Below are 142457 nucleotides of genomic sequence, written 5' to 3' on the forward strand. Positions count from 1 at the left end.
ACACAATATTCAATGATCATTAGTAAAGAATTAGACTGGAAAATTAAAAAAGAAACAAAAATATTTTGAGAATGCTAACAAAGTTGTTGGCATGGCAATTAAATAAAAATGAGATGAAAAATATTATAAGTAAAATTAAAGTTAAGGAAAAACTTATAGATAACTCAAAGGAGATTAGGAAATAATTTTTCAAAAATTTCACAGATCTATATAGGACAGGACTAGAAAAGAAGATTGAAATAGAGGAATATATGAGAGCAAGCAAATTACCAAAAATCACAGACGAGAAATTAGTAATTCTAAATGCCCCAATAACAACTTCAGAGATATTGGAAGTAATTAATCGGGCAAAAACAGGGAAATTACCAGGACTGGATGGAATATCAGCCAAATATTATTAATAAATAAATAAACAATTATTAGCACCATTATAAGCTACAATGAATGAAATTTTCATTCATTTTGAATGAAAGAGAGAGGAGTATATAACCCTAATCCCAAAACAAGAGACAGACTTGACCTCAATAAAAAATTATAGACCAATTTCGCTATTAAATAACGATTATAAACTGTTTGCCAATATATTGGCTAATAGGATGAAAACAATATTGAAGGAATTTATACATCACGATCAGGCAGGTTTTCTTCCGGAGAGACAAATGAAGGATAATATAAGAAATATCATAGATGTGATAGAATACCTGGAAGTAAGAAATGAAAAACAGGCAGCGTTGATGTTTATAGATGCTGAAAAAGTGTTTGATAATGTTTCATGGGAATTTATGAAAAAAAGTCCCTGAAGAAATGAATTTTGGAGAAAACTTTAGGAAAGGGATTCAAGCAATTTACTCTGATCAAAAAGCCAAACTAATTGTAAATCAGGTGGTAACAGATAATTGTAAGATACAGAAAGGAACAAGACAGGAATGTCCATTATCACCTTTATAATTTATTTTGATTCTAGAAGTCCTGACAAGAAACATCAGGGCAGATGAAACCATTAGAGGAATTACGGTGGGGAAAAAGACATAGAGGCATATGCAGATGACCTTGGAATTACAGTTGAGGACCCTAATAATTCTCTTCCAAAAGTTTTAGAAAAAATACAGAAATTTGGGCAAGTAGCAGGTTTTAAGTTGAATAAAAATAAGACAAAGCTGTTGGTGAAAAATCTATCAGAAAAGGATAAAAAAGAACTACAGCAGAATATAGAAATAGAGATCCATAAAAAAGCAAAATATTTAGGAATTTGGTTGACAACCAAAAACATTAACATTATTAAAGACAATTATGAAAAAAAATGGGATGAAATAAAAAGGAGTTTAGAAATATGGGGGAGAATGAATTTATCATTGTTAGGAAGAATTGCAGTGATCAAGATGAACGTATTGCCAAAAATGTTATTTTTATTTCAGTCAGTACCGGTTATAAGTAATGCAGCATGCTTCAAGAAATGGCAAAGAGATATTACAAAAATTATCTGGAAAGGGAAGAAACCAAGTATAAAATATAAATTACTTACGGATATCAAAAATAGAAGAGGTTTCTCTCTTTCAGATTTTAACTTATATTATGAAGCTGCTTGAATTGCTTGGATCTGGGACTGGATTAAATTAGAAAATACAGATCTGTTAGACTTCGAAAGACATAACAGATTTGGGTGGCATGCGTATTTGTGGTATGATAAAGGGAAAGTGTATAAAGAATTTTACAATCATATAATTAGGAGATCACTTCTAAAAGTCTGGGAAAGATATAAAGATTTATTAGACCCCATGGTGGTTGTCACCAAGAGAAGCAACATCAATTAAAAAAATAAATAGGAAAGAAAAATGGCTTACCAGAAATAGAAGGGAAATTAAAATTGAAAGATTGTGAAGAGATTTGAGAACATGTCAATGACTGCTTGGAGTACAGTGGTACCTCGGGTTAAGTACTTAATTCGTTCCAGAGGTCCGTTCTTAACCTGAAACTGTTCTTAACCTGAAGCACCACTTTAGCTAATGGGGCCTCCTGCTGCCGCCGCCCAACTTCTGTTCTTATCCTGAAGCAAAGTTCTTAACCTGAAGCACTATTTCTAGGTTAGCGGAGTGTGTAACCTGAAGCATATGTAACCTGAAGCGTATGTAACCAAAGGTACCACTGTATTTCCAAGTAAATGAGGTATTTAAAGAAGATAAAAAGAAAGGATTCAGTTATACTTTATCTAGATTTCAAAGAGAAATTATAGATGACAATACCAAATTACTGAAGATGTATAATTTATTGCTAGAATGGGAAACCAAAGATGAAGAGGTTAAATGTGTAATGATTAAATGGGCACAACATTTAGGACATAACATACAAATGGAAGATTGGGAAAAATTATGGCAATTGGATTTAAAATTTACTGACTGTATAACTTTGAAGGAGAACTATATGAAAACGATGTATTGATGGTATATGACTCCTGTTAAACTTGTAAGAAGATATAGAACAAGCTCCAATAAGTGCTGGAAGTGTAAAGAGAAAGAAGGTATGTTTTATCACATGTGGTGGAGGGACGGGGGAGCGGAGGAAGTGAACCGCCCCCGGCACCACTATTCCGGTAGGGTGCCATCACGGCGCCCCCTGGACACACGCTGTGTACCCTGTGTGCACTGGGCGCCACGCCCCCACAGACAGCACGCCACACCCCCAGAACACGTGCCACGCCCTTGCAGGAGGCGCACCACGCCCTCAGGATACGCGTCCCGCCCTCTGGGGGTGCCAGTCACGCTCCCGCCTGCTCTCCACCCCCGGTAGCGGAGCATGCAGCTTCGCCACGGATGTGGTGGAATTGGACAGGAATTGCCAAAAGAGCGGAAGAAGTTGTTTATGTATTCTGCAGTGGCAGCTAGGATTCTACTAGCTCAAAAATGGAAAGAGGACAAGATACCGACGAAAGAAGAATGGCAAGTCAAACTTATGGAATACGCTGGAAAAACAAAACTCACGGGAAGACAATGATAATGAAGACTTAAAAAAAAGATTGGGAACCATTCATGTTGTATCTACAGAAATATTGTAAAGAAATGGACTCACTAGCAGGATTTGAGGAAACACAACTAAGAAAACAAGTGTAAAGGTTAAGAAACAACAACATGGAAATTAATTAAGTGTAAGATGTAATTTGAAAGAAATTTGGTATAAAAATGATAAGAACATAAGAGCATTTAGCTGAAAGATCATAAAAATAAGATAAAAATTAAGCAGAAGTAGTAAATCAGAAGGGGAAGTTGAGGGAAGTCACAGGGTGGACGGGTTTCGTTTTCTTTTTTTCTCTTTTATATGATAAATGTGTTGAATACTAAATTGTAAAATTTCATATACAAAAATTTGAAAAGAAAGAAAAGAAAGAAAAACCTGCTCCTCTTTTGCTGAACCTTTGATTTGCACAAGATGTGTCTGCATCTGCCTCTCCATGGGCTGCCTCACGTAGGTCTTTTTGCTGCATTGGCCAATGAGAGACTGGCTGCCTCAAATCTTGGGGCTTTTGGTTGTGGCACCCTCACCATGCAACTGTCTCCTCGCAGGTCTTATACCGGCTTGCTTAGCATTTGGTATAGTTAGAGAGCTGGCAATCATGTGGTAAACTTTAAAAACAAACAAACACATTCTCTGATATTATATTGAGATTATCTTGGGAATTGTTACTGTTACAGTGAAATTTTGTGCATTTTTTGATATTAAAAAGTGATATTTTCCCCCTTCATTGCACACACTTTATTTAGTCATTTTAGGTTATTTAATTTGCATAGTGCTTAAATGTAAATAAAACTTCTTAGTGGTTATGAACTCTACAATTCTATGATATGAAATCATTGGACAGCAGAACAGTAGAGGGAAATGGGGGGGGGGGGACGACGACAACACCAAGCATGGTTTCCAATACGAAAAAACTTTTCTGACTCACACACAACACACACACACACACACACGGCTTGCAACAAAACATTGCAATGTGAAGTTCCCCTGTTCAGTATTCCTGCCAACCAGCCTGCCATGCCCTTTCCCACAATACTCCATTCCGCCTCCCCCCCCCCCGGTCTTTTGTTTCCCTCACTTGTCTGCTGCACACTTAGCCAGATCAGCCCTTCTGTTTTGCACCCCTCCTTAAGTTTTTCTCCTCCTCCAAATCTTGGAGTTCTCCCAAGCCTGCTGATCCGTCCAAAGGCTCCAGACTTGGAGAATGAGTTTGTGGCGAGTATATTGTGAGCAGTAAGCTGCCTCATGGGCTCTTAGAAGCTATGTTAGTCACCCCTAATCTGAACAAACATATATGTTCCTGTTGTTTAAGAGCTGGAGGACTTCATTTCACGAATTTTGCACAATAGCTGCAGACTCTCCCAGGCTGAGATTAAGCAGTATGAATCTGGGTTCTGAATGATGTGTGCCCCACATTCCATCTTTCTGTCGGTCTGTTGCAGAAATGCCTTAAGAATTTCAACACCCTTTCCCCCAAGTCAGTGACTGAGTTCCAGTTCTGTCCTATAGAAAGAGAACCACTATCCTACAAAATATAATATTCAAATAAGAGAACTGGAATAATTTGAACCAAAGATTAGAAGGGGGGAGCGAGAGAGAGAGAGAATTTGCATCTTAAAAAGCAGCAGTCTCATTGACATTCTTCTCATGGATATTAAAGAAAGGCAAAGGAAAGTTGTAACTGTTGAACACCATCCAAGCATTGATACATTTTTTAGCATGGTCAGTGAGAAATGGCTCCTAGGAACTCTGAGTCTCCTCCTATTGCATTACGTCTTTGACTAAGAAAGTGACCATTTGCTCTTGGTTCCCTAAGTCGTATCAGCTTATTTCTGCCTGGCCATACAAAACTCTTAGCATATTTGAAGCCAGCATTCGTCTGCCAAAGAAGTGGCACCTCTCCCCCAACTACCATCAAGGATAAAACAATAAGCGGAGAGAGAATGACCGAAAGCAATGGAATCAGGTAAAGTAATTTTTGTAAATTCGATATTTCTTTCCTAAGAAATGGTGGCTGCAGTCCAATGCAAACTTACCAGCTAGAGTCCTACTGAACACAGCGGGGCTTGCATTGGAGTGAACATGAGGAAGGTTGATTTTTTGTGCATTCTGAGAGCTTGGACCTGATTCTGCTCTTGTAAGAAATTAAATGAGTGTTCTCTCTCATTCCATGACAACAAGTAGTAAATGTTGTAGATTTCAGCGAACGCTCCCTGTAAATCAGCAGGCTATGGGTTGCACATTTAAAACTGGTAACAAGGATAACCAAACAAGGAATTCTTTGTCAATGACAATGTCTCATTTGCTGAATTTGACTTGGGAAAGAGAACTTTTGCCCTTCAAAAAATAGCTACTTTGCACCTTGTTTTTGGGTTTTTTTTAACAACAACAACAACCAAGCAATAATTTTAAGTTGCTGAACCTTCTAATATTAGCATACTATGTATGTTAGTACATAGATGTGATACTATTCCCCCCCTAACCCCCCCCCACCTGAAACCAGTAAATGGAGAAAATAGAACAGGAGAGAATGAAGTGGGGAAAGTAGCAATTTGCATTCTGACATGGAAACAAGTGCTGCTCAGTTGGCAGTGAAGCCAAGTCATAAGAATGCATGCAGAAAGGGGCAGGCAGGGAACGGGAAAGGTTTGTAAAATTGCAAGGTATTCTGCAAACCACATACATGTACACAAAGCAGCAAAAATTGCTGTTATGGGAGTAAAAAACCAAACAACAAATAAATAATAATAATAATAATAGTAACAACAACAACAACAACAACAACAACAACATAATTTGCACTGATTTTCTATACTAGACACCATTATGTTGTTGTTGTTGTTGTTGTTACTATTATTATTATTTATTTGTTGTTTGGTTTTTTTTTAACCAAGGTAATTCAAAGCAACTTACAACATATAAACAAACACATATGTTGAAACTGTCATAAAAGAAATAAATCTAAAAGACAGTTCTGTTTTTAAAAGGCAGGATTAGAACATCCCACCCACTCAAGGATAATTAAGAGCCAAAGACCTGGAGAAAAATAATGGAGTCTGATGTGTGACATTGGGAGTGCGGCAAGGCAAGGCACAGTTGGATTGGCTGTGGGGTTGGCTGTGGGGCCCAGTTCCCCATGGGGAACTCAATCATGCAGCTAATCCCCACTCAGAAAGCAGCTCTGCCCACCAAATGCAGGGTGCTTTGCTGGGCATAGAGCTTGCAACACCCCTTGCGGTTCCCAACTTCTCCCAAACCAGGTCACTGTCAGATAAATTGTCCTGCCCACCTCTCAAAGTTGGCTCAGGGGGTGGGGGTTAATGAGCAGGGCCAGCCACCCTGGGCTTACCTGAACAATGAATAAGACTGAAATTATTATGCAGCTCAGGACCACCATACCTCAAGGACTGCCTCTCTCCCTATGAACCTCTGAGGCCCTTCTTTGTGTGCTGCCTCCTTGAGAAATCTGGAGGGTGGCAACATGAGAAAGGGCCTTTTTTGTGGTGTCTCCTCAGTTCTGGAATGCTCTCCCCAGGGAGGCTCACCTGGCGCCTTCACTACATGTTGTTAGGCACCAGGTGAAAACATTCATTTTTAACCACATTTTATGCAAATCTGTCTCCTTTTTTCTTTTGGCGATGTGCTTCTTCTGAGTCCATGCAAAACTCTGCCTACAGACTTTCTTCCCCCTTCTTCAGGAATTTGTCAGAAGCACAGAACAACTGGAAAAATTCTGGAACAGGGCAAGAAGATTCCTCAGGTAAGCATATGTCAGGAAAGGGGATACCCACAATGTAGCCCATAATTGCCTAATTGGGCCTTCTGTGAAAGGGGGGGGTGGAGGAGGACGCACAAGAGGCCAATTAACCTGCTCCAGGTGTAGCACCCATCTTTGCTGCAGGTAAGCGTGGGGGGAGAGCAACTGCTAAAGCGCAGCAAACGCAACCTATTCCTGCGCCTGCAGCGCAACCCAAACCGCCTCCTGAGTGCACCGGCACTTTCTCCCACATAAGTTGGATGGGAGCATTCTGGATTTGTCCGTGGTAACTTTATACTGTTAACCTGAGTTTCATACCTCTCCCTGCTGTGCGCACAGAGTTTCAAATGCAACCCCTTTCCCCTCTTGTGGTCTGCGACCTCTCTTGCTCAAAGCATAATCAGGAAAAAGCCAAAAATGAACTAGTTGTCGGTGTCTGCAGAATAAAGGAGCTTTTGTGGGGACCTAGAATGGCTTTTCTGTTCCTCAACAACTTTGTGCAGGGTTTCGATGGCACTCTGCCATTTCTTGCTATGGGAGCATTTTGCCATTGTTGAACAGAGCCAGCTTTAAAAAGGGGCTTCCTTGCTTCTGGGACTCAGAAGGGCTTCCTCATTGTGTCTGTTCCTCCTTTGTGTGCCGCAACTTCCTCAGTGGTGAGAAGAGCCCTCTTGGATCAGACCAAAATCCAGTCTGATCCAGCATTGGGTTCCCTAAGGGGGGGGGGCAGTTTGAATCAGTCTGCATTGAAAGGCAAAACTATTTCTACTTCCCCAAACAGTATTCTCACTGAAACCTAGCCATCCTTTGAAATTTGCACTTTGTTTAATTTTGCAATGCAGTTTTCCCACCAAATAATGCACACAAAAATGTATATACTGAGGATAAAGTGTGCCACTGGGCTGCATGTTCCTCACCGCTGTCCCACATGAATGACTTTGTGCACGTAGAAACGTGGCACAGCAATGAGAGGACAAGGCCAGATCCTTTGTCCTGGCTTCAGGAAGTTCTTATATGGAAGAGCATTCAAATATTGTATCTCCCACCTGGTGGGAAAACAAACAAAGGGGTTTTGCACCTTCAACAATTCCAAACAAGAGGGACCCTCAGGAATGTCTAGCTCAGGGATACAGAGGCCCCGTTCTGAATGAGCCTCGTTGTGTGGCGGTGGCAATCCAGAGTAGCTCCACCAAAGAGTTTCCAATCCCTTTCAAATCCTCTGCTGCCTTCCTCCCTGACTTTCCTTCCCTGGAAAAATGCAAACTTTCCCTCTGCCTTTCTTTGGGGGATTTGTTCTCCCTTTCCATGCCTTGGTGGCAAAATGATCTTCGCCTTAGTTTTTCTCTCAGCTGAGGATGCAGCACATTCCAAAAGGGACTTTCAAACTTTCTTTCCTTCCCGCCTCCTGGCTGAAGTAAGAGTCGAGTAGCACTTCCCCCACCCCTCCATGGGTTAGAAACAAGTGCTGCTCTGGGGGCTACTTGAGAACTAAGTGTGTTGTTGTTGAGCTAAGCCTTGTCCTATTCTGACTGCCAAACCCTCTACCTCCATGCTTACCAAATGTCTGTCTCCCCTCCATGGATTCAAGTCCTCCCTCCCTGCCACTTTCTGGATCCCTTCACTTTGTCGCACTCTAGCACAGCCATGAAATAAAACACATGGCTCTGTAGCAGTGATGCATCTGAGTTGCAGCTGCAGGAGAGAGGCTCCTTCTTATGCGTTGCACTGGTCCTGGGTTGGGGGTGGGGGCTGAAGACCTTTTGCTCTTTCTGCAGTGGGGTCTCTGCAATATCCCAGTCTCCAGGGCCCTGGAGTCACCCCACCAACATAAGAGGGGAGCTGTTTAGCCACTGCATGCTCCAAAGTTGAGCATTCAGGAACTCCGAAAACATTCAGTGCCTCCATTTCCAGACAATGGGATGCAGCAAGTTCTGTGACATGCAGCGGAACTTCCAGGAAAATACGACTTAGGTCACTCTGAAAGTGATGTTGGAGCAGCCTGCGTCCTTTGCCCAGTATGTGCACAGCAAATAGCAGATCTTGGTGAAAGGCAACATTCTAATGAATTCCTCCTCCTCCTCCTCCTCCTCCTCCTTATTTTATAAGATTATTGTATCATCTTAGAAGGTTGCACAATCTTAGAAGGGTCATGGCTGTGACTATTGTGAAGGACCCCACACTTCTGAATTTGCTACCTCACTCCTGGTGTTGGGTTGGCCTCTGTGCGAAACAAGGCCCTGAACTAGATGGACCTTTGGTCTGAATCTTGGGCTCTTATTATAGAATCATAGAGTTGGAAGAGACCACAAGGGCCATCGAGTCCAACCCCCTGCCAAGCAGGAAACACCATCAGAGCACTCCTGACATATGGTTGTCAAGCCTCTGCTTAAAGACCTCCAAAGTAGGAGACTCCACCACACTCCTTGGCAGCAAATTCCACTGTCAAACAGCTCTTACTGTCAGGAAGTTCTTCCTAATGTTTAGGTGGAATCTTCTTTCTTGTAGTTTGGATCCATTGCTCTGTGTCCGCTTCTCTGGAGCAGCAGAAAACAACCTTTCTCCCTCCTCTATGTGACATCCTTTTATATATTTGAACATGGCTATCATATCACCCCTTAACCTCCTCTTCTCCAGGCTAAACATGCCCAGCTCCCTTAGCCGTTCCTCATAAGGCATCGTTTCCAGGCCTTTGACCATTTTGGTTGCCCTCCTCTGGACACGTTCCAGTTTGTCAGTGTCCTTCTTGAACTGTGGTGCCCAGAACTGGACACAGTACTCCAGGTGAGGTCTGACCAGAGCAGAATACAGTGGCACTATTACTTCCCTTGATCTAGATGCTATACTCCTATTGATGCAGCCCAGAATTGCATTGGCTTTTTTTTAAAAAAAAGATATTTATTAAAAGTTTTTAAGATATAACAAGAAAAAGGAAAAATAAACATACAAAATAAAAAACAGTTAAAAACACACATTGATTTTCAATAACATATCTTCCATACACTTATTTCCTCAGACCTCCTCATACCTCCCTTCTTTGTATTCCAGTTCGATTTGTTAGTTCAGCAAATCCTTACCACTAAACTTTTACCCATTTGTAAAAAAATTTCATATCTCTTAAAGCATTACAGCTGCATTGGCTTTTTTAGCTGCCGCGTCACACTGTTGGCTCATGTCAAGTTTGTGGTCAACCAAGACTCCTAGATCCTTTTCACATGTACTGCTCTCAAGCCAGATGTCACCCATCTTGTATTTGTGCCTCTCATTTTTTTTGCCCAAGTGCAATACTTTACATTTCTCCCTGTTAAAATTCATCTTGTTTATTAGCTATGATAAGAATGAAACCTCCATGTCCAAATACAGTATACCTCTGAATATCAGGCAGCAGGGGTAAACATTAACAAGAAGTGAGGACTATTGCCTTCAAGCCTGGCTTCCTGCTGGCAACTGGTTGGCTACGGGGGGGGGGGGCAGGACATTGGACCCTAATGGATATTTAGACTTACTCAGCAGAGCTCTTACCTTCTTAGCGCTCCAAGCTTTTGTAGTTTTTATTCCTTTAAAAATCTTTCCAGAGGCGGCGCGAAACGGCAATGGCGGTCTCCTTCGAGTTGTGAAGGGGAAGCTTTGCAGAAACGGGTCGTCCGCTACGGCGAAGCGGAGACCCACACCGGAAAACCACAGGCAGAGTGAGCCTGTGGCCGTGGGACTCGGCGGGCACCAGAAGCGCCCCCCGAAACGAAGAAGGAACCCCGTAAGGGGCCCCAGAACGTGGAAGGGCTGGCGCGGTGCTGTGAGTCGATCGCTCTTTCTGCGGAAGTGAAGCCGCTTAGCTGCTGCCGATGAGTGCTGACCTTTTTTCCTGGAACATCCGATTTGAAAACTACTAACCCATGAGTAAGAGAGACTGAAGGATTTGGGGACTAAATTGATTTAAAATTCGGCTAAAGCGGGAGACGCAACCAGGAAGTCCGTCTCCCAGCCCTGCTTAAGGATTCAAAGCAAAAGACTTTGATCTGCTGGAAGCCTTTGAAGTGGCATTAAGAGTTTTTAACTCGTGCATCATTCGAGCTGTTTTTAAGAGACTAAGGGGTGTAAATTTTTTTTTGGTTTTGGACTTGGCTTACCTCTTCCTTGTGGATTTACAAATGCATTAAGAAACCCAAAGACTCGGGCTGTCAGATTAAACAGAGCTGTCAAATTGCGGACTTTGCTTGGCTATTGGAACTGTTACATTTGAGCGTTATTGGACTAGATACATTGAAATATTGTTTCTCGCACTCTTCAGAGACATTGTTTCACAGTAAGGACTTACTCTGTTTACTATAAGAGAGCTGAAGGTCCTTTTTAAGGCTGTTCGGACATTATTGGAGTAACAAATTTATTCTTTCCCTCGAGATACTTTTACACTCCCCCTAGAGGATTTTGGATTTACAGCTGTCTGGGACTTGTTTTTTTGTTTTGTTTCAACTCTCTCCTGTCTTGTTGTTTACTCTCTGGACTTGTGGATTCCCATGGGACTATACACGGTTTGACCTTGACACGTAGACAGGAGTGGAATAAGTGGCTTTGGGAAAACAAGATCGGCTAAAGCTAAAGCTAAACAATTAACGCAAACAACTTTGACTACACAGCCACGTAGATCATCTGTCCCTGCTATTTTAGGGGCACAAGAGGAAGAAACTGAGCAGACTTTGCTAGAAGGTATGGCTGCAGGAGGATCTGCTTCAGTATTAGACCAAATCTTGGGAAAATTGGAAAGTTTGGATAAAAAGGCAGATGAGCATTCTGCGAAAATTGATCAAGCCACAGCCAGTGTTAATAAATTGACTGAACAAGTTGCCCAGCATGCACAAGCAATTGGGAACCTTTTTGAAGCCACCACAGAAAATCATAAATTAGCTGCGGAAGCTAATCAAAAAGCTGAAGCATTAAAGGAAGAAGTAAAGCCACTGCACAAACAGATTGGTGAACAGCAGGCCTACCTGTCTATGATTGAATTATGAAATAGGGAAAACAATCTCAGACTGAGGGCAATTCCAGAACTTGAACAAGGGGACTTAATTGATTACTTGACAAAAGAATTCTCCAAGTTCTGGGCTTTAGAGGAAGATAAGGACTTTAAAATTGTAAGCGCCTTCAGACTGGGAAGAGTGGCAAGGAAAGATAGACCCAGAGACTGCTTGATTATATTGAGATCCAAGCAAGAAAGAGATAAAATATTAAGTCTACATTACGAAAAGTCACTTGTAATTCAAGACAGGAGAGCAGAAATTTACAAAGACATCCCGAAACAACTTTTGGACCTTAGATCTACTTATACAGAGCTAGAAAGATTGTTGAGGAGCAACTCAATTCCTTTTAGGTGGGAATTTCCTCAAGGATTATCTTTTAATTTCAGAGGGAAGAAAGTGAAAATTAAAACAGCCGAGGATCAAGAAAAGTTTTTGAACGACTACGGAGAAGACCTTCAGAAAAGGATTTTTGGAATTCCAGGGTCTGGGCCTTTGCCTGTACCTACATCTTTGCCTATACCCACACCTTTGGGGCCTGAGGACCAGAAGAAAGAAACGCCACCACCAAGTGAATAGCAGATTGGTCCAGGATGTCTCTGCAACTTCTCAGTTGGAACATTAATGGCGGTAACTCCCCGGAAAAAAGGAGAAGAATATTCCATATATTAAAGAAAGAACAATTGGACATTATTTGCTTGCAGGAAATGCATGTGACTAGGCTCCACAGAAAAGTGTTAATTAACAAGAGATTAGGCCAAGAATTTATTTCATCGGACAGTGTTAAGAAAAGAGGAGTGGTGATTTATGCAAAGGAGAGCCTATCACCAAAATTCCTATTTAAAGATGAGCAAGGAAGAATTCTGGCAATAGAGATACAAACCCAAGGTGAGAAGTTTTTGATATTGGGAATTTATGCACCGAACGAGGGGAAATCAGAATTTTACAAGAAGCTGCACGAGACAATGCTAGACTATCTGGACTATAGCAACATTATTATGATGGGAGATATGAACGGGGTGGTTTCTACAAACATGGATAAGTCACAAAACCAAAACTTGACAAAAGACGGCAGACTACCCAAAACCTTTTTTGAGCTAACTGACAATATGGACTTGATTGATATCTGGGGGACAAAGAACCCCCTAGGAAGAGAAGGAACATTCTTTTCTGAAGCCCATCTGACATGGACAAAAATCGACCACAAGGGCCATCGAGTCCAGCAGGGGGTTGGACTCGATGGCCCTTGTGGTCTCTTCCAACTCTATGATTCTATGATTCTATGACCATATGGATAACTAGAGGACTGGCACCTAAGACTAGAAAAGTGGAAATCTGCCCAAAGACCTGCTCTGACCATAACACAATGAAAATGGAAATGAGACTAATTCCAACTGGCTCCTTCAGATGGAAGATGAATGACACCCTGCTAAGAGATCAGGAGATCACCAAGAAGGCCCAAAAGACTTTAAGAGACTATTTTGAAATAAACTTGAACACCACGGTGGAAAAAAGAGTAATCTGGGCTGCAAGTAAAGCTGTTATGAGGGGGTTTCTGATACAACAGAATACGATAAAGAAAAAAGCACAGAATGAAAAAAAGGATAAGATCTTGGAGAAAATAAGAGAAGGTGAGAAAAAGTTAAGATTGAAACCAAAGTCACAGGAGATCCTGAGAGAAATCAAATTTCACCAAGCACAATACGCCAAACTGATAAATCAAGAAGTTGAGTGGAAAATTAAGTTAATGAAACAAAGGACATTTGAATCAGCAAATAAATGTGGGAAACTGCTAGCATGGCAGTTGAAAAAGAGACAAAAATTGAACACGGTCACAAACCTAGAGATTGAAGGGAGAAACATTCAGAACCCTGAGGAAATTAGAAAGTGCTTCCAGAGATATTTTAAACAACTTTATACGCAAGGGCCGCAAAAAGAGATTGAGATAGACCAATTTCTAAAAAAAAAAAATGGATTACCAAAACTATCTCAGGAAAAGAAGACAATCCTGAATTACAAAATAACACAACAAGAAATTGAAGGTGCCATTCAGAACATGCAACTAGGCAAATCTCCAGGGCCAGATGGACTTTCCTCCAAGTACTATAAGATACTGAAAGACTATTTGACACAACCATTGATGGAGGTTTGCAATGAGATCATGGAGGGGAAGAAGGCACCGGAATCGTGGAAAGAAGCTTTCATCACATTGATACCCAAATCGGAAACTGAAAAGACACAACTTAAGAACTACCGTCCCATCTCTCTCCTGAATGTGGATTACAAAATTTTTGCAGATATTTTGGCAACTAGACTTTAAAAAGTGTTAAATGAAGTAATTCATAAAGATCAGGCAGGTTTTCTCCCTGGTAGACATTTGTTTGACAACACTAGGAACATTATTGACATTTTGGAACTTTTGCAAACAAACATTAATACAAAAGCAGTGTTAATTTTTATAGATGCGGAGAAGGCCTTTGACAATATCTCATGGAAGTTCATGAAGAAAAACCTTGAAGGGATGGGAGTGGGACAGGGGTTTGAAAATGGGATAGAGGCAATTTATTCAGAGCAAAAAGCTAAATTGATAGTTAACAATGTGGTGACAGAAGAGTTTAAAATTGAAAAAGGAACACGACAAGGTTGCCCTATTTCCCCTCTGTTATTTATCTCGGTCCTGGAGGTGCTTTTGAATATGATTAGAGGGGACCGGTTGGTTGAAGGGATTAAGGTTGGAGCCAAACAGTACAAACTTAAAGCTTTTGCAGATGACCTGGTTTTAACACTACAGGAGCCAGAATTTAGTACGAAAAGAGTTTTAGAATTGATTCATGAGTTTGGTCGGGTGGCGGGATTTAAACTAAACAAGCAAAAAACCAAGGTTTTGGGGGAAAATTTGACACCTTTGGAATCAGAGAGGTTTCAGAAAGAGACAGATTTAAATGTGGTTAAAAAGGTGAAATACCTAGGGGTTAACTTGACTGCAAAAAAATTGAATTTATTTAAAGATAATTATGAAAAGTGTTGGTCAGAAATTAAAAAGGATTTAGAAACTTGGTCAAGATTGAAGCTTTCCTTGTTGGGCCGAATTGCTGCTATAAAGATGAATGTGTTGCCAAAAATGTTGTTTCTGTTTCACACCCTACAGATTGTGGACAGAGTGGAATGTTTTGGAAAGTGGCAGAGAGATATCTCTAAGTTTGTCTGGCAAGGCAAAAAGCCCAGAATAAAATTTAAAATACTAACTGACGCAAAGGAAAGAGGGGGGTTTGCCCTGCCGGACTTAAGGTTATATTATGAAGCTGCAGCTTTCTGCTGGATGAAAGATTGGTTACTTATTGAGAACACTGATGTCCTGGATCTGGAAGGGTTCAATAATGTTTTTGGATGGCATGCTTATTTGTGGTACGACAAGGTAAAGGTTCATAAAGCTTTCAAGAACCATATTGTCAGGAAAGCAATATTTAATGTCTGGATAAAATACAAAGACTTACTAGAAAACAAGACCCCAAGGTGGTTGTCACCAATGGAAGCTAAGGCTTGGAAAAGACTCAATATGGAGGCTGAATGGCCGAAATATTGGGAAATAATAGAGAAAGTTGGAGATACTTGGAGGCTGCAGAGTTTGGAGAAATTAAAGGATAAAGTGCGAGATTGCTTACATTATGCTCAGATTAAAGAGGTTTTCAATTTGGACAAAAAGATAGGATTCCAGGTGGAAAAATCAAAATTAGAAACAGAATTGTTAGAACCCAAGACTAAGGTACTCTCAAAAATGTACAACTTGCTGTTAAAATGGAATACTCAAGATGAAACAGTTAAATCAGCCATGATAAAATGGGCGCAGGACATTGGGTACAACATTATGTTTGCAGACTGGGAAAGGTTATGGACCACCGGTGTGAAGTTTACGGCATCTAATGCCTTGAAAGAAAATATCATGAAAATGATATATAGGTGGTACATGACCCCAGTCAAGCTTGCAAAAATATACCATTTGCATGATAATAAATGTTGGAAATGTAAAGAGACTGAAGGGACTTTCTTTCACCTCTGGTGGACTTGTCCGAGAGTGAAGGCCTTCTGGGAAATGATCTATAATGAGTTAAAAAAGGTATTTAAGTATACCTTCCTTAAAAAACCAGAGGCCTTCCTTTTAGGCATTGTTGGCCAGAAGGTGTTAAAGAAGGACAGAACTTTTTTTATGTACGCAACAACAACAGCAAGAATACTCATCGCAAAATATTGGAAGACACAAGATTTGCCCACACTGGAAGAATGGCAGATGCAACTGACAGACTACATGGAGCTGGCTGAAATGACGGGCAGAATCCGAGACCTGGGAGAAGAGACAGTGGAAGAGGACTGGAAAAAGTTTAAAGACTATTTACAAAAATATTATAAGTTGTATGAATGTTAAGAAAGTGCACGAAAGGAAATAACATGGCATCAGCAATTCAGTTGAAAGATATATGAGAATAAGTGGAAATTAATGATAAAGATGAAATTTGAAGTAATGTTATGTCTAAACCAAGCAGTTAAGCATTCGACAAAAATATTTAAAGTCTGAGGCATAATATATGAGAACTAGAAAATAAGAATTGAAATAAGGTAATAAATTGCTGTTTATAACTTTATTACGGAGAATGCAGGAAAGGGAGGTGTGAGGAAGTCCAGATAGTTATGAAAAAATGAGATAAGAACAGTTATGATCTTTTTTATTTTATGTTTGTGTTTTTGTCTACTTGTGCTTCTTCTGTTACTTTGTTACTTTTTGGTGAAGGTATTGTATATGTTTGGTGACTTTCTTTTGTCTAAAACTTACAATAAAATATTTTTTTAAAAAAAATAAAAATAAAAATCTTGACAGTGAGGAATTGCATCTAAATGCCAAATCCCACCTTCTCTATAGCAGAATAAGCTGCCTGTAGAATGGGTGGCAAGCACTGAGACATCATTAATGAGAAAATTGTTATAGGCCACCTCAATCGCTAAGCATGGAGAAACTTCGGGGATTCCAGGGCTCCGTTTCCTTGGAGATGGCGGTGTCTGGAGGATGTGTGGTTTTAGTTGCACACATATAGAACCTGAGCCTAAGATGGAGGGGCTCACAGCATTAACGCCCCAACAGATGTTGCTTCTCCATTAGTCTCAGCTTGAGAAGTAGCACAGAACAAGCAGGGTTCTGGGTCTCCGGATTCAGTGGCAGACCTTGGCAACTCGGATTTCAGTGGCCCCCTGTGTGATGCCAACCTCTGGTGCCCCCCACCTCTCGCCTTCCATTGGACACCATAGTTGTGGCACCTGCTGCAGTGCCTGCAAGGCTCCCTGCCCTGTGCAACTGAACTGGCCTAGATCTGCCTCTGCCTGCTTCCAGCTCAGCTCTCTCCCCCCACTCTACCCACAGTTCTCCTCCCAAGCAGCTAGTGGGGGTGGGAGTAAAGGCCACCCAATAGCCTGGAGGGCAGTTAGCTCTTACAACTGAGCTCGGGGTTTTTAATATGCTGATGAAGACCCTTAGGTGGCCCCCTAAGGTCACTTAGCCTTACAAAGAAACCTGTCTGACCAGTCCAGCAACCTCCTCCATGAGATTCCAGTCCTCCCTGGGCCCAAGAGCCCAAGATCTGGATGGGACCCAGGGCATCATACAGACTGGCCCTGCTCCTGCAAAACACAAGAGAATATTTCATTGTCTGCATGGAGATGCATGGGTGCTGCAGCAGTCTTCTATTTCTCTGCCTGTTCCCCAGTGCCTCTCTGGACCACGTCTGCTGATGGGCTGGTTAAGCTGAGGATGGACCCCACATGTCTGCAAGCTCCCATAACTGTTCATCAGATGTTTCAAGAATCCTTAGAGAAATATGGGTCTCTCAATGCAATGGTCAGCAAGAAGGATGGGGAATGGGAAAAGATCACCTTTGCTGAGTATTACAACTATTCTCGCAAAGCGGCTAAAAGCTTCCTGAAGGTAAACTTGGGGGGCCTGAAGCGGGAGATCCAAAATGCTGTCCTTTGGGGTGTGGCTCTTGTGTGGTTGCTTTTCAGAGTAATTTTTAAAGCTTAAGGAGAGGTGTGAACAATAAGGCCACCCAATAAGAACAGACGAGCATCCCAGGAGGGTGGGCAGGTCCCTGGCAGGAGGACCAACAGCCCCAACGTCGAGAGCAAGCCTGAGAGATGTCTGGTCCAGAAGCTGTCTGTGTCTCGGGGGGGGGGGTACTGATGTGCCAGTGGGCCAAGCTCATAGTGTTTCTATTAGTGTTTCAAGCCCTAGCAACTTGGGACCAGCTGACCTACAAGATGGCCTTACAAGGCTGCTTCAATTTGCAGAACTGGCACTATTGTAGGTGCCACATAATCCCAGTTCCACATGTGCTGGAAACTGATCTTTTAGTGCAGCAGCACCTGCACACTGGAACTTCCCACCTATTGACCTCAGGCAGCATTCAGACTCCTATTTCTTTTGCAAAAAAATGTGCTTTATCTTCTCTCTCTCTTTCTCTCTCCAGCTTGGCCTTGAGCGATTCCACAGTGTAGCGATACTTGGGTTCAATTCCACAGAATGGTTCATTTCAGCCGTGGGAGCTGTTTTTGCTGGGTAAGCTTTGGAGGAGGCATACAGGACTTATTTCAGGCACTGTTCAGCCAACCTTGCTTTGCAAGATCAGAAACAAAAGGAACCACCATTTATTCCATTATGTCACCACCTCACCAGTATTTCCTTTCTTCCAGCTTGGAACCCTGAGCACATGTGCTTAGTTTTTGCAAGACTATATCCTGGGGAACTCATTTTATTGGCCGAGGGAGCCGGGTTACAGCTTCTGGGTCATGTGGCCAGCATGACTAAGCCGCTTCTGGTGAACCAGAGCAGCACACGGAAATGCCGTTTCTTTGAGGTGCTTTCGAACTGCTAGGTTGGCAGGAGCAGGGACTGAGCAACGGGAGCAAACCCCGTTGCGGGGATTCGAACCGCCAACCTTCCGATCAGCAAGCCCTAGGCTCTGTGGTTTAACCCACAGCGCCACCCGCATCCCAAGAGGTCAGGGTAGAAGACTCCAATTTCCAGTGTTACTTGCACTGTTTCCATTACACTGCTGTTTAGTTTCCAACAAAAATTACATCATTGGGCTTGCTGTCCACTGTGGTGGAATTTTGTGCAATTAGCTGCATTGTTATTATTATGTAATAATACATAACGGTATTATATTATTATACCGTTAGTTTCAGTGTGAAAGAAACACAATGACAATGGGTGTATATCATCCATTATGTGTTGATTTGTGGACTGAAAGCAACAATAACAGTAAATACAGTCCATATGCATCAGACTGATTTCCATTCTGGACACAGGACGAATGAGTAAACATTGTCAATTTCCACACCAGTTTCCGTCGGCATCCTCCAACCTCCTGAGCCACAGATCCCCCAGCCTTATGAGTAATTCTGGCAGGGTGAGGAAGGAGCCTTGGAGTACCTGGTGTGACCGAAGCCCTTGCAAGGATGGTCACATTTCCTATCTGGACTTGGAATAACCAGCCAGATTACCAGTGTGGCTAGAAGCTGATGCTGGAAGCTAGAGAGACAGAGGCATCTCTGCTCAGCACTGGACCCCCGGCGGGGGGGGGGGGAGCTTCCCTGGCAACCTAATGGGGGAGTAACATCTGCTGGAGGGTTAATGCTGTGACTGCCTCCATCCCATGCTCAGTTTGTGTATGGGTGTAAATAAAACCATAGGTCCTAAAGACACCACCGTCTCTGCTGACCTTTGTTGCAAGGAAAGTGCAGGAGCCCCTAGAGCCTCTCGGAGACGGAGGTGCGCACAACATTGCCAGGAAGCAAAGCTTTCATTTTTTAAAAGTGTCTTTCCCTCCCCTTCCAGCGGCATTGTGACAGGGATCTACACAACCAGTTCTCCTGAGGTCTGCCACTACATTGCTCAGGACTGCCGAGCTAATATCATTGTGGTCGAAAACCAGAAACAACTGGACAAAATCACGCAAGTAAGAGACTCCAGCTTCTTCTTCTTTTTACTGACCTGCCCAAGAAAGTTTGTGCCAGAAAGCTAACCCATTCCCAGAGGAATTGACTGGAGGCTGAAAGGCAAGGCGGGTTGCAGCTGGAGAAGGACCATGCTCTGGAGAAGGCCCCTGCTCTGCATGCAGAAGGTCTCAGGTTCAATCCCTGCCACCCCCAGTTAACAGGATCAGATAGCAGATGCTAAGAAATAACCTTCTGCCAAAGAGCTGCTGCCAGCCAGGGAAGACAATACTGGGCCAGGTGGAGCAGCGCTCTCATCTGTCTGCAGGAGGGCCTTGTTTTCTGGGAAGGCCTGAAGAGCAGAGTCAGGCCTCACTGAGTTGGGTTGTATTCCATCAGCCTGAGCAGCTGCAGATGAGGAGGACACTCCCCAGATCAGCAGACCTTGCGCTGGTGCTGGCGAAGGGGAGGCTGTGTGGGTGGTAGTGCCCCCTGGGGGGGGATCACTTGGCAGGGTGCTGGGAGGCAAGGGGCGGCATTGAAAAGCTGGGCTCACTAGATCAAGTTCATCCATTTTGTTGAATTAATTAAACCAAATACAAGCACCCCCTACTTACTCACATTTTACTTGCATGCAACTGTGTATACGCACAGCACCAAGAAATACCGGTAAATAAATAGAGTCCAGCCAGGTAATGGTGGGAGAGAGCTGGAAAGTCCTCATGACTCCCAAGGAGACCCTCCCTGGAGCCTGAAGGGGACAGCAGTGAGGGCAAAGGATGCCCCAGAGAGACCAGTGGCACAGCGGGGATCATCGGCTGAGGGGAGGACTGCAGGGCCTGCGCCCTTCCAGGGCCTTTTCCAGCTGGCCCAGGCCCTCATTTGGAACAAACTTTTGGGGAAGTGTGGGAAGTTGTTCTGCTATTGCTTCCCTGTTCCAAGTGGTTAATGTGTTTTAAAATGTCCTTAAGCAGCCGGTGGCATTTTAAATTTTTCTTTCTTTTTCTCCTTTTTTGCTTTGTTGGGGGTGGGTGGGTGGGATGGATATCTGGTTGGGGATTAATTTTAGTATAATTGTTCTGTTTTTGTTCTTTTATTGGTTGTTGTATAGTTTGCGTTTTGTTTTTAAGGGGCAGCATCAGGGCTGCCGGGGAGTGGGGCCCCAGCCAACACAATGGCTGGGACAAGGTCCACAGGGGGGGAAGCATTGGGACATCCGATCTCGGTGATCATGGGCAGGAGGAGGAGTTACGCTAAGACCAGACCATGTCATTACCAAGGAGGCAGGTTTAGTCATTGTTTGAAGACTATCCCTGCCTCTGGGTCTGGTCTTGACCGGATGGATACTGGAATCAACAAGGGAAACCCACATGACCTGAAGGTGTTGCTGTGTAATGCCAGGTCAATGATGAACAAAACCACTGCCATCCATGACTTGATCGTGGATGGAGGACTTGACCTGGCATGTGTGACAGAGACTTGGTTGGATGAAGCAGATGGGCCTGTCTTAGCTTCTGCTTGTCCACCAGGTTTCTCTTACGCACAACAACCCAGGTCATGTGGGTGGGGAGGGGGGGGTTGCAGTGATTTTTAGGAAGTCACTAGCTTGCGTCAGGTGTCCTACTGGGAAGACCCAGTTCTCTGAGTGCATGTTCTGGAAGTTAGGCAATAGGGGCAGTACAGGATTCCTTTTGATGTACCGACCTCCCCACTGCGCCAAGGATACACTAATGCGTAAAGCATGGGAAATAAACAAGATGAGCTTGAGCTCTTGGTACAGCAAACTAAATATGATATAATAGGCATCACTGAAACCTGGTGGGATAAGTTCCACGATTGGAATGTAATAATGGGGGGATACAATCTACTTCAGAGAAACAGACCAGACAAGAAAGGAGGAGGAGTGGTGTTATATGTCAGGGATGTGTATACCTGTGAAGAGATCCAAGATTTAGAACCTCAAAGCCAAAGTGAGAGCATTTGGGTCAAAATTAAGGGAGAGAAGAATAACAGAGACCTCATTGTGGGAGTTTACTATAGATCCCCAAGCCAAACGGAGGACATAGATGATGCCTTCCTGGAACAGATGGCCAAGCATGCAAAAGGAAGGGAGATAGTAGTAATGGGGGACTTCAATTACCCGGATATTTGTTGGATGTCAAACTCAGCCAAGAGCATAAGGTCAAATAGATTCCTCACTGGCCTTGCAGACAACTTCATTGTCCAGAAAGTGGGAGAAGCAACAAGAGGAACAGCCATTTTAGATCTGGTCCTAACCAATGTTGATGACCTGGTTAGTGGGGTAGAAGTGGAAGGATCATTAGGCGCGAGTGACCATGCTCTTCTGAAGTTTACTATACAGCGGAAAGGAGCAGCCAAGCATACTAGGACTCAATTTCTTGACTTTAAGAAAGCCGACTTCATAAAACTTAGGGAAGTGCTGGGTGAGATCCCATGGACAGGAATACTAAAAGGAAAGGGAGTTCATGATGGCTGGGAGTTTGTTAAGAGGGAGATAGTAAAAGCACAACATCAGGCAATACCAATGAGACGGAAACATGGAAGGTGCCTAAAGAAGCCAGGGTGGCTATCTAAAGAACTTTTAACTGAGTTAAGATTTAAAAAGGATGTGTACAAAAAATGGAAAAGGGGGGAAACCACCAAAGAGGAATTCAAACAAATAGCCAGCACGTGTAGACACAAAATCAGAAAAGCTAAAGCACAGAATGAACTCAGGCTTGCTAGAGAGGTTAAAAGCAACAAAAAAGGCTTTTATGGGTATGTTCGTAGCAAAAGGAAGAACAAAGAAACAGTGGGATCACTCAGAGGAGAAGATGGTGAAATGCAAACAGGGGACACAGAAAGGGCTGAACTCCTCAATGCCTTCTTTGCCTCAGTCTTCTCCGATAAAGAAAACAATGCCCGACCTGAAGAATTTGGAGCAAATGATTCAGCAAAGGAAACACAGCCCAGAATAACTAAGGAGGTAGTACAAGAATACTTGGCTAGTTTAGATGTATTCAAGTCTCCAGGGCAAGATGAACTGCATCCAAGAGTATTAAAAGAACTGGCAGATGTGATCTCAGAACCACTGGCAGTCATCTTTACCAACGACTTGGATGATGGACTCAAGGGCATCCTGATCAAATTTGCAGATGACACCAAACTGGGAGGGGTGGCTAACACCCCAGAGGACAGGATCACACTTCAAAACGACCTTGACAAATTGGAGAACTGGGCAAAAACAAACAAGATGAATTTTAACAGGGAGAAATGTAAAGTATTGCACTTGGGCAAAAAAAATGAGAGGCACAAATACAAGATGGGGGACACCTGGCTTGAGAGCAGTACATGTGAAAAGGATCTAGGAGTCTTGGATGACCACAAACTTGACATGAGCCAACAGTGTGACGCGGCAGCTAAAAAAGCCAATGCAATTCTGGGCTGCATCAATAGGAGTATAGCATCTAGATCAAGGGAAGTAATAGTGCCACTGTATTCTGCTCTGGTCAGACCTCACCTGGAGTACTGTGTCCAGTTTTGGGCACCACAATTCAAGAAGGACACTGACAAACTGGAACGTGTCCAGAGGAGGGCAACCAAAATGGTCAAAAGCCTGGAAACGATGCTTATGATGAACGGCTAAGGGAGCTGGGCATGTTTAGCCTGGAGAAGAGGAGGTTAAGGGGTGATATGATAGCCATGTTCAAATATATAAAAGGATGTCACATAGAGGAGGGAGAAAGGTTGTTTTCTGCTGCTCCAGAGAAGCGGACACGGAGCAATGGATCTAAACTACAAGAAAGAAGATTCCACCTAAACATTAGGAAGAACTTCCTGACAGTAAGAGCTGTTCGACAGTGGAATTTGCTGCCAAGGAGTGTGGTGGAGTGTGGTGGAGTCTCCTTCTTTGGAGGTCTTTAAGCAGAGGCTTGACAACCATATGTCAGGAGTGCTCTGATGGTGTTTCCTGCTTGGCAGGGGGTTGGACTCGATGGCCCTTGTGGTCTCTTCCAACTCTATGATTCTATGATTCTATGATTCCCTGCCTGAGCTGCTTCAGGTAGTGGCCCATGTTCTCATGGATACACCTAGTTTGGTTGTCCTAGGGGGTTTGAACATCCATGCCGACACGACCTTACAAGGGGCCGCTCGGGACTTCGTGGAAAGCATGGCCTCCATGGGGCTGTCCCTGAATAAGTTTGGTCCAACTCATAGTCACGGACATGCCTTAGACCTGGTGTTCACCTCTAGTGAAGTGGGTGATCTGACACTAAGTAAAAGTGAAACAAAAGAAGTGCCATGGTCAGATCACTTCCTGGTGCAACTGGACTTCTCCGCGACCCTTCCCCTCTGCAGGGAGGTGGGACCAATTCGGATGGTCCGCCCCCACCACTTAATGGATCCAAATGGTTTCCAGAGAGTGGCAGGGGATGCTTTATCCCATGTTGATGGCCTTTCAGCTAATTCCCTGGTGGCCCGCTGGAATGCGGAGTTAACCAGGGCTATTGACTGTCTGGCTCTGAAGCGCCCTCTCCGATTGCATGGAGCCTGGACAGCCCCATGGTTTTATTCGGAGCTGAGGGTGATGAAACAATCGCTGAGACGGCTAGAGCATCAGTGGCAGAAAACTCATTACGAATCTGACCAGACACAGGTTAGAGCTCAAAGTCGAGCCTACCAAGTGGCGATAGCAACGGCAAAGAAGACTTTCTTCACCGCCTCTATTGCATCTGCAGAAGATAGTAGCAGGAGACTCTTTCAGGTGGTCCACAATTTAACGGAACCACCTTTACCACCGGGGCCTTGTAAAGACCCCAAGATCTCCTGCAACGATTTTGCAAAATTTTTTTGCAGATAAAATCACTCATATTCGGAAGGAGCTAGACACCACTGTGGGAGCAGGGCTGGGGCGGGAGAGTGCTAGAGTCTGGTCAAGTTGTATGGAATCAATTTCAATCTGTTACCCCTGAGGATGTGGACAGGCTGCTCGGACGCGTGAAACCAATCACCTGTCTCCTTGGCTAATAAAAGCAAGCCAGGAAGGGCTGGGCGATGGGCTCTGCGGGATGGTGAATGTTTCCCTCTGTGAGGGAACATTCCCAGATCCGCTGAAAGAGGCGGTCATTAAACCGCTTCTTAAAAAACCATCTTTAGACCCGGCCAGTATGGCCAACTATCGCCCAGTCTCAAATCTTCCATTCTTGGGCAAGGTGATTGAGCGGGTGGTTGCTGAACAACTCCAGGCACGCCTGGAGGATGCGGACCATTTGGATCCCTTCCAGTCGGGATTCAGGCCTCATCATGGGACTGAAACTGCCTTGGTCGCGCAGGTTGATGATCTCCAGCGAGCTAGGGACAAAGGTGAGAGTTGTTTCCTAGTTCTGCTGGATCTCTCAGTGGCCTTTGATACAATCGACCATAACATCCTTCTGGACTGTCTAGAGGGGCTGGGAGCTGGGGGCACTGTTATATAGTGGTGGGGGGGGATGAGTGTTCAGACCCCTGGGCCCTCACTTGTGGGGTGCCTCAGGGTTCCGTCCTCTCCCCCATGCTTTTTAACATCTATATGAAGCCACTGGGAGAGATCATCAGGGGGTTTGGACTGGGTGTCCATCAGTATGCGGATGATACCCAGCTCTACCTCTCTTTTAAATCAAAACCAGTGAAGGCAGTGAAGGTCCTGTGTGAGTGCCTGGAGGTGATTGGAGGATGGATGGTGGCTAATGGATTGAGGTTGAATCCTGACAAGAAAGAAGTACTGTTTTGGGGGGACAGGGGGCGGGCGGGTGTGGAGGACTCCCTGGTCCTGAATAGGGTAACTGGGCCCCTGAAGGACCAGGTGCGCAGCCTGGGAGTCATTTTGGACTCACAGCTGTCCATGGAGGCACAGGTCAATTCTGTATCCAGGGCAGCTGTCTACCAGCTCCATCTGGTACGCAGGCTGAGACCCTACCTGCCCATGGACTTCCTCGCCAGAGTGGTGCATGCTCTGGTTATCCCCCGCTTGGACTACTGCAATGCGCTCTACGTGGGGCTACCTTTGAAGGTGACCCGGAAACTACAACTAATCCAGAATGCAGCAACTAGACTGGTGACTGGGAGTGGCCGCTGGGACCACATAACACCGGTCTTGAAAGACCTACATTGGCTCCCAGTACGTTTCCGAGCACAATTCAAAGTGTTGGTGTTGACCTTTAAAGCCCCAAATGGCCTCGGCCCGGTATACCTGAAGGAGCGGTCCACCCCCATTGTTCTGCCCGGATGCTGACGTCCAGCGCCGAGAGCCTTCTGGCAGTTCCCTCATTGCGAGAAGCAAAGCTACAGGGAACCAGGCAGAGGGCCTTCTCGGTAGTGGCGCCCACCCTGTGGAACGCCCTCCCATCAGATGTCAAAGAGATAAACAACTACCTGACATTCAGAAGACATCTTAAGGCAGCCCTATTCAGGGAAGTTTTTAATGTGTGACATCTTAGTGTATTTTTGGTCTTTGGAAGCCGCCCAGAGTGGCTGGGGAAACCCAGCCAGATGGGCGGGGTACAAATAAATAGTAGTAGTAGTAATAAGAATAATAATAATTTACATGGCTCAGCTTCCCCGCCTAACAGCTGGTGTGCTTGTAGCGCAGCAGCAGCCACAGCGGCCCTTTTCCTGCACATCCTCCAGCCGACTCCAGAGCTTCAACTCCAGTTGTGTGGAGAGAGAGAGCAGGGGAGAGAGCTGGAGAGCAGGGTTAAAATGGGTGTTTGGAGGCTTTTTAGAGGGTGCTCCCCACTTTATGTGGTTTCCTTTATGTGCATGGGGGCCCAGAATGCACCCCCCCACATAAGTGGTGGGGGGGACACTTGTACTTTAAAATGGATTTTGAATAAATGTGCAATTGCTGGTTGGTCATGAATTCAGAACAATGCTTATTATAGGTAAGGGGGAGGGACACTGGGGATAAGTTGTGGAACCAAAGGCGGGGGTGGCCCCTAAAAGTTTGGGAACCCCTGATAAAAGCCAAGCCTGCTGGGCGGGAGTTGGGTACATAAGCAGTGGCTCTTGTCAATAGATTGCTGGGGACAGGAGGAATGCAGGGGGCCCAACCCGCAGAGAGTGTCCTTGGCCCAGGAAATCCTATGTACATGGCTGCTTGGAAGGAGCAGGGTCTCTTCCCTCCTTCTGCCTGCGTCATCCCTAGAAAGCACCGGTCGAGCAGATTTTCCCTTGCCCTGCTCCTTTCCAAGGGAAAACCTGCTCTTTGGTGACAGATTGGAACAAAGGGCAATCCAGGGAAGTTGCTGTTTGCTCTGACTGAGCGCCAAAGAGTGGTTTTCCCTGAGGGAGGCCATGGGTGGTAGCTGGGGAGCAGTGGAACAAGAGGGGGTTTGGAGAAGCCCCAGGGCTGCGCTCCTGAGTCAGCCTGGTCACTAGCAGCTCAGGTGGCCCCATGGCTGAGAGTCTTTTCCCAGCTCTTCCGGGTTCACTAGCTATGGGGCTTTTTTTTGGAACAAGGATTTAAAATGCAATAAATTCACATATGTTTCATCTCCCCCCCCCCTTCAAATGTTGCACAGATCCAGAATTGTTTACCACACTTGAAGGCCATTGTGATGTACAGGGGGCCCTTGGCTGAGAAGCATCCCAATTTGTACACGGTATGATGAGCAAGGAACCACAAACCATACAAGAAATTCTGCTTATTTCTGCTTATCTGATTCATTTTGTCTCTTCTTCCTTGTTGCTGGAATGCCTCAAAAACAATGAAAAATGCCTCCAGGAGTGCAAGTTGTTAAAAATAGTAAAGAACAGCTTTTCTTTGGAATACATTGTGCATGCAGAATAGTTGGTGAGCTTGTTATCCTGCAAGCAGAATATTCCAGTGACTGTTTTCAGTGAGTCTCTTTCTTCCTTTAGAGCAAGGATGGGAGAACCTCTCTCAAGCCAAGGGCCGCATTCTCTTCTGGGCAGCCCGGCAGGGGCCACACATGAACTTGACACACATTTGCAGTTCAAGGGCACTTTCCAGGCAGGCCAGGGCACCAAGAAGGCAGGCGAGAGGGAAGCCCAAGAGCCAGGGAGCAGCCTAAAGGGCTGCATCCAGCCTCTGGGCTGCAGGTTCCCATGCCGGCTATACCAGCATTCTGCATGAATTCCCTGAAGCCTCTGAGCCCTGGGGCTCACTTCCCCTTGGCTCTTCAGATGCAGCCCAGGCTTTTCAAATGGCGGCATCAAATGTCTGTGGAAACGAAACTTTACCCTGATGCAGAAGCTTGCCAAGAAATCCGCAGCCAGGCGGCTTGGGAGCAGAAGGATTAGCGCTTCATGGGATGACAGGGATCACTTGGCCAGGATGAGGGCATTATGAAGCGTCACCAGGGAAGGAGAACTAATCCTTGACCCATAACCAGAGGGATGGCACCTGCCCAGCAAGCGCAGAGGGCAGAAAAGGACGTTGGCTCATGGAGACTCGCCACAACAAGGAACGTGGATGCAGGAATCTTTAGCTCAAACATCCATTCTTTATCATCATGTAGCTATGCCTTAGACTTGGCAAACAATTTGGTGTAGATAAGGGCAGCTTCAGATCAGCCCCTATCACTGACTTCAGTTAGATTAACTCTCCAGTAAGCGTCTGCTTACACATTATACATTTAAAGCACCTCACCCCCAGAATCCCGGGAACTGTAGTTTGTTAAGAGTGCTGGGAACTGTAGCTCTGTGAGGGGTAAGCTGCCATTACCATTTGAGTGTGTTTGCAGCAAGTGTCTTTAGTACAGGGGTCACCAACCTAAGGCCCATGGCCCGGAAGCGACCCGTGGAGGTTGTTTGACTGGCCCATGAGCTGCTCCCAAACTGAGCTGCCTGCTCACGCTGCGCTAAACCGGCATGGCGCGGGGACTCACTTCCATGGCACTGGGAATTGTGTCTGCGTACGTGCAGATGCCAAAAATTGCATCTGCGCAGACGCAGAGCCCGAAAATTGCGGGTGCGCGTGTGCAATCCAGCCCGCAGAGAAATCTCCATGGGACTGATCTGGCCCAGGCAAGATAAACCTTGCTGACCCCTGTATTAGCTGATTCACATGTACTTGTACGTTGGGGGAATTTAGTAAGTGTAACAAAGATCAGAGTTTTTTATTTCCCTCTGGTAAACAGGCTATCAGGAAACAGAAGTTCAGCAATATTCACTGATTTATTTAGTGCACATGCGCCCTGCAAAAAGGCTCCCAAAGCAGAACACGACAGTCCCGACCCTCAGGCTTATGAGAGCCCATCTGCTCCTGAATTCCAGGTGGTGCTTATAAGAATTGCCACACAACTCCAAAATTTAGCTATTTAATTTGCTTGTTTTACTCTTCCCTCCTCTTCCCCTTTTTCTTTTGTGTCGTGTTTGGTTTTGCTTTCTTTTATAGATTGTAAGACAGCAGGGAGGGACTGTCTTGCTTTTATTATTATATGAACTGTTCTGGAAGTCACGTGGCTGAAGGGCAGGGTAAAAATGCTTTATATAAATGATGTTAAATAAGCAATGTCTCTCCTTCCTGTTCTATTGCAGATGGATGAATTTATGGAGTTGGGCAATGAGGTCCAGGATGGAGAGCTGGATGCTCTAATTGAGTCCCAAAAGCCAAATCAATGTTGCGTTCTGATCTACACATCCGGAACGACGGGGAAACCCAAAGGGGTGATGCTTAACCATGACAATGTGTGTATTCCAGGCACCCGCCTCTCCATGGGCTGGCCCATGGCAGGAAAGTGCAGTTTAGTCTTTAGCTTCAAATAGGCAGTACCTGGTCGTGGGAATGCTTGGAAGTGACTTGCCTTAAGAACACAACAGGACAGGAAAAAATGTTTCTTAAACTCTAAGCAAGAGAGCAGAACAATCCATGGGGTTTGCTGGGACATCTCTCAAAAGCCTGCCTCCAGAATGTCAAAAAATTCACCCAAACCAGAACGGTTCAGGCCATGGCAGCTGCAGGTAGGGCTGGGAATGAACCCATTTGAAATCATGGAGAGCTGCTCCCAGTCAGTGCAGAAGATCCAGTGGTGTGAGTCTGCATAAGGCTATATTCCACATGATTTGCACACTGAACCTCCCAGGGTTCAGTTGCTGGCTCCTCCAGCTGGAAGAATAAGCAGACAGCAGGTGATGGAGAAGACTCACTCCCCCAGGCCCTAGAGAGCTGCTGCCTGCCAGAGTCTACCGTGCTGGGCTAGATAGACAATAGGCTACCTCTTCCTGTTTCCCTGACAGTGGATGCAAAGTTGGTGACTCCAGTTTCTCTACATGATTTCTATTCTGGCTGATCGACCTGCTCCTGACAGCTGTCAGCGGAGAGGTTATTTATAATGTCACCCTCAGCCTGGAAAAATCCCTTGCCCACATGTGTGGGCTGATGCCCTCTTTATTAAAGTATGTTTCCCTCTGCCTGTGATTAAATTCGGAGCCACAGCATCACAGGATGATGCAGAAAAGCATATTTAGATGCGCAAGAGACACCAAAGCCTTGGACTCAGAAGAAAGCTTTCTCTGCCACCAGCTCTTGCACCTGCTTGATCTCAGCCTTTGCCCATTGCCCTTCTCCTCACATGCCACAAAGCTTCCCAGTCTTACTCCGTTCCTAGTCAAAGTGCTGTGGTCAGAGTGCCGACTGGCGCTGGTCACAGGACACAAGCTCTTCCCCTACTGAAACAGCTTCACTTTCTGAAGTTTGGGCCCAAGAACCTAAGAAGAGGCTGGCTGCTGGCTGCGGCCCATCTAGCCCAGCCTCTTGTCCCCCAGCCAGATGCCCCCAAGGGCAGCCTGCAAGCAGCACTGGAGCAGAAGAGCCCCTCCCCTCCCGCTGCCTCCGACTGTGGACTTGGAGAGCCCTTTCCTCCATGAATTTGTCTAATCTTCTTCATCTCTCTATACACATCTGCCCGGGGGCTAAGCTCCTCAGGGAGCACCTTCTCTGGGTCCTGACGACATCAGAAGCCTTTTCTGTGGTGGCCCCCAGGTTGTGGAATTCCCTCCCAAGAGAGGTCAGACAGGCTCCCTCTGTCTATACTTCTGCTGGGAGGTTAGGAGCTTCCTGTTCAGGCAGATGATGCTGAGCACTGGGCAGCTGCCACTGCAAACTGAACTTTAATGCTGATTTTAAATGTGCTTTTATGTATTTTAACCATTGTTTTAAACTAGGGTTTACTTTGTATTTTATAATGATGTTTTAAAATGTTGTAAGCCACCTTGAATCCCAACCTGGGATTCTCCCAAATCCTTGGAGAGCTGCTGCCCTTCAGAGTCAACATTACTAGGCTAAATGGACTAATGGACCACGTAGCATTTCAAGAAGTGCCAATTGGTGAACACAAATTTGAAGTGGGCCAAAATCCCCCCTCCCGTCCCCTCTGATCAGATCAGATCAGAACTTTATTAGCAAAGCCAACAGGCCACAGCTATACAAGAATTAGAAATAAAATAAAATAAAATAAACATAAAGATGGGATAAAAACAAACAAAAGGAGGTCCGTCAGGTGAACACGTCTGTCACTCAGATGGTGGCCCTTAATTTCACAGCTCTCTCGATGAACCTTGCGACCTTCTCAGTTGTCTGACTGTCCGTATCAGATAAGAGAGAGAACAGTATGATGTCTTGTGGACGGCCAGGGTTGGGGAGGATGAGTGGAGTAATAATCTCATTCCTTAGGTCTCTATAAAGGGGGCAGGATAGAAGGACGTGGGACACTGTTTCCGTGTTACCATCTCTGCATGGGCAGAGTCGATTTTCAAATGGAGTCTTTTGGTAACGACCTTCGAGTACGGCAGAGGGAAGAACTCTGATCATGGAGCGACAATTCCCAGAGTTCTCTGGGGAAAGGGATTGATTGCTAAACCACTCTGAAAACTGTAGCCCCCTGGACCAACTCCCACTCCCAGAATTATTTGGGGCAAGCCATGAACTGCTTCAAGTGGACTCAGTGTTTTCCATGCATGGTGTGAATGTGACCTTGGTCTTTGCTGATGGAGGGCTCCTCGTTGTCAAAGGACATCTGCTCCATTATCTAACACCTCTGTATTTTTCTGCACAGATAACCTGGACTTCAGCCCATGCCAGCCGGGCTGGGGACATGCAGCCGGCTGAAATCCAGCAGGAGACCATCGTCAGCTACCTTCCTCTCAGCCACATTGCAGCCCAGATTTATGACCTCTGGACTGGAATCAAGTGGGGAGAACAGGTCTACTTTGCAGAGCCAGATGCCTTAAAGGTCTCTGTACAAAAAAAATGTAAAAAATAAAAATGCCCCAGTTATTTTTCACTCTTCAAAACTGTCAAGTTGAACTTGGTGTTTTTCAGTGAGATGATGCAGAAGACCCTTTAAAGCTTTGGAAACCCCTCTGGGAAACAATAAGAAGCAGACTATATGGGGAACAAACAGTTAATTTACTGCCTTTGGGGGTGATTAAACCCTTCAACACCCTTTAAGTGTAAAGTCAGACTAGTGATCAGGATGGTTAAAGTATCATTGACTGCAGATATATTTCTTTATTCTAACTGTCCCTTTCTGGACAAAGAGTCTGTAGATTTTGAAAGAACTACAGAACTCAGGCTGAGCCGAAAGGGAGCACTTTTTGAGAATGTCTTTGGTAGCCACAAAAAACCTTCCCCTCTTTTCAACAATGGGGTCTTCTCTGAAATGAAGCTTCACCCATTCCAAGTGAGGGCAATTCCTGTCTAGGAATGATTGCCTTCACTCTCAAGTGGCTTTGTTTGACCTCAGAAATATCAACAATATGTAGCCAAATAGGAGTAGCTAGCTAGTGTCAGGCTATATTGTGTTGTCTATGCAATTTCTGGTTGTCTGTGGTCTCTGCTTTCCAATTTTGCCATCCATTCTTGGTCTTCTTAGGGGGGCTTGGTGGGTACCCTGAAAGAGGCGCTGCCCACCTCACATATGGGAGTTCCCCGGGTGTGGGAGAAGATCATGGAAAAGATCAAAGATGCCTCTTCTCAATCTGGATTTGTGAAGAAGAAAATCCTCTCTTGGGCCATGTCGGTCAGCTTGGAACAAAACCTGAGTGCCTCTTATAGGTATGTCATACAGATCTGGCCAGCAGGAGATTCAGCAGAGATTAGCACCAGGGACTCCTAGTCCTTAAAAACAAGCTCAGGGTAGACTTCCATTTTTCCAGGTTAAAAAGGTCAGGTGGTTTTTGTAGGTGACAAAAGACTCAGCTGAAACTTTCAGCTTTCATGTCATTTTAGAACAAGCTAAAAACCAGCCAAGTTCATCAGAGTTAGAGTGCAAGAGACCCTTTACAAGTTGCATGGAACCAGGCAGAGGGCCTTCTCGGTAGTGGTGCCCTCTCCATGGAACGTCCTCCCATTAGATTTCAAGGAAATAAACAAAGATCTGATTTTCCATAGACGTCTGAAGGCAGTCCTATAACGTGAAGTTCTTAATTTTTGAAGTATTGTTGTGCTCTTTTATATTCTGTTTGGCGCTGTCCAATGTGGCTGTGGCAGCCCAGTCAGATGTGTGGGGTATAAAAAACAAATTATTATTAGAAATAGAAATAGCGCTGAATGAGACAAATACCAGGTGGAAATGGGGGGAAAGGCCTTCTTCTTTCCCTTCATTCCAGCCTTGCAAAAGGCACTCCAAGAGAATGTGAGGCAAGGCCATTGAAGGGGGTGGAGGTGTGGTAATGTTAAAGATAGTAGGAAAGAATATATTGAATAAGTATTACCCTTCCTTCACTCACGCTAGTAAGTGATGTAGCAGAGCAGATTCCACTCAATATAGCTGGAAGCTAGTTTGTAGATTCGTTTGAGTCTCTTAGTTAAGATTATTTCCTGGTGTCCCCTTTAATCCCTCCTAAAAGAATAAAGACACAGGAGTCTTTCTGAGTAAACTAACAAAAAGTTTACTCACATTTCAGTTCACGATTTGATCCCTGAAAGGCAGACTTTTCTTAACAGTTATACAAAGAAAGTGTGAGTTCATCTCATATGTAAACTGAACTCATGTGCTGCTGGCTGAGAGCCAGCAGACAGCAAAATTACATTAAGAGAACAAAATGGCTGCAGGAGACCAGCATGACAGCAAAAGAGAGAAGCAAGACAACAGAAAGACAAAACCAGACTGAGAAAATGGCTGCGTGACTCAGCTCTTTTGTGGAGTCAGCCAGAGCCATGCCCATCTCCCAGGTCACATGCAGGGGGAGGATGCTCCAGACCAGAGGAACAGGAAGTTACACTGACCGGATGTCCCCCTGCCTGTGCCCACGCTAGGGAAATAAGGAATGTTGCATTTGACTGCACCAGTGGATTACACCCTACAGGAGGGAGAACCCTGAGGGCCAGAAATTGAAAACTGGAGGGCCACATTCCTCTCTCCAGTTTGAGGTTCCCCGCCCCTGGTGTAGTCCAACAACACCTGGAAAACCACAGGTGGCCCATCCCCGGAGCAGAGCATTTTTGGCCTCTGTCTGTCTCGGGAGACAATGGAAGAGTGTGTTTTTGGGAATGAAGTCAAACTGCTGGAAGGTAGCAGCCCTTGCTGTGGCTGTAGAGGCCAATGCAGGAGAGACAGGTTTGGTTGAAGCTGGGGCAGAGGAAGGTGTCTGGTTGTGCTGATGCAGATGCACAGTAGAGTAGACTGGAAGAGATATTATTCTAGGCAGCTTCCTGGGGGGGGGGGGAGCCTTTTCCCTGTGGCTGCTTTGCATACTGTTCCATTCTTGATGTCAGTTAGAAAAAAATTCCATTTGGCCTCTTTTTCTGTATCTCAAAGCTATTGCCATTTCTCTTGTGTGTGGGGGGGTCTCCCTCCCTCCTCTTTTATTTTCCATAGTGATTTAAAGCCCTTTCGAATGAGGTTAGCAGACTCTTTGGTACTTGCTAGAATCCGCCAGGCTCTGGGCTTTTCTCGGTGTGAGAAGCACTTCTGTGGAGCCGCTCCTCTCTCGACAGAAGCGCTGCACTTCTTCCTGGGCCTGAACATCCCCTTGTATGAAGCTTACGGGATGAGCGAGACCACTGGCCCACACTGCATGTCCAGCCCATATGTTTACCGGCGTTACAGGTAAAGCTGTGCCATCTTTGTTCTTGCAACCTGATCAGAAACAATCTTGCCGTCAGGACAATGGCCCTCAGTTAGGGATTGGTAAGAAATTTGATTCTGTTCACACTGAAACGCGAACCAACCTAATTTGTGATTTCTGAAACTGTTCACAAACCACAATACAGTCATCTTTGAAAATTGCATTTCTCTGAATTTTGCAATGCAATTCTCTAGCCCAAGTAATGTGGTTCAAAAATACATATATTGAGGTAAAGTATGTATTTGAATCCATGTATCAGTGAAAATAAAGTACAGAAATGCTGGTATTGAGTAATGCTGCTTCTGGGACAAGAAGGGCTTAGGGGAACTAGACGGTGTTAGCTGTATTCCTTCCCACTGCTGATGTTTGCACATTTAACTTTAAGTTTTTAAAGCTTCCAGCTGCCATCTTGCCTTTGTCCCCCAGTGCCATTGAAGTCGAATAATTCTGAAGCCTTGTGCATTAAAACAGATGCCCGCCATCTATTTTTATTTTTATTTTAAGCTGGAGCCATCTTCCCCAACTCCTCCAAGACTACAGAATAACTCCAGTACAGCATCTGTGTGTCAGAACACTCACATGTTTCCCCCCCAACAAACATACACAATTATTTATTTTTCCACATGGGAGCTCAGAAAAGGGAGCCAGCCAGGACTTTGGAGGACGTTTGAGCCCTGTCACCTGCCCAGGCAGGGCTTGGGGGGGGGTCAGGCCTGCTGGGCGAGGACCACGATGATGCGACTGTCCGCTCTTTGGGCTGTTGGTGCGATCGCTGCTCCTCCTCATGTTCTCTTTCCCTTGCAGCTGCGGCAAAGCTGTCCCAGGTTGCAAAGTGAAGTTAATGAACAAGGACGATGATGGCAATGGGGAGATTTGCTTCTGGGGGCGAACTGTTTTCATGGGCTATTTGAACATGGAGGACAAGACCAGGGAAGCAATTGATGAGGATGGCTGGCTGCATTCTGGAGATCTGGGGAAGATGGACAGTGATGGGTTCCTCTACGTCACAGGAAGAATTAAAGGTGAGATGCCCTTGTGCAACTCTTCCTGGGGCCTGGTCATTCTCAGCAGGCCAGCAGGCTTAGCACCAGGGTTGCTCAGTGGAGAGGGTCACACCTTTTGGTGTGTTTTTAGGGGGACCCTCATCAACCAAGCATCCTGTGCCTTCTCCCCTTGTTAGCATCTACAGGGCCAGCCCACCCCTGAGGCAAGGGGAGGCAACCACCTCAGGCTGCCTGAGATGTAGATCTTCCCTCACCCCTTCTTCCTTGGTGGGGAGGGGGCTCCATTTTTGGGTCTGGCCCTGGCAATCTCGCTCTCTCCTCTCCTGCTCTTTTGCTATTCCAAATCTGCAGTGAATTGTCCTGTCCTGCCCCCTTCTGGTGGTTTTGCAGCTGGCACTTCAGTCTAGCATTTCCACAGGGTGACACAGAGGCTGTGTTTCAGAGGAAGAACACCTGCTTTGTACATAGAAGTTTCTGGGTTCAACACCAGGCATTTCCAGTTTAAAGGTGATGGGGAAAATCTTTCTCTGCTGGAGGTTTTCTCCTCCGGTCCTTGTGGGAGTGAGGTCAGCTCAGGAAGCCCTTATACCCCTGGGTTTGTCTGCTCCCAATGTGCATTGAGTTGTGGTTCTCCAAGCCACATAGTCCCCCTCAGCACACCAGTGTAGTGGATGCAATCCTGGTATGGACAAATTTGTCCAGTTTCTCTTGGTTTCTCATTATTCTGACCATAAACTTGGCTTCTCACATTTCCACATCACTTTGCTTTTTTTAAAAAAATCCTCTATATTTCAAAGGATAATTGTGTTTCAGTTCACATGTTGAAGTGTGAATTAAGTAGTTTCTCATTAAACTACAGACAGAAACAAAATTCTCTCTCTTCCCCCCCACCCCTATAGTCCCATAGCAAGGGCTTTACATTTTCCCCACTTTCCTTTTTCTTCTTCCATGGAAAATTGGGCTAGCACTACAGATGGGCAAATAAAACGATTTCAGTTTCTCATCTTCCCAATCTTCAGTTCAGTTCTACACAGTCACACATTGATTGTTCAAAATTACTTTTTAAAAAAAGAATTAAATTGCCAGACATACAACCTGTTACAGTCCCCCCCCCCGCTTGCAACAGCAACCCCAACTACATCCAGTTGTATCTAGTACAAATTTCTCCTGACATCCACCTTTTAAAAATGCAATTTTGGCAACTATAAACATTTTTTGCAAAGTAATTTCCCAAATACCTGCTATTTTCACTATTCTAGGCAACTATTTTTGGCACACTTTTTGTATGCATTGCTTGACTGAAGAACTGTCCTCCAAAACCTGGAGAAGTGTGGATTTTGAAGGATGCCTGATGGGGCGTATATTTTGCAAATTTCTTCCCCATCCTAGAAGGCACATGCATGTCCTTTCTTTGGGCTTCCTAATGTCTCCTCTGGTGTGACTCATCAGAAAGCAAGCTAAGCCATCCATAAGTAAAAGAGTGAGATCTAAACTCCACAATGAGGAATGCCTTGTCTGTCTGTCTGTCTGTTTCTCTCTGAGTGCAAACCAGTGTTTCCTGCTCTCAGAGATCCTGATTACAGCTGGGGGTGAAAACATCCCTCCAGTCCCCCTCGAAGATGCTGTCAAGAGGGAGCTGCCTCTTGTGAGCAACGCCATGCTGATTGGAGATCAGAAGAAATTCTTGTCCATCTTACTGACTTTAAAGGTACAGTTTCAGCACAGTTAAACATTTCTGGCAGATGTACAAATGAGGCATAGAATTCAGCGGCTCACTCACTTGGTGTTGAGCAGGAGGGGGACACCTTCTCCACTGAAAACTGCTTATGGCAGCGGTGTCTCCTGAAGGGAGGGTGGGAGGCCAGAGGCAGGGGCGTAGGAAGGGGGGCGGTGCGCCCTGGGTGCCATCATGGAGGGGGGTGACAAATTATCAAGGAACAATTACTGCCCTACTAGGGCGGTTCATTAAAAACTTTTTTGGGGGGGAAATGGCTGAGGGGAAAAACAGAAGATGGGTGGCCATTGGTCAGGCATGGTCTAGTTGAGATCCCCAGGGGTTTGGCTAGATGACCCTCGGGGTCCCTTCCAACTCTACAATTCTCTGGTGCAGGCTTGTGCAGAGTTTTAGGTACAAGTTGGATGCAAGGGGTGCATAGGATTGCAGCCCATCTTACGCACCGTCAGCTCAGGAATAAGTCCCACTGATCATGATGCGACTAGATTGCTGCTGTGCAGTCCTGTTTTTTAAATCAATGTTTTCCTTTTCAGATGATAGAGAGCACGGTGAAATCACAATAAATAAAACCTCCCCTTCAGTAGTTTCAAGCACTACTGCAGGTTCCACATAATATCTGTACTGCATTGTTTACTGTGACAGCACCTGCGCTTTGGAACTCCCCGCCTCTTGCAACAAAGCACGTGCCTTTGCTAGACTCTTTTCGGGCACCTGCTAAAAAGCATTCTTCTTTTGGCAAGCATACCTAGATGCTTAGGAAGTAGAAGTAATTTTAATCTTTATATTTTAGCTTTTGTATGTTCTAAAGTAGGATTGTTAATTTTTCTTGATTTTACTGCTGTGGTGTTTTTTTGTTTTGGTAAACCACTTTGCAGGTTTTTAAAAATAAATTTTATTAAATAAATAAACAATAAATATAAATAAAATAACACAAGCCTAAACACAATCCATCCTGTAGATTTAAGTATCTGTCCACAGTCGTCTACTTGTTATTAGAGGCCCAGAATAAGAAAATATGAAATAATGTAAAACCATTTTTGCAGGCAAAAAGATTTTAAAAATTCAGTGTGGGGGGTGACAAGAAATTTTCCGCACTGGTTACCACCTGACCTTCCTACGCCTCTGGCCAGATGCTGTCCCAATGTTGTCAGATTCCAGCTCCCATCAGCCTCTCAGCCAGGACTGCCTAATATCAGTGATGGCAGGGTCTAGCTCTCCCTGGTCTATGAAATGCCGTCCCCAAAATGGTTCTGCTGGTACATGCAGTATCATCTTTTCCAGAACTTTCTGTTCTCTAAATTTTTAACTCATTGTGCTGCTTTGAAAATTCTGTTTCTGCATTTTTTTTTAAGCATGTGCTTTTATTCCTTTAAATTCCAAGATGCTTTCTGGGGCTTGCTGCAGTTTTTAGTTCTCTTTTACATTTACTTGCTGCTTTTATATTGTTGCATTTTAAATACTGTGGATGACTGCATAGTGTGGAAAAGAAAATGGGACAGAGAGACACTTCTCTACCTTTCTCCTGTTAGCAGAACTTGACTCATTCAACAAAACTGCTAAGTTCAGAAGAGGCTTCTTCCTAGGAGTCAATGGAAATTGCTGCCCCAAAGGGCTGAGAGCTGCCAGCTTACCTTGGCCCTTAATTGGGAGTTGACAAAGAGAGAATCCAATACTGTCCCAGGACCTGGAAGCTCTGGGTCTGAGATGAGAAGCCTCAAGACAGAGGTGCCCCCGACTCCACTATTGAACCCTCAGCTCTTCCCAAGCCACAACTCTCAGTGACTCTGCTCCACCCCCTCCCAGTATTTTGGCCTGATTGAAATGTCTCCTTGAATGCAAATCCTCTGGCTTGTCTGGATGTAAGACTCTCTGTGTGTAGCAAAAATGAAACAAATCCACATTTGCTGCTCTGCTCCCTTTTTGCCACTGGCAGGTGTCCTCTCCCCTGCAAAGGCTGCCCGAAAGGGCATGTGGCCTGGCTGGAAAAGGTTCCTCCCTCTGGACTAGATGGAGCTTTGGCCAGATCCGGCAGTAGGGAGGTTCAGGCTGGGGAGCCTCCTTGGTGCTAGCAGGTCCCCTTTCCACACCAGGATCACATAAGTACCTGTGTGAACACTTTATGCTGTAAACCACCCTGCGATCTTCAGATGAAGGGCAGTATATAAATTTAACAAATAATAAAAAGCTGTTTATTTCACCACACTCTCCTTCCCCATTTCCAGTGTGCGGTGGATCCTGAGACTTCTGAGCCTACGGACAGCCTGACCCAAGAAGCCAGGGAGTTTTGTCAGAAAGTTGGCAGCAAAGCCACTCAAGTGTCTGAGGTTGTGCGGACAAGAGATCCGGCTGTTTATCGGGCCATCCAAGATGGCATAGACAGAGTCAACGGACGGGCAGCAGCCAATGTTCAGCGCATTCAGAAGTGGGCAGTTCTACAAAAGGATTTTTCCATTTCCGGTGGGGAATTTGGTAAGTTTTCCAAGGGCTGGGTTACAATCTGGAATTCAGTTATATTAAAAATTCCAGATATATCTCTTTGGAGGGATAGTAAGATTGCTAAATTTGGGGTTTGACTTTGGTAAATGTATCCAGTAAAGTAGAACTGCGGGATCTCTGGTGTATTCCATCCATCATCTGCACTTCTTCAGCTGGGATCATTAAGCCTCTGGATTAGAATCCACTTTTTCCACACACACTTTCCTCATGACAAACTGCTAATATCAATTTCCATTTCAGGTCCAACCATGAAATTAAAGCGGCAAACTGTTGTTGAGAAGTACAAAGATGAAATTGATTTCTTTTACAAAAAATAAAGTCAGCCGTCTAGTATTGCTCTTCAAGCTCCAATAGAACAGAAACACACATTCTGTAGAATATGTAAGACCATCTTTCCAAGGAAGCTGTTTGAAGACCACCACCATTTTGAAGAGGAGCACCAGATACTAACAAGAGCACGTTTTGGGTTTCACTTCTAAATGCTAATTAGGCTACAGAAGCCAGAGAGAAGCAGGCACCCCAGAATCAGTGTTGGAAGGGGTCCAGAGGGTCGTCTAGTTGAGCCTCTGCAATGCAGCAATCTCAGCTAAAGCATCCATGACAGATGGCCAGCCGATCAATCCAATATTCATTCCAGTGAATATAGATTTTCATTCAGTTATTGATAGGGATGGACCAATCTGCCAGTTGTGATTTCTCATTTTCAGTCCAATCTTAAATAGGATTTGCAACTTTTCAACATCAGTTTGTTTCTTTAAAGAAAGCATTCACTAAAATTCACCATCATTTTAGTGTGCATTTCTCCAAATACACAAATCTCTATTCTGCCTTGGTCAGACCACACCTGGAATACTGTGTCCAATTCTGGGCACCACAATTTAAGAATACTGACAAGCTGGAACATGTGCAGAGGAGGGCAACCAAGATGATCAGGGGTCTGGAAACCAAGCCTTATGAGGAACGGTTGAGGGAGCTGGGTATGTTTATCTTGGAAAAGAGGAGACAAAGAGAAGAAATGATAGCCATTTAAAAATATCTCAAGGGCTGTCACATGGAAGATGGAACAAGCTTGTTTATTCCTGCTCCAGAGGGTAGAACCCAAACCAGTGGATTCAAGTTACAAAAAAGGAGATTCTGACTGAACATCAGGAAGAACTTTCTGATGAGAGCTGACAGTGGAACAGACTCCCTTGGGAGGTGGTGGCCTCTCCTTCCTTGGAGGCTTTCAAGCAGAGTTTGGATGGCCACCTGTCAGGGATGCTTGAGTTGAGTTTCCTGCAGTGCAGGGGCTGGACTAGACAGTCCTCGGCTTCCCTTCCAACCCTACAATGTTGATTCTTTACTGTCACAATCAGTGAGTAGGATTCTCCTAATATACATATTTTGTATGCAGTTTTCCTAAGTATAATACATTTTGACATTAATTTTGACCAATATATATAGTTTTATGCACACTTCCCTATAAGATATACCATTGGTTGGAGAACTGCACTGCAAAATTCAGAGAAGTATAATTTCGAAAGTTAGCTGCGCTTTTGTTTCCTGCATTGTTTTGGGACACGCTAATTTGGTCGGGTCACATTAAAATGTGAACTAAGCTAAATTTTTCCATCTTTATTTATAGCTTTTGGAAACAATTCAGATTCAAACACTATTTCAGTTGAAAACATAACCATATTTTTAAAAGTTATGTTTTCTAGCAAATGAAGTTAAACATACTAATTTGTACTAAATGCCACAGGACTGCTTTCATTGAATGGCTGCAGGTTGTATTTTTGTCAGCTGAATAACAAATTAAAATAAAATTATGTAGATCAGACCACAGAATTCAAGTTTTGCAACAAATGAAAAACAGGCATTGGCACAAGATGTAACTATGAGTTAAATCAATAGTCTTTTAACCCAGTCTTACAAGTTAAGGCTTTTTCTGGCCCTGGCGAATCCAGGTCTCTCTTAGCTGAAGATATGAACCAAGCATCTTCTGAATGCAAAGGTTAAAAACACCTCTTGAATTTATGCCGATTCATTGTAGTAGCAAAGAACATGACAACACAAAACATATTCCTTATGTTCCTTAAAAGGTAAAGGTAAAGGTAAAGGTACCCCTGCCCGAACGGGCCAGTCTTGACAGACTCTGGGGTTTGTGCGCCCATCTCACATCTATTGGCCGGGGGCCAGCGCTGTCCGGAGACACTTCCGGGTCACGTGGCCAGCGTGACAACGCTGCTCTGGCGAGCCAGAGCCGCACACGGAACGCCGTTTACCTTCCCGCGGTACCTATTTATCTACTTGCCCCCGGGGGTGCTTTCGAACTGCTAGGTGGGCAGGCGCTGGGACCGAGCAGCGGGAGCGCACCCCGCCGCGGGGATTCGAACCGCCGACCTTTCGATCGGCAAGCCCTAGGCGCTGAGGCTTTAACCCACAGCGCCACCCGCGTCCCTTTCCTTAAAAGGACTTATTTCCAAATCAACATGTAGGATTGCATTGTTTGTGTTGAGGCAAGAGCAGGGATAGAGAACCCCTGTGGAGGACTAGCCAAGGATATTTTTACTGCACACCAATAATAATAATAATAATAATAATAATAATTTATTATTTGTACCCCGCCCATCTGGCTGGGTTTCCCCAGCCACTCTGTGCGGCTTCCAAAGACCAAAAATACACTAAGATGTCACACATTAAAAACTTCCCTGAATAGGGCTGTCTTAAGATGTCTTCTGACTGTCAGGTAGTTATTTATCGCTTTGACATCTGATGGGAGGGCGTTCCACAGGGCGGGCGCCACTACTGAGAAGGCCCTCTGCCTGGTTCCCTGTAGCTTTGCTTCTTGCAATGAGGGAACTGCCAGAAGGCTCTCGGCACTGGACCTCAGTGTCCGGGCAGAACGATGGGGGTGTAGACGCTCCTTCAGGTATACTGGGCCAAGGCCATTTAGGGTTTTAAAGGTCAACACCAGCACTTTGAATTGTGCTCGGAAACGTACTGGGAGCCAATGTAGGTCTTTCAAGACCGGTGTTATGTGGTCTCGGCGGCCGCCCCCAGTCACCAGTCTAGCTGCCGCATTCTAGATTAGTTGTAGTTTCCGGGTCACCTTCAAAGGTAGCCCCACGTAGAGCGCATTGCAATAGTCCAAGCGGGGGATAACTAGAGCATGCACCACTCGGGCGAGAAAGTCCGCGGGCAGGTAGGGTCTCAGCCTGCGTACCAGGTGGAGTTGGTAGACAGCTGCCCTGGATACAGAATTGACCTGCGCTTCCATGGACAGCTGTGAGTCCAAAATGACTCCCAGGCTGCGCACCTGGTCCTTCAGGGGCCCAGTTACCCTATTCAGGACCAGGGAGTCCTCCACATCTGCCTGCCCCCTGTCCCCCAAAAACAGTACTTCTGTCTTGTCAGGATTCAACCTCAATCCATTAGCTGCCATCCATCTTCCAACCACCTCCAGGCACTCAAACAGGACCTTCACCGCCTTCACTGGTTCTGATTTGAAAGAGAGGTAGAGCTGGGTATCATCTGCATATTGATGGACACCCAGTCCAAACCCCCTGATGATCTCTCCCAGCGGCTTCATATAGATGTTAAAAAGCATGGGGGAGAGGACGGAACCCTGAGGCACCCTACAAGTGAGGGCCCAGGGGTCTGAACACTCATCCCCCACCACTACTTTCTGAACACGGCCCAGGAGTTCAGTGAGTATAACAGTGCCCCTAGCTCCCAGCCCCTCTAGACGGTCCAGAAGGATGTTATGGTCGATTGTATCAAGGGCCGCTGAGAGATCCAGCAGAACTAGGAAACAACTCTTACCTTTGTCCCTAGCTCGCTGGAGATCATCAACCTGCGCGACCAAGGCAGTTTCAGTCCCATGATGAGGCCTGAATCCCAATTGGAAGGGATCCAAATGGTCCGCATCCTCCAGGCGTGCCTGGAGTTGTTCAGCAACCACCCGCTCAATCACCTTGCCCAAGAATGGAAGATTTGAGACTGGGCGATAGTTAGCCATACTGGCCGGGTCTAAAGATGTTTTTTTAAGAAGCGGTTTAATGACCGCCTCTTTCAGCGGATCTGGGAATGTTCCCTCACAAAGGGAAGCATTCACCATCCCGCAGAGCCCATCGCCCAGCCCTTCCCGGCTTGCTTTTATTAGCCAGGATGGGCAAGGATCAAGGAGACAGGTGGTGGGTTTCACGCGTCCAAGCAGCCTGTCCACATCCTCGGGGGTAACGGATTGAAATTGATTCCATACAACTTGACCAGACAGAGCTCTAGCACTCTCCCGCCCCAGCCCTGCTCCCACAGTGGTGTCTAGCTCCTTCCGAATATGAGTGATTTTATCTGCAGGAGATCTTGGGGTCTTTAGAAGGCCCCGGTGGTAAAGGTGGTTCTGTTAAATTGCGGACCACCTGAAAGAGTCTCCTGCTACTATTTTCTGCAGATGCAATCGAGGCGGTGAAGAAAGTCTTCTTCGCCATCGCTATCGCCACTTGGTAGGCTCGACGTTGAGCTCTAACCTGTGTCTGGTCAGATTCGGAGTTTTCTGCCACCGACGCTCTAGCCATCTCAACGATTGTTTGATCGCCCTCAGCTCCGAAGAAAACCATGGGGCTGTCCGGGCTCCATGCAATCGGAGAGGGCGCTTCGGAGCCAGACAGTCAATAGCCCTGGTTAACTCCACATTCCAGCGGGCCACCAGGGAATTAGCTGAAAGGCCATCAACATGGGATAAAGCATCCCCTGCCACTCTCTGGAAACCATTTGGATCCATTAAGTGGCGGGGGCGGACCATCCGAATTGGTCCCACCTCCCTGCAGAGGGGAAGGGTCGCGGAGAAGTCCAGTTGCACCAGGAAGTGATCTGACCATGGCACTTCTTTTGTTTCACTTTTACTTAGTGTCAGATCACCCACGTCACTAGAGGTGAACACCAGGTCTAAGGCATGTCCATGACTATGAGTTGGGCCAAACTTACAACAACAACACGATTTCTGCTTGTGATGCTGTCAGAGCAGTGGCATGCTGGCCTACCAATTCTGGGATGTTGCAGAATACACCCGCCATAAAACTGTGTGGAGAGGCCACTCAACTACAGTCAAACCTCGGTTCCCAAAAGCCTCTGTTTTGGAACGTTTCGGCTCCCAAATGCTGAAAACCTGGAAGTGTTCCGGTTTTCAAACTTTTTTGGAAACCTAACGTCCGACGTGGCTTCCGCTTGAGTACAGGAAGCTCATGCAGCCAATCGGAAGCCACGCTTCAGTTGTTGCACATTTTGGAAGCCGAACGGGCTTCCAGAATGGATTACATTCAACAACTAGGTTTGACTGTACCTCTTTCTTCACCTCTACCACTGGCTATGCCTGGAAGCAAGACTTTGGGGAGATGGGAAAGGAAGCATAGGTCAGCATTCATCAACCTGTTGTCCTCCAACTTTTTTGGGGACTATTAAAGTTGTAGTCCAATAATTCTGGATCGTGCTCTAGGTTCAAGAAGGCTGGTGCACAACTGTTTTATAGATTATGCAGCAGGCAACATTGATGTGGAGATGTTGCCTGTGGTACATTTTTTTGAATTATAAATTACACACTTCAAAGGAGCAACATGGCCATGTTACTTTGGGGCACTTATTTGCCCATCAAAAGGCTTTAAAACTGATTAACCAATCCATCCTCTGCTACACTATGAATGAAAACCAGTAGATTCTGGACTGAGGACATTGCAACATTTACTGCTTAACACCTCAGGCACCTTAAATGCATTTCTTCACACCAACACTATTTAGCACATTATATATTTTTAATGAGCCAGTTGCATGTTACTAGCAAAAGCTACTAAGGGGACTAATTTTTGCCTTCCAGTTTAAAGAAGATGTACTCAGAGCTGCCTTTTCCAGAAGAGCCAATATGGACTTCCACAGAGCGACATGAGCTCTCTGAAGGCTGGATTATTCAAAGCACTTAAAACTAGTCACCTAATTAAGAACCAAAACAAAGGCAGCGTATCTTGGGGGGGAGGGACTTTATTTTTTCCTTGCTTTGTGTGCGAATGGTAACCTCAGTACAATCCAAGAGACAGACAGAAGCAGCAAAAATATAACACACACAGATCAAGCAAGAGCTCTGTTTCCCAAGTTCTTTGAGAAGCCCATATTAATACACAATATTGAAAGGTACCTCTCAGTGCAGAAGCAAAACACAAAAAGACAAGTTCCCAAGGCCTCACTCTCATTCCTACTTCTGGTTGTGCAGATACTACATGGAAACTGGCAAGGCAAAGCAATCCTGCACGACGGCTTTAATGCGTGGGAGAAAAAGCCAGACTGGTGGCACCAGCCAGCTGCAGGCCCAGCCACAGTTCTCCTATTCCTCTTGGATAGAGACACAATGGAGAGAATCTGGCAGGGGACTTCTAGGTGATCAAAAGGTTTGTAACATTCATGCCCATAACAAAACGTGCAAGGGGCATGTTATGAACTTGCAGCAAGAGTTGTTGCAAAATACAGCAACCCTGAAAAGTTCTCTTCCTTTGCCCCTGGATAACATCTGCTCAACACAATCTACGCATAATGATGCTGTAAGATTGCCCACCCATTTTCCCACTTCATCTGTTGTTGCTTTGGGAAGGCACAGCTCAGGGGTACAGCATCATGCACTTTAGTGTTACCAAATGTCACCAGGAGGTGCAAAGCTGCTGTTTCCAGCAGCAGCTATGAGCCACACACCATTATCTCCTGGCCTGGATTAACTATAAAATCTCTCCATCTGATTGGCTCAAAAAAAATTAATGACCAAGCAGCCTATTTAACGGTAAACTGAAGATATATATATATATATCATTGAGCACAATACAAAAGCCATTACATACATACAGTAGTAACTGTAAATTATACATTTGGTATCCCATCTAGACAGGAAAGCATTAAACATTCCCTTCACAATCTGTAGCTGACAAAATCAAGTTGCGTAACTAATCTTCATTGAGGAATGCTAGAGCAAGTAATATACAGAGAAGACTAAAAAGTAGTCATTTTTACTTTTAACACTTTCCCTTCAGTCCCAGGATAGAGATACCTTGCATTTTATATATAACAGCTCAAACCCATGTTTCCACAGTTACAAGTCTTTATTTATGCTTCTGAAGGACAGATTCCAGGAGTACCTCTGTATAGCAAGCTTTCTTGTTCTTTGCTTTAGAAAAATATATTGTGCTATTTTAAGGCTGTGCCACCTCCTGCATTCCTAATGGATAACAAACCAAGCCTCCTTCAAAGTTGTAGTGATAAAATCAGACTTTTGCATATCTGCACACTTAAATACATCAAGTGTTTCTGAAAAAGTAGGAGGACTCAAAATGGAAGGTTGCCAATTGCGTGCAGTATGAGCTAAAAAAAAGGAATTTGACTTTACAAAAATGTGTCTGACATGTAATAAATAAAAATAAGCACTTGGAAAAAGTCCACCAGAAGCAGGCACAAGAAGAATCGCATCCATTTAGGCTGAATTTATTTAACAGAGAGGCTCTCCGTCTAACAGTTTGCTTTCCTCAAGAGAAAGGCAAACAAAATGGAAATGAATTGCAGACAGCTAACACGTTTTAGTAACAGCTTCCATCAGGGGCAACTGAAACCAACAAGCTATGGAGATGCTTTATTCCATCGCCCTTACTCTGCGACAGATCTCTGCTGTGAACTCTGAACACTTTGAGTTACCTCCCAAATCTTTGGTCAAGACCTGAAAAGAAAGATGGAAAAAGATGGTGAAGAAGAATGGACACTTTAAACGCTTCAGTTTAATGAAATGTAATTAGCTAACTACAGCCACATAGTCTTTTCCAGGATCAGGACACATAGTGTGGCGTTGTCCTTCTGTGCCCAAAGTCAGAAGACTTGTGCTAGTTCTTGATTAAGGGAAGGTTTTCCAAACCATCATCTCAAAGGCTGGACATTTTGCAAAGTGGTGCCCAACTCAACTGGATGGACATCATGTGTTTTGTGCTCAGCAGGGCCAAGTGCCAGTTGCTCCATCTGACTGTGTCCTCTCCATAATTATTGTGACAAGTCTGGGTTGAGCCAAGAAAGGCAATGGATTGAACCTGGGATCTTCTGCTTGTTTAGCAGGTGCTATAGTATCCCCCCCCCCCCGTGTGCCACCTGTATGAATTTTGAGTGCCAATGGCACTCTGAACGTCTAATCAAAATCTTATTCAGTACCTATATGCTCACTTAACACATAGCGCTGGGATGATAAGAAAGCTCTCCGTTTTCACCGCTGCTCAATTCAATCATAAGAAACCAATCTAGTTCACGCAGAAGAGAATCTACCTACCCTGCAGGTAGAGATAAGCACTCCTTTCTCCTCTTTGCAGAGCACACATGCTTGTTGCTGGATACAAACAGCTAAATATTGTCTCCCAACTAAATGCCAACCTCCAGTTAACAGATAATGCTAGCAGCACTGTTTATAACCTAGAAACTAAAGCAAATACTGAGACACAAATTGGAGCTGGTGGCGCTATAGACCTAGTAGAGTTTTCGTGTATGTACTGCAAAAGAGAGCATTTATAGACCTGGTAGAAGAGAGTGGAAGGCTTGTTCAGTGTCAGTGGAACTGGACAACAGAAAATTCTTCCAACCTGGCATAGCGTGTGCTCTAGTCCTATCTGAATCACATTCTGTAGAAACTGGATTGCAAGATCGCCAGTGATAGGTGAACCCCGACAAGGCATACCTTTCCATCTTTGATGGTATCAAAACAGGCATCTTCTATTTTCGTGGCGTATTCTTGCATTCCCATGTGTCGCAGCATCATCACTGCACTCAATAGAAGTGCTGTTGGGTTTGCCAAGTCCTTTCCAGCAATATCTGGAGCTGTTCCATGAACCTATGAAAATAAAGAATGCTGACCTGATTCTTTGGCTAAAACTAAAGCATTGATTCAGTGGATTATCTTGCACCAGAAGTGGAAAGTTGGTGCTTTTTACAAAGCCTGTCTATTATCACATGTCTGCTGCTGCCAAGGTAAGTGGTGATGCTGGTAGTGGCAGATGCAGCTGGCCTCTGTGCTACACCAGTGTGCGGCCAAGATTCTAAGCAATTTCCCAAGAGTGAAGGCTAGTCAACATAAAAACAAAACAAAACACTACATCCTTGTTTGGAAGAACAACAAACTCAGCTGTATACTGAATAATATTTCCGTATGAGAAGTGAATTTGAACTCCTAATTCTTCCAAGGTGGCTTAAATGCTGCCTTGGAAGACCCTCTTTTCAAAATCTTGCTACGTTCAGTAATTCTTATTTGACAAAAATTGTATACCATTTGATTGTAAAAAAATAAAATAAAAAACCTCTTAGTGTTTTACACAAATATAGACTAAAACATTAAATTGGTTTAAAAAAAGCATTTAGAAATATTCCAACAAACAATTGCTAGAAAGAAACAAAATAGTTGCAACTTCTACATATCTGGGTAGGCTTGTCTAAACAAAAATGTTTTCATCTGGCATTAAAAAGAGTACAGTGAAGGCGCCTGCTTGATGTCAACAGGCGGGGAGTTCCAAAGCGTACGGGTTGCCAGACTTGCAGATCTATTTCTTACAAGTGAGGAACAAGCATGATGCTGCACCTGTAATAGACTGAGGCAGCTGAGTGGGCATATATGGGACAAGGCCATCCTGCAAACAAACATATCCTACCCTGTTATACAGTGATACCTCCGTGAACATCTGCCTTGTCTAGCATCCATTCCGTCGAACATCCGTGGCAAACCTGAAAGTACTGGAACAGGTTACTTCCGGGTTTGCCAATCGCGCATGCACAGAAGCACTAAATCGCGCTTTGTGTGTGTGCACAGAGGCGGCGCTTTGCCCTATGTCCTTTCTGGCTAACGGCCAGGGCTCCAGAACGGATCCCGGACACAAAACAAGGTACAACTGGATAGCATTAGTAACCCTTTGAGCCTGGCCTGGCAGCAAATGGGCAGCTAGTGCCGATCTCTGAGCAGAGGTGTCACCTGCTGACAGGTTCTCCCTTCAGCGAGCAACCATGCTGCCGTGTTCTGCACTAACTGCAGCTTCTGGATTGAGTGCAAGGGAAGCCCCCTCAGAGCGCACTGCAGAAATCCAGGCCTGAAGTCAAGCTTCTTCGTTACATGCACTTGAACAGACCTGTTATGAACTTATTAAAACCCCGCAGAGAGGCATTTGCTTTTCCAGAAAGCAATTATGTCAAAAATCAGAGTTCAAGTTCCAGAATTTTATTTCAGAATAGGAATCTTACTGATTCAAAGATTGCGACTCCATTGGCACCAATGTTTCCACTTGGTGTTACTCCAAGACCTCCAATCAATCCTGCACACAAATCACTGGAAGGAAAATGCAAACACACAATAAATATTTGAGTTGGTATATTTAGGCTCTTTAAATTATTATATACTTGCAGTGAGAAGTTCGGGGAAAAATGGAGCTAAAAAGCAGAGCTAGTGGAAAACAGATGATGATCTTCACAAGGACCTAAAACACAAAAGGAGTGTTTGGTAGCAGAGTGCAGTCACGCACAGCCTGTTTACTGGGTGCAAATAGGAGCAGGCCAGTGCAAAGCATGGCTTGAGGAATGGAGGAGGCCAGACAAACTTAGAAAGCTGCAGCACAGGAAGACCCAGAGAAGCTGTGAGCAAGTGATGCACTCTGATGGACTTTTTAGGTATCCCCAAACCGTTCCTCCAATCAGAAGTACAGGGTGGCCAACAACACAGACTAAATGAATAGAACATACAATTAAAAAACAACAACACAAAATCAGTGGTGACAAATAACTATAATCACCTCTGAAAAATCAATTCCAATCGTGGTCCAAAAACCTGGACAAATGAGATGTCTTTAGTCTTCATTTAATACGTTTTTATTGTGGGGGTGAACTGGATGTCAGCTGGAAAAGTTTTATAAGCAGGGCATCACGAAAGAGAATGCCACCTCATGACACTGTCCTGACAACCCCAAGAGATGGGATGAGTAAGGCATCTCCTGCAGATTGTAACACAGGCATCAGTTGGCACTGGGGAAAACACACCCAAGTTACCGGGTCCCAAGTGGTTTAGGGCTTTACATGTAAAACAGCAAGACCCTGAATTGGGCTCACAGCTGACCAGCAGCTAGTGCAGTGCTTTAAGAACTGGAGGGATGTGGTCCTTCCCTGCTGGCCAGCAGCATTCTGCACCAGCTGCAGCTTCCAGAACATCTTGAAGCTTAGCCCTGAGCACAACACATTTCAGAAATCTACCCAGGATATAACTAGTGTGTGTCTGAGAGGCCAGGCTATTCTGATCCAGGAAGAGCTGTAGCTGGCAAACCAGGTGGCGCAAGGCACAAGTGCCCCTTGGGCATCTCCCGTGGGCACTTTCTGAGTTAACATGCTTCAAGTTCCATTTTATGCAGCAGGCCAAAATCGGCTTCTGCAAGAAATAAGGCCTAGTTTTATGGCTGCTTTTCAGAGATTTGTTCATTATTTGCACACCACTTTGAGAGCTTGTGTTGAAGAGCAGTTTATAATCATCTTATAAATAAATACGTACATAAAATCCTTCACACTAGCTCAAGTCTCCTTACCTAAGGATGTCACCATACAAGTTTGGCATTACAAGGACATCAAACTGAGATGGATCCTGCACCATCTAAGGGACAAGAAATAAGCTGCTGTTTTTAGGAGGAAAATAGCAACTATGAAGACCTTAATCATGAGTTTGCTATATACTCACATTCAGACACACAGTGTCGAGATACATTTCATTAAACTTAATGTCTTTACAGTTTTCTGCTGCTTCCCTGCATTTTTTCAGGAACAACCCATCAGACATTCGCCTGTGCATCAAGGGAAAAAAGCCGCATTTTAGGGTCCTAGATGTGCGTACCAGATTAATGTTGCATTTAGACATGGGGGAGAGGACAGTAGTAGAGAGGGAAAGCACCTGTCGACGGCAACTATAGTGTAACATGCCGGGCATTTAGTTTGAGTTCAGAAGCAAATATCCATGTTTCAAAGGTAATATTCCTTTCTAATCTTAAGCAATTCACAAATTTTAAGAGAATGAGAAAGATGGAGATATAACAAGTTATTTTTATGCTTTCTGCCCTAAAAGTAGAAATTGTATTTCTCAGGGGAAATTTATACCCTGCCTTTCCTCTCCTAGATGCTTAAGGGAGCAAACGTGTGTTTTGTTCTCCTGTAAAGTGCGGACTAGACTATGCTACCACTCAGTGGATTTGTAACTGGCTGACTGACCGAACCCAAAGGGTGCTCATCAATGGTTCCTCTTCATCCTGGAGAAGAGTGACTAGTGGGGTGCCACAGGGTTCTGTCTTGGGCCCGGTCTTATTCAACATCTTTATCAACGACTTGGATGATGGACTCAAGGGCATCCTGATCAAATTTGCAGATGACACCAAACTGGGAGGGGTGGCTAACACCCCAGAGGACAGGATCACACTTCAAAACGACCTTGACAGATTAGAGAACTGGGCAAAAACAAACAAGATGAATTTTAACAGGGAGAAATGTAAAGTATTGCACTTGGGCAAAAAAAATGAGAGGCACAAATACAAGATGGGTGACACCTGGCTTGAGAGCAGTACATGTGAAAAGGATCTAGGAGTCTTGGTTGACCACAAACTTGACATGAGCCAACAGTGTGACGCGGCAGCTAAAAAAGCCAATGCAATTCTGGGCTGCATCAATAGGAGTATAGCATCTAGATCAAGGGAAGTAATAGTGCCACTGTATTCTGCTCTGGTCAGACCACACCTGGAGTACTGTGTCCAGTTCTGGGCACCACAATTCAAGGACACTGACAAACTGGAACGTGTCCAGAAGAGGGCAACCAAAATGGTCAAAGGCCTGGAAACGATGCCTTATGAGGAACGGCTAAGGGAGCTGGGCATGTTTAGCCTGGAGAAGAGGAGGTTAAGGGGTGATATGATAGCCATGTTCAAATATATAAAAGGATGTCACATAGAGGAGGGAGAAAGGTTGTTTTCTACTGCTCCAGAGAAGCGGACACGGAGCAATGGATCCAAACTACAAGAAAGAAGATTCCACCTAAACATTAGGAAGAACTTCCAGACAGTAAGAGCTGTTCGACAGTGGAATTTGCTGCCAAGGAGTGTGGTGGAGTCTCCTACTTTGGAGGTCTTTAAGCAGAGGCTTGACAACCATATGTCAGGAGTGCTCTGATGGTGTTTCCTGCTTGGCAGGGGGTTGGACTCGATGGCCCTTGTGGTCTATTCCAACTCTATGATTCTATGATTCTATGATTCTATGTGGAGCAGGTGAGGCTGAGACTGGCCCAAGGTCTCCCAGTAGCTTCCTGGATGAACGGGGATCGGAACACTCTCAATCACTAAATTACACAGAGACCTTACAAGCTACTGTTATATTTGATACTGTTCTCTTGAATGGTCACAGAGATCTATACACATAATGAGGCACACACACACCCCTCTGGAAGCCAGCGAGGTCAAAACGTTTCTCTTCTTTTTGGCTGTGCTCAGTATATATTATAGTAGACAAGTCCACTGAAGAGAACGAAAGGTCAAAACATATCTGACCAGCCAAGAGAGATTTTTCACTTACCGCTGTAGCTGATCCACTAGGGTGGCTGGCAAGGGCCCTCCAGATATACAGGGGAAGGTCACTTTCATGCCACCCAGGGACAATGCTGTGGTACTATTTGAGTCAGATTGTTCAGTGACCGTAACATGATGTAAAGCTCTTCAGAGCAAGGATGGTTAACCTGTGGCCCTCCAGATAATGCTGGACTTCAACTCCCATCAGTCCCAGCCAGCAAGGCCAATGGCGGAAAAAACGGTCGCCCAAGATCACCAAGAGAGAGACAGGTGAGCCACTGCTGCTTTGGCCATGGTATCAAGTGGCCTTCAAAACTGTGTTTAAGATACATAAATACAAACTGTCTATATCCTCACCCACCATAAAATTTTCAAAGCAAGGTATTTAACCATAGACTATTAAAAAAAGAAGTCTGTGGTAAAACTGAAAAGTTGCTCTGCCTTCCTTGTTCAGGAGCATCGTGATTCCAAGTTATGGAGACAAGGGAAGTGGGCACACTCAGCTATAAATAATACAGCAACACTGTATTGTACCAAGCGTTTGGCAAAAATTTCTTTTTCCCCCCCAGGTGCAGATTTGAATACAAATTCGATTACAGTATTCATGCAGCAGCATCAGGTTTAGGTTATTCTCAGTTACAGTTTTAGACAAATGTTGCAAAATTTAATTGTGCTATCCTGGATTACTGAAACATCCTTATTAATACAAAATTAGCTTTTTTCTATGCAAAACCTTTTTTTAGTTAAGGCTTACTTTCATAATTACCTCTAGTATGCACCATCTGCCAAAAACAGGAAAAAGAGGTGAATTATTTTCATCTAATAAAACATACTGGGCTATGGGGGAAAAGGTTTTCTAACCGAATGGAATTTAGGAGGGAAGGTTTCTAAACAAGAGTGCTATTCTTACATTCTAATATAGAGCAGACTAAACTGGGGGGAGAAACAGGAGCCCTTCTGATGGCCCCAGTGGAAGATGAGAACCTGGCTGTTATTTATTTAGAGCACTTTTATCCCTCTCTTCAGCCAAAAAAGGCTCTTCAATGCGACCAGAAATTAAGAAGATAAGAAGTGCCTGAGAGCTCAGGGCAAAGGGGGCTCATCTAGTCCAGCCTCCTGTTTCCACAGGGGCCAGCCAGATGCCCCCCCCCCCCTGGGATCAGGGGCACATGAGCCCCTCCCCCTCCAGGGGTTTCCAGCAACCACTATTCAACCGCATTAATGTCTCAGATAATGGAGGGAGAGCATAGCCATTGTGGCTAATAGCCAGTCCCAGCCTTTGCCTCCACGAATTTGTCTAATCCTCTTTTAAAGCCACCGGACTCCGCCCAACACCATTCCCACACATGCACACAACTCCGTACTCAGCTTCTGGATGTGGGGAGGCTGGGAGCAGCAGGTTACCTTCCCACTCTCCTCCATGGATTTGACGGAGAGAGAGAGTGGCTAATAATTTCATAAACACGTGAAGAACTATTTTCTAGTGAGTTAACATATAAACTGTTTTTTTTAAAGTAGAGCAAGGGAATGGAGTTTAAACTTTGACAAAGGCCTGACTGCCAAAAGAAGGCTCCATCAAATGTATGGCATCCTCTTCCGGCAGCAACAGGAGGCAGCAAACCAACACACGCTTGTCCCTTAAAAAAAGCAGCATGACTTTTGCACATTAGAACTGGGTTACCATCAGGGTCACGTACATAATGTTTGCTTTGTGCACAGCTGTAACTTTGCTTCTTTGATTATTTCTGGCATACTCAAAGGCAAAATCAGCAATGCGTTTGCTGGCATCTTCTGTGATGAGCTTGATACTCTGTACAACACCATCAACAATCTGAAAGACACAAAACGGTTGCACGGGTAGTCAAAAGCAGACTCCTAAGAAAGTAATTCTGTATAGGTCCGGCAGGGCTGGTGAATCATCCAGCCCGCAGAATACTGCATTAGAAAATTCTACAGCAGTTAAGGCAGCTAATTTGTTCAAGTGCTTTCTAGCTTTTGGCTGCATTCTGCACTCATACCACGTGCTCGATTCCGCTGTATTCCCCTTCTGTGTTCTCTCGTATTGTGACTATGTCGACATCTGTGTAAGGGGTTTTGTAGCCTTCAATCGATACACAAGGGCGGACGTTCGCATAAAGGTCAAATGTTTTACGAAGCAGCAGGTTCATTGACGGGTGGCCAGCAGCTATGGGTGTTTTCAAAGGGCCTGAAACAGACAAAAGGAATGGACGAGGTACAATTGTCAAACCACGGCCTGCTCCTTAGCAACAGCATTCCTCCCTGCCACTCCAGAGTTAAACCCTCTGGTTTGAGATGGGAGGAGGGGAAGTTCTCCCTTATAATGAACACCTGTCCTTGTTGCCAGGCTCTTGCTACAACTTGCCATGGCATACTGCTCAGCACTAAGCAGAATTTTACACAATGGGTGTCACGGAGGATTGGTGGGTGCGAGAAGAGATAAGAGCCCGGGACTCCAGCCAGCTTTACAGGATTAGGTCCATTTTACTATTTACACCACAGAGCTCTAAGAGCACGTCCGGCTCTTTCGGTATCAGTTGCCGAGACTGACCCCTCCTTTCGTTTTCTCCAGCATAACCATTTCAGGAGCCCTCCCCTCTTCCTTTCTCTTTTACGTGAAGAGCTAAACCCCGGAAATTGCTCCCCCCTCCCTGATTCATTGCTTCCTGACAACCCTTCGTCACCCTCCCCCTATGATGAGATGCAGCTGCTTACGATCGGAGGCTTATCTCTGTATTTCCCCAGCATTTCCCCCTTCTCAGCCCCCAGTTCCCTGACAATGGGGATATATTCTGCAGGAAAGTTCCTCATCCTCAACTGCAGTATTTCAAAAGGCAAGAATGATTTCAAACTTTTGGAATCTGCTGAAGGAAAACATGTAAGAGAAGCGGCTGTGTTGGGATCAGGCAGGACAGCCTTCCCTGACACAGCACCCTCCAGGCGCTTCAGACTACAACTCCCATCAGCCCCTGTCAGCACAGCCAGAGATGACAGAAGTGTTAGTCCAAAACATTTGGAGGTCACTAGATTATAAATTATTGCCATTTTTATTCTGTTTGGCAAAAAAAAAAAAAAGGCTCCCAGACCAGCTTAAAAATATCACTGACAATACAGTCCCTGTCCTCGGGCCCACAATCCAAGAGATACAACTCAAAAGGAAAAGGGACTGGGAGGGAGAAGGGGGGAAAGCAGGCCCTAATTCTTAGTAATGGAGACTTTGCAGCAGGAACAGAAAATTTTGGAGAGGAGTCAGAAATTGTTGGTTCTTCAGGAGAGGCAACGGAAAGGTCCTGCAGTCCCAGATCTTCCTCTCCTTCTGGAAACTGCACAGGAACCTGCTTCAAAGAAGGCCACACTTTGTCTATTGTCTAGCATTGTATACAATAGCAAATAGCAGATCTGCAGGATTTCAGGATGAGCTCTTCTCTGCCACCTGCTGTGTTTCTTTTAAATAGAGCTGCAAAGAATTACTTTGGACCTTCAGCACACACAGGATGCACACCACCACTGAGCTATGTTACCTTTACAGTTAGCATAACAAAGAAAATTCAGCATCAGAATTGAGAAAATATTTGGAGGCAATTTTGGGGAGAAGTATGCATGAAAATGTAAGCAAGCAGAAGTAGGTAGAATATTTATTTAGGACTCCCCTCTTTTTCTGGGTTAAAAAAAAAGAATATTCAAACAAGATGGAATGGGGCTGGGGCGGGCAGAGGCTGGGGTTAGGTGTTGCTAGACTCCCTGGCCTTTGGGCCATACTTGCTGGACCTGATGGAAGTGGTTCCTCAGCCGTTATGTGAAGGGCTACAGGTTCCCTTCCCCAGTGAAGGGCTCCTCCATCATCACTCTGGACTAGAGATAGGAAGGTCTGGAAAAAAAACAGAAAAATTTGGGGGGAAACCAGCCCCCCCTGGTTTTTCCTAAAGCCATTTTTTTCTGGAAAATTTGAAAAAAAATAGTTTGATATAATTTGAATATTCCATACACTATCCCCCCCCCCCCATTTTTCCTGGAAAAAATGGCTTTGGAAAAAACCTGAAAAAACTGCCCCATTTCCCCCCCAGGCCTTCCAGCACCCCCACTCTGGAGCTCCCTGCCGACTGACACCGGGCAGGTTCTCTCACTGTACTCATTCCGGCAACTGCTCAAAACATTTTCATTAGGGCAGCCCATCTGAACACGTAGAAGCTGCATGCGATTTACTTCCTTTTAACCATTGCTGATCTTCTGAATACTCTTAAATACCTGCTTTTAACTGTGTTTTATCAATCATTTTAATCTTCTGTTGTACATTTTTGTAAACTGTTTAGAAAGCTCTCTTACCATCATGCGGTTTATAATATATAATAACAAATTCAATTCAAAAACACACACACTCCTTTTCCTTTCAAACAGAGTTTGAGCCTTAGTGCAACATACTATTCAGTAACTGAATGTTGGTTACTTCTGGGCCTGGCATGCAAAAAATCTTCCTTATGCTTTGCCCCAGATGGAAAGGCCTGGGGGGGAAAATCGGAATTTTTTTTGGGGGGGACAGCGCCCCTTTTTTGAAGTCCATGAGAAAAATGACAAAGAAGGAATGATGGCAGTAGTTCAGAAAATGAGATAGAATAAAGTGACTGTATATGTTGTGTCTCCCCCCCTTCTTTTTAAAGCAGTACTCAAAGAGTAGACCTCCTATGGAGTTTAAATATTGAGGTGGACCTTAACTTTATTTGCTGTTGGTGCTAAGAGGCAAATCTGATTGTTTTTTATGTTTATGGTTTCTTGCCTTTTTTGTTGCTTTTGAGGGAAAGGGGGTGGCTACCTGTTTTATTGCAAGCAAATACTTTTATCTACAATGTGTTTCATGCAATTTGTAACACTGAACTTCTTTTCAATTTTTCCAAAATTTCAAATATTTGTGGGGGAAAGGGACGTTTTTTTCCTTATGGCTTCAAAATTTCCAGAAACTTCACATCTCTACTCTGGACCTTCACACCCATCAAAAATTGACTTAGGGAATGTTTCTCATGACACTTCCTATACATACTGGGGGAAAGAAGGGGAGCTTGACATGAACAGAACAAATTGTATGTTAGATTTGTGGATCTTGTTTGCTCCAGGAGATCAATTTGTTCTGTTCATGTCAAGCTGAGTCATTAAGCACCAGTAGAAAGAAACACTTTTGAGGTTGTTCTTTTCATAGTGAAGGGATCGTATTATTCTGGTGTCTTACAAGAAGACTTACATGGAGTTCAAATGCAATGTTTGAAGAATATATACAAGTTGTCCTTGAGAGGCTGCAATCCTACTCGCACAACCTGGGGGTAAGCCCCACTGAATAGTCAGACTTACTTCTGAGTAAACACACAACTAGGGTGCTCTGTGCACATTACAGAGCTGGAGAACATGACATGCTGCAACAACACCATTTCTCCAATAATGATACTTCTGTCCTTAGACACAAACTATTAACGGCTTTGTGGGCTTATAGAATAAGGAAGTTCAGAACATTACTAAGAAATTTATTTGTATAGAGCAAAACTCTGTACAAAATTAAACACAGGTTTGTTCAGTAAAGATGCACCTTTCTTTCTTTCTTTCTCTCCCCCCCCCCATCAACAGGAACCTCCAACATACCTTTCAGTCCTATTTTGTTCTTGTCCATGGATTCTTTGGCATCTTGAGGTATTGTCCATTTGCCTCCTGGCCCTTGTATTGCTGTCACGTTTCTCTCTTCAAACTGAACAGGTGCCTAAAAACAATTGTTTCACATTATCTTCTGATCTGTTTTGGGGGGAAATGATAAATTGCCAAAGGGACTTTGTCAAAACACACCCTGAAAAAGAGACACACCCTGCAAAAGAGAAAACACAGCCAGTGTTTTCAGGTTGGATAATTGAAAATATTTACACAGGAATACAAGCTAGCAGGAAGGATGAAAGTATTATTATGAGCTGCTGTTTCTGGATATTGTGGGCTCATGGGAGTATAAGTGGGTGATAAGAGGAAACACCATCAAGCAAGTTAAGTGGTTTAAATATCTAGGCGTTTATTTTCATTTTAAGGCTGGCTGGGTAGCTCAGAGAATCCTCCATTAATGCTGCTAAAAGCAGTGTGTCAGTGATCACTCGTTTCTATTATTCCAAAGGGAACCAGTATGTTCCAGCAGTCCTGAGGGTGTTCAATGCTAGATTAAGCACACAACTACCATATGGGATAAATCCCTTCAATCAGGCTACTGAAAGACTTCAGTTTTCATTTGAAAAAAATTTGGTGTACCAAATCGTGTCCCCTACGCTGTCCTATGCCTAGAAACAAACCAATGCCTTTTAGTAACAAAAGCCTGGCTGCTAACATTCAAGTTCTGGTTGCAGCTGCATTTTAGAAATGAACCTAACAGTCTGGTTACAGACATGTGAGCTGAATAAGCAACCGTCATGATGGTTGAGAGGAATTGAGAAGAAAATTAAGCAGACCGGAATCCTAATAGACACCCTGTACTCCTTACTGGAAAATTCTGCATTTCAGACAATTAAACACAGATTGTTAGACAACACATTTCAAGAACTTAGTAGCCAAATCAGGAATAGTGTCTGTGTAAGTCTGGGGATGACGCGAGGCAGACAGCCAATGGTGACTTACCTTGTCCACTTGACCAACCCAAATCAACGCAGGGCAGGGTGGATAAAAATCAATGGTGTTGTTATTATTTTTTAAAAAAATTAAATCGGATTTTAAAAATTTAAATTGGATTTTTAAAATAAAATGTTTTTGGAGGGAACATCTTTCTAAATATAAGGTAAAGGTAAAGGTACCCCTGCCCGTATGGGCCAGTCTTGACATACTGTAGGGTTGTGCGCTCATCTCACTCTAGAGGCCGGGAGCCAGCGCTGTCCGCAGACACCTCCGGGTCACATGGCCAGCGTGACGAAGCTGCTCCGGCGAACCGTCACCAGAGCAGCACACGGAAATGCCGTTTACCTTCCCACTATAAAGCGGTACCTACTTGCACTTCAGGGTGCTTTCAAACTGCTAGGTGGGCAGGAGCTGGGACCGAACGACGGGAGCTCACCCTGCCGCGGGGATTCAAACCGCCAACCATGAGATCGGCAAGTCCTAGGCGCTGAGGTTTTACCCACAGCGCCACCCGTGTCCCTCTTTCTAAATATAGTTTTCTATTTAAATTACATTATAGTAATTTTTTATATAACTGTAAAAACTACTCTGAAAATTTATTATTCCAAAAATGAAACCTTCATCTGGTTGTAAATATTAAGATTATACCAGCAAGAATGAGTCTTTCTGTAAAAAATAAAAATAAAAAAATTAAATCAAGTCTTACTGACTAGTGATTTAAATCAAATCCACCCTTACGCAGGGTGTACATCCTAGTCAGACTGAACGTGCTGCCTTTGGCAATACTACAGAGGAGACTCTAGAAAATGCCATTTGCAGAATGCCATTTGCCCCTGTGGACAAAGGCAAATAGAAACCATCACATATGTTCTTTTGTCCTGTCCCTGGCATCAGACAATTCAATCTAAGTTTATTATTCAGTTGGTTGCTAGTAGGGAGTGGCATTCAGACAAATGTTAGGTACAGTGGTGCCTCGCAAGACGAAATTAATTCGTTCCACGAGTTTTTTCGTCTAGTGAATTTTTCGTCTTGTGAAGCACGGTGTTGGAAAAGTTTTGGAAAAGCGTCAAAAATCACCAAAAACCTCAAAAAAGGCTACCACACCATGTTCTATGAGTTGCTCCTCGAAGTCAAGTCGCAACTGTATTAACGGTGTTAAGAAAAAGGAATCAAACTTGCAAAAAACGCAAGACGTTTTCGTCTTGCGAAGCAAGCCCATAGGGAAATATGTCTTGCGAAGCAGCTCAAAAACCGCAAATCACTTTCGTCTAGCGAGTTTTTCGTCTTGCGGGGCACCACTGTAGCTTCCTTATGCTTACTCAGGTTGGGGATAAGATGCAGATAGCAGCCAGGTTTCTGAAACATGCTATGAGGATTTGTGAATGTTATACAACATTATCATAAGTGTTAGTTGCAGGTTTTGATGAGCAATTTTATTGTACTGAACCCTACAAGAATCTTGTATATATGTCAATTAATGTTTGAGAATTTGAACACGAGTGGGTTCATGTCAGCAAAGTTGAAAATTTTCTGGTGGATTTTTTACCCATTTTTAGAAATTCATTGTTTTTTAGAAAATTGGTAACAATAAAATGAAACAATGCAAGTTGAATTAGGGAACAGGAATAGACAAAATGTTGGCCTTCATTCTGTCTTCATTGCCTTCATTCCCTACCCCTTTAAGTCTAAGTGACTGGATTCTAATTTACAAAGTATTTTCACCAAATACACTTTAGTGATTCCCGATCCCATGCCCCACCTACTTCCACTACTATTGGCTACAGGGTGGAGTGGGAACTTCTTAGGTCTTTACTAAAACTAAGTGGTCTTTACTAAAGGCAAGTCAAATAAGCAAATCAAATCAGGTCTCCAACATCTTAGGGTAGGGATAGGAAACTTTTGACTCTCCCTGTGTTGCTGGATCCCTACTCACGTCAGCATGGCCACTGGTTAGGAATGACTGATGGGAGTTGTAGTCAGGCGGTCCATGGAGGAGCAAAAGAAATGTTTCCCAAAACACACTGGAACTAAATAACATCTCTGGTTCTGAGAGGTTTTGTTAGACAATGTTCACAAGGGCTTGGAATCAATCCAAGACTTCTGATATAGCAGTAGACTAATCTAAATTTAAGTGTTTCAGTTGGTGGAGTCTCTCTCAGCTTTCTTAGATGACAGTCACCTGGGGAATATCCTTTTTTGCAAGCAGCTTATGTGACTTGGCTTGGAGGTCTCATTTGATTACAAGGATAGCCTATCACATCAAAGTCTCCTGCTGTTATGCACAGAGCCACCACAGCCAAGGCATTCGTTGCTCTGAAAGCTACTGCTCTATCCTAAAAAGAAAAACAACAGTTCCCAAACAAGCAGATCGCTTCTCAAAGCAAGAGACCCTTGCTCTTTTGAACCTCTCCTTCAACTGAACTTTCATTAACTTATACCAAAAGTGAACAAATCCCAATGGTGTCCAACTGAACCCAAGACATGCAGTCAAAGAGTAACTTACTTTAGCAGCTGCGAAAATCTCCACAACAGCAGCAGATATTTCTGGTCCAATGCCATCTCCTGGGATCAAAGTTACTGTCTGAACCTAGATGTAAAAAAAAAAAGGGGGGCACCGCATACCATGATTAAACACAGATTGACAGAAATCTGTATGCCACTTGGGGCCTGCATGGTTTTAAGTTTCCTCTTCTTTTTATTGTAACAGAAATAGAAAGAGCAAGAGCAAGGGCAACCCTCTCAAGCAGCAACTGGCAGAGAAGCAGCAACAGTGCATACTAAGCTTTCAGAACAGCATCACTACGCAGCAAGGCACACGACTGAAAATAAAGTGGAATATGATACTCAGATGAAAGTGACAGTTCTGCTTGCCTGAGATTTATTCGTTTAACGCTAATCCTTTTACAGTTACACAAGTTACAATCCTCCAGATTTCCTCATTCTCCACTGACATTTGGTTATTACAGCATTACCACTGTCAGCTCATAATTTTTTGAAGTTCTCTTTGCCTATGAAACACTAAATGCTACTATGAGGGTTCCCTTACTCCCCATCAAGATGTACATGTGAGATATTTTAACATGGGTACCATATTTTTCACTCTATAGGATGCACCGGACGATAAGACGCACCTAGTTGGGGGGGGGGGGGGAAACAGGAAGAAAAAAATTCTGAACCCCAGAAGCCAGAACAGCAAGAGGGATCTGGCTTCTGGGATAGCCTCTTGCTGTGCTGGCTTCAGGGACAGCCTGTGAAGTCTCCGCAGAGCAGCGGGGTGAAGGCACCCCGCTGCCCTGTGGAGGCTTTGCGCAGCTAACCCCAAGCTAGAACAGCGAGACGGAGCACTGCGTAGTGCTCCGTCTCGCTGTTCTGGCTTTGGGCTTAGCCACGCAGCCTGCATTCGCTCCGTAAGATGCACACACATTTTCCCTTACTTTTTAGAAAGGAAAAAGTGTGTCCTATAGAGCGAAAAATACAGTACCTAAAGTGTGAATGTGACAAACACTTGGGAGGGAACCAAGGAGGATCACCATCATCGCCTCTGGCTTTTAACTATCTATGGTCTTCTTGCAGAGGTGGGATGTTTGATTTTTTTTTTTTTAAGTCTTTTAGACTTCTTAAATTGCTGGTTTTAAATGTATGTATGTGTTTGCTTTTTGCTTTAAATATTGTGAGTTGCTTTGAGCTGCCATCTCAAAAAACTGGATAATAAATGAGTTAAGATAGACTACAGTTCCTTGATGAACCGCATAATGTCTCCAATTTATTCAGTTTTCAAGATCCTACTCAAGCATATGTTTGCAGCAAGGTTAAAAACAAAATAAATACGCTCAAAATAAAGTCATGGACAAGCTTGAAGAAATATGGAAGATTTGCAAAAAGCAACTCACACTATGCTAATAGAAGCATATGTGACAACTGTAATTAAGCACTATAAAAATCGTTGAAATAAACCAATGAAACAGTTCTGAATATCATCACTGTTGAGGAATCATTCTAAAATAATTAAGGATTTAAGCTGCAGAGAAATCTACTCTAGATAGCAAAAATAAATAGGTCTACTGCCTGCAGGGGAAAATATTCAAAACAATAGTGCCAAAGATAAGAAGGTTCTCAACTGTCTGTCCTCCACCGCTTTGAAATTTTCCAACCGAGAAGCATTAAATACAAACTATTGTTTTCTTTGTAGACTCGTGATAAAAACCAAGGCTTGGGTTGGGATTTGGTTTTTTGCCACTATTCAACAGGGTTTTCTCCAAATGTGTGACCACACAGAGATCTATTTAGTCAAGTTAGACTGAAATGTGGTACTGCATTGAAGTGTATTGGAACAGAATTAGGCTACACTGGCAGAGAAATTCCACAAGCTTGGTTTTATCTTGGTATTTAGCACTTTTATTGAGAAGCTTCTCAAAAAGAAAAGAAAAAGTTATACTATTATACTCACAGAACTACCAAAACTTCTGGTCACCTGTTTTTGGCCTTTGAAAGCCCCTAGTAGACGAAAGACCTGTAGAAATGTAACAAAAGCAGAAATGCTAATATATTACACAATCTGGGCAATTAAAAAATATTAATTCAGTATGGCTGTATTCTAAGTCAGCAGTGAAAAGACTTTTACAGTGGCACCTCAGTTTACAAACTTAATCCGTTCCGGAAGTCCGTTCTTAAACAAATACAGTTCTTAAGCCTAGGCACTTTTCCCCTAATGAAGCGTCCTGCCACCGGTGCCCTTCCATCGATGGGATTCGGTTCCTAGACCAAGGTAAAGTTCTCAAAACAAGAAACTATTTCCGGTTTTACAGAGTTTGAAAATCAAATAGTTCTTAAAGCGGATTGCTCTAAAACCGAGGTACCGCTGTACTCCATAAAATGGTTTGCGTGTATGATTGCAATGCACCTATCATAAGATGGCCTACAAGAAAAGAAAGAACTTTCTATCTTACAAGAGTTCCTAACTGTGATTTCCCCCCTGATCTCATAGGTGTCAAAGAAGATGAGAAATTGACTGGAGCAAACTGCAGGAGGATTGCTGTCTATGAAGTTTTCCACTCCTGAAGCCCAATGTCTCCTTCCTTTCAAGAGTCAAGTGGGTACTCATCTACATATACACCTCTCTTTTCTCAACACAACCATAATTGCAAATACAATTCCATAAGTACTCTTGAAATTGTGATGAGGAAAGCTTATTGCATCCCCAACAATCACATCAAATACAGAGTCTGTTGCAGTGATGTGCTACAGAGAGCTGCAATATGAAGTAGCATGAAAATCTGCAAAACATATTTAACTAGACACTATGGAAGGACATGAATTGCACCATATGCAGCAACAGACCTACAATGTCACCTCTTACATATCTGATAGAATACCATCACTACATATTCTGAGATTGAAAGATGCTGCAGTATGACCAGCCAAATTCACCAGCTCCAAAAGAGACATCAGAGTAGAATATCAATTTTTACCAAGCCCATTCTTTTTCTATCACTTCAGCAAGCCAGAAAATTGTCAAGATTACTTGAGGACAAGAGGCCATGTCACATTTAATCTTGACAAGCACAAGTAGCAACATGCTCCACTGACCCTGCATAATCCAAGCGCTCAACCATTCTCCCTAATGGACAAGAGCAGCGCAGGAAAAACCTCTTCACCCATTTGAGGAAAGGACAGCCAACATAATGTTCCATAGTAGTCTGGAATAGGACACGTTTGTTGCCACACCTGGCTGGGTGCATACACAGATCACAGTAACTATCACATTTGCTCAAACCTGATTCGGAAACATTCAATTCCCACAGCCCAAACTGCCCTCTCTCCTGTTTTCCTCCCCATCTGACAGGAACCAGTATGACCTATAGACTACAACTGGCAGGCTAGATTTTGGCAGCAAGCAGAGTGTTTTCCCTCGTGGAGCAAAGTGTTCTCACCCCTTCTTCAGATTTAGGATTCACACTGCTGCAACCACAGGATAGCTCTGTATGGGAATAAGCCTCAAAGTTCAAGTCACACACTCAGCTGCAAAGCTTATTAACAAACTCTGCCCATCTCTCATGGGCATTTTTGCACCAGCACTTTGGACTTTTCTTCTCTTTGCATGATAGTGAGAAAACAGGGGTGATGAAGCATCTGGAACTGTCACATCGCTCTTTAGTAACACAGCTCCTTTGACATATTCAGCAAAAGCAATCTTCTGCTGATAAAAGATGCAAAGCCATGGCAATAAACAGAATATCCCCTTATCCCCTTCACAAAAGTGCTTCTGAGCTTGACAGGGAACACTCCACAAAGTAACCAAACACTTTTAAGTGCATTACCAGTTTACCCAACTCACTCTTTCACAGAGTTGCTGCAATTATTTTAAAATTTGAATATTATTGCTAACACACTTCAAGCCCTTGGGAAAGAGTAACAAAGGCATTTTAATTAGAAGAAAGCAAGCCAACTAAGTGTGTGAGGAAATCCAATGGAATAATACCTCCAATAAAGGATGGGATGAATACGGGTTGAAGCTTAGATTTGAGGGGGGGAAATACTATCAGTCACTTAAAAAACCAAGCTATACCAAGAAAGATGACTGCCATCCCTCCCCTTTCCAGTCATTTATCCACATGTGAATGAGAGGTGAGAGAAATTTACTCAGAAGTTTTATCCGTGACTCTCTTCTCACACTAACAAAATAGTACAATAACACCACTGAGCTGCCTTCCAACCCTGCTTCTGAGCATCCCAGAGGTACCTGGTTGGGCACTGGGTGAAACAGAAACTAGCCCAGAATCCTGTTTACATATTTATCACATTGATAAATATGTAAACAGGATTTTCCTTTCCTTTCCTTCCAAGGAGCTCAAGGTGCAGTACATGGTTCTCCCTTCCAAATTCTATCTTCACAACCCTGGGAGGGAGGCTGGGCCAAGAGACAAGGGGCGGCCCAAGGTCACCCGGTGAGTTTCATGGCTAAGGATTTGAACTCTGGTCCCTCCAGGATCAGAGCCCAACCCTTCGCCACTGGGCCAGCTCACAGGTGCCCCGAGGAGGAGGAGGAGAAGCAGCACCCCGTGGCCTCGCTTCCTCGGTTACTTGCCCCTTCCTTCCTTCGCTTTCCTGTCGTGATTCAACTGCCATGAACAAAATGCCATAACAAGAACCAAGGACTAATTCATAGCAATAAGCAAATGTCCTTTGGGGGCACTTCGGGGGGGGGGTCAAGCAAAGGCCAGCGCCGGCGCCCCGGGGCCGGCAGCCTCCTCCGCCCGCGCCCTCCCGGCCAGCAGGCCCAGCGGGCGGAGCGGGGCCGCCAGGGGCTCCTTCCAGGGGAGCGCGGAGAGGCCGCCCCCCCGCCCCCCGGGGAAGGTCACGCAAGGTCACGCGAGAGGGAGGGGCGGCCTGAGGGAGAGAAGAAGCCTCGGCCTCGCGCCAGACCCTCTCGCCTCACCTTCGGCGCCCACCAGGCCATGGCGGCGGCGGCGGCTCCTTCTCCTCTTCCGGCTCCTTCCCTTCGAGGCGCCTCTTTCGCTCCGCGGCGACAGAAGAAGCCGCGGCCTCCTCCACGGCCTCTACCCGCTCAACCTCGCGCTCGCCGGCGCGGCCAATCGGAGCCGCCGCCTGCCCCGGATGTGGCAGCTGGTTGGCCGGGAGCCGCCGGGCACGCCTCCGCGCTTCCTCACTGGCGGCGTGGGGCGGGGCGGGGCCACCGGGCGACGGACTCCGCCCACTGGCCTCGGCCCGCTAGGGGGCGCTCCGCCCGCGACCTCCCGGGAGCGCCAGGAGATCCCTGCGCGAGCAGCCTTGGCTTATTTCTAGACCGTGCTCTTGGTCGCAAGCGCAGCGGAGGAGGCAGCCGCCTCTGGTTTCTCTCGCTGAGGAGGGAATGTCTTCTAATGTCAGCACGCTTGTAGTGTGCACGTGAGAATCATCTAAAAAACAAAGGCCTCCGAAATATTGTTTTCATCACTTGCAAATGTAATTGACAGATCAGTTGACAGACCAGTCAGTGTTGGGCATCAGTTTAGGAATGGATTGGAGGGGTGGCAGTGAGCAGACTCAATACAGATCCAGACAAGGCAGGGTTGCTGTGGTCAGGAGTCTTGCCGATGGGAGAGAAACTGTTTAATGCAGATTTCCCCACCTGTTGCCCTCCAGATGTTGGACTCCCAAATAACAACAACAATTTATATCCTGCCCATCTGGCTGGGTTTCCCCAGCCACTCTGGGTGGCTTCCAATAAAATATTAAAATGCAGTGGTCTGTTAAACATTAAAAGCTTCCCTAAACAGGGCTGCCTTCAGATGTCTCCTGGTAGTTGTTCTTCCCTTTGACATCTGGCGGGAGGGCATTCCACAGGGCAGGTGCCACTACCAAGAAGGCCATCTCCCTGTAACTTGGCTTCTTGCAGTGAGGGAACCGCCAGAAGGCCCTCGGCGCTGGACCTCAGTGTCCAGGCAGAACAATGGGGTGGAGACACTCCTTCAGGTATATCCCATCAGCAACATCCAGAATGGCTAAGGAGGGGGACTGTAAATCAGCAGCATCTGCAGGGCAGCACGTTCCCCATCCCTGATGCAAACAAAGGAACACATGCAGAAAGGTGCTTGGTTCCTAGTCCTGCACGCTTTCAACAATGTTGATCCAAGGCTTTATCTGCAAAACCTTTGCTTGCCTGTGATAAATTTTTATTTGGCCATGCAATCTTTGGGCAATTGGTTGGCCATTTGCAAACAATTCAAGCTGAAGCAACACCCATGATGAAAGATGGTGGAGCTGATAACACAGCAGCACCCACAGAAATGTGCTGATGTCACATGGCAAGTTTATCTCGCTTGGATAAATATTGCAAAACAGCCAATGGGAGCAATGGTCAAACATCCTTTGGGGTTGTCAGGCTGAAGTCTCAGGCCCACTAACTTGGGAGTAAGTGTGACCTCAGAGGGACTTCACTTCTGCATAAACATGCCTTGGGGATAGGTGGGCAAAGAAAGCACCCTGGTGGCACATGGCTTCCCCCAAAGAATCCTGGGAAATGTAGTTTGTTGAGGGTGATAGGAATTGGAACACTGTAGTTGATAGCATCTTAAAAAGCAGAGACATCACCTTGCCAACAAAGGTCTCTATAGTTAAGCTATGGTTTTCCCAGTAGTGATGTATGGAAGTGAGAGCTGGACCATAAAGAAGGCTGATCGCCAAAGAATTGATGCTTTTGAATTCTGGTGCTGGAGGAGACTCTTGAGAGTCTCATGGACGGCAAGAAGATCAAACCGATCCATTCTTAAGGAAATCAGCCCTGAGTGCTCACTGGAAGGACAGATCCTGAAGCTGAGGCTCCAATACTTTGGCCACCTCATGAGAAGAGAAGACTCCCTGGAAAAGACCCTGATGTTGGGAAAGATGGAGGGCACAAGGAGAAGGGGACGACAGAGGACGAGATGGTTGGATAGTGTTTTTGAAGCTACCAGCATGAGTTTGACCAAACTGTGGGAGGCAGTGGAAGACAGGAGTGCCTGGCGTGCTCTGGTCCAGGGGGTCACGAAGAGTCGGACACGACTAAACGACTAAACAACAACAGATGACCCCTCACAGTGTGGAAAGGGAAGAGTCACATCCAGTGACCCTGCCCACTGCCAGCGTGTGGCCTTCAAGCAGAAAAAGATCCTTGGTGTATGCTGCAATAACTTGGTTAGTTTTTTAAGATGATATAAGACCCAAGTTCTGTTTTTAAGTACGGTCGGCAATCACAATGTCATATTCAGCTGCTTCTCCTTCCCATCGATTTCTTGAAAGGATCCAGAGTCCCTGGCTGGATCTTTTTTTTTTACATAAAATATTTATTAAGAGTTTTAGACAGTTTAAACAATACACAAAACATACAGAAAAGAACAAGCAAAAAAGACATAAAAAGACATAAAAAAGAAAATAATTCAATTTCTATAATTTCTATAATAAATCAATTTCTTAAGCCTACCTTGATTTCAGCAAGGCATTTGACAAGGTGCCCCATGATATTCTTGTAAAGAAGCTGGTAAAATGCGGTCTTGACTATGCTACCACTCAGTGGATTTGTAACTGGCTGGCTGACCGAACCCAAAGGGTGCTCATCAATGGTTCCTCTTCATCCTGGAGAAGAGTGACTAGTGGGGTGCCACAGGGTTCTGTCTTGGGCCCGGTCTTATTCAACATCTTTATCAACGATTTGGATGATGGACTCAAGGGCATCCTGATCAAATTTGCAGATGACACCAAACTGGGAGGGGTGGCTAACACCCCAGAGGACAGGATCACACTTCAAAACGACCTTGACAGATTAGAGAACTGGGCAAAAACAAACAAGATGAATTTTAACAGGGAGAAATGTAAAGTATTGCACTTGGGCAAAAAAAAATATGAGAGGCACAAATACAAGATGGGTGACACCTGGCTTGAGAGCAGTACATGTGAAAAGGATCTAGGAGTCTTGGTTGACCACAAACTTGACATGAGCCAACAGTGTGACCCGGCAGCTAAAAAAGCCAATGCAATTCTGGGCTGCATCAATAGGAGTATAGCATCTAGATCAAGGGAAGTATTAGTCCCACTGTATTCTGCTCTGGTCAGACCTCACCTGGAGTACTGTGTCCAGTTCTGGGCACCACAGTTCAAGAAGGACATTGACAAACTGGAACGTGTCCAGAGGAGGGCAACCAAAATGGTCAAAGGCCTGGAAATGATGCCTTATGAGGAACGGCTAGGGAGCTGGGCATGTTTAGCCTGGAGAAGAGGAGGTTAAGGGGTGATATGATAGCCATGTTCAAATATATAAAAGGATGTCATATAGAGGAGGGAGAAAGGTTGTTTTCTGCTGCTCCAGAGAAGCGGACACGGAGCAATGGATCCAAACTACAAGAAAGAAGATTCCACCTAAACATTAGGAAGAACTTCCTGACAGTAAGAGCTGTTCGACAGTGGAATTTGCTGCCAAGGAGTGTGGTGGAGTCTCCTACTTTGGAGGTCTTTAAGCAGAGGCTTGACAACCATATGTCAGGAGTGCTCTGATGGTGTTTCCTGCTTGGCAGGGGGTTGGACTCGATGGCCCTTGTGGTCTCTTCCAACTCTATGATTCTATGATTCTATGAGTTCCATAACCCTCTTTCATGACTCCCTCACATCTCCCTTTTCTGTGTTCCTGGTTACAGCATCATATTCAGCAATACTTCACCTTCTCTCAAAATTTGTTCTAAATTGTACATTTCAACTATTATGTCTCCAATTTTACCCTTTGTTATCCAATATTTAAATAATTTAGCTTGACATAATATTATTCAAATTTCATCTTAGTTCTTTATAGTTCAGTTATTGTCATACTCCTTTCCACTAGATTACTAATGCCATATTATCTTAATATCCTGCATCCTTCTAACATTCATACAATTTACAATGCTTTTGCAGATAGTCTTTGAATTTCTTCCAGTCCTCTTCCACTGTCTCTTCTCCCAGATCTCGGATTCTGCCAGTCATTTCTGCCAATTCCATATAGTCTATCAGTTGCATCTGCCATTCTTCCAGAGTGGGTAAATCTTGAGTCTTCCAATGCTTTGTGATGAGTATTCTTTCTGCTGTTGTCGCATACATAAAAAAGGTTCGGTCCTTCTTTGGCACCATTTGGCCGACAATGCCCAACAGTAAGGCCTCTGGTTTCTTAAGGAAGGTATATTTAAATACCTTTTAAAACTCATTATAGATCATTTCCCAGAAAGCCTTAACCTTTGGGCACGTCCACCAAAGATGAAAGAATGTTCCTTCAGCTTCCTTACATTTCTAACACTTATTGTCTGGCAAATGGTATATTTTTGCAAGTTTGACTGGGGTCATGTACCACCTATATATCATTTTCATAATATTTTCTTTTAAGGCATTACATGCCGTGAATTTCACACCAGTGGTCAGAATCCCTGGCTGGATCTTGCCTGTCCTTTCTCCACCCTAAGACAGGAGCAAACAAGGACACACTATTTTTAAAGCTACAAGCTTATTGCTACAGAGGTAATCTCATCATTAAAGGGATCTAAATGTTTGCCTGTGTAATTCTATTGATCAACTAGGATTTTACAGTGGGAACAGATTTACTTTCTTTAAACTATATAAGTGTTTTCCTTTTCTTTCTGTCATATGTCTGAACTCATTGAACACAGGCAGGGAACTTGAAAAATCTGATGTGCTCAGAGCAAACTACATGTTCCATGTCTGCACACATGCTGTACATTTAAATCACAGGACTTCCTCCAAAGAGCTACAATCCCCAGCACCCTTGGCAAACTACAGTTCCCAGGATTCTTTGGTGGAGGTTGTGTGCATGAAATATAGGGTGCCTACACAGCCAATGTCTGGTGCACCCAAAGTCATTTTCTTTTTGGGCAATAGGAGGAAGCAGGGAAGAGGCCTTGCCTGGCACTGTTATTAGCTGTGGAGGGGAATACTTACATGCTACAGCAGCATGAGGAAGGCACATCACAGCCCACCCTCTTTTTTGCAGGGAGGACAAGCTAGTCTCAGTAGGGGTGGGGCCAAGGTGGTGCCCCCAGGTGCTGTTGGGCTGCAATTCCCACCAGCCCCAGCCACCACGGCCCATTAGCCAGGATGAGGGGAGTTGTAGTCCATCATCCCATGAAGAGCACCCCACTGGCCAGCCTTGCCCTACAACCTGTTTCAGGTGGGTCCTCTACAAGCAGCAGCTTCTTCTGCCCCGCCCTTTTGGCGAGTGCGGTTACCATCGCGCCTGAAGAAGAGTTCTGTGACGCTCCGAAGTCGGCCCGCTCCCCGCTGCGCGATCTTCCCGGCCCTACGCAGGTTGGGCGGAGGCGAGTCTCTTGTCCAAAGGGGCTCTGGGCTGCCCCCTAGTGGTGGAGAGCCTTCCCGCACCGCGAAGCTGCAGAGAGGAGGGAGGGGTCTTTCGCCGGGGGCGCTGGAGATCGGAGGCAGCCGAGATGGTTTCTGCAGACCCTGGAAGCTCCGCATCAGATTTTCGCCCTTCGGAGAAACCCTTCCGTGGCACCCGAGGAAAACGTAGGGCCTTCGGGGGCGATATTCGCGTGGGATTTTAACCCCCTGCCTCCTGCCTTTGCTGCTTGCTGCTGCCCAGACGGCGGCCGGGAGCCTCGGCGATGCGGGCGCGGGGATTCTCTTCCGCTCGCTCCTCCAGTTGCACGTCTGCTCTCCATGCCTCCTGAATCTTGCCATGGGATCCCTGCGCGGGCGGAGAGGAGTCCCCCTTTAAGATGGGCAACAAGCAGACGATATTTACCGATGAACAGCTGGATGCCTACCAGGTGAGCGGCGCTTGCCTTGCCGGGGACGGGGACGTCGCCCTGCTGCTCTGCATCTCTTCTCTTGCCAGAGACAGAAAATCCAGGGAGCAACTCCCCAGGTGGCAATCCTCTCCCCCCGCCCCCAATGCACAAAAGGCTGGATGCTTTTGAGTTGGTCTTGGGCAGGGGTCAGCACACTTTTTCAGCGGGGGGCCGGTCCATTGTCCCTCAGAACTTGTGGGGGGGGGCGGACTGTATGTTGCCATGATTATGACCCACATTTTTGGCAAAACCCCTTATTGGGACCAGCCCCAACGTTGCCCAAATGCGACTTTTTTGGGGGGGGGGTGTTCCCTCATACACCCACGCTGCTTCCTTTGCATTTTATGCATTGACAGTTCTTATTTCTCTCGTAAGGTGGGGTGGGTGGGGGTGGGGGGCTGAGGTCAGCGTGCCATTCCTGTCAGCCCTGGAGAGCGTGTGCGCACGCGTGGGTGAAGGGAAAAGCCGTTGGCCACACTAAGTCCGGCCGGCGCCGCTCAAGCAAAAATGTTCTTTTCCCCACGTGAGGGAAGATGAGGTGGCGGCGGCGGCGGCGGCGGCGGCGATTTCCCTTTCCTTGGCCCGCACCGCGTAGCTCCTGAGCGGCCTCCCCAGCAGAGCGCAGAGCTGCCTTGGAGTGCAGCCGCCCAGGCGCGCCCCGCTTCCTCCAGCGCGGAGCACCGCTGCCACAGACTCCGGCGGGCGTCGCTCCCGAGGCGCCTCTGAGCCCCGGCCGCCGCCGCCGCAACTGCCCTTCCTGAAATCCAAACGGTGGCTCCTTTTCCCTCTCCCCCACCCCGGGAGAAAAGATTGCGGAGAAGGGGCTTGTCTCCACTTTTGACCCCCAAACCTGGCGGAGTCACAAAAACCATTGTGCATGCGCACGCTATGCCGGCTGCCTGGATTCCTGGCACGGGCCGGATCTAGAAAGCACATATGCGGGCCGGATCTAGAAAGCAATTGGGCCTGATCCGGCCCACGAACCATCGTTTGCCAACCCATGGTCTTGGGGCTACATTTGTTTTAACTGCAGTGTAACAGTGTAATTCTGTATACAGTGGTACCTCGGGTTAAGTACTTAATTCGTTCCGGAGGTCCGTACTTAACTTGAAACTGTTCTTAACCTGAAGCACCACTTTAGCTAATGGGGCCTCCTGCTACTGCCGTGCCCCTGGAGCACAATTTCTGTTCTCATCTTGAAGCAAAGTTCTTAACCTGAAGCACTATTTCTGGGTTAGCAGAGTCTGTAACCTGAAGCATATGTAACCTGAAGCATATGTAACCCAAGGTACCACTGTATGTTTGGTAAGAGAAAAAAGAACCTCACCAAGTCCAATGCAACTTTCACCTGTCTATGATGACAGCCCAAGAGAGCTAGCAATGTACAGAGAGGTGATAGCTCCATGGCAGTGCTCCTGTTTTGTGAGCAGAAGGTCCCAGGTTCAATCCCTGACATCTCCACTTTATAGTCGTATCATTTATACTTTTCCTGCAAAGAGCTCCAGGGCATGGATGTACATCCCTCCTCCCTTTTATCGTTACACATCCCTGTGAGATGAATAGAAAGCTCCCATTTCCTTAGTCAGACCATTTGTGTACCTAGCTCAGGGTTTTCTGGACTGACTGGCTATGGTTCTAGGACTGTGGGAAAGGGGCACTTCCATCCCCCCATGGAAACACCAGGATTGAAGCGAGAAAAGTCTGCCTGCTCAGAGTCACAGGAGAGCTCTGTCCCTCAAGGAAAGACCTGCCTATACAGAATCAGACCAGTCCAGATGTGTCTAACCCTTTTTTAAAGCAGTAACAGCATTTTCTAAACAAACAACTTTTCTTTTCTATTATGTAGTGTAACTTTTTTGTAATGAATGTTATGACTGGAATAATCTTATGTAAACTGCTTTGTGAGGCCTGCCTGAAAAGTGATATATACATCCTACAACTTTTAGTTTATGAACACAAGGCTTTAGGGTTGAATCAAATTTGTGCTCTGCAGTTGGTCTCCCCCCCATGTGGCTCTTCCCCATGTTACCCATAGACTTGGGGGGGCGGCGTCATCCTGCCTCTTAACATTCTTTGACACAGGAAGCTCTGCTGTGGAAGTCCAACCAAATGTCATGGTAGGTTGCACCCTGTGGATTAAATCTGTCTCCCCCTGCTGCCCTCCATGGCACCCCAGATTTCACAACCCCCCTCTCTTGCTGAACGGGGGGCGGGGGGCAACAGTGCACATCACTCTGCTCGCACTCCCACTGAGTTTCACCTGCCAGTTCCACTCGTTTCGCAGAGACCCTTTTAGAACTCCCTGCAGTTCCCTTTTGGTTGAATCCCTTTGAACAATTTGGCATCCTCAGCAAACCTGGCTCCTTCACTGCTTACTCCTGGGGGGGCAGTATCCACCCCCCCATCAGGAGAATAGCTTGTTTATTCCTGCTCTCCATTCCTGTTTCAAGCCATCTTTTGTTCTGTAAGAGAAACTCTCCTCTAATTCCATTCCTACAGTGGCGTAGCGTGGGTTGTCAGCACCCGGGGCAAGGCAAGTAATTTGCGCCCCCTAACCCGTGGATTTGTGCCCCCTAACCCGTGGATTTGCGCCCCCTAACCCTAACCCCCAGATGTTGCGCCCGGTGCGGCCGGCCCCCCCTGCACCCCCCACGCTACGCCACTGCATTCCTACCAAGCTGGCTCAGGAGTCTGGGGAGACAAGTAATTCATCAAAAGCTTCTTTGACCTGTCAATAAAATGTTAGTACAGTCCCAGTCCCAATATCAAAAGCTTATTGGAAGTCCAGGCATACAGCATCAACTGGCCATTCTGTGCTTGCTGACACTCAAATAACTTTAATACGTTAACCAGACAGGACTTGGCATTCTGCCAGTTATGAAAAAGCAGTGGCATAATATTCTCACATTTAATTATTTTTATTCATTTCATAAAATTTATATGCCACTTGATTGTAGAAAAAAATCCCTCAAAGCAGTTTACAAATAGAATAAAACTATAAGAATTTGAGGGGTTTGACTAGATGATCAAAGGATCCCTTCCATCTATAATTCTATGATTCTATGAATAAAATTATTAGTAAAAGCAATTAAAGCATTCAGAGAATTAAAACCAGCAATAACCAAGAACACATCAGTGTTCTAGATATTTTTAGCAGGTGCTGCCTAAAAGAGTACTGGGAAGATACCCACCTGATATCACTCATACCTGGCCCCAGTTATTTCATTACAGTTCACCAGTACAATTCACAGCTTGCCTCCCTGCACTTCCTCAGCCTCCAGCGTTCACTTGGTTTCAGGTGGGGGGGGGGTTTCAGAGGAGAGCCTCCGAGAGTGCGCTCAGCATTTCAGCAGATTCAGTAGAAGGTGGTCTATCAGTTGAGTGCATGCAAATCTTGCACCCCTTCCTCGCATGAGATCCCTATGAGACTTTACAGCAGAAATGCAGTGAACGGAAACATGAAGTGAATGTGGACCCACGGGCCTCTGCTTCCAGGAACGCCTGAACAAGTCTGGCAAGTTAGCCGGTCCCGTGTGAATGTTCTCAGCAGGCCTTGTCTTCCTCTTTAAACATGAGGGCTAGAACTTTGCCCCTTTATTATTATTTTAAGCTGAGCAGGTAAATAATGGGTGTGTGACCATGGTTGGGACAGGTGTGAAAGGGATTCAGCCTCCTTGGCTGCCAGTTTCTTACCCCCAGAGAATACAGAGGCACCCCTGGTTATGAATGCTTTGAGTTACGAACTCTGCTAACCCGGAAGTAGCTGCTCCTGGTTGCAAACTTTGCCCCAGGATGCAGATGGAAATCGCACGCCGGAGGTGCACGTGCAGCGGGAGGCCCCATTAGCGAAAGCGTGCCTCAGGATAAGAACGATTTCAGCTTAAGAACGGACCTCCGGAACGAATGATGTTCGTTACCAGAGGTACCACTGTATAAATAGTTTCTGATTTCTGGTTGTAGTTGTTGCAACGTGGTTTTAAACAGGGAGCAGAGACCTTCACTATACAGTATCTTGAGTGCATTACATTCGAGCAGAGCTGGTTGTCTTCACTGACCCAATAAGATGGAGGGAGATTAAACAAAGACTGCTCATTCTTTTGGATACATGACACTTGACCTACAAGGGCGTCAATGGCCCATCAGCTGACCAGGAGTTAACTCTGTTATAAAGGGTTATAAAGGGTCAGGTTGGGTGGAGCTTCAGGTTTATGCGAGGGCCTTATTTGGAGACAAAATGTGTTAAGGGCCAAAGAGGGCCTCTGGGTGGATTTGTGGATAAAACAGAGAGGCACAGAAACATCAGCTTATATGGATTATAAATAATGTATAACAAATGCAATTTCAAATAAAAGTAACTCCAAAATCCCCAGGCTGGTAACCTAAGCAGGACTATAGATACAGATTTTCTAGAAGTACCCAGACTACACTGCCAGCAAAGTCCATCCATTCAAATAAATAAATAAGGAATGCATAAGCCACTTTGTACATCCTGTCAGGGACATGCAAACGGCAGAAGAGCTAAGGGGAGAGACCAGCACTTATAGAGAGCCTAAAGAGATAATTAGTAGCCTGTCATCCAAAATAAAAAAATTCCTTCCAGTAGCACCTTAAAGACCAACTAAGTTAGTTCTTGGTATGAGCTTTCGTGTGCATGCACACTTCTTCAGATACTTCTTCAGAGTGTATCTGAGGAAGTGTGCATGCACACGAAAGCTCATACCAAGAACTAACTTAGTTGGTCTTTAAGGTGCTACTGGAAGGAATTTTTTTATTTTGACTATGGCAGACCAACACGGCTACCTATCTGTAACTAGCCTGTCATCTGACAGAGAAGAAGAGGCAGGGAGGGGGGAGGCTGAGCCCGGAACTAGTTATTCTTTGAACAGAGGAAATCAGAGGCGGGGTTTCCACCGACTAGCCTGCTGGGGAAGAAAAAGTAAAAAAAACACCATACGAGGCATCTTAGCCGACAGGGTCAGACATGCTTTGAAGCTCTGGAAACTTTCTTTTGAACTTTGTAAGTAACTCTAAAAGACAGCAACTGGCAGCGAGCCTGGAGTTTTATCTATGCCGGCTTTGGCAGCACTCACCTCTCACACATCCACATTGTGAAATAGCAATAATAATAACAGTAGTAGTAGTAGTAGTAGTAATAATAATAATAATAATAATAATCCTGCTCTTCCTCTTAAAGGAGTTCAGGGCTGCAAACAACTACCCAAACTTTAAAAACAACTGGATATATTCACTGCTAAATAATATAAATGATCCAAGGAACATTATCTTTCAGCCACCCAGTGTCTGGATGGACAGGAATATTCTTAAATTAAACCATAATATGGGTATCCACAGGGACATTTTCAACCAACTATTTGTGCAAACATCGTGTTTCGATATGGAATAGGATTCCCCCTTCCCAGGATTTAATATAGCTAATATATTAAATCAAATATATTAAATCATATCATATCAATAGAGCCAAAGTAGTGTAGTGGTTAGAGACTCAGACTATGATCTGGGAGAGACAAGGGTTTGAATTCCCACTTGGCCTTGCAGCTCATTGGGTGCAGCGGCAGAGGAAGACTCTCAGCCGCTTGGGGCATCCCTATGGGCGCCACATGCCCCATCCCGTCCCTATAGGGATGGCACAGGGAGGGATGGAGTGTGCCGTGGGGCCTCAGCCGCCCTACAGCAGCCGGCGGACAGCGCGGAGCCGGTGGGCGCCAAGATGCATGGCTTGTGCGCGCTGCAGGCCCTGCAGTGAGTGCCGCCGGCCATTTTGTCACCCCCCCGTCAGGGTGGCACCCGGGACACACCACAGCCCCTGCACCCCCCTTCCTAGGCCCCTGACTGGGTGACCTTGGGGGCAACCACTCACCTTAAGCCTAAGCTCCTCACAGGATTTGGGGGAGGAAAAATGGGGAGGAAGAGAACTCTGTAAGCCACCTTGAGCTCCTTGGAGGGAAGATGAGATATAAATGCAATCCATCAATCAATCAATCAATCAATCAATCAACCCTCTGGACAGATTGCAAAACCATGTGTTTTGAATTAACTCCATCCACTTCTTCCCTGACAGAGGAAGAAAGTCTAATGTGTTCATTAAGTCATTCTCAACGCTGGTGCAATTTTCTAGCCTAGGGAAGCTGCCTGATCAGATGTGGATGATTCATCTCCATCTTTCGCCAGGCAGGCCAAAACATTTTAATTGAATTGGAATTCAATTGCCAGAGCTCCAGCTGCTACAAAAATAAATAAAAAATAAATTGGAAGGTAAAGTTGGCTTTGTGTTTGCCTGGTGGAATTGGACAAAGATTTGTTTAAAAGAGCAGGATATTTTCTAGATAATGGCTTGGATCCAATTCTAGTCTTACTTAGAGTAGACCCACCGAAGTTAACAAGCATGGCTCATGTATGCCATTAATTTCAATGGGTGTACTCTGTATAGGACTGAGTTGGCTACAACTTGACATCTTAAACCTGATATTTAATATTTATTGAGCTGGCTTGTAAAACATGATGACCTAGATAGAATAAATAACATAAAATAATTTCAGGCTACAACTTGAAAGCTGCAGAGAATTGCAGTCAAACTGTTTTATTGTGTTGTGTTGTTCTCACTGGGCTATTTTTGTTTCATGCCCTAGCTAAGGGGTCTTAGCCCACCTCCCATTTTTTTTATTGTACTTCTGCATAACTTGGTGTTTCACTGCAAGTCTTTTAAAGCCCCCTTTCTGAGTGTGGCTGGTGACTTTATTCCTAGGAAAGGACTGGCACTCAGAAAATAAGTTCTCTGTTTGTATACAGGATGATTTTACATAAAAACCTAAGTTGTTTGTGGTAAACTGGACAAATTCACAGAAAACAGATTTCGGTTTAAAGCTGCTAGTCCATGGCATTTGACGATTCACCACTTTTCAAGGCAAAATGTCTCTGCAAAACAGAGGTGGCCAGATGTGAGTGCAGGGGTCAGATCAGAAGCTCAGGCCCTTTGGGAGCCCCCCCCCCCCAGCAGCCCTTCATTTGCCTCCTGGACAGGCTGGAATGTATCCTTGAAGTGTGACTCTGCCGCTTGCCTGCCTGTGGAGAGGAAAGAGCTGGGGGCAGGCACAGAAATCTCTGACTCCTCTTGCCCCTGACCACACCTACTTGGAAGAGACCCCCTGGCCCCTGGAGGGTGGCCTGTGGCGGGAACATGGCCCTCTGGGACTGAAGGTGGAGGCTGCTCTGTATGGGCCAATGGGGCACTGCCCCACCAAGCTCCCTCCTCATTCCTCCAGACGACCTCCAGGCTGTCTACTCCCTCCTTATTCTGTCTTGCCATCCTAACAGCAGGGACAAGGGTAGGATTTCCCTTTCTGTCTGTCTCCCTGCCTTCTGCCATATCCGCCCTAAGAAGCAGCTCTGGGAAGAAGAAGCATTTCCAGGGCTCTTGTGTTTTCCTATCCTTGCACAGTACTGGGGAAAGGCATCATCACCATCATTATACTGCCCTATACCTGGAGGTCTAAGGGTGGGGTTCACAGAAAAGTCAAGGCAGTTCCTGTTTTGCTTCTGAGCACTCAGAGGCTTTCAGCAGACCACTGTCAGAGTGTTGGGCTAGCCAGCCTGTGATGAGGATTTATTTTATAAAATAAATCCACGGTTTGATGGATAGTTAGATAGATTTTCTTTATTGAAAAATAAGTATAAAATTACAACTGTGCAAGGTAAAATAAGACATGAATAGTAATATAATAAAATAGCACCCATGTAAAAAACAAACAAAAAACATAAACATTACAAGATTGTTATTGTGCTTATCTTAAACCTAACCTAATACAGTGTTTATAAAAATGATTTCCAAATATCGTAAAATTTGTCCACAGCAAGTCTATGTTTGTACGCAACTTGTTCATGTGTTGCAAGTTTATACATATCTTTTTTCCATTCGTTGAAGAGAACCGCATTTTTATTCTTCCAGTTCATCAATACCTGTATTTTTGCCATAATAAGGGCACGGAGAGTCCATTCATATTGTCCCTTTGTATTGGATATATAATTCAAAAGTATATTTTGCTCTGCAAATTTAAGAGTTTTCTACACAGTCAGTCATTTCTATTCTCTGCCAAAAATTTACCAATGTAGGACATTGGAAGAATGTACCGTATGTTTTAAATTCACCACTTGACTGTAACCTTCCCAAAAAAACCCTCAAAGTGGTTTCCTAAAATATATAGCAATAAAATTATCAATAAAAAAGAATTAATAATAATTTATGACTTTTTGGGGGAAAGTAGGCTAAGAATTTTCTAAGTTGCTAAACATGTGGGTAGGCTAGTCTATACAATTTTTTTTCAGCAGAGACCGAAAAGAGTGCAGGGAAGGCGCCTCCTGATGTCAGTGAGCAGGAAGTTCCAAAGTGTAGGAGCTGCCACAATCAGGGATCTCTTTCCTACCAATGTGGAACAGATGATGATAAGTGGCGTCTGCAACAGGGCCAGTTCCGCAGATGGGAGCATTGAATTGGCCTGTATGGGGCATCACAATACACCTCCCCAGCAGTAGTGCAGTATTATCATTATCCCTGATTGAGCTCAGTGCCGCTCGCCTTCTTCCTTGCTGACTTGGACATTTGGATGACATTCCATTCCCTTTCTTGTTAAGTACTGGCCTTGGCTGCTTCTCCTCCAGATATAATTACACAGCAGGTTGCTTTTGCGAGAGTTAACCCACTTCTCTTTGTTACCTTGCACCAGCCTTTTGAAATGGAGCTCCCTGAAGTGATAGCTCTGAAAAAGTGAGGTGTTTTGCACATTCCGGGATGAAGGCAGACGTGGCCCTGGCAGCTCTTATTTCCCTTTGTGCCGATTCAGACCAGGTGACATCACCGACCAGGTGCCTGCTCCCCCCTCCCCCTGTGCCACGTAATACAAGCCCAGGAAAGAGCCTCACTTTCGGATCACTTGGGGGGGGGGAGGGCTTAATAATTGATGCTCCACTAGGCACAGAGAGGGCCTTGAAACCCAAACCAGTTTGGCCCAGCCCAGGTCTGCTGGTTCAGCTTCTTTCCTTTCTTATAGTTAGTTAGGGCTGGCAAATTAGAACATGTTTAGCTAGTCAGAATTAAACTAGTTTATTGGGGCATCCTGATTGTGTGTTTGGGGGTCTGTAAGAGCACCTCTTGCACCCTTGGCACCGGAGAGGAACACAGGTGCCTGCCTCATACTGAGTCAGACCACAGAGCTCAGTACTGACCACACTGACTGGCAGCAGTGGCTCTCCAGGTTTTCAGATGGTGGACCTTTCTTCTATCAATAAAATAAAGTAAAATAAAATAAAATAATTCACTCTCATGAGTGAAGTGCAGGGGCTCTTTTTTGGTCTTGCTTACCTAACTTTTAAGCTGACTGGGGGTGGTGATCATGTTTTTTTATCCTTTTTTATTTAGTTCATAAAATTTATATACAACTTGATTGGAAAAAACCCCTCAAAGCAGTATTTGTGATTGCTCTTGCTTTCATTCTGTAAAGCATCTCACTGGCACGCCGACTATTGCAGCCTTCCTGGCTTCTTGCACTTCAGTTCAAGACTCCTCCCATGGGGCCTTTTCAGCCCAGGAAGTGCTGGCAGCCAGGGAGGCTGAAGAGAGATGGAGAAATGTTTGCAGCAAAGAAGCAAGCAACCCCCACCCCTCCTTGGCTACTTTGCCAGGTGTAAAGGTAAAACCCTCAGACAGGCACCGTCTCTTTTGACAAGTAAGAGGCAACATGATAGAAGTATATAAATGGAGAAAGTAGGTGGAGAAAAGGTTTTCTCCGTCTCTCATAATACTCAGACTCATGGACACCCAATGAGGCTGAACGCTGGAAGATTCAGGACAGAGAAAGTGCAGTACTTTCTCCACCGACACACAGACAAACTATGCCACTTGCTCCTCCAGGAGGCATTGGATGGCTTGAAAAGAGGATGGGAGGCTTTCATGGCGGAAGAGGCTGTTGGCGGGACAGGAGGGGGCTCTTGGGCTGGCATCCTGCTTGTTTCCCCCGGGGGCACCTGGTTGGCCACTGTGAGAAGAGGATGCAGGACTGGATGGGCCCCTGGCCAATGTCGGAACCTGCGATCGGCCGAGCTCCTCCGGAATCGCCTCTGACGTGATTAGCGACCTGAGCCTTTGATAAGGCTCCAGGCACATTCCATTATGCAGAGAATCAAAGCAGCATGTGGAAGTGATGAGATTTATGGCTACATTGCAAAGAGTTTTATTTTCCTAACTACGCAGACAGAAAACACATCCTCTCTCTGTGAAAGCAGAGAGCAACTGAAACAAACAAAGGAACAGGAAACAGTAACATCACATCCATCTCCCGTGAGACTTCCAACAGCCTGGAATGTCTCTGGAATGTAAACAGAGTCTTGTGACTCAAAGCACTGCACAGTGGCAAACAGAAACTAACAGCCAGATCCAGCAGATGCCCTGCTCATGTTCTTAGAGTCTTGTCTTTTTGGCAACTACTGAATAAGTTCTTCTTCTAAATAGAGAGCTTTATCCCTGCTGTTTTTATTTAATTATTATTTCTTATTCTTATTCATTTTATTTCTATACCACTTTATATTTTTAACATTAATACCTCAAAGTAGTTTGCAATCAAGATTAAAACATCAGATTTTTAGAATTAAACATTACAGAAGAAGATCAAACATGAAATATAAACTCAAAGCAACATAATTAACAAAAAAGTAAAATATTGTAAAATCATAGAATCATAGAATTATAGAGATTGAAGAGACCCCCAAGGGTCCTCTCAGCCAGAAAGCATCCCTGGCAGATGGCCACCCAACCTCTGCTTAGAAACCTCCAAGGAAGGAGAGTCCACAACCTCCCGAAGGAGATCATTCCATTGCTGAAGAGCAATTACTGTCAGAAAGTTCTTCCTGAGGTTTAGTCGAAATCTCCTGTCTTGTTTGACTCCTGCCCTTCAGAGCTGGAAAAAGCTTGCTCCATTATCTTTTTTATCTTAAAGATTTCAAAACAAGACATTTTATGCAGCAAACTTTTTTTATTATCTTAAAGTTTTCAAAATAAGACATTACTAAAGGAGGTCAAATGTAGAATACACATTTAAAACAGCATAGTTAGCAAGAGAATAAAGCATTTTCTTAAACACAGAACATAATTGTGCTGTTGTTGTTTTAAGTTATTTCTCTATATTTAATTGTTTTCTAATTGTTCTTACAGATTCCATTGTTTTAAATGTTTTCTATATGCCAGCTGTTTTTGGATGCCACACAGGAAGCGATTCATAAATGAAATTATCACCACCACCCTCTCAAATCAATCAATACTTTTCTTACCACCTTCCCAATGAAAACACCATGTTTCCTTTCTCTTTTTGTCTCATTTGCAGGATTGCACTTTCTTCACACGAAAGGAAATCCTTCGGTAAGCAGATCACACTTCCTTCTGCTCTGCTAATTTGTGCTGGGGCTGGTGGTGGTGCTCCCATCATTCCCAGTGGAAGGAGTTCAGGAAGTTCAGATTCCTTTTTAGAAGAAAGGGTTTGTGTACTGAGATGTAATGCTTGGTGATATAGAAACCACCCAAGTGAAGCAAGATAAAAGAAAGGACTTCTTCATGCAGTCCAGTTAAACTATGGAACTCCCTGCCACAGGAGGCAGCGATGGCCACCAACCTGGATGGCTTTAAAGAGGATTGCATCAATTCATGACGGAGGAGAGGGCTATGGATGTCTGCTAGCCAGGATGGCCATGCTCTGCCTCTGCAGCAGTGCCTTTGAATACCAGTTGCGAGAAACTGCAGGGAGAGGGCTTTTGTGCTTGCCAGTTTCCCACAGACATCTGCCACTGTGAGAACGGGATGCTGGGTTAGATGGGTCCTAGGCCTGATCTAGCAGGCTGTTTGCATGTTCTTGCGTTCTTATCGGTTTGGTTTAAGAGGGAGAAGATGATCCCAGTGAGGGCAAGCTGCTGCCTGACACCATCTGGCGGCCACCGCCTTGGGCTGCCTGATCTGGACCATCGTTGTCTCTGCTGAGGACTCATCTGCTGGCTTCCCAGGCCCAGCTCCGAGCGCTTTGTTTTGTCCTGGTACTTTCCCTTGGAAAACCTGTGTTTTGCCGCTGAATTGGAGCGAGCAGCAATTCTCAGAACCTGATAGCTGGTTGCTCCAATTCAGCGGTAAAATGTGGGTTTTTCTGGGGAAAGTGCTGGGACAAACAAACACCCTCCTTGGAGACGGACCTGGAAAGCCTGGGCGTGTGCCTAGAAACACGGAGCAAAGCTAAGAGTGGATGAGGCCCAGCTAGCTGTGCCCTTTCCAGGGCTCTGGCAGAGGTCTTTCCTATCACCTCCTGCCTTATCTATTGTGGAGATTCCAGGGATCTATGAAGGAGGGACCATACAAACCACACTTTCTACAACGGAGTGATTGTCCTGCTTCCAGGCACTGTCTGGCTTTCCTACCATTTAGCCCAGTGTTGTCTACTCTGGCTGTCAGCTGCTGTCCAAGAACTCAGGCCAGAGTTGCTCCTGCCCTCCTAGCTGAGAGACTCCTGAGATGCCGATCAATGAACACGCTCAGATGATGATGACCCAGACAAGGAGTCTCTGCTCCCTTTTACAGAAGAAATGTCATGTCTTCATGCTTTCAGGCTGGTCTCATCGCAAATGTTTTCAGCAGACACTGAAAAAAGTACAGTGAAGGCACTTGCCTGATGTCAGTGGGCAGGGAGTTCCACAGAGTAGGTGCTGCCACACCCAGAGATCAATTTCTTGCAGGTGCAGAAGGGTTTTATGTGGCACTTACAGCAGTGCCAGCTAGTGTAGACCCTTCCTAGAATTATATGTATTCATTTCAGCAAAAACAGGTGTCACTTCTGTGTTCAGTGTACCTAAAAGGTAAAATAAAAATGAATGATAATTCTCTGTCCAGCCAAGGCTGCAGGACTTTCAGTTCCCACAAAGAACATAATAGTCTGAGGAGAAGAGAATGTGTCAGGCAGGCACTGGAGGGTGGAATAAGGGAACTGTGCTAATGGGTACAGTCTCCGTTGGTTTATTGATGCCCTGCCTGGCTGACCCTTCCTCACAAATATTTCCCCTTAGGAACAGCCAACATTTTCTGTCTGCTAGGTATGCTGTATCTTTGCATGGCTCAGCCAAACCCCCCATCCTTCCCAAACTGGTGTTTTGTTGAAACCGGACCTCGTTTCTCCAAAGTTTTCTTTGCCTCCAAAAGATGCCTCCATTCCCCCGCCAAGTCTCTTTGAAAGAGTGCTAGAATTTCATTCTTTGTTTGGCAGGTGTGAGATTAACCTAATTCATCATTTTAAAGAGGCTGTGTGCGGTGTGTGTATGCTTTTATTTCTCTGCCCTGCTTTTGAGTGCCAGTTGCTGGAAACCATGGGGGGGGGGGGAGTATTCTCACACTGGGATGGGATCCCGCTTGCGAGTTTCCTACAGGCATCTGAGTAGTCGCTTTGAGAACAGGAGGTTGGAGTAGATGGGCTATTGGCCTGATCCAGCAGAGCTCTTAATGCTCTTCTGAACCTCTGGCTTTTGTGTGGCTGGCATGCAGCCTCCTGTGCAAAGGTGAGAGTTGCACCCATTGCTCTGTCTGCTTTTGCCTCTGGCCCCTGAAAACTTTCCCATGTGGAAATGTGGCCCTTGGACTGAAGGAGGTTCTGCACCCTGAACAACTTCTCTCTTTCATGGCTGCTCATCATCTACTGGTATTCAAAATCTTGAGATTAACTGCAGCTGTGATGAGTAGCCAGGGGTGGACTTTCATTCCAAGATGACAACTCCCCACCTTGCCCTTTCCCAAAGGACCTAGGGTCAGGCTCCATGGCCCAGTTCCACCTTCTCCTTCCTGTAAAAATGTTCAAGAGAGTGGAATAATTAAATCTGGGAGCCTCTCCCGGCTAATGGATTTTTGCCTGTCTCCTTCTTTCAATGATAATTTGAAGAAAACCTTTAATGAGGGAATATGATTGATGCTTGTCCACAGCAAGAAAGAAAGAAAGAAAGAAAGAAAGAAAGAAAGAAAGAAATGTGCTCAAAGATCCCATTAGTAACTGGCAATAGATGGAGATAAAAAGCAGGCTTTTCAGGGTAGCTCAGCAGGCATCCTAGTTGGAGCATGGATCTCTGAAAGTGTATGCGGCACAACATCCATGGGAGCACATAGCACCTCGGGACTTGGCCTCTGAGAGATGCAACACCCTCCTGCCTATGGATTCACGGAGGGGGCCGTGTTGCTTTCCACTGAGCCAGCTAATTGGTTCTGGGTCTGTCTGTCACAACATGAAATTACTCCTAAGGAGAATTGCTTCAGCTTCGGATTTTTTGGAAGGCCACAGGCAGAGGCGTAGGAAGGTCATTTTTCCCCCCTTCAAAAATGGTTTTACGTTATTTCGTATTTTCTTACAAAGGAATATGGATTCTGCGCCTCTGATAACAAGTAGCCGACTGTGGACAGATACTTAAATCTACAGGATGGATTGTGTTTAGGCTTTACACAGAGAGGAACCCCACATGGGTTTCCCCCCATGTAACGTAACAGGCAGGGATCCAGCGCAGATAGAGAGAAAGACCTTGGGGGAGGGGAGGACAAAAGAGTGCCAAAGTCCGCCCATTTGATCCTCTTTGGGGTGGGGGCGCTAGGGCTCTGGGACCACCCTCCCCAAAAGATTTACTTGTCTTCAATGTATTGTTACCACTGTTATTCTATAGTTCAGATCCTTTTTAAATTAAACACTTTCTCTAAAATTAAAACAGCAGAAGTAATCAGTAGCATCAAAGGAAAGGCAAGAGAATAGACCCCAATAGATACAAGGGAGACACGGATACACCAGCACACAAAAGTAAATAAAATCCAGCCTTGGGAATGTACAGTTTGCTGTGCTTAGCCTTGAGACTGAAAGGGCTTAAGAAATAAAGATATAAAAGTCTTGTGTCTGGGAATATTTTTCTGCAAAAGCATCAGACTGGTTCTCAAAAGTGTGAACTTCATTAATAGAGCCTAACTGGTCCATGAGCCACAGAACAGCTTCGCTGCTTTTTCTCCTCTTCTTTTAATTCCACAACTGCTTGGGGGGGGGGGTCCCGGCTTCACGCAGGGGAGGCCGAGCTGCTCCTCCCGGCGCCACAGGCGGGCAAAACGGGGCGGCAGCGCTGCCACTGTCCCGCACGCGCCACTTTGGGGGGCAGCGAAGGTTTTCCGGAGGGGGGGGTTGGGCCCGAAGGGGGTGCGCAGGACAGGCCGCGGCCTGGGCAGGCCTCCTCAGCAGCCGGCCTAGGAGAAGAAAAGGAGGCCGAGGAGACTAGGCCTTGCCTTGGCCCCGCCCCCAACCCAGCTGGCCAATCGGCTGTGTGCAGGGGGCGGGGCGAAGGCAAGGCCAGGCCCAGTCTGCTCGGCGGCGTCTCCTTTTCTTCCCTTAGGACCTGGGAAGCCACGCGGAGGGTGGGGCGGTAGGACGGGGCGTAAAAAACTTTTTTTTTAAAAAAATGCCTGCTCCAAAGGTCTTATTTTACTAAACTAGGGATTATATAGCTATATAATTTCTTGCATATCAGTTAATCTCTTGACCCTGCTCCACTGAGTGGAAATTTCAGCCTTCACGACATAGGGAAACAACCAAGTAAACAGCTATTTTCGTGGAGGAGGGTTGAGATATTAACTGATATGCATGGAATTTCACATATAGCTATATAATCCCTAGTGTACTAAGATAAGACCTTTGGAGCGGGCACCTTTTTTTAAAAAAAAAAGTTTTTTATGAACCACCCTAGTAGGGCAGTAATTGTTCCTTGACCATTTGTCGCCCTCTCCATGATGGCCCCCGGGGCGCCCCCCACCCCCCTTCCTACGCCCCTGGACACAGGTAAAGTTTATGACGTCAGCTATTGTCTGGCCATAGCCTTCCCCCCCCCCCCCCATGTCTGTGTTATTTATGGTTTTTGGTGTCCCAGGGATATCTTGAGAAGAGCCAAGCTTGATTGCTGTCCGAGGAAGCTCTGAAGGGACCTCTTCAGGCGGCGGGGGGGCGGGAGGGGTCTCCTCACCAGCCAGAGGCTTCTTGGGGCTCCCCTCCTGCCCCTCTAGCCTAGTATTTCTCTACACTGACTGGCAGCAGCTCTCCAAGGATTCTGGTAGGAGTCCCTCTGCACCCTGCATGGAGGGGTGAAGGTTGAACCCGGGACCTTCTGCTCTGCCAGTGAGCCCTGGGGAAGGCTGGTCTGATCCAGCTGGCATCCAGTCTCTGGCAAACCTCCCTTCCCAGCCCTGAGACCCAGTTCTTTAACTGGAGATGCCAGGCATTCAGCTTGAGACCCTTCTGTATGCAAAGTGGGCAGAGTTAACTTGAGTTGCTGTGGTGTCCAAAGCTTCAGCCCATAATTTAAAAAAAGAAAAAAGAAAACCCACAAGCCATCATTTCTCTCCATCACATGTCTCTCCCCCCCCCCCAATAATGCCTACTCATTTCCCAGCCCATCTGTTTTTGTTTTTTTTTTAAATTTCCCTTTAGGCTTCAGGACAAGAAACCCAATTCAGCAAATCCAGGTGCCCAGGAATGCGCTTTTGCTCTCCTGCAGAAGCATCACAAATGAAAATGGAATGTTCAGTCAGCTGGCAAATTGCTGACTGAACATGGCCCACCCATCCATTGGCTGAATGTGATATTTATCCTGGGTAACTGCCCAGTTTCTGTGTCTCCCCCTCACCTGGCCCCTTCTCCCCTCACATTCAAAGCTGCTCGTCTGGACAGAGCAGGGATTGGATAGGTCTGAGTGGAATCCCTCAGCTCCACCTCATCATTGCTCCGAGTTCCTGGCATCCCTTTGCTTCTGCTCCAGTTGAATCCCAGAAGGACTTTGGGATTTCAGAAAGTCAAAAGGATTCTGCTCATGTGTCCTAAATTTGTGGGTTGGAAAGAGAAAAATCTTACAAACTAATAAGCAGAGAAAATTGAAATCCATCACTTCTGAGTTTGAAAAAAATGTGTAAATAAAATTTCTTATCAGCACCATTATCCCACTTTTAGAAGGTAGCAAATTCTTCTGAAGCAGCTTACAAGTAAAATAAAAATAAAAATCAGTAATAACCTTACAATATCAGGATACTTCCCACAGTGGTGGTGGTGTTCTTGTTTTTTAAATTTTTATTTATTTATTTATATTGTTACATCATTACAATTTTAATATAACCTTGCAATCTTTTTAAAAAATGAACATTGACTTCCCTTCCTCCTTTCCGTGGGTTCTAATTTCTTTTACTACTGCATATGTTTATTACTCCGTATTGTCTCGTTTCTCGTTTCATTTCTGCATATTTTGTACTGCTGAATTTATTCTAAACCTGCTAACGTTTTTACCTGTTTACAGTAGTTCTTCATATATTCTACAAACATTTTTCTAATCCTCTTTAAATACTCTTTTATCTTGCTCTCTTATTCTGCTGGTTAGACTCACCAACTCATCGTTTTCAGCATTCCTCTCTCATTGGGACTGCTCCCTCCCTCTACTTTTGGGCATATACAATTCGAGTTGCAGTTGTTGCATAGTGAAATAAATTCTTATACAGTAGTTCTTAGGAACATCTGACTCAATTATTCCTAAGAGAAATGCCTCTGGTCTTTTTGGGAATGAACTTTTAAACATTTTTTATCACATTATAAATACTCTCACCAGATTCTTTAGCTGCTCTTCATGACCACCACATATGATAAATGTCCCCTCTGTTTCTTGGCACAGTGTAGCTGTTCAGCAGTATTGGGTGGGAGAAAGAGGGCCTCAGGCACATTTTAGGAATGTAAGACTATATGTTCTCATTGAAAATGAGAAAATCCCATCACCAGTGAGGAAAACAGTTGCAGAAAATGCATCGAGCACCGCAAAATGTATGCTGGAGCAGTTTTCTACTAAATCTCATAAACCCTGTTTGGTTCACGTCTCAGGGTTTGATGTTTCCTTTTTTGGTGGGGGGGCATCAGGGGGAAGGAAAGGATCCTCCTCAAATCCGAGGCTCTGGAAATGGTGAGAAATGTACCCCGCCCCTGTCCATGCACATTCCTGGTTTGCAATCTCTTCTGCAGGCCAGAATCGACTGGCATTGTTGTGGAGGAGACATAATGAGATGCTCAGAATCTCTCATGGCCTAATGGCCACTCAAGCCTTCCTAATCAATGAGCTATTACCAGCTTTTATCTTCCATTCCCAGCAGTTTGCCTCCTGGGAAGTTCTTGTCACAAAGGTGGCAGAGGTCTGCACAGCTGGCTAGAGTTGGCCTTACAGCCTAGCAAAGAGGGCACTGCCTTGCCAACTGCAGCCATCCCCCCCCCCCCGCCTGACTTGTTTCTTACAACCCGCCAGGTGCTGGCTCCACCTGCATTGGCTCTGGCGCCACCTGCTGTTGGTCTCCCTGCCTTTCACCCTTCTTGTTGTTGTTGTTTAGTCGTTTAGTCGTGTCCGACTCTTCGTGACCCCCTGGACCAGAGCACGCCAGGCACTTCTGTCCTCTACTGCCTCCCGCAGTTTGGTCAGGCTCATGTTTGTGGCTTCGAGAACACTGTCCCACCATCTCGTCCTCTGTCATCCCCTTCTCCTTGTGCCTTCAATCTTTCCCAACATCAGGGTCTTTTCCAGGGAGTCTTCTCTTCTCATGAGGTGGCCAAAGTATTGGAGCCTCAGCTTCACGATCTGTCCTTCCAGTGAGCACTCAGGGCTGATTTCCTTCAGAATGGAGAGGTTTGATCTTCTTGCAGTCCATGGGACTCTCAAGAGTCTCCTCCAGCACCATAATTCAAAACCATCAATTCTTCGGCGATCAGCCTTCTTTATGGTCCAGCTCTCACTTCCATACATCACTACTGGGAAAACCATGGCTTTTACTATACGGACCTTTGTTGGCAAGGTGATGTCTCTGCTTTTTAAGATGTTGTCTAGGTTTGCCATCGCCTTTCTCCCAAGGAGCAGGCGTCTTTTAATTTCGTGACTGCTGTCACCATCTGCACTGATCATGGAGCCCAAGAAAGTAAAATCTCTCACTGCCTCCATTTCTTCCCCATCTATTTGCCAGGAGGTGATGGGCCCAGTGGCCATGATCTTCGTTTTTTTGATGTTGAGCTTCAGACCATATTTTGCGCTCTCCTCTTTCACCCTCATTAAAAGGTTCTTTAATTCCTCTTCACTTTCTGCCATCAAGGTTGTGTCATCTGCATATCTGAGGTTGTTGATATTTCTTCCGGCAATCTTAATTCCGGCTTGGGATTCATCCAGCCCAGCCTTTCGCATGATGAATTCTGCATATAAGTTAAATAAGCAGGGAGACAATATACAGCCTTGCCGTACTCCTTTCCCAATTTGGAACCAATCAGTTGTTCCATATCCAGTTCTAACTGTAGCTTCTTGTCCCACATAGAGATTTCGCAGGAGACAGATGAGGTGATCAGGCACTCCCATTTCTTTAAGAACTTGCCATAGTTTGCTGTGGTCGACACAGTCAAAGGCCTTTGCATAGTCAATGAAGCAGAAGTAGATGTCTTTCTGGAACTCTCTAGCTTTCTCCATAATCCAGCGCATGTTTGCAATTTGGTCTCTGGTTCCTCTGCCTCTTCACCCTACCAGTCCCAATAAGCACCAGCTGAAATGAGCAGGCCCTGGGTCCACCTCCTGGTTCCCCGGCAACCAGTGAGAGCTGGAAAGACTAGCAACCAATCAAGAGGCAGAATGGAACTTAAGTTAGCTACTGACAGTGGGATAGGGACTTCCTGTCTGGGTAGGCAGAGGGATCATCTTCTCTCTCTCTCTCTCTCTCTCTCTCTCTCTCTCTAACACTGTATTTTTCGCTGACCATAAGATGCACCTAGTTTTAGAGGAGGAAGACAAGAAAAAAAATATTCTGAATGAAACAGTAGATGTATGATTTTTGTGGTTCATGCTGTGGCCATGTGATCTGATGGTGAATTTGGGGTGACCTAATGCAAAAATCCTGAGGATCCATGTGGATCCATACTTTGTAACCACGTTTTTGCTGCCCTAGGCAACAGTGGGTGCGTTATTTTTTTGGTGCAGGCTGTAGCCATGGACATGTTGTGTGATCTGATGGTGAATTTGAGGTGACCCAATGTAAAAATCCTCCGGATCCATGGGTTTTTACCTCCCCCCTCCCAGGCAGCCTCCGCTAGCATCCCTTATCTCTCTTCTGATCCCACCGATTAGCTGTTTCCTTTCAACCCTCCCTTCCCTCTTGTTTGCCTTAGGGTCTTTTTCATAGCTGGAGCAGTTTTTTGCTCCCCCTTTTCTTCTAATTTCTCTCCTTATTGCTTTAGTCTTCCTGTTTCCCCACTTTGCAAGTTTGCTGTCCTTACCTCCCCCCTCCCAGGCAGACTCCTTTATCTCTAGCGACCCTTATCTCTCTCCCCGATCGGCAAACGATCAGCAGCTTTGTTTCGACATCCACTTCCCTCTTTAAAAAAAAAAAAGAAGAAGAAAAAGCACGATCTGCTTTTTGCCCTTGGGCAATTCAGCTCCAGGGACCACACATTCGCTCCGTAAGACGCACAGACACTTCCCCTTACTTTTTAGGAAGAAAAAAGTGTGTCTTATGGAGCGAAAACTACGGTACTTTATCGAAACAATACTTTAAAAACAAACGAACAATAAAAACAAAACAAAACAATGCAGTAAAAATATCAAAGAACAACCCCCCCCCAAAAAAATCACATGTTCCTTTGATTTCCATTCATTCCACAATGTTTTCTAGGCTTCATTTTCGATTTCACACTTTGTATTATCATTTCTTAATTTTAATTATCACTTTATTTATTAGTATTCCATATTGTCCTGCAAGGTTCAGTCTAGACTCATCAAAGCGTTTACATTTTTACAATGTATCTGTAAATATTCTTTAAAGACATTCCATGCTTTATTTAATTTTTGTTTTGAATCATCTCTTAAACTTCCTGTCATTTTGGCTAGTTCTATATATTCTATCATCTTCACCTGCCAGTCTAATTTGGTGGGTATCACTTCTCCTTTCCAATTTTTTGCTATCAAAATTCTAGCTGCCGTTGTTGCATACATGAAAATTCTTCTAATTTTTTTTTGGGATCTCATTATACATGATTCCCAACAGGAAGGTTTCTGGGGTTTGTTTTGAATGAACATTTAAATATTTTTTTTAAAGTTCATTATATATAATGTCCCAGAATTCTCTAACTTTCACACAGTTCCACCACATATGTAGCATTGTACCTTCTGACTTCTTAAACCTCCAGCAAACATTCAATTTTTTAAATACATTTTGGCTAATTTGGCTGGAGTCAGGTACCATCGGTAAAACATTTTCATCAGATTTTCTTTCAGATTATAACATGCAGTGAATTTTATGTCTACCTTCCAGAGTCTTTCCCACATATCCATTTGGATGTTATAGCCAAAATCCTGGGCCAATTGAACCATAACTGATTTTACCTCCTCCTCCTTGACTTTCCAATCAAGGAGGAGTTTATACATCTTGGATAAAAGTTTTTATTTCAATTGGATTAAATCTTTCTCTTATCTTGATAACTCTGCTGCAAAACCCCTTTGTTTGTCTTTTCTAAATATTTCATTACGTTGAGAATATTGGAGCCAATCAGTTACTTGTGTTCGGATCTCCTCAAATTTCTTTAGGCTTTATTAATTTTTTCTTCCAGCAAGGTTTTATAAGTTGCCTAGTTCTTTTTCATTTTTTTTCCTAACTGCAAAAGCTTCTATAGGGGAAAGCTACCAAGGGGTTTTCAGTTCGAGTAAATCTTTATATTTAGTCCATACTTTGTAAAGGGGTTTTCTTATCATATGATTCAAGAAACCCTTGTGGACTTTTACCTTGTCATAAGCCAAGTATGTGTGCCAACCATAATGGCTGTCAAACCCCTCTATGTCCAACTGGTCTGTGTTTTGCAGTACTACCCATTCACGGCTCCAAGATAGGCATGCTGCATTGTGATACAATTTGATATCAGGCAAGGAAAACCCCCCTCCTTAACATCAATTAATAGCTCATGCTTAATCCTAGGTCTTTTCCCTTGCCATGTGAATTTTGAAATGTCTCTTTGCCAGTCCTTAAAGCAGCGCATTCCCCCTAACACCGGAATAGTCTGGGGAGGGGGGGAGGGAATCATTTTTGGAAGGACATTCATCTTAATTGTGGAGATTCTTCCCCCAAAAGAAAGATGTAGTCCACCCCAAATTTCCAAATTTCTTTTTATCTCATTCCAAGTTTTTACAGAATTATCCTGATATAGGTTGATATTCTTTGCCATTAGCCAAATCCCTAAGTACTTGACTTTCTTCTTCACCTCTAATCCAGTAATTTTTTGAAATTCTTTCTTTTCCTCCGGCCCTATATTTTTAACTAACTTTTTTTTTTACAGTTAATTTTAAAACCGGCCACCTGTCCAAATTCTTTTATCACCTCAATCACTTTTGGTAAACTTTCTTTGGGGTTTTCCATAGTAATGATAAGGTCATCAGTGTAAGCTCTCAATTTATAAGATTTTTTCCCTAATACTATACCTCTTATAACTTAATCATTCCTTATTTTCCTATTCAGAATTTCCAACACCAAGATAAATAGTAATAGGGACAGGGGACACCCTTGTCTGGTTGAGGGGTCATCTGCACTCAGGGCTCCTCCACACTTCCCTTTGTCCCACTCCTTTTCCACAGTTTAGTGTGGAATTGGAACAAACCACAATTGGGGTATCTGCAGATTGCCCCCCCCAAAGCAGCAACCCCCCTAGAGATATGTGGTGCCATTAATCAGCAACTTATTTCTGATTTGGGTGCAAGGAAAGTGAGCATCTCTTGGAAGAATAAGCAGTGCTATTAGTACATTTTCCTAGCGGGGACTTCTTGAGGATGCATTGCTAGCATTGCTCTAATTCAACAATCAGACCTTCTGCAGAGATGATCAGTATAACATGCATGCCTGGTCTTGGGCTAAGCTGAAATTGCTTTGAGAGGGAGACTCAGCAGCTCAATCCCCAGCCTATTTTGTTTGCAATAAAAGAGGGCTTTAGAGCAGCATGTCTGCCTGAGTCTGTCTGCACTGTGCAATGGAAACAGTTCCTTACAGCTTCTTCTGTGTGTTGTTCTGTTTGTGTCTGTGTGCTTGTTTACAGGTTGCACGGCCGCTACCACGAACTGGCACCAAACATGGTACCTATGGACTATACGAAGAATCCAGATGTTAAACTACCTATGCAGCTTATAGTGAACATGCCAGAGCTAAAGGTATTACTTTTCATGTCTCCATTCTGCCATTCTTCTGCAGCCCAACCCCACAAAATCTTTGACTGGGGGGACTGACTTTGGCTGTAAGGCTGCGTACACACCATACATTTAAAGCAGATTTGAAACAGATTCTTTCTCTCAAGAAATTCTAGACACTGCAGTTTTCACCTTCACAGAATTACAACCCCCAGCAAACCTTAACAAACTGGTGCCCAACTTTTTGAGGGGGGAAATGTGCTGTGCCTCCTCCTCACCGCACTATCTCCATTCCTCCATTCTTCCTGGGAGTTACCAATGGGGAGAGGGCTGTTGTCCTCAGGTCCTGTTTGTAGGCTTCTCAGGGCCACCTGGTTGACAACTGTGAAAACTGCATGAGGGACTAGACAGGCCTTTGGCCTGACTCAAGAGCCAGGCACTTCTTGTGAGCTTCGTTTCTTTGCTTAGATCGGTTCCTCACTTCCATGTAAATTCAGCTTCTTTCTTTTTAAAAATGTTTTCATATTTGGCTATATGGGTATACCACCTCCCCCTGCCTCCCTTCTTCCATAGATTCCCAGGGCAATCCATGACTTCATCCAGAGTCTATTCTCGAGCCATTGCAGCTTGGTTGCTTTGACCTGCTCACAACCTTGAGGATTACTTTACATCATATCCATGGCCTTGTAACTTCATATATGCACAGGGTGATCGACCACTCAAGACATTATATACAGGAGTCTAAATTCTTGGGTTGAGTCAACAGATGAGTTAATTTTAACGCTTCACATTTTGAAGGAAGCTTTGGGATGATCAGTTGCCATATGATATATTTGTATGCTCAGTATGGAACAAAGGAAGGTGGAGGGGAGAAAAAGGTACCAATTCATCAGATTGCAAAATGGGAGATCACAACATACAATATGGAGCCTAGACACTGAGGTCCACCTCCAAGGATCTTCTGGCGGTTCCCTCACTGCAAGAAGTGAGGTTGCAGGGAAGCAGGCAGAGGGCCTTCTTGGTAGTGGCGCCCACCCTGTGGAACAGCCTCCTGTGGAAGGTGGACTCAGGGTTTCCTTTATTTATTTATTTATTTATTTATTTATTTATTTATTTATTTATTTATTGAAGAAGAGTGGCCTAACTCCTGGCATGATGAATGGCATGGTGCCTGCCATGTGTCCATCCCCATTTGGAAGACAGTGTTTACTTGCATTTCTCAGTATGTCTAGATGAGTCTTCCTGGCTCAGGAACTCAGCCAGTGGCCCACGCACTGGTGGGTTCCAGGTGGAGGTTGCAGCCAGTTGAGGGTTTTCAGCAGGAGTTCAAGTTCAGGGTCGCACCTTGAAGTAGAGCTCAGGTTGGCAACTCACACAAGCAGACATGAGTGTTGCTTCCTCCATCCCACTCCATCAGCTCCTCAGAATCCATGGCATCACCCTCTGAAGGGGAGGAATTTGGCCCAGGAGAGCAGGATGCAGGTGTTCCTGACTGTATGATCCAGACCTCTTGAGTAGCCACTGCATGCATTGGAGCACCCCAATATTCTCCAACTCTTTCACCTTTTTGGGGGAGGGGAATTCCCCCAAATGGATGAAATTGTGGGCATTTTTTCTCTGCACTTCAATTAAAATTAGTTAGGGTCACCTGAGGGCCAGATAACATTTGTTGGCAGACCGCATGGGGGGCCCTGGTATAAGAGTGCAGCCCTGCGGTACGCTTTAGGTTCATTACCTGCTTCTGAGTGTCCTTAATTCATCACTTTGCAAACTGCCATCACCGTAACTGGATCCTGTGGCAATATACTCAGTTGTAAGAGAAACCAGTTGGTGGTAATGCAGGGCGTGGAAAGGAGAGAGAGGCTGCTGAAGTCCTGGTTTGCCCAGGATGTTATGTCTGGGTGCAGATAATAACTCTTCAGACGGCTGCTGCTCACGTTCCAACCTGGGCATGGGAGGAGACGGCAAATGGCTCTGCTCTGCTTTTTGCAATGGAAAGGCATGTCTTACTGTTTCGTCCCAGCCTGGCCCATCCTCCCGGTGGACTGATGGAACATTCTTGGCATGTGCAAGGCATCTCCAGGTAGGGGCTGGGAAATATCCTTCCTAAAACCCAAAAGAGCTGCTCCCGGTCAGTGTAAACAGTGTTGAAGGAGATGGACCAATGGCCTGACTTTGTATAAGGGAGCTTCCTGTGTTGCTGGAACTGGCGGACTGAGTAGATGAGACCAAGAGTGGATCCAACGGTCAAGAAGGCAGTTTCTGCCCATGCTGTGGAGGGAAGTGAGGGGCAGATGGGGCTCATCCACCTGGGAAGGGAGCCCATCTAGGAGAAGGGGAGAGAGAGCACAGACTTTGCAGGCCAAAGGTCTCCAGTTGAATTCCTAACTTCTCCAGGTAGGACTAGGAGATTTCTTCCTGAAAGCTTGGAAAACTGTGGCCGTCAGTGCAGACGGGACTGAGAGTGATGTGCAAACTATCTGAGTCAGCAGAAGGCAGCTTCCCATGATACACTGCTTTTCCAACTTGGGCTGGGATGTAAGCTTTGGCGAGACAGGCTTCACAAAATCCTGGCTCCCCGCTTCCCTCCCTGCCTGCTTTCCCTAGCCCTCTGAAGAAACTCCTTCCCAGCCCCTCTACTTGCCAAAACACTGTTTCCCTTCCTGACGTCTTGGGTGGTAGTAAGAGTAGGGATGGATGGGGTTGCCTGGGGAGAATGAAGTCAGTCCCTACCCTGCTGTGCTGAAAAGTACATCTCCCATGAACCACTGGGCTTTCACCCGGGGCACCTGTGCCACTAGCAGGCTGCTCCTGGTCCTACCACTTGGGAAGTCTTGAAGGGGAAGCCCTGGGACATGGGTAGGAACCTCAAGCCCCCAGCCTGGAAAAGCTTGTCCATTCTTGCAGCTCTACTTTCACGCTTCTTTTCCACCGGTTAACTTAGAGGCTCCAGCCATCTGACATTTGCAGCTTTACCTGTGCAACTAGTCAGTCAGTCAGTCAGTCAGTTTTATTGCACATAGCCAAAGGATACTGCAATGTACACAGAATCATTCAACAGTTAAAAGGAAATATGCTGAATTAATACAAAAAACTTAAAACATTTATATTATCAAAACATTACCTACTCTAAACAGAGCTATAGAAGTACCTTAATATACAGGTTAAGACTTTGAACAAATTTATAGGCTAAAATCACCACATGTCCACTAATATTTTAAAAATAATGTTAATTAATACAGTATGCAATTGTATTCGGAGTTTGGTGATAAAGATAGAATATATCTTGATGTAAAGGGACCCCTGACCATTAGGTCCAGTCGTGGCCGACTCTGGGGTTGTGGCGCTTATCTCGCTTTACTGGCTGAGGGAGCCGGCGTACAGCTTCTGGGTCATGTGGCCAGCATGACTAAGCCGCTTCTAGCGAACCAGAGCAGCACACGGAAACGCCGTGTACCTTCCCGCCGGAGTTGTACCTATTTATCTACTTTGACGTGCTTTTGAACTGCTAGGTTGGCAGGAGCTGGGACTGAGAAAACGGGAGCTCACCCCGTCGTGGGGATTCGAACCACTGACCTTCTGATTGGCAAGTCCTAGGCTCTGTGGTTTAACCCACAGCATGACCCTTTAGCTTGTAGGGTCAAATAAATTGTAGGTAGGGTCAAATAAATTCATCTCCTTTACAGTTGGTGGCTATCTTGGCTATATAATTTGCTCTAATTTTCCTAGCGGCGATTGCAAAGAGTGCTACAGGCCAGGTCACGTACTTATCTATGTCTGCGAGCAGATATAAAATCATGTCAGAGGGGCTCTGGCCAGGGGAGCTTGTCATTATAGGTGCTAAAAATCATTCTCTTGCTTCATTATATAAGGGGCAGCGCAAGGTCCTCTACTTCAGGACATCCCCTAATGCAAACACGTTTGTTTGTTGGTATGCCTCTGTGTCTCCCATCTCTATAAGCAGAGTTTATTGTATTTAATCGTAACTCTGTAAAAGCTTTCCGAAGTTGTACAAAAGTCAGTTCATTGAAATAAGGTGTTTGTTCATGGGCCTCTCTAAGTTTAAAATATAATGGGGTGCATGTGGATGTGTACATAGAGTTTAGGTTGTTTTTAATTGCCACTGCCCTTATGGTTCATTTAAAAATGTTTTTCTGGGAATATAAGGGAAGTTATTTGATCTCAGTTACTGAGAGATCATATTTGTCCATCAGTTGGGCAGCGTGATGTACCCAGTTTTTAAGGGGTAATCCATTTGAGAGCTCAATCGGGCATTTTTTTGGTAGCCTAGCGTTGTCCATCTGTTGAATTCTAAACCAGTAGCAGAGGATTCTTTTATTTATTTGGCTCTCTATGCTCAACATGCGAGTCTCCAACCTGACCATGGCAGATTGCATGTCTCTGGGTAAACCTAAAAGGACTCTTAAAAATAATTCTGTGGGAGTTCCAAACCAGAGACCTTTGAGGTACCCCAAACCTCTGCACCATATAAAATCTGGGCCATTGATTTGGCTTTATACACAGATAGAGCAGGGTTAAGCAGATTTCCACCTTTACAAACAGCGAATTTCAAAATAGCTTTTGCTGATTTAAAGGCTTGCAAATTTAATATTGGAGAGCTGTATATTCCAAGATGCTGCTTCTGAATAAACAAATCCCGGATATTTAAACGTATTTACTTGGTTTATGATGTGTTCATCCAGGTACCAAACATGCTTTTTAGGGCGCTTCCCAAATACAATGACCTGTGTCTTATCGCATTTTATAGATAAAGCATTCCTCGTGCAATATGAACTTAATTTCGCAAGCAGCCGTCTCAGGCCTACCTGGGTTGTAGATACAAGTACTAGGTCATCAGCATACATTAAGACTGAGAATTTTTGGTCAAGAATTGTGACAGGGGCAAACTGTAGGCCCTCCAGTTCTTTAACCATGTCATTAATATAAAAATTAAACAAGAAAGGCACCAAAATGCATCCCTGTTTGACTCCAGTAATGGTCTTAATTCTAGTAGTAAGATGGCTGGCCAGATCCACCTTTACTTGTATTGATGTGTCAGTATATAATGTTTTGATGAGAAATAATAGACGGGGGTCTATATTTGTCTTTTCTAATTTCTGCCACAATGCATGTCTAGGAACCGTATCGAAAGCTGACTTTAGATCGATAAAAGCAACATATAGTTTTTGCTTCAAATTATGGATGTATTTACATAGCAGAAAGCACTGGTCCTATGTGGATTTCCATCTTTGGAAACCTGCCTGGGCTTCAGATATCACCTTATTTGTATCTGCCCATTCTTCCAGTCTCCCAAGAAGGAGCCTGGCATATAGTTTAGAGGCTACATCTAACAAACTAATGGGTCTATAATTGGCAGGATTTTTCTTATCACCACCAGCCAGTGTGGTGTAGTGGTTAAGAGCGGTAGTCTTGTAATGTGGGGAACCGGGTTCGCATCTCCGCTCCTCCACCTGCAGCTGCTGGGTGACCTTGGGCCAGTCACACTTCTCTGAAGTCTCTCAGCCCCACTCACCTCACAGAGTGTTTGTTGTGGGGGAGGAAGGGAGAGGAGAATGTGAGCTGCTTTGAGACTCCTTTGGGTAGTGATAAAGCGGGATATCAAATCCAAACTCTTCTTCTTCTCCTTATATATTGGGGCAATTATACTCAGTTTCCACCCTTCTGGTATGTGACCTGAGCTGTTAATGTATGAAAACAGTTTTGCAAAAATGGGTGACCAGAAATCCGGTCTTATCTTATAGATCTCCATTGGGACCATGTCTTCTCCTGGAGCTTTATTGGCTAGTTGGCTTACGATTAGCCTCTTAATCTGATTGGGTGTGACATCTGGCCATTCTGGCAGTTCTAATAACTGAGTATAGTAAACTTGTGAGGATGAGTCAGAGCGGGGGCTGTATATTCCTGTAAAATATGTCACCCAATCCTTTCCTTGAACAGATACTTCTAACGAGTATCCCAGCCCATTTGTACCTTGGGCAACGAGATGCCAAAATTTCCGTGAGTTCTTTTGAAGTGCTGCATCTCCCAATGCTTTCCACTGTTGCTCATAATATATTTGTTTCTTGTTTTTAAGTAATAATTTATAATTGTATCATAATTGGGCTACCTCAGCTTGTAGAGCAAGATTGTGCTTGTCATGTTTTAACTTCAATTTTCTAAAATAGGCATTTTTTGCTATTCTGACATTCCTTATCAAACCAAGTCTGTCTTTGAAACTTTTTATTTTTTACTCACTAGCTGTGGACATCAGTGGGCACATTTGGTTGATTATGTTCTAATAATGTCTGATTATGTTTCCTGTTTTTAACAACATTTCCCCCTTTAATAAAGCAAATTCATGAAATCCAGGATCTGAATCATTTTTTCTTGGACCTGTGCATTCCATTTTAACCTCCTCTTTCCAAGTATCAGATATTCCGTTTCATCCAATAATTTAGGAAAGGCAGGAGAAACGAATGATGTCAGAGATAACTCAAGTGGAAAGTGGTCACTTTCAGCTCTGGGAATTATCCTAAAGGTGTCTCAGTCAATTGGCACATTATTGGATGTTAGGATATAATCTATGGTGCTAGTAAAGCCTCTGGGGGAGATAAAAGTAAAATAACCCTCGATTTACAGTCAAAGGGGGAGGCGAGCCACTGTTCTGTTATCATGTTTGGATTGTACGTCTGATTTGGCAAAAACTCCCCTGGAAAGGCTGATTTATGGAGCAACTGGTCTGGGAAAATTAATGAGCAGACGCTTAGACTTTGTTTCATCGGAACTGTCAAAATGGCGCCTGCCACTCAAATAGGACTTTTGGATCAGTGTGAAAGTCCACACAGAAACATAATAATGCTTGCTTCAACTCACCTGTGGAAACAACTCAGAGGTTATTAAGAAGAAAAACGATAACAAGAAGAAGATTGGACTTGTGAACATTAAAGCAGCAGAAATATGAGATGATTGGATCCTTACTGAACTTGAAGCATGGGTACCCCCAACAAAAAATTTAAAAATTCGGCAAAATATTTGGATTTTATTATATGTATTGGTATAATTCGGATTAACTAATGTGATATGATTGGATTGTTAAATGGAAAACTTAATAAAAATTATTTTTTAAAAAAAAGTAAAATAACCCTCTTGATCCCCTTGACCATGCCCATTGCATAACAAAAGGTTATGCTTAATTATAAGTTCACAAAGATATTTCCCAGTGTGCTTAGAGGTGGTGTCCATTGCTGCCCTCTGACAGATTTTGGGTTTGTCCTCCAAGTTTAGTCCAGATAATATTGTATTTTGTGGGGAAACAAGGCCAATCTGGGCACTGAAGTCACCTCCCAAGACAAGCCGAGGGTTGGGAGACAGAGCGTCTATACTTTCGAGTAGTTGGGAGCAACTAGACATTCCTCAGGAGTTGAAAAGCACCAATGATTTGCAGGAGCTTGAGAAAAACTCAGTGAAATGGACTTTTCACCAGTGATCTCTTGTGGGGATTCAGAGTTCTTACTTATAACTGGGATTTTGTATTAGGTTGTACACAGTGTTTTCCCCCCTAGAAAAATAGGTCCCAGTACTCAGCATGAAGTTGTAACTGTAAGTGCCGCACTTTTTAACAGCAAAAAAGAGGCGCTGGTACTGCGTACCCTTGAGTGCCCCCTGGGAAAAAAACCCTGGTTGTACACTTGTTTTGGGTGATACAGAGAGACTTTTAAAGGAGTGTTTCAGCTAAAGTGCTGCCTTTTTGGGTTTCTTTTTCAAAGAGAAGCAAATCTGCAAGTTGCTCATGCATTCTGTCTTTCTGCAGGAGAACCCCTTCCGGGAGAGGATTGTCCACTCCTTTTCTGACGATGACGAGGGGAGCCTCAGCTTCAATGACTTTGTTGACATGTTCTCTGTACTCAGCGAAACGGCCCCTCGAGAGCTCAAAGCAATCTACGCCTTCAAGGTCTATGGTAAGGAGAGGAATTGGCATTGGGTTAGAACAGCGACCAGAAGGGAAGGGAATTTTGTTTTGGTCCATTTCAGATTTATATTTAATAAAATTTATACATTGCTTAATTGTAAATAAAAATGTAATAAATAAATAAGTGATAAATTAGAAACAGATTAAAACACACAACAAAGTTCTACATATCAGCGTAGGCTTGTCTACAAAAAAAGATTTTAGCACTGAAGGAGGAATCATAGAATCGTAGAGTTGGAAGAGACCACAAGGGCCATCGAGTCCAACCCAGCAGGCGCAGAAAGAGTTCAGTGAAGGCTGAGGTCAAGAGACAAGGAGTTCCAAAGTATAGGTTCTGCCACACTAAGATACAGATTTTTTTACAATGCGGAATGAATATTATGCGACACCTCTGGCAGTTCTGCAGATTGAAGCAGCTGAAGGGGCATATGTGAAGTAAGGCGATCTCATGGGTAAACTTCATGGCAGGGGTTGGACTAGATGGCCCTCAGGGGTCCCTTCCAACTCTATGATTCCCTCAGCTTCCTGGGGGTGCTGTGTAGTTGGAAATGGTGCATTCACTCTTGCCTTATGGAACAACTGCAATTTTTTTTTTTAAAAAAAACCTTGGGCTTCTGAGAAGCAACATTCTCAGAAGCAATATAATTGATTTAGTATAACAGCTGCTTTTAAATTTCACCAAAGCATTTTTTGGGTGAGGTGGGGGCCCGATATTTTTTAAAAAACGCTTTCTGATTTATTTTCTTTATTTCAGAATGACCTACCAGATGCCAGAGCTTTTGCAAATAAATCCATGCTGACTGTTTTACTGACAATTACCCAACATGCTAAATGTCATTCTGCAGCTTTATAATTAAATAGGGCTGATGCTAATCCTGCTTCTTGGGCCAAAGACAATAAAACAAATCAATACAATGGCCTTTTAATTGCCATTCTCTTATGCATTTGCAAGATTAATCGGCAAGCACCTGGTGTAGAGCAGCCAACACCTGCCAAATTCACCCCCTTGGCCTGCTGTTTTGTAAAGTGGAACTGGCGAGGACTGTAATGGTCACTTAATGGTTACTTGGAAAAGTCGTCCCTGTAGCTCTAAACTCTGTGGAACACCCCCCCCCGTGCTGTAAAGCCTTCTGGGCCACAGACCTGAGCCTTCCCCTGGCCGTGAAGCAGATGAGGAGCCGTGAACAGGGGCAGGAAGTCATGGTCTCTCCTCAGCTCTGAACTGTGGCCACAGCCACAACATACATTGAATGCACATGGCCTCCTCCAGGCATCCTGGGAGCTGTAGCTGTGAGGGGGCAAACTATGGTTCCCAAGTCCATGTGCTTTAAATTTGATTTGAATTATGATCTGGATGTGACCCATGCCCACTTCTCAATTCCAGTTGCTGGGGGACAAACAGTCCCCATGGGTGGGATTTTCAGAGGTATCTTGTTGGCAGGATTCTGGATGAATGGTTCAGTCCAGCAGAGCTCTTCTGATATTCCTGACTGAGATAACGTTCACACATCCTTTAGTCACCTGCCATCCAGGGGTTCCCTTTGGGCTTACGGTGTCCTTGGAGAAGAGGCATATCGACCACCTGTTTTCTCCCATCTTTGCTTGCCCAGATTTTAACACAGACAACTTCATTTGTAAATCTGATCTGGAAAAAACCCTCAACAATTTGACAAAAGAAGAGCTGACAGAGGAAGAGGTGAGCCTGGTCTGCGAAAAAGTGATTGACGAAGCGGATATGGACGGTGATGGCAAGCTTGGATTTTCTGATTTTGAAAACATGATTTCCAAAGCACCTGATTTCCTCAGGTACATGTATAAGCATTTGCAATGCTCCCAGAATTGATTGACTTCCTCTCACCCACCAGTTTCCATCCCCCCCTTTATTCTCTTTGCATATAACTATTTTTCTTCACTTAATTTCAAATTCATTTTCACATCCTAATTTTACCTTTAGTTCATAAATGCTACAACCACCTTGCTAATGTTTCAACATTTTTACAGTGTTCTTTAAAATACTCTATAGTTTCCCCCCATTCTTGATTAAATTTTCCTTCATCTTGGTGCCTGATCTTCACGGTTAATTTTACCATTTTGGTATAGTCTATCATCTTAGTCTTCCATTCTTCTTTCATTGGGACGTCCTCTTCTTTCCACTTCTGGGCAAGTAGCATTCTGGCAGCTGTGGTTGCCTACATAAATAGTCTCTTTTGCTTCTTTGGCACTTCATCTCCTAATATTTTTAAACATTTTTTTCATTTCATTGTGTATCATTTCCCAGAAGCCTTTTACCTTTTTGCATGTCCACCACATATGAAAAAAACGTACCTTCTTTTTGTTTACATTTCCAACATAAGTTATATGAGTTTTTATATATCTTAGCAAGTTTTACAGGTGTTAAATACCATCTATACATAATTTTCATATAGTTTTCTTTTAGCGAACTACATGCCGTGAATTTTAAATTTTCTTTCCACAGCTTTCCCCATGATTCAAATAGGAGCAGGCTTTCCTTTCAGGATGGGATGAGGGCATTGCTTCTGTAGCGTTGTTTGCAGATGTGTGGAGAGGAGGAGCAGAGCATAAAGGAAGGTGCAGATCCTGAAGATACTGGGTTGTAGCCAATGTAGCGCCAAGTTAAAATCACTTAGCAGTTGTACTTACTGTGTCGGTGAAATGCTTTGCACCAGTGGAATGTAGCTGAGCAAGAGAACACCTACCGTAAGCAAGTTGCTGGCAATTTTGTGGTGCCAGAGATCACGAAAAGGGTTGTTCAATGGATTTAACCTAATGCAACGGCTGTACTGAATTCCTCTTTGCACAACAACTCACCCATCTGCTAGTGTTCATGCACGAGTGGACACAGAATGGTGGCTACAGACCATTGGCTGCATTCTGCCCCACAACACTCTAGAGACAGGAAAAGGATAAAGCCACCGCTCAGATATCTCCAGATGGAACTTGCAAGTTCCTTTTGAAGATAGGGTTTTACTCCTGCGAGGTGAAGGTAAGAAATCCAGGAATTTAGCATCACTGCAATGGGGCAGCAGCACATGCACATGCCTGCGCACACCCACACCCACCCACTAGAAAGGACTGCTCAAGAGGTAGTAGCAAAAGACCAGAGTTTGGGTTCTTTCTTATTTGGGATTTGCTTAATGGGGGAATTCAATTACAGGTATAACAAGATTCAGAGTTTCAGCACAGCCTTTTCCCAAACAGTTCCTACTGCTTAAGTGGTGTATTGGGTTGAAAAAAATTAATTAAATTAGGATTGATGAATCAAATGCTGTGGTTCAAATACCACCTTCTCTCCCTTTTTGGAACTGAAATAGTCAGCATTACCGGAACAGATACTTATTTTAGGAGTTACGTAACATACATTGAATATACACTAAAAACAGAAAGATATTCATATATATAAAATAAAAGTTAAATATTCTAACTGTATGATTAAACAGAACCACCAATCGGATTATGATACTTTTTTTTTAAAGAAGAAAGCTCCCTTGTATATTTGATTTGACTTGCTTTTAAGTGGTAACAACTAAGCTCATTACTAAACAAGAAAGAAATTTATCATCTACGTTGATAAATTTTAACTTAATTCACCCAAAGAACCACAAATTTTATTTATTTTTTTATTTGTAGGGGGGCTGCAAGGCTTCTTTCTGGAATTCACTCAACTTTCCACTGAACTACAGTTCCAGGGGGCTTTGGGATTGAAATACAGGCCTGCCAATCATAGGAAGGCACCTTATGTTGAATCAAACTATTGGTTGATCAGCCTTAGGATTATTGACTCTAATTTGAGCCTGTGAGGATTCCTCCACCCATCTAGCTGGGACTAATTGCCCTTTTCCAGAACTGTCTCATGCAGTGACCCTCATTGTCAGGGCTGCTTCCAGATCCCAGCTCACAGAGGATCACGCTAGCCAGCGTTCACTTTATAAAAGTCTTTATTAAGTTACAGTTTCCAATTCCAAGCTGCAGCGTGCAGCCCTACGTCTTAGAAGCTAGACCGGCGAAGCTCCATCTGAGTCCCCGCCTCCTGTACACCAACTTAATACCCTAGCTTTACTCCACCTTTTCCGCCTGACCGTTCTTCTCTGGGTCCCTCTGCCCCCCGTGGTCTCTTCCTTCCGGGACTCTTCTGACGCTGACCCCCCGGACCCTTCTGTCTCCTTGCGGCGGGCTTTAGGACCTGGCTCCCTTTCCGGGCTGCTTACTGTGCCGCCTTCCTGTGCATTTGATTTTGGCGCGCGCGCCCAACCTCCCACTTTCCGCTTGACCGTTTCTTCGCTCTCCGATGGAGGCGTGGCCACTCCTGACTCATGCCCTCCCCCCTGCGGCGAGCCGCCGGATCCCGATGCCTGGCGCCCTTCCTCACCACTGCGCTCTGTTGGGGACGTTGGCCCCGATTTCCAACTGCTGCTCTCTGAACCCCCTCTTGTCCCTTCTTCCTGGGGTGTCCCCCTAAGCTCCCCCCTTGCTCTGGTCACTGGCGCTCCTTTCTGTGAATCTTCCGATTCACTGGACAGACTCGGAGACCTCGGGTCGTCGTCATCGCTCATCTTTCCTTCGGACTCCTCCCCCTCGCTCTCTGTTTCCTCCCTTGCCCTCGCCTCTGCTCCTGAACCCCTGACATCCATCCCCCCTCGAAGCCCCCCCTTCCCCCCTCCCCTCCTTCAGGTGTGGGTGCTGGGCGCTCCATTGTCATGGGGGCGAATGCCGGATACAGTTCTCTTCCTGTGGCGGGCATCCAACTGAAGACTTCCTGTTCTTCCTCCCTGCGCTCGTCGACGACGGTCACCTCCTCTTCCATCTCTGTGCCGCCATGCTCGAACCCAAGATCCTCCCCGAACACGTCCAAGTCAGTCTCTGCCTCGGTCGCTCCCGGGTCCGTCACTTGAGCTAGACCCTCCAGCCACTTCCTGCGCCACTGCTCCTCTGGTCGATCATCCCACCAATACGAGGGTTCTGAGGCCGATCCCGAGGGTGACCCCCCCCGGGGAACGCGTGTCCAGTGTCGGTTCCTCTTCCGAGTCGAACCCCCGGAACGTGCTGGCGGAAAGCGTGGGTGTGAAAAGCCAGTCGTCGAAAAACTCGGCTGGCATGGGCTTGTGCGGGAAGAGGGCATGAAACTCGTCTTTGAGCAGAGGTTCCTCCAAAGCGTAGCCTGGCACCCAGCTGTTGGCACTGGCTGAGGTGCCCTCTCTGGCGAGAAGGTATTCTACTCCCTCTTCCCCCCATCTAGAGTCCAAAATCTCTGTGACCTCGTTGATGGGCTCCTCCTGTGGCACTTCCGCCTGCTCGTTCCCCTCCCGGAGCGGACTCGGTGCCGTTCCTGGCTCCTGAAACCTGTGAGGTGCCTTGTAGGGAGTGAGCACCGATCTGTGGAACACCGGATGCATCCTGGATCCCTCCGGAAGTGTCAGTCGGAAGGCCACCGGGTTGACCTGTGCCTCAACTTGGTAGGGCCCCAGTTGCTTATGCCCTAGCTTCTTCTTTGCTAACGATCTGGCCGGCACTGCGTGGGCTGCCAACCAGACCCAGTCTCCCACTTGGATCTCTTCGCCAACCCTCCTGTGTTTGTCCGCTTGCACCTTGTATGCGTGCTTAGCTAGCTCCAGCTGCCGCCGGAGCTGATCGTGGACCTCCTGCAACTCCGACGCGAACGCGTCCGCTGCCTGCGGCTCCTCCTCCCCCATTCTTTCCAGTCCCGGGAAGGTTCTGGGGTGCCTTCCATTGTTGGCGAAGAACGGCGTCACCCCTGTGGACACGTGCTTCGTGTTGTTGTAGGCGAACTCGGCGAGTGGCAGGTAATCCACCCACATTGCAGGCTGTTGATTTGCATAACATCTCAGGTACTGCTGCATGATGGCATCGACTCGCTCCGCTTGTCCGTTGGTCTGCGGGTGTCTCGCCGACGCCAGGTTGATCTTGACGTTCAGGAAGCCCATCAGCTTCTGCCAGAAGTTCGAGATGAACTGTCGCCCCCGGTCGGACAGTATAGACCGCGGCAGACCGTGAACCTTGAACACATGATCTATGAACAGTTTGGCGGTTTGTTCCGCCGTGGCCACCTTTGCACACGGAATGAAGTGCGCCATCTTGGTGAACAAGTCCACCACCAGTAGCACTGCTGTCTTGCCCCTCGAGCTGGGTAGATCCGTGACAAAGTCCAGGGCCACTCTCTCCCATGGTTCGAATGGGGTTTGCAGCGGTTCCAGCAGCCCCGCCGGCGGTCTGTGCACTGGCTTGGCCCTCTGGCAGGTGTCGCACCTCGCCACGTAGTCTGCGACTTCCCCTCTCATTCTGGGCCACCAGAAGTCTCTAGCGACTAATTCCATCGTCTTCTCCGTGCCAAAGTGCCCGGCGGTGGGCGCGTCGTGCAACTGCTGCAGTACCTTGGCGCGAAGTTCGTCTCCCGGCACGTAGATGGCCCCTTTACGGATGAGCAATCCATCGCGCTCCTGGAACTCGTCGGTCGTCGCCGTGCCCCTATGCACCTCTGCCAATTTTGCTTGCGCGAAGGCGTCGTCCTGCAACGCTCGCCGTACCGCATCCAGGTCAACCGTTGCCGAAGCGCACGCCCACGCTGTCGGTGCGAAGATGTGCATGGCCGTCTCTGGCGTCGCCTCCTCCAGGTATTGTGGTTTACGGGATAGTGCATCCGCCATGACGTTGGTGTCTCCCGGGACATACTCTATTCGGAAGTCGAAGTCCGCAAAGAACTCTGCCCAACGTATCTGCCTCTGGTTCAGGAACCGCGCTGTGCGCCAGTACTCCAGATTCTTGTGGTCTGTGCAGACATGCACTGTGTGCTTAGCGCCGATCAGGAAGTGCCTCCACGCCTTGAAAGCTGCGTGAATGGCGAGCAACTCCCTGTCCCAGATGGTGTAGTTCTGTTCCGACTTGGTGAGCTTCCTGGAGTAGAACGCTCCCGGCCTACAAGCCCCCTGTGGGTCTTACTGCAACAGGACTGCTCCCACGGCTCTGTCTGAAGCGTCCGTCTCCACCCTCATCGGTCTGCTGGGGTTGACATGCAGTAGCTGCTCTTCCGACGCGAAGAGACGCTTGAGTGCCTGAAAGGACTGCTCCGCCTGCTCCGTCCAGATGAACTTCTTTTTCTTGGAGCTGAGCGTGTCTGTGATGGCCACCGTCTGCATTGCAAACCCCTTGATAAACTTGCGATAGAAGTTCGCAAAGCCGATAAACCGCTGGACCTCCTTCCGGTTGCGCGGGCTTTTCCAATTCAACACAGCGCGAACCTTGGCGCTGTCCATGGCGAGCCCCTTGTCTGACAACTTGTAGCCCAGGAAATCCACCTCCGACACGTCGAACTGGCACTTTCCCAGCTTGGCGTACAGCCTATGCTGCTGTAGTCTGCTCAGCACTTCCTTGACGTCTCTGTCGTGGGCCTGCTGCGATTCAGAAAATATCAGGATGTCATCCAGGAAGCAGACACACTTCTTGTAGAGGAGACCCGCTAACACATGATGCATGAAAGCTTGAAAACAGTGGGAGCCATTTTGCAGTCCAAACGGCATAACTCTGTATTCGTAGGTGCCCAGAGGCGTGAACATGGCTGTCTTCCACTCATCGCCTTCCCGCATGCGAATGAGGTTGTACGCCCCGCGCAGGTCCAACTTGGTGAACACTCTTCCTTTGCGCACCGTCGCGAGGAGGTCGTCGATCCTGGGCATGGGGAAATCCGATGGCTTGGTCATGCTGTTTAAGGTCCGATAGTCCACCACGAGCCTTTTTTGGGGCGTGTCTTTCTTCTTGACAAAGAATACAGGACTGCCCCCCACTGTCTTGGACTCCCGGATGAAACCGCGCTCCAAATTATGATCTATGAACTCTCTGAGTTCCTGTAGTTCGTCCTCAGACATAGAATACAGCTTCCCTTTTGGCAGCGCCGCCCCTGGCAGGAGGTCAATCTTGCAGTCATATGGTCTGTGGGGGGGTAGCTTGTCCGCCTCCTTCTCGCAGAAAACCTCCAAAAATCCTGCGTATTTGTGGGGGACTGCTTGCAGTGTCCCCAGCTGCAGCTGTGACTCCTCTTCCTCTCCCTCCTGCCGGGGCAGGATGCAGTGTTCAGCACAATAGGAAGATCCGAAGATCAGCTGCCGCTGGTACCAAGCCAACGTCGGACTGTGTCTGTCCAGCCAACTCATGCCCAATACAATAGGCGTGTCCGACAGTTGGGTGACATTAAAACTGATGATTTCCCTGTGATTGCCAAGGCGCATCACCATTGGTGGCGTTTGCTTCACCACCTGCCCCCCTAGCAGCTCCCTGCCATCCACCGTGACAACCTGCAGGGGCAGCGTGGCAGGCAGCAACTGTATGGCGTGCCGGTCGACAAAGTCCTGCCCTATAAAGTCCGCATTGCTGCCTGAGTCGATGGTAATTGGCACGTCCATGGTGATTCCATTGGGTAGCTGGAGCGATGCGGTGAGCTGCACTACTGGTTTGGGCGGGAGGGGGTCTGTGGGCTGCAAAATCTCTGGGGACTGCTTCACTGACTCGTCTGGCTGGGCCCCAGTGCCTCTGTCTCCAGCCAGACTCCGTCGTTTCCCTGCTGTGGTTCTTTGTGCTGAGTAGCTGCAGTTACCGTTGCAGAGGCTGCAGTGTGCTTGTGGATCCTTTGGGGACACTCTTTCGCCATGTGCTGAGGACTGTCGCAGATGTAGCACTTCCGGTTCCCTCTAGGAGGCTTCGCCTTGACTGCTCCCGGCGCTAGAGCTCTGGTAGCTGACTGAGCCCTGGCACCTCCAACCTCCATAGGTTCCGCTCCCCCTCCTGGCGGAGGCGTAGATTGCGCACGCGCTGCTTCCCTGGGAACGAAGGAGAACCCTCTCGCTGGTTCGCGCCCTCCTTCCCTGCTCCATGGACGTTCTTCCAGACGCACCCCAACCGTCAGCGCCCTCTGAACGACCTCCTGCGTGCTCCGGGGTCTCTCCCCCCTCGCAATTTCGTCTTTAACCGCGCCGCTCAAGCCTTCCCAAAAAAGGTCTCTGACTGGAGCTGAATCTCTGTCCCATTCTAGGGCACTGACCAGCGCAAAAAAGTGGGCATGATACTGCCTTACACTGGCCCTCCCCTGCTTCAGTCCGTGTATCTCTTTCCGGGCAAGATCCACGTCTATGCTTGATAAAAAACACGCATCCATCGCTTTAATGAAGGCATCCGCACTTCGGAGCTCCAGATCCTTATCTCTCCACAAATTGCGCAGCCATGCTTTAGCATCTCCATGCAAATGGGACAGGATAAACCCCACCTTCTCTTGCTCATCTCTAAAGTCCTTGTCCAGCAGTTGCAGCGCACACTGTACATCTGCTCGGAAGTTGGGGTACTGTTGTAAATTCCCATCGAAGTGAGATACTAGACCGCCCGCTCTTCTCCCCAACCCAATTCCCTCCGGTTTGGGTGTCAGTTGCCCTTGCTTCGTAAGCACTTCCAATCTGACCTGGAGATCCTGGTAGGCGGCGGCTGCTTCCCCCTCTCTCTTCCTGGATGCGAGTACCTCGGCATTCAGTTGTCTCACCGCTTCTTGCAGATCTGCTATCTGCTGTTCGGCAGTCATCTTGTCTGCCGTTCGTGAGCTTGCGAGTAGGCACCAGTCTTCACCCCTCTCGGCGAGGCTTTAGGTGCCAAAAACTGAGACGGAGCTTACTGTCAGGGCTGCTTCCAGATCCCAGCTCCCAGCTCCCAGAGGATCACGCTAGCCAGCGTTCACTTTATAAAAGTCTTTATTAAGTTACAGTTTCCAATTCCAAGCTGCAGCGTGCAGCCCTACGTCTTAGAAGCTAGACCGGCGAAGCTCCGTCTGAGTCCCGCCTCCTGTACACCAACTTAATACCCTAGCCTTACTCCACCTTTTCCGCCTGACCGTTCTTCTCTGGGTCCCTCTGCCCCCCGTGGTCTCTTCCTTCCGGGACTCTTCTGACGCTGACCCCCCGGACCCTTCTGTCTCCTTGCGGCGGGCTTTAGGACCTGGCTCCCTTTCCGGGCTGCTTACTGCGCCGCCTTCCTGTGCATTTGATTTTGGCGCGTGCGCCCAACCTTCCACTTTCCGCTTGACCGTTTCTTCGCTCTCCGATGGAGGCGTGGCCACTCCTGACTCATGCCCTCCCCCCTGCGGCGAGCCGCCGGATCCCGATGCCTGGCGCCCTTCCTCCCCACTGCGCTCTGTTGGGGACGTTGGCCCCGATTTCCAACTGCTGCTCTCTGAACCCCCTCTTGTCCCTTCTTCCTGGGGTGTCCCCCTAAGCTCCCCCCTTGCTCTGGTCACTGGCGCTCCTTTCTGTGAATCTTCCGATTCACTGGACAGACTTGGAGACCTCGGGTCGTCGTCATCGCTCATCTTTCCTTCGGACTCCTCCCCCTCGCTCTCTGTTTCCTCCCTTGCCCTCGCCTCTGCTCCTGAACCCCTGACACTCATGATCACCAAACTTGCTCATTTGATTCTTCCCCTTTCGCTTGCTTTGCATCATTCATGTTTATTAAATTAAATTAAATGGCTGGACTTTCTTTAAAACAATGAACTTCCTCAATGCAATGCCCAGAAGGCACTATGTAAATTAAACAAATAGTCATGGAAGGAGATGGGATGAGGATTGGGGTGGAGGAGAAAGCACTCTAACTTCATTGTGTTAAATTCATAGAATCATAGAATCATAGAATCATAGAGTTGGAAGAGACCACAAGGGCCATCGAGTCCAACCCCCTGCCAAGCAGGAAACACCATCAGAGCACTCCTGACATATGGTTGTCAAACCTCTGCTTAAAGACCTCCAAAGTAGGAGACTCCACCACACTCCTTGGCAGCAAATTCCACTGTCGAACAGCTCTTACTGTCAGGAAGTTCTTCCTAATGTTTAGGTGGAATCTTCCTTCTTGTAGTTTGGATCCATTGCTCCGTGTCCGCTTCTCTGGAGCAGTAGAAAACAACCTTTCTCCCTCCTCTATGTGACATCCTTTTATATATTTGAACATGGCTATCATATCACCCCTTAACCTCCTCTTCTCCAGGCTAAACATGCCCAGCTCCCTTAGCCGTTCCTCATAAGGCATCGTTTCCAGGCCTTTGACCATTTTGGTTGCCCTCTTCTGGACACGTTCCAGTTTGTCAGTGTCCTTCTTGAATTGTGGTGCCCAGAACTGGACACAGTACTCCAGGTGTGGTCTGACCAGAGCAGAATACAGTGGCACTATTACTTCCCTTGATCTAGATGCTATACTCCTATTGATGCAGCCCAGAATTGCATTGGCTTTTTTTGCTGCCGCGTCACACTGTTGGCTCATGTCAAGTTTCTGGTCAACCAAGACTCCTAGATCCTTTTCACATGTACTGCTCTCAAGCCAGGTGTCACCCATCTTGTATTTGTGCCTCTCATTTTTTTTGCCCAAGTGCAATACTTTACATTTCTCCCTGTTAAAATTCATCTTGTTTGTTTTTGCCCAGTTCTCTAATCTGTCAAGGTCGTTTTGAAGTGTGATCCTGTCCTCTGGGGTGTTAGCCTTCATTGTTGCCTTCTCTCTGTCTTCCTGTCATTATCTATCTAGAGGTCCTAGGATGGGTTACAATAGTATAATATACAATTATAAAAAGATGAAACCATTGCATTACATGCAAGAATGTTGGTTTGACGACATAAGGATCCACACTCACCATTGAACTTTGGAAACAGCAGATAATTCCTGTAAATGGCAGGGTGAAGAGTTCTAGATTGGCCTCCTCTGTGTGCAGAGACATTTGGGGTACATGGATTCAATCCTGCGAGCCTCCTGCCAACCCCCTTCTGCACTTTAAAGAGGCGCTGTCCAAATACTTGCTGACCCCCCCCAGCTGCTTGCGAAATGTAGGCCTTCTGGCACAGGGGCTCTGGGTCGCAATCTGGACAGATAGCTTGACTAGGCAGAGTTGATCAAATCATTCTAAACACACTTTTAAAGCACATGCTCTCTCCCAAAGAATCCTGGGAACTGTAGCTTGCTAAGGATGCTGGGAATTGTAACCCAGTGAGGGGTAAACTACACTTCCCAAGAATCTTTCTCTGTGGTGGGGGAGCCGTGTTAAATGTGCTTTAAATGTATTTTGTGGATATGTTGGTCTTTTGCATCCAAAATATTGGACTGGCCTTTATAATCCTTCCCCCCTAAGTGCACGCTATCCCTGAGAATGACAGCAATCCCAGAGGGTTTTAAATTACTCCATAAAAGAGGAAGAGTTGGTGCCAGAGGAACCCAGTATCTTTGAGTTACTGTCCTGCTGCTTCTGTATATTGTTACTTTCATTACTCCTTGTAATATTAGTCAGCTGCATCTCAGTACATCTGGGCTGCCTTTGTTTATACTGCACAGGGAACTTACCAGATCATGATTGCCTCTCTGTTCCAAGTTCTTACGTGCATATTTTCGAAAGGATTTCACTCTTTGAAATCTTTTTTGTTTTTCTTTTGTTTTGCAAAAGCAGATATGCATAGAAGTGCTGGAGGGATCTGGTAAGTCATCTAGTTCACCCCCAACCCAGCTCAATGCAGGAAATCCAGATTTTGGCCATATCCACAGTGGACAACAGGCCACAGGAACTATAAAACAACAATGAAACAATTGGTCCGTCTAGCTCCGTATGACCTCCCCAGACTGGCAGCAGTTCTCCAAGGTTTCAGATGGGAGATGTTTAAAGTCCAGGGATTGAACCCGAGACCATCTGCATGCACAGCAGATGCTGCACCCTGGAGCTGCAGCCCTCCCCTATAAGCGCGGAAGAGGAAAACTAAAAAAAAACTCCAGCGACAACCCATCCCTCTGCTCTAATAGCTGGCCAGGACAGAGGAAATTGTCTGTGCTGGACAGCGTCCAGAAGTAGGAATAAGTTGTAAATGACTGAGGCAGTGGCTGGTTCAGAAAATTTGATCCCTGTAGGTTTATTTCACTTTAAAAAAATGTTATCATTTTGAGGCTGCTTGTATTTTAATGGACCCATTAGCACTCAGAGCTGGCCATGGCTTAAGTGTTCTGTTCTACAAGACTGGTTACATTTCCCACAGGAAATTGTTTTATAAATCATTGTGGAAGCTAAAACTCTTTTTATTTTTTAAAAAACAGATCTGTATGTATTGGTACAGGTGGTGCAGCAATAGCTTCAACAGAGACCGACAGTGCCTTGCCCAGGGTCATGTGAGCCCCTGATAGCAACCTGGCTTGATTACTGCATTGCATGGCTATGTGGTTGCCCTTGGAAGCTATTTTAGCCAGTGCAGAAAGTGGCACAGCCAAGTTACTGACTGACACCAACTCCTCTGATAACGCCAAGGTTGCAGGTTCAATTCCCACCTGGTACAGCTGGGGTTGGGCTAGATGATCCTCGGGGTCCCTTCCAACTCTAGAATTCTAGAATTCTGTGAACCCCCTCAGACCTCCAGGTATAGGGCGGTATATTAATTCAAACAACAACAGAATTCTATGGTTCTATGATCTTTACCCGTCTCCGGTTTGCTTTCATGTACAGCAGTACCTCGGGTTACATACGCTTCAGGCTACATACACTTCAGGCTACAGACTCCGCTAACCCAGAAATAGTGTTTCAGGTTAAGAACTTTGCTTCAGGATGAGAACAGAAAGTATGCTCTGGTGGCGCGGCGGCAGCAGGAGGCCCCATTAGCTAAAGTGGTGCTTCAGGTTAAGAACAGTTTCAGGTTAAGTACAGACCTCCGGAACGAATTAAGTACTTAACCCAAGGTACCACTGTACAATTCAAGGTGCTGTTTGCCCAGGGGTGTTGCAAGTATTTGAAGGGGGGGCTCCAAGATGTGTGCCCACTGTTCAGATATTTGTGACAAAATATTTAATCCACTACACACACACCTGAGTTTTGTCTGTACTTCATTTATTTACTGCATTTATATCTCACCTTTGTCAGCTCTTCCAAAGCGATGCTTCTGCTCTGCTGTTACCTTGAATCTTGTTTATGTCTCTGCAGCACCTTCCATATACGAATCTGAAAATGTTGGGCTGAGCTGCTGGGAATAATTTGACGCCTGTCCTGCCTCTCTGAATCTCAAGCACTGCATGTGTTTGCAGGGGGAGGGGGCCTACATGTCAGCCTCCTCCTCTGAATTCTGTAACAGAGGAGTGAACAAATCTCAGAGTTTCACAGTAATGAAGAGAAGAAGCTGTTTCTCTGGAATGAACCTGTGGAGACATTTGGCTCCCCCCACCGTCACCGTTGGCCAGTGATGTGGCAGGCAGATGAAAAGTTGTGGGGTGGCCACATTGTTTTAACCAGACCAGATGCTGCTCTGTGTGTCTCCCTGCAATTTTTATATTTGTAAAGATTTGATATTGTTGTCCCTCCAAGCAAAAAGGAAAGAGTGATCTAGCAGAGACTCCCAGAAGGTAATGGATAAACATAAAAACCGGCCTTACAGGAGATGTCTCCACCATTGCGTAGCACCGTCTGTCCGGAGCTGTCACCTGACACAGATGGATGTGGCTGCATCCGTGATCATGGAAGACGGGTGTCCGTGCCCAGGGAGCCACTGGGCTGGCTTTAGGTGCTTAAGCAACCAGTATTGTACGGATGCTCACATCCTGAAGAAACTTGAAACATTTATCTTTTTTTTTAAGTGTCATATATTAGCAAACAATTCTTCTTCAAATGGACTCTTTTTGAATTATGTTGCTGGCATCCAATGAGGGCCTCATTTAGTTTCATATTAAATTCAATATTTCTGACATATTGTAAAACAACAACCACACACACAAGATCAAGCCAAGAATATACTCATGAAAAAGTAAAGAGGAAGTACATCACCAAGAATAAGGACATCTCCTGCTTTTTAAAGAAAGCCAGCTATGCAATCTTCCTCCTCAAATGCATGACAGCAACCCCTGACTCTTGGCTCTCATACCCTCTCTACAAAACCAGCTTCCTTCCTTTTCTTTTCATGCCCAGTCTTGGCTGAAAACTGGGGCAGGATGACAATCACACATGTACAATAACTGTTCTCTAACAGTCTTATAGAAGGGCTCTGATACATATTTGTGGCTTCTGTATCCAAGTTGTCCATGATTAAACTACTCCTGATTTTATTCTTCTTGGTGTTTTTTTGGCCTGGTATAACGAGAATGATTTCTGAAATTAGTTCTGGAATAGAAGCTTTAATATTCATTCATTGAATTTATATCCCACATTTTTTATTCAAGGAGCTCAAGGTAGTGTAGATGGTTCTTTCCCTCCTCATTTATTCCCCACAACACCCCTGTATGGTGCCAGTATGGTGTAGTGGTTAAGAGCGGTAGTCTCGTAATCTGGGGAACCGGGTTCGCGTCTCCGCTCCTCCACATGCAGCTGCTGGGTGACCTTGGGTCAGTCACACTTCTCTGAAGTCTCTCAGCCCCACTCACCTCACAGAGTGTTTGTTGTGGGGGAGGAAGGGAAAGGAGAATGTTAGCCGCTTGGAGACTCCTGAAGGGGAGTGAAAGGCGGGATATCAAATCCAAACTCTTCTTCTTCTTCTTATTCTGTGAGGTAGGTTAGGCAGAGAGGTAGTGACTGGCCCAAGGTTACCCAATGAGTTTTGTGGCTGAGTGGAGATTTGAACCCTGGTCTCTCCTTGGTCTTAGTCCAACACTTTAACCACTGCACCACACTGCCATGTGTGTTAAGCAGCATTTTATTAGGTTCCTTTGCATTGTTCCCACCCTTTGTTACACTGATGCATGTCTTGCCAAAACACTGCACAAAAAAGCACTCCACAATGGCTCTGCTCTGCCTCTACCGTCAAAGGCATATGCATCTGAATACCAGCTGCTGTGGATTATACAAATCATCACACCAAAACAGGTGTACAAATCACACTACAATTGCTTGTAGATATGCTTCTGTGGGTTTTAAAAAAATCATTGTCTGCATGTGCATTGGTGATGTGGAAGGGTAGGATTTTAAAAAGGACTGAATTCACTCTGAATTCTGAAGAGAGACTTGTCCAAAAGGGATGGAGGAGGATCAATGCATCCATTCTGCTTTGGAAAGAAGACCAGGTAATTCAGAACTCCCAAACCAGGGGAGAAATAAAGACAATTCTGGAGGCCTCTCTGGACAGAGGGCCAGGGCACCTATTACCATTTCACATGTGACCAGCAAGTTCTCTCTTGCTATCATGACACCGTCCCATCGCATTGTGAATTTTCATGCTTTCTCCTAATGGCTGCTAGAGAGAGGGGGCAAAGAAACTTGCCACAGCATGTGGGAATTAACCAGGACCAGCCCAAGGCCTTCAGACAGGCAGGCAGAAGGTCCCAGATTCAATCCTTGGCATCTTTTCCAATGATCTTCCTGAGGGGAGAAGTGACGGCTGCCCACAAGAAAACAGTTCATCCAACGTAGAAAGTTGCCTTATATGGAGTCACACCACCATCCCAGGATTCCAGACATGGCTGCCTCCCAGCAGAGGCAGTTTTAGGATAGTGCGACCGCTTCTGCCACACTGGGCACACTGCCATGGGGGGAAGGGGGACCACAACAATGATGTCAAACTGAGCATGAGAGGCGGGGGAGGGGGCCAAATATTAGCATTGCAGAGGGCACTGCTGAAACTTGCGAGGCCAAAGTCTCCACAGCTCCCAGCCCTTCCTGGAGGCGCCAGGGGTGGAACCTGGGGCCGTCTGCATGTAAAGCAGATGTTCTGTCATTGAGCTGCAGATGGAGCCCCAAGATGGGGAAGGGAAGACTTCAGAAACAGAGCAAGGAGGACCGAGTGCACTCAGGGACCAAGAAATACTGATTGAAAATATTACAGAGGGACAGGATGAGAAACTGGGGAGGAGGGCCGGGGGAAGGTGGAATTGGGTGAGTGGAGCACTGAACAGAAGCACCCAAAAGGAAATGTTTTGTTTAGGTATCCAGGATTTTAATATAGATGCAGTTTGAGGATAGTGTGTCAACCCCGAAACAAAAAGTAGCAGCAAAGTAATTTTGAGTATTGGACCCTCCCCCCCCCCATTATCGTGGGTGCTTAGGGTGATTCCAGATGCTGTTGGGCTCCAAATCCCACCCCCCCCCGTTGCATCCCAGTGATGACAGTAGCTAGAGAGATTTCACTCTGTCTGTCTGTCTGTCTGTCTGTCTGATAGTGCTACTACAGCAGCCATTCCCAGCAGGGTGCCCTGCTTGACTTCAGTCCTATCAGCCCCAGCCAGCATGGCCAAGAGGAAGGGATGATGGGAGTTGTGGTCCAATTGCAAAGGGAGAAACACAGATTCCCCATTCCTAGGGGAGAGAGTTATATGGACCAAAAGGTGTACTGAAAATCCCCATAAAAAGGTAAAGGTCCCCTAACAGTTAAGTCCAGTCACGGACGACTCTGGGGTTGGGGTGCTCATCTTGCTATACTGGCTGAGGGAGCCGGCGTACAGCTTCCGGGTCATGTGGCCAGCATGACTAAGCCGCTTCTGGCAAACCAGAGCAGCGCATGGAAACGCCGTTTACCTTCCCGCCGGAGTGGTACCTATTTATCTACTTACACTTTGACGTGCTTTTGAACTGCTAGGTTGGCAGGAGCAGGGACCGAGCAACGGGAGCTCACCCCGTCACGGGGATTCGAACTGCCGACCTTCTGATCGGGAAGCCCTAGGCTCTGTGGTTTAGACCACAGCGCCACCCGCGTAGCTCCTAAAATCCCCATAGTCCTGTGATATCCCCGGTCTGTGAATTTGGGGTCTCCTGCTCAAAGCGAGGCAGTTGGGTGCTGTGTCACAGTGCTGGCTGCGGCTGATGGGAGTTGTAGCCCAAAAGCATTCCCTGGGCACCAGCTTGACAAAAGTCATTATAGGAGTTGTCTCCTGGTGAGACTCTTCCTGTTACTTTTCTATATACATGTTCTTTCATAAGCAAAATACACCACCCAAAACAGAACTTTGTTAAATGACCCCCAACTGTTTTTCTTTAGTTTTAGAATATATGCTTTTATTCATTTAGGATGTCCATGTGGCCCCTGGAAGGTTGTGCACGAGGGAACTTGGCTCTTGGCATAAAAACTTCTCTGCTCTAGGGCAAAACTAAGCAAATGAGGGGACACTGAAAGGAGGAGAAAGGGGGGCTTGTGATGGGCTTTACAATGGTGCTTTTGAAACATTTCAAAGGGGGGAAAGTGCCAGAGCCTCTCAGGCCTTGACTTCTTTTAAGGTCAGGGGTCAGCACACTTTTTCAGCGGGGGGCCGGTCCATTGTCCCTCAGAACTTGTGGGGGGGGGCGGACTGTATGTTGCCATGATTATGACCCACATTTTTGGCAAAACCCCTTATTGGGACCAGCCCCAACGTTGCCCAAATGCGACTTTTTTTTGGGGGGGGGTGTTCCCTCATACACCCACGCTGCTTCCTTTGCATTTTATGCATTGACAGTTCTTATTTCTCTCGTAAGGTGGGGTGGGTGGGGGTGGGGGGCTGAGGTCAGCGTGCCATTCCTGTCAGCCCTGGAGAGCGTGTGCGCACGCGTGGGTGAAGGGAAAAGCCGTTGGCCACACTAAGTCCGGCCGGCGCCGCTCAAGCAAAAATGTTCTTTTCCCCACGTGAGGGAAGATGAGGTGGCGGCGGCGGCGGCGGCGGCGGCGATTTCCCTTTCCTTGGCCCGCACCGCGTAGCTCCTGAGCGGCCTCCCCAGCAGAGCGCAGAGCTGCCTTGGAGTGCAGCCGCCCAGGCGCGCCCCGCTTCCTCCAGCGCGGAGCACCGCTGCCACAGACTCCGGCGGGCGTCGCTCCCGAGGCGCCTCTGAGCCCCGGCCGCCGCCGCCGCAACTGCCCTTCCTGAAATCCAAACGGTGGCTCCTTTTCCCTCTCCCCCACCCCGGGAGAAAAGATTGCGGAGAAGGGGCTTGTCTCCACTTTTGACCCCCAAACCTGGCGGAGTCACAAAAACCATTGTGCATGCGCACGCTATGCCGGCTGCCTGGATTCCTGGCACGGGCCGGATCTAGAAAGCACATATGCGGGCCGGATCTAGAAAGCACATATGCAGGCCGGATCTAGAAAGCAATTGGGCCTGATCCGGCCCACGAACCATAGTTTGCCAACCCACGGCCAAGGTGAAGAGCTACTTCAAATAAATAGGTAAATATGGTTTTTGCTGCTAAGGATATCTCTAAACATCAGACCTGATACTTATATGTCAGCAGAACCGTCTGACGGAGCAGATAGGACATTCTAGAAAAGCATGCATGCCTTGTGATGGGAAAAGGGACTTCTGTAAAAATGCAACCATTGCAGCCCAGAGTAGGAAACAATGAGGTTTCGTAACACAGCGAAAGAAGACTGTTAGGAAGCCAAGCTGCTGCTGGTTCTCATTTAGTGATCTTTAGTACAGGTTGAGGCTCAGAGCGACAGTTCAAGCACAGTGCTCAGAATTTAGTCTTCTTTTCTGCAAACAGGAATCTTCTGGGCTTATCACTCTGGTAGGGAAATGAATTACATGAAGGTTTATTTCAAAAGGAAGGCAGAGAGAGATTTTTAGGTAGTCTACCGAGCAGTTCTGCACGAGGGTAATTGAAAAGGCAAGCTTTGCACCCTGGAAAGTTCATCTTCAGCTTGGATTTTAATCTGAGCTGGGGCTCTTTCCCCACTTCCCACCTGCCACACCTCCTTCAGAACACCCCCTCCTCTTCACTGCTGTTCCATCAGGGGCATCATGGGAGGGACGGAATCATAGAATCATGGAATTGTGGAGTTGGGAGGGACCCCAAGGATCATGTAGTCGAAGTCCCTGCATTGCAAAAATATGCAGCTGACTCATAAGGAGATCAAACCAGCAATTATGGTGTTATCAGCACCACAAACTATCCAACTGAGCTAACGCAAAACTCTTTCCCCACTCCCTTTTGCCTTGCATGCTGCTATGCTGTGACCCAGACACCAGGAGCACTGGGAAGTATGAATTTCTCAGCGTTTCTGACCTTGCTAACTGCATTTCCCAGCCAGGTGCCTAATTTGTAGCTGAAGCAGTGTGCTGGGCACCAGAAAGGCATGGGGCGGGAATGGAGAGCAGGAAAAACTTCTATCCCAACACTCTGCTGCCACCACTGGAGCAGCAAAAACAGATAAGGGAAGTGGGCCCTTTTGGGATCTGGGGGAAGGATTGGGCCCTCTTCCATCCCGGGTGACACCAAAGGGGTGCAAGTGCAACAGGATCTGATTTGGATTGGTGCTGGGTTTGGATGAGCGGAGCTATTTTATGCCAGCTGAGTAGAGTTTACCTTTTGGCTTGCCTTGCATTCTGCTTCTTTTCCAGGACTGAAGTGAATTTGTTCATAGGTGTTCTCTGCAGTGAAGACATTCCTTTTTGAGGAAAAGGCTTTGGAGAACAGATCAGGGCTCTTTTTGCATGGATTCACAGTATAGACCTGTGCCTTAGAGGATCTCCCAGTCTTCACAGAGATTTGATCATAAGTCTCTTTGGGCTGTATTAGTGAAGACTGGAGAAGCTTTTCTGAATTGGGGTCATGGGTGATGCCCTTTGACCAAGTAAAAGGAATCTGTTCATAAGTATTGCTTGCCTCATCAAGATCATCACCATGGAGGGGTGCTGTGGATTTAGGGTGTTTCATCTTAATAATCTGCCCATGCATGTTTCCCCTTGGCAAACCTGGCAAACTCTGGGGGTGGTTTGGTTCCTGAGGCTCTTTCTCAAACACAAGAGAACTGGCATAGGCTGCAAATGGAGGCTGCGAACCCGAGAGTTCTGAGGAGGTCACAGGCTTATTAGGTAATTTAGGAGACAGCTTGGGAGGAGCTGAAGCAGGAGGGTTTAGCATTGCTTTCTTGGGTGTAGCAACAGAGGATGGACCACTGGTGGGGGCAGGGAATGCCAAACAGCTCTTGTCTTGGTCTCGGCTAATTATAGAGTAAGTAGTTTCTGGATGGGAGTTTTCTGTGACTTTTTTGCCATATAGACTATCAGATTGCTTAGTCAATGCAAACACGGTACTTGTTTTTTTCTTGTAGGGAGAGGCACTAACTTGGCCAGGTTCTTCAGGCTTTGGCAAACTGTCCACCAACACTTTGCACATGTCTTTTGGCACCTCCAGGCTCCTGTTGTTTAACGGGTGTTTCTTCACTGCTGAATAAGCAATGCTTCCTTCGGTTCCAAAGTCTTCCTCAAAGGTTTCTGCTATTAGCAAGCAGCTCTTGTCTGGCACCAGTGGGGCTGCTTCGGGGTCCTGCTGAGATAGAAAGGGGCAGGAAAGCAAGAAGAAATGGCTGAGATTAATGTCCAGTTCTTAAACAAGGATTTCAAGATCATAGAATCATAGAATCATAGAGTTGGAAGAGACCACAAGGGCCATCGAGTCCAACCCCCTGCCAAGCAGGAAACACCATCAGAGCACTCCTGACATATGGTTATCAAGCCTCTGCTTAAAGACCTCCAAAATAGGAGACTCCACCACACTCCTTGGCAGCAAATTCCACTGTCGAACAGCTCTTACTGTCAGGAAGTTCTTCCTAATGTTTAGGTGGAATCTTCTTTCTTGTAGTTTGGATCCATTGCTCCGTGTCCGCTTCTCTGGAGCAGCAGAAAACAACCTTTCTCCCTCCTCTATGTGACATCCTTTTATATATTTGAACATGGCTATCATATCACTCCTTAACCTCTTCTTCTCCAGGCTAAACATGCCCAGCTCCCTTAGCCGTTCCTCATAAGGCATCGTTTCCAGGCCTTTGACCATTTTGGTTGCCCTCCTCTGGACACGTTCCAGTTTGTCAGTGTCCTTCTTGAACTGTGGTGCCCAGAACTGGACACAGTACTCCAGGTGAGGTCTGACCAGAGCAGAATACAGTGGCACTATTACTTCCCTTGATCTAGATGCTATACTCCTATTGATGCAGCCCAGAATTGCATTGGCTTTTTTAGCTGCCGCGTCACACTGTTGGCTCATGTCAAGTTTGTGGTCAACCAAGACTCCTAGATCCTTTTCACATGTACTGCTCTCAAGCCAGGTGTCACCCATCTTGTATTTGTGCCTCTCATATTTTTTTTTTGCCCAAGTGCAATACTTTACATTTCTCCCTGTTAAAATTCATCTTGTTTGTTTTTGCCCAGTTCTCTAATCTGTCAAGGTCGTTTTGAAGATGAGAGAGGACAGTGATCTTTTCAAAGAACATCAAAAAGAGCTCTAGTGAGTCAGGCCATTGGCTTATCCATTCCAGCATCCTGTTCCCACAGTGGCCAACTGGATGCCTATGGGAAGCCCTGAGGCAGGACCTGAGCACAGCTCTCCTCCGCTTCTGATTTCCAGCAACCAGCATATGGAGGCATATCACCCCCCCCCCAGTAGAGGTACAACACAGCCATCCTGCCTCGTAGTCAGTAGGGGTGGAGAAAGAAGTTTGATTCAGTTCACATTTCAAGGTGAACCTACATAAAGAATTTCACTGGCTGCTGGCTATGTTCCTGGTTTTGGTGTGTGAAGCCCTATAGAGCTTGGGATCAGGATACCTGAAAGATGGTCTCACCCCTTCTATACCTAGTTGATCACTAGGCTCTTCAGGTGAGGGTGACCAGCAGATGCCATCTTACCAGAAGGTCCATTCTGCGCAACATAGGAACCAGGCCTTTTGTGTGGTCGCACCTCCTCTTTGGAATTTCCTCCCCTTGAATATTAGGCACTGTCTCTCTTACCTTTTCGGCACCTACTGAAGACCTTTCTCTTCCAACTTTTAAGTAGAGCGAGGGTTTGCCTCTTTTAGTAATTGGTCTGTTTAAAGCCATTTAAACCACTGAAAACCACTGCCAGCATCTTTCTAACAGTAGCCACTCAGAGCTTTTTCCTCAAGAAAAATCTACCTCTGGGCTCAGCTTCCGGTTCTCCCTTGACAAAGACTCCTGCTGCTCCTGAAGCTTTTTCCTGGGTGTCACTGGCTGGGGGCTGCTGTCTTCTTTTGCTGGCCTGGGGACTGGTGAGCTGCCAGACACTTCTCTGGTCAGCTCCGAAGTGGTGCTTGCAGAGCTTTGCTGGAAAGCTCTTGGCTGATGCACAGAGATTTCATCATAGATGCTTCTTTCCTCTTGCTATCAGGGTATGGAAAAGAAATAGAAAGGGGGATAACAGTAGTTAGATTTGCAAGAGGATTTGGAGGAAAAATGGAATGCTGAATTAGATGGGCCTTTGCTCCAAGGAATATGTCACTTTCAGTTTTTCTCAACTTTTCATTTTCCCAGCCTTAAATGTTAAGACATAGAGTTTTCAGGCAGCTGTAGAAGTTAAATGAATCCTTTCCTGGAGCATCCCTGCAGTTGAAAGAATACAAAGCCCAGTGTCCCTTGACCCCCATAACCTCCTTGTCCACTCCACACCCCTCAAACTGCAGCCCCCCCGGCCTGCCTGCACCCTGCCAGCTACAGCCTTCCCAACCACCCCAAACCCCCAGGGCCTGCTCCTTCTCAGGGTCTCCTTATTGTTTTTATTCAGCATGGCTGCTGGATGGGTGGCTGCCAGGCCAGAGAGTCAAAGCTTCCCACTGATGTGGCACTGGCAGTGTCAGCAGTGGTGCCCCCCTTGTGCCACTCCCCCTTTCTCTTCCCCCGGGCCTGGTGCAAGACTTTCCCCCTCTTTCCCTCCACCCACCTTCTCCAACTTGGGCAGAGGAGGTGGCGGTGGCAGCGGAGGAGGAGGAGGAGAAGGCCTCACTAGGCAACTCTCTCTACCTCTGCTTCCCCAAACACCAAGCCATTTGCGGTTAGCGTATCTCTATGAAGATGGGAATTTGGGACTCTGTATGAGAAAGTGAGATGCCGTGATGGTTTAAGGGTTTTTGTGACAGTCCCAGCATTTTGGGGGCAGTTGGAGACTATGCCCTAGACTTGTGTTTTCTAGTCCAACCTTCAGGATCAAACTCCAATAACAAAGTTATAAAAAGGTAAAGGTACCCCTGCCCGTACGGGCCAGTTGTGACCGACTCTAGGGTTACGCGCTCATCTCGCTCAAGAGGCTGGGAGCCGGCGCTGTCCGAAGACACTTCCGGGTCATGTGGCCAGCGTGACTAAGCTGCATCTGGCGAGCCAGCACCAGCGCCGCACACGGAAACGCCGTTTACCTTCCCTATTTATCTACTTGCACTTAGGGGTGCTTTCGAACTGCTAAGTAGGCAGGAGCTAGGACCGAACGACGGGAGCTCACCCCACCGCGGGGATTCGAACCGCCAACCTTTCGATCAGCAGGTCCTAGGCTCTGTGGTTTAACCCACAGCGCCACCCGCGTCCCCAACAAAGTTATAATAAAACATAAAAACAACACAGAAGATCAAGCATGAAAATGCACCCCCAACCCCCCAATAAAACCCAACAAAATCCTGCAAATTATATCAGAAAGTTAAAATAGGCTATAAAACGTGTTGAAACATCTGGGCACATAAAGAGGTGCTTATCCAATTTTAGGGTACCATCATGTCCAGATGAACTGGATTGCTGATCACATTGCTGTACTTGACTAAAAGCAACAGGATGACTCTATCTGTGGTTGCTTTTGGCAAAATGTAATGCTCAGATCAGCAATTCAGTTCACATGATGACTATAGGAAGGATTATATTTTTGAAACAAAGTCTCTAATGCTTGACTCACATTTGGACAGGCCATAGTCAGATTTTCTCCGAAAGGCTCTATCTTGGAAGTCTGGTAGTAGCTTATGAGCTCCGCAAGGCTTGGATGGGTCTGGGTGTCCCCTGATATGACATAACATCCATTCCGTTGACAACTGATGACAAAATGGCGGCATCGATCTTTTCCCCTGCAGTCAAAAGAAGTGCCCCTTTTAGGACTAGGCAGAGAGGAATTTCCACTGGTCTAGGAGTGTGGGCAAAGGGAGCAGAAGATCTGGGCGCATTGTTAGTGCAGCTACTAAGCTACTAAGTCCGCTTCAGAGAACATGATTCATGTCCTTGACTGTGACGGGGGCAACTCAGCTCCATGCACAGCCTGAAAACAGGGCTTGACCAGGGATGCTTCCAATGTCCTCCTCATTTAAATTTCAACCTGAATTAGCAAAGCACTCAGCCCATACAATCACTCAACACATTAAAAATATATATATATTATTTTAATAATAATAATTTTATTATTTATATCCTGTGCATCTGACTGGGTTGCCCCAATACCATAGAAATGTTTGAGAGATTCAGAACTGAACAATAGCTTTCCTGTTTGACTTTGTATGGTCCACAACTCAATACAGCATACATCTAAAGCATTATTATACTACTTTTAACAGCCACGGAGAAGCTTGGGAACTGTAGTTTATAGTTTATCAAGGGTGCTGATCTCACAGAGCTGCAGTTTCCAGCACCCATAACAAACTACAGCTCCCAGGATGCTCCATGCCTGTAAAAGTTCTTTAAGCGTATGATTTGGAGGTAACCCCAGTTGATCCTTCGTTGTTCTGGGTTTCCTAACTTTGTCTGGATTACTGTGCACCCAGGTTGGCAGCCATTGCCATGTCTTGCGGCAGTGAGTTCTAGAGTTTAACTATTTTCTCTGTTCAGAAGTGCTTATTTCCGTCTGTCCCAAATCTCTCACCATTTAGCTTTGGTGGACAATCCCTGGTTCTAGTATTAATGAGAAAGAGTGAAAAACGTCTCTCCCGTCAGTTTCTCCACAACAGACATACTTTTATAAACTACTATCGTGCCCCCGACCTGTGTCACCTTTTCTTCCTAAACTAAAAAGCCACAAATGATTGTGACCTTTCCTCATACAGGAGTTGCTCTAGACCAGTGTTTCCCAACCTTTTTTGGGCAAAGGCACACTTGTTTGATGAAAAAAATCTCGAGGCACACCACCATTACAGCCCCGTGACGTCAGCGCGCAGCGTCACACCGGGAGGGACGCACGAAAGTGTAAGTTTCAATTTTTTCCCCTCCCCCTTGCCGGGGAACCTCCAAGCTTTGGGGGTGGGGGGGGAAGGAGGCAGCAAAACGAGGGACTGAGGGACTCCTCCAACGACAAGGGTTGGGGAAGAAGAGAAAGGGCTATTCCGCTCCAGTCCTTTCTGAAGGAGCTGAGGGTGGGGGTCCTCCGGCGCCTTCGGCGAAACGGCGCCGGCCCAGAGCGCTTCTAGGAGGCTGCCTTTGTGCGCGACGTAAAGCCCTCTTTCCCTCCCTCCAGCCCCGTGTCACCTGTGGAAAAGGGGGCTGGATCCAGTGACGCAACTCGGAAAACTGTTAGGGAAGCCAGAGCAGGAAAGTGAGTGGGGGGCGTCGCCGCCGCTTTAACCCACGTTTCCTTTTTGAAAGAGAAACTTAAGACTAGATGACCCTTGGGACCCCTGCCAACTCTACAGTTCTATGGCCCTTTGTGGAGGGGGGGCAGCACCTGGAAAGACGGGCTAGGGGATAATTGGGGCGGCCGCCTTAGGCACACCAGAAGCGAAGCACGTCCTGAGCTACAAAAACAAACCCAATTCCTGCCTCGTTTTTTGCAGTTTCTGCAAAGCGAGGGAGTCTCCCCCGCCTCCATTCCTCGGTGCCTCCTCCTCCCCCTGCTCCCCACTACGGGTCTCCCCTGCACTTGGTCAGGCCGCCTCGCCCGCCTTCCTTTCCCAGAGCAGTGGCTCAGAGCGCCTCCTTGCACCGCAGGTACACTCCGTGGGGAGGGGAGGGAGCGGAAGCCCAGACCAGCCCCCAACCCGCTTAGTTCGACCCCTCAAACCTTCCCAAAATAAGAACTCTGCGTTCTACAACGTAGAGGAAGCTCATGCAACGCGGAGGCAGACCCCGGCTGGCGTGTGTTAGAGCAGTGTTTCCCAACCTTTTTTGGACTCGCCCGCCTCCCTCCAGGCAACATCTCGCGGCACACCAGGCAACATCTCGCGGCACACTAGTGTGCCGCGGAACACCGGTTGGGAAACACTGCTCTAGACCCCCATCATATTGGTTGCTCTGCTTTGCATTGTCCACTTCTCTCCAATAGCCTTTTTTAGTAACTGCCACCAGAACTGCTGGCATTTGCGGGTAAAGCCCAACCACACTAGCAGCAACCAAGAATCCTCTCCAGGATACAAACCTGGGCAGTGTGCAGGGATGTCCTGGGCTTCCCAGAGAACAAGACCCCCTGTCTCTCGGCCTCACTGATGTGGTCCAAAGGAAAGCAGAGCAAGACGTTGGGCACCAGCTTGGCTGCAGGAGTTGCTGGAAGGAGGCAGACAAGGCGCCATCCAACCATCTTAGGGACTCCACTCCGAATTTGTGTAGGGTTTACTCCTTAGCCTTTTCTTCTTCTGAAGATATTCCACAAGGCAGCAGAGCTTTAGGATCAGAGTTTTCCTTCTCCTAGATGGGCTCCCTAGGCAGACAAGCCCCATCTGCCCCTCACATCCCTTTATAGCACGGGCAGAAACTGCCTTCTTAACCGTTGGGCACACCCTTGGACTCATCCACTCCATCTGCCAAAGCCTGTCTTCGCATGTAGGGGAAGACACAACTCTCTGAGGGTTTGAGTCCCATCAGCTGCCCACACCTGGTTGAACTGGCCGGTCAAAGCCATTCCTGGGATTGTGGCCACTGCTGCATGCTGACAGCTTCTAGGAGCCACAGGTGAGAGCTGAGTGCAGGGTGAGGACCAAAGGTGGACAAAGCACCTCAGAAGGAACAGGACATGTTCCCAACCAAAGGTACTGTCCCTCCGCTAACACATGACACACCCACCAGAACTGTACACATTTACAAATCAGGCCAGTTGCTGCTTCTGAACAATTGTCAAGGCAGCTCCATATGTGCAGCACTGCAGTAGTCCAGAAGTCCTGCCTGGAAGTCAGTGGGGCGCAAAAAACAGAAAGGTACAGAACAGGGATCTCCATGCTCATAGGCTTCATTTGGCCTGTTAAAAACTCCAAAGCACCCTAGAAAATGTTCCTAAGAGCCACTAGCTCCCATAAGATAAATTTCATTCTTTTGTTTCTCTTATTTGTTTACAACATAGCAAGTATAATAACAGATGCCAAATAAAGTAAAAGTCGAAAGGATATCTAGCGGTAAACATATAGGAACAAATTTCCATACCAAAATCAAACATAATAAATTAACATCACAAAGGTTCTGCTTAGCACATGAGGGTTTACCTTATTATACATTAGTACATTAGAAAAAGACTGCATTTTTCATGGAGGACGTTATCTTGTTGGCTGTGCTCTCTGCTTCTCATCATATATTTAATTCTTTTAAGCAGAGCAGTACCAGAAGCCTGAATACTGACCTTCTGTATAAGAAGGAGTACCTCTTCATGGAAAGTCACCACAGAAGGATTGAATTCAGACATAGCATTTGAGAGAAGAGATGGACAGAGCCCATCATAAGGCTTTGGGTGTGCAATAAATGCTTTTCATTTGACAACAAATGAGCCACAGTGACAGAAGCCACCATGCAGAGACTCATCAAGGGCCTTTGACACATTAACACGTCTGAATTTGCATGAGTACTTCTTTCACCATTTGTGGTATGACTACCAAACTATCTGAATGCTCTCGCTCAGGAATCAGTTTTCTCTGAACAATCAGCTGCCTAAGGACTGGAGTTGCTCTTATGTCACAGAAAGTGATGCTTTGAAGGGGAGCCAGGCTCCACCATAGGACTGAGGAATCCTCCCGTGGTCGCTGGGCTGCAACTCCTAGCATTCTTGGCCATTGGTCCCGCTGGCTACGGCTGTGGGGAGCTGGAGTCCAACATCCCTGCTCTGTAACAAAATGGACAGCACCAAAGCTTCAAGGGTCTCACAGTTGTGGGGCAGAGGTGTCCATGCCATGTCCTGGCCATGCTGAGGACATCACAAATGGCACCCTGAGAGGAGAAGGCACTTTCCCACAAATCAACTCAGAAGCCTGTAAAAATCCATGGAGAATAAGGCTATCAAGGGCTGCTAGCCACACCAGTCAGTATACAATTTTTCAGAAGGTGGCTGAAAGAAGACAGAAATAGTTCCTGTTGAAACTCTACTGGGATGGAGTTCCACAGGGCAAGTTGCCAGAGGGAAGCTGCCATATCCCATATACTTACCAAACAATCGCTTAAGGATGGTAGACCAGGATCCATCCCCACCCCACTTATAAACCTTGGGCCAAAATAATCATTTCAGTGTCAACAGAGCCAAACAATATCACCAATGGATCTCACCACCTGTAGATGAAACCAGCAGAATTTGATCCAAAATCAACTCACAGTAAATCCACTGAAGTTAATGGACATGCCTAACTTAGTTCCTCTCATTTCAGCAGGTCTATTCTGAGTAGAACTTGATTCAATTCAGTCTTAGGAGGGACAACTGAGAGTACTGCATCACAGTATTGCATTTCCTCCTGATTGCAGTCAGTGGCCTCATATTACATGCATCTCTGGAATTTGTTCCCGGTTGCCCCATCATCCCTTCTCTTTCCAGTGCTTGGGTGACACACGCTGCTCCCTAAGTAGTCTACCTAAGACCATCTACACACAAAAGAGAAAGCTTTCAGGAGGCTTGAAGGGGCCCAGGGCTTTCAGAAGAACACCAAATTTATATAGAGACAGCAGCCCTTGGGTTGGCCATCCACCCAAACCACCCCATGGGGACTGAGTGGCCACATAAAGCGGACTGCCTATTGGAGGAGAATGGCAGAGAGCGAGAGCAGTGATTCTACATGACATTCTGCTGGAAGTCCAAAACAAACAAACAAACAAACAAACAAACAAACAAACAAACAAAAACCCAGTATAAGACAATTTGAAAATGGTGACATTTTCCAGCCCAAAGAGACAATCTAAACTCAAAAGCTTACCTGTAGGAGAGGATGTATCCAAACGATCTCTCATTTAATCGGATGAGAAAACTGCCAAAGCTTTTTTCTTTCAGCTGCTCTTCAGTTTGCCTGTACAAAGAGACAGCTTCGTTTATAATGTCACAGCCTGATTTGGTACAGAAGTAGAGGTTAGACATAAAAGATTCTATCAGTTTTTGTTTTGTCTCCATTTCTCATTTTTCCAATTGTAAATTCAGTTCTTAACATTTCCACATCAGTTTGTATTTTTTAAAAGTCCTCAAGAAAAGTGGATCTAATAAATCCTATCCCGATGATCTATTCATTAACCCACAGCAACCCAGCATGGACTCTCCTGTTAAGCACATTTTCTTTTCTTAATAAAAAGAGAAAGGTACAAAACCAGCAGCCTCCCATCAATCCCAAACCATCTAGTTCAAAAGACAGTGGCAATTAACTAAAACATTCATTTCAGTGCTTTTCTCCTTACTTCCTTGTAATGAATCCATGGAACCATTCTGGCAAGCTGCCGTCCTGTAACATAAGAGGAACTTGCGTCTGCAGAAACCACCTCAGCACCAGGTCCTTGAGCATCTCAGAGGGCTGGTTCTCAATTTCCAGGCTGGCTTCCATCCCTCAAGCAAATTGCTGGTGCCTACTATTTATCCAGAGATGGAAATAGCTGAAAGGGGGAGGGGAGGAACGGAAGAGTTGCGTGGTCTGTATTATAGCCTCCTAGAGATCTCATTTCCTTACAGCTTTCTCTTCCAAAGAGTAAAAATATAAACAGAGGATCATGTTTCCTCAATAGCAGGGATAGCATGCAACTTTCCTTTGGGGCAACTCATGTGACTTTCAAATTGTCTGACAGAGCCTGAACCTCTAGCTATTGCATTTTGTTGCATTTTTATCCCACCTTTTTCTCCAAGGAGCTCTAGGTGACACATACAGCTCCCCTACTCCTTATTTAATTTCCACAACAGCGCTGTGAGGTAGGCCTGAGGTCACCCAGTGAGTTTCACCGCTGAGTGGGGAAGCAAACTCTGGTCTCCCAGGTCACAGTCCAACACTCTAACCATTGCACTTCACTGTTAGCAGAGGTCCACTAACAAGGCCCACATGTGACCCCTAGCAGCTGTTATTCAGAAGCAGATCAGTTGCAACAGGGGAGGCAGAACCCAGCCATCATGGCTGTGGCCATTAGGAATGCGGGAAGAAATTGGATTCCGTTCTCAGTTAAAGGCGGACCTACATAAAGAATGGAAAGAACTGTACCGGCTGCCGAGCTAAGGTCAGGGTATGGCTTTGGTGTGTATCACTTGGAACTGGAAGCAGCGCCTCATCCCTTATATCCAATTGATATCCAATTGATCAATGAGCACTGCAAGGGAGCATCTTGACCACAAACTTGACATGAGCCAACAGTGTGACGCGGCAGCTAAAAAAGCCAATGCAATTCTGGGCTGCATCAATAGGAGTATAGCATCTAGATCAAGGGAAGTAATAGTGCCACTGTATTCTGCTCTGGTCAGACCACACCTGGAGTACTGTGTCCAGTTCTGGGCACCACAGTTCAAGAAGGACACTGACAAACTGGAACGTGTCCAGAGGAGGGCAACCAAAATGGTCAAAGGCCTGGAAACGATGCCTTATGAGGAACGGCTAAGGGAGCTGGGCATGTTTAGCCTGGAGAAGAGGAGGTTAAGGGGTGATATGATAGCCATGTTCAAATATATAAAAGGATGTCACATGGAGGAGGGAGAAAGGTTGTTTTCTGCTGCTCCGGAGAAGCGGACACGGAGCAATGGATCCAAACTACAAGAAAGAAGATTCCACCTAAACATTAGGAAGAACTTCCTGACAGTGAGAGCTGTTCGACAGTGGAATTTGCTGCCAAGGAGTGTGGTGGAGTCTCCTACTTTGGAGGTCTTTAAGCAGAGGCTTGACAACCATATGTCAGGAGTGCTCTGATGGTGTTTCCTGCTTGGCAGGGGGTTGGACTCGATGGCCCTTGTGGTCTCTTCCAACTCTATGATTCTATGATTCTATGATCTCCTGCAAATGCCGTCTGCTCAGGAGGCCCATCTATGCAATGTTGAAATTGGGCCTTTTGTGTGGTGGCTCCTCCCCCTGGGAATCCCCTCCCTGTGAATATTAGGCAGGTGCCATCTCTGTTGCCTTTAAGCATCCACCGAAGATCTTCCTCTTCCAGCAAGCCTTTTAAGTTGGGATCTTTCCTAGTCCAGATCCATACTGGAATTGTTTATAAGATGTTACTCATCATTGCCAGCCCAGGGCTCCATTGGGAAGAAGGCTGAGATGGAAATTTAATAAGCAAACAAAGAACAAACAAGCACTATTAGGGTGGATAACATTTTTCAGGCCAAGGGCCACATTGTGTCATGGTCAACCCTCCAGGGGCCACATGCCAACATTCTGTTTTTTTAAAAAGTACACTAGATGGGGTTCTGCAGGGTTATCACAAAAACCTTTTGACATCATAGAGTCAAAGCAGGAAGAACCAAAATTTTGTTTTTTAAAATATAATTTTGAGGGTTTCTGAGAGTCGCAAAGTGATTTCTCAGAGTCGCAAAGTGATTTCATGCTCTTTATTCAGCTCATAGTGGTGAGGAGGAATGAATGAAAGTCCCCTCAAAGTATCTGCTTTATATACATTATTTACACAATGGGCTGCACATGATTGGCTAATTCCGGAATTCTACTGTAAGCCAATCAGGTTGTGGATTCACTTCTATCTGGAGAATGATTGGGTGGTTCCTGCCAACCAATCATACTGCTGCATTGTTCTAGGACCAATCAGACTGCTGCATTCTGAATCCTATTGTTCTAGGACCAATCAGACTGCTGCATTTTGGATCCTATTGTTCTAGGACCAATCAGACTGCTGCAGTTTGGATCCTATTCAACTCAGTACATAACACCTTCTCTGGTGAACTACAAAAACATTGTGTGTTTGTGTATGAGCAGTGACGGAGCTTCATGCTCTGGCACCGGGGGGGGGGGGCAGAGAGCAGGCAGGGGCAGGGCTGGCACACATCTTGAGGGCATGGTGTGCCGCCTGCAGGGGCGTGATGCGCATCCTGGGGGCGTGACGCACTGCCTGCGGGGGCATGGCGCCCAGCGCGGGAGGGGGTCAGCTGCGATGGCACCCCACGGGATCGTGCTGCCGGGGGTGGTGCGCTCCCCCCGCAATCCTCTTCCTCTGCCAGTGTGCATGAGTGCACATGCGTGGCTCACAGCCTGTTGTTTTGCCAGCCCTGATATAGTAACACTTGGAGAGGTGTTCAGACAGTGCCAAGTAGAGGCCACTAAGAGGAACACCATACTTCCAGGGGCCATTTTTTTGTACCTCACCCCAGAAATGCACCTCCTGGGTCTAGAAAACTGGCAAAACATGCCTGTGTGAGAAAGCATTTCAACTCATTTTCAGCAGACACAGGAGGAAAAAACTTAGTTTGCTCACTTCCCCTCGTTCTGCACAGCTGTTAAAAGTGTGCACAAAATAGCACGCCTCCTTCTCCAGAACTCTTCTCAGGCTGGATGGCAAAGACGGGGGTTTTCCGTGGGGTGCGTGGAATTGGCAGGACCCTAAGCAGAGTGTTCGTATTTGGCCAGGCTCAAGATGGGTATGTTGGAGGCTGCAGCAGATGCTCCAACGAGGCTCCGTTTGGTTACCCCAAGGGCTGCTGGGGTGATGGAGCAGACAGTGATTGATTTTCCCACCTCTGGAAATATAAAGCCCAACCACTGCTCAGTTCTGTCTCCATTGGAGCCAAAACACCCAGATAGTTTGAAAAGGTATATTAGCTTTTTTGTTCTCCTGATCATCTCACCCCCTTCAAAATGGAAGCAGGCAATGTATCTGCATTTGAATAAAGTCCGTTACACTTTTGCATGGTGTTCCTTCATTTGCAAATCTGCTAAAAATAGGGAAAACATGAACTCTTTCCTTATTGGCTCCTTTTCTTATTAGATGAGGCAGTGTGGGCCCAGCACTGCAGACTGACCCTGTCTTTGCACGGCACCCAGAGGCAAGGGTCCCAAACTGCTTCAGTGGGAGAGATGGGAAGCAGGGCTCATGCCATCAACTCTGCTGAAGGCCAGCTCCGACAGGCAGCTTCTACCTCCGAACGGTTTCCATTTCAGCCAGTTCTTATAAGAACTACTTACCATAAATTTCGCTCTATAACACGCAGATTTTTTTCTCCTAAAAAGTAAGGGGAAATGTCTGTGCGTGTTATTGAGCGAATGTGTGGTCCCTGGAGCTGACTCGCCGGAGCGCAGGGGCAAAAATCAGGCAAAAATAAGATCGGGCGGGCGGAGGGAAGGTGAAAGCTGCTGCTTTCCTGCATTCTGCCTCAGGGTCTTACTGCCCACCCGCTTCTGTTGCTGCGTTTGCTCAAACTCAACAAAGAGCAGGGAATCACCTGCCCTCCTGGCTGGAAGAAAGGATCGAGTCCTTCCTTCTAATTCTTTCCTAGTCACACTGCCCAGCCCACCACCTCCTCCTCTCCGTGCTCTAGCACTCGCAGGCAGCCGAAAAACATGCAGGTGGGAGAGAGAGAGAGAGAGAGAGAGGGAGAGAGGGAGGGCTGGCTTGGGTGGGTGGGGAACTTTTGCTTTCCTTTCCTCCCCCCCACCCCGTTAAACCCCTCTCCTGCATTGTTAGCCAGCTGCTTCTCCGCACACCCCTCTTGTGCTCCTTGTCCCGTCTGTGTTTTTCCTTCCCTCCCCATTTAAAACGTGGTGACAAAGCACGGATCCACATGGATCCTCAGGATTTTTGCATTGGGTCACCCCAAATTCACCATCAGATCACATAGCATGTCCATAGCTACAGCCTGCACCAAAAAAATCACGCACCCACTGTTGCCTAGGGTCGCAGTGGTGCAAAAACGTGGTTACAAAGCATGGATCCACATGGATCCTCAGGATTTTTGCATTGGGCTACTCCAAACTCATTGTCAGATCACATGTCTGTGTCCACAGCATGAACCACAAAAATCATACATCCACTGTTTCATTTAGAATATTTTTTTTCTTGTTTTCCTCCTCTAAAAACTACGTGTGTGTTATGGTCTGGTGCGTGTTATAGAGCAAAAAATACGGTATTTGACTTTGGGGATTGGTTTTCTTCTTCCCTCCCGGCTCCTTTTTCCTTTTGTGTTGTGCCTTCTAGATTGTAAGCCTGTTGGCTGGGACTGCCTTATTTTAACTGATTGCTTGTAACATCCTCTGGAAGCTTAGTTGGGTGAAGAGAGTGATAGAAATAATCTAAATAAGCAAATAAATGCCACAGTGCCATGAAGCCTTTCAAGTGAAAGGTGTACTGGGTCAAAAGGAGACCATGATAGGGATCACCTGCAACTTTTCTTTCCTTCTCCTTGAAACATGGGGCTACTAATCTGATTAGGTGAGCGATGATGAGGAAATGGGGGCTTTGACCTTCAGCACATTTCCCCTCAATCTACTTCCCCTCCCTTCCCCCATTAGCTATAATTTCTGCAAAGGGCCAAAGCAGGTGCAACATCTGGATTGAGACTGCCTCATCCCCTGCATACCCAACCGATCTCTGCACTCTGCTGGAGAAGGCATCTTGCAGATCCTGTAGCAGGGGTAGGCAAGCTAAGGCCCATGGGCCACAAGCGGCCCGCAGGGGTCGTTTAACCGGCCCATCAGCCGCCCCCAAACCGAGCTGCCCCCTCGGCGAGTCCCCGCGTGCTGTGCTAAACTGGCACCGCGTGGTGCGGGGACTCAGTTCTGCAGCGCTGGAAATTGCATCTGCACATGCGCAGACACTGGAAATCGTGGGCGCGTATGCTCACACGCGCATGCAATTGTGCCCACAGACGGATCTCCACTGGAATGAACCAGCCCAGGTGAGGTAAACCTTGCCGACCCCTGTCCTACAGTATCAGGAAGTCTGCTCTACACAATGCTGCAACTGAATGTGGTGGCCCCCACCCTTTGCAGTTCCCTCCCACCACATGCCAGACAGACACCTTCTCTATTGTCCTCCTAGAGTGCGCCAAAAACCTTCCTCTTTCAGTGAGGGTTTTATCTCAGTTGCTACCTGTACAGGATTGGAATTGATCTTATACATAGGTGCTGTTGTAACACACCCACACACATCTGTTTTATACAGTGCTTTTTTCTTTAAAAATGTTTAGGGGTAATATCATTTTCCTACTCATATTGAAATACTGCCCCTCCATGAGGTCAAAATTAGATCACAAAATGTTTAGGGGTATGTGTACCCCTGTGTCCCCCCAGAAAAAAGCACTGGTTTTATATATGCAAATTTTTCAACTGTTTTTATATATGCCATCGTTCTATATATGTTTTAGTGTTTTGGAAATTGCTTTGGGATGCCTCATGGGAAGTGATTCATTAATGGGATAAATAAATAGTGATCAGGGCCATAACACAATTGTCACATTCAACTTGGTTTTGACAGCCTTTTCCTTGTGCAACTGAACCTCCAGGAAAGGCACAGACAGGTGCAACTTCTTTCTTGACTGCTTCCTGAAATGCACAAGATTTAGAAAGAAGTTAAGTAGTCGAACCTAATATTTCAGAAAAAGGTACAAGCAGATGGCTAAAAACAACCCCTGAATGGATGCGGATTTTGTCATTTCAACGAATGTGTAATGCTCATTGTACAGCCCATAAGCTGTCATTAAAATATTGTGAAACCCAGCTTTTGGTTGTCATGTGGTTTTAAAAGAAGAAGAAGCAGCACCTGTCCCTCATGAATTCAGAGCTATGCTTGGAAACAGGATGTAGAAGCAAACAAGCATGAAGATTGGCAGCCAGGAAGCCAATCACAAGTCCAGATCTTCTGTGCTGCCAGCTCTGCATTTTGATATATTTAGACCTGCTGCTGTTGGTTGAATTATGACATTACAAGGTTAGGCATCATAGTGGAACATCATGCAAATAATTCCTTTGGCCCTGCGTAAGTTGCTAAAGGAAAAATGCAAATTGGTCTCTGCTAGAAGGAATATAGCCAGCTGGAAAATATGCAAATATGCAACACCAGTACTGTTTTCAATTCGTTGTCTGACTATTGGATACTCTAGCCACCAGTATATCCAAATTTCAGACAAAGCACTGTTGTTGTTGTTGTTGTTTAGTCGTTTAGTCGTGTCCGACTCTTCGTGACCCCCTGGACCAGAGCACGCCAGGCACTCCTGTCTTCCACTGCCTCCCGCAGTTTGGTCAGACTCATGGTTGTAGCTTCGAGAATTAAAGGTTTACATATTTTCAAACCAGCTTAGAGTCTATAGAGTCCATGATTCCTGGGTATTGCACCTGGAGGTGAACAGGTTCAGGGATGGGGAATGTCTGGCCCTCCAGACGCTCTTGGGCTCCACCTTCCACCACGTCCTGCAAGTATGGACAATGGTCAGGGATGGTGGGAGTTGTTGTCCATCATTTCATTTCACCATCATCACCTTTGCTATGACAAATCTCGATTCATGCCGTTGGATCTGGAGTTCTCTTCCTGCCACCATAAGGACTCTTTCCAAAGGCAAAATGGGTAGGAATTCTGCTTCTGGGCCAACAGAGAGATCCTGGGTAGGACCTTACAGTTCTAAGAAACCAAAAGGGATGAAGGCCGTGAGATCTCTTTGTAGGAGATGCCCTGAGATGTTGCTGAGGAAAGGAAGAATCAGCACAAAAAACATAATACTCAAATGGGGGGGGGGGGAGGCAAATGGTCTTCTCAAGTGCTTGCTTTCTTTAAAGAAAAAAAGGTGCCAGTACTCACCATGAAGTTGTTACAGTAAGTGCCACACTTTTAACCGGGGGGGGGGGG

General features: G+C 45.9%; 4 protein-coding genes across 14 annotated transcripts; 2 read left to right on the top strand and 2 right to left on the bottom strand.

The window, feature by feature from the left end:
• The first annotated feature begins 4749 nt into the window (after window positions 1-4749).
• ACSBG1 (acyl-CoA synthetase bubblegum family member 1) lies at window positions 4750-42117 on the top strand. 4 transcript variants are annotated; one of them, XM_082198058.1, is made up of 14 exons: window positions 4750-4972; window positions 6684-6766; window positions 17523-17740; window positions 18282-18370; window positions 19652-19772; window positions 27309-27389; window positions 29290-29439; window positions 31806-31982; window positions 32625-32806; window positions 34572-34802; window positions 35626-35843; window positions 37394-37533; window positions 39783-40029; window positions 40297-42117. In XM_082198058.1, the coding sequence occupies exons 1-14, from the start codon at window positions 4950-4952 to the stop codon at window positions 40371-40373; spliced, it is 2037 nt and encodes a 678-aa protein (XP_082054184.1). In that variant the 5' UTR covers window positions 4750-4949; the 3' UTR covers window positions 40374-42117. The 4 variants fall into 4 exon arrangements, with proteins under 4 accessions (XP_082054184.1, XP_082054186.1, XP_082054185.1 ...); XM_082198059.1 differs by having other exon boundaries at window positions 4751-4972; window positions 6705-6766; XM_082198060.1 differs by lacking the exon at window positions 17523-17740.
• Window positions 42118-46049: 3932 nt separating this feature from the next.
• Window positions 46050-67892, bottom strand: IDH3A (isocitrate dehydrogenase (NAD(+)) 3 catalytic subunit alpha). Of its 2 annotated transcripts, none has more exons than XM_082198114.1 (11): window positions 67732-67892; window positions 64768-64806; window positions 62800-62883; window positions 59298-59412; window positions 55676-55863; window positions 55355-55488; window positions 51794-51896; window positions 51645-51709; window positions 50320-50404; window positions 48773-48925; window positions 46050-47776 (listed from the first exon to the last, which is right to left on the bottom strand). In XM_082198114.1, the coding sequence occupies exons 1-11, from the start codon at window positions 67750-67752 to the stop codon at window positions 47693-47695; spliced, it is 1071 nt and encodes a 356-aa protein (XP_082054240.1). In that variant the 5' UTR covers window positions 67753-67892; the 3' UTR covers window positions 46050-47692. The 2 variants fall into 2 exon arrangements, with proteins under 2 accessions (XP_082054240.1, XP_082054239.1); XM_082198113.1 differs by having other exon boundaries at window positions 64744-64806.
• A 5274-nt stretch (window positions 67893-73166) lies between these two features.
• On the top strand, window positions 73167-119942 carry CIB2 (calcium and integrin binding family member 2; the record flags this gene model as incomplete). Of its 5 annotated transcripts, XM_082198154.1 has the most annotated exons (6): window positions 73170-73591; window positions 85000-85034; window positions 96781-96892; window positions 104679-104826; window positions 106448-106643; window positions 118831-119942. In XM_082198154.1, the coding sequence occupies exons 1-6, from the start codon at window positions 73541-73543 to the stop codon at window positions 118850-118852; spliced, it is 564 nt and encodes a 187-aa protein (XP_082054280.1). In that variant the 5' UTR covers window positions 73170-73540. The 5 variants fall into 5 exon arrangements, with proteins under 5 accessions (XP_082054279.1, XP_082054280.1, XP_082054281.1 ...); XM_082198153.1 differs by lacking the exon at window positions 118831-119942 and having other exon boundaries at window positions 73167-73591; window positions 106448-106680; XM_082198156.1 differs by lacking the exons at window positions 73170-73591; window positions 85000-85034 and adding an exon at window positions 89377-89496.
• A 3912-nt stretch (window positions 119943-123854) lies between these two features.
• On the bottom strand, window positions 123855-135305 carry SH2D7 (SH2 domain containing 7). 3 transcript variants are annotated; one of them, XM_082198075.1, is made up of 6 exons: window positions 135105-135305; window positions 134636-134725; window positions 129460-129625; window positions 127686-127910; window positions 125098-126060; window positions 123855-124607 (listed from the first exon to the last, which is right to left on the bottom strand). In XM_082198075.1, the coding sequence occupies exons 1-6, from the start codon at window positions 135245-135247 to the stop codon at window positions 124548-124550; spliced, it is 1647 nt and encodes a 548-aa protein (XP_082054201.1). In that variant the 5' UTR covers window positions 135248-135305; the 3' UTR covers window positions 123855-124547. The 3 variants fall into 3 exon arrangements, with proteins under 3 accessions (XP_082054201.1, XP_082054200.1, XP_082054202.1); XM_082198074.1 differs by having other exon boundaries at window positions 125098-126063; XM_082198076.1 differs by having other exon boundaries at window positions 123856-124296; window positions 125098-126063.
• Window positions 135306-142457: the final 7152 nt, after the last annotated feature.

Source organism: Podarcis vaucheri (assembly GCF_965113315.1).
Source record: "Podarcis vaucheri genome assembly, chromosome: 14".
In the NCBI taxonomy this organism is placed as follows: domain Eukaryota; kingdom Metazoa; phylum Chordata; class Lepidosauria; order Squamata; family Lacertidae; genus Podarcis; species Podarcis vaucheri.

What these genes read in the sequence shown, in the direction of transcription:
- SH2D7 (XM_082198074.1), bottom strand. Translation starts at nt 135,247, where the DNA reads ATGGAAGCCAGCCTGGAAATTGAGAACCAGCCCTCTGAGATGCTCAAG. An exon ending in CATGGATTCATTACAAGGAA is followed by an intron (nt 134,726 to 135,104) that starts GTAAGGAGAAAA and finishes CTCTTTGTACAG; the next exon opens with GCAAACTGAAGAGCAGCTGA. An exon ending in GGATACATCCTCTCCTACAG is followed by an intron (nt 129,626 to 134,635) that starts GTAAGCTTTTGA and finishes TTTTGACTGCAG; the next exon opens with GGGAAAAGATCGATGCCGCC.
- IDH3A (XM_082198113.1), bottom strand. Translation starts at nt 67,752, where the DNA reads ATGGCCTGGTGGGCGCCGAAG. An exon ending in AGATTTTCGCAGCTGCTAAA is followed by an intron (nt 59,413 to 62,799) that starts GTAAGTTACTCT and finishes AATTGTTTTTAG; the next exon opens with GCACCTGTTCAGTTTGAAGA. An exon ending in TTGTATGGTGACATCCTTAG is followed by an intron (nt 50,405 to 51,644) that starts GTAAGGAGACTT and finishes TTTTCCTTCCAG; the next exon opens with TGATTTGTGTGCAGGATTGA.
- ACSBG1 (XM_082198058.1), top strand. Translation starts at nt 4,950, where the DNA reads ATGACCGAAAGCAATGGAATCAG. An exon ending in CGGCTAAAAGCTTCCTGAAG is followed by an intron (nt 17,741 to 18,281) that starts GTAAACTTGGGG and finishes TTCTCTCTCCAG; the next exon opens with CTTGGCCTTGAGCGATTCCA. An exon ending in AACCTGAGTGCCTCTTATAG is followed by an intron (nt 32,807 to 34,571) that starts GTATGTCATACA and finishes TATTTTCCATAG; the next exon opens with TGATTTAAAGCCCTTTCGAA.